This window comes from Erigeron canadensis, chromosome 5, assembly GCF_010389155.1.
Source record: "Erigeron canadensis isolate Cc75 chromosome 5, C_canadensis_v1, whole genome shotgun sequence".
Taxonomy (NCBI): Eukaryota; Viridiplantae; Streptophyta; class Magnoliopsida; order Asterales; family Asteraceae; genus Erigeron; species Erigeron canadensis.
In genome coordinates this window covers 25,395,307-25,510,935 of record NC_057765.1, presented here as the reverse complement: position 1 = coordinate 25,510,935, position 115,629 = coordinate 25,395,307, and the positions used below count along the sequence as shown (strand labels likewise).

The 115,629-nt window shown below is 33.7% G+C and overlaps 10 protein-coding genes and 2 pseudogenes across 10 annotated transcripts; 8 read left to right on the top strand and 4 right to left on the bottom strand.

Annotated features, from left to right (window-relative positions):
* The first annotated feature begins 8,979 nt into the window (after window positions 1–8,979).
* Window positions 8,980–14,945, top strand: LOC122599809 (annotated as a pseudogene).
* A 2,310-nt stretch (window positions 14,946–17,255) lies between these two features.
* Window positions 17,256–23,073, top strand: LOC122599810 (probable sphingolipid transporter spinster homolog 2). Its single transcript, XM_043772395.1, has 14 exons — window positions 17,256–17,320; window positions 17,742–17,873; window positions 17,955–18,056; window positions 19,627–19,731; window positions 19,805–19,880; window positions 20,287–20,361; window positions 20,464–20,566; window positions 20,651–20,726; window positions 20,831–20,999; window positions 21,141–21,254; window positions 21,729–21,848; window positions 21,945–22,073; window positions 22,474–22,552; window positions 22,833–23,073. The coding sequence occupies exons 1-14, from the start codon at window positions 17,256–17,258 to the stop codon at window positions 22,970–22,972; spliced, it is 1,485 nt and encodes a 494-aa protein (XP_043628330.1). The 3' UTR covers window positions 22,973–23,073.
* A 15,025-nt stretch (window positions 23,074–38,098) lies between these two features.
* Window positions 38,099–43,623, top strand: LOC122599806 (probable sphingolipid transporter spinster homolog 2). Its single transcript, XM_043772391.1, has 14 exons — window positions 38,099–38,304; window positions 38,645–38,776; window positions 38,857–38,958; window positions 40,290–40,394; window positions 40,485–40,560; window positions 40,852–40,926; window positions 41,034–41,136; window positions 41,220–41,295; window positions 41,390–41,558; window positions 41,671–41,784; window positions 42,195–42,314; window positions 42,412–42,540; window positions 42,932–43,010; window positions 43,268–43,623. Exons 1-14 carry the CDS (start codon window positions 38,198–38,200, stop codon window positions 43,405–43,407), a joined length of 1,527 nt encoding a protein of 508 aa, XP_043628326.1. The 5' UTR covers window positions 38,099–38,197; the 3' UTR covers window positions 43,408–43,623.
* A 1,549-nt stretch (window positions 43,624–45,172) lies between these two features.
* Window positions 45,173–48,834, top strand: LOC122599605 (probable sphingolipid transporter spinster homolog 2). The gene is made up of 14 exons (XM_043772137.1): window positions 45,173–45,300; window positions 45,627–45,728; window positions 46,334–46,438; window positions 46,529–46,604; window positions 46,707–46,781; window positions 46,877–46,979; window positions 47,117–47,183; window positions 47,279–47,376; window positions 47,476–47,552; window positions 47,657–47,770; window positions 47,880–47,999; window positions 48,151–48,279; window positions 48,393–48,471; window positions 48,548–48,834. The coding sequence occupies exons 2-14, from the start codon at window positions 45,679–45,681 to the stop codon at window positions 48,670–48,672; spliced, it is 1,218 nt and encodes a 405-aa protein (XP_043628072.1). The 5' UTR covers window positions 45,173–45,300; window positions 45,627–45,678; the 3' UTR covers window positions 48,673–48,834.
* On the bottom strand, window positions 48,826–52,797 carry LOC122599604 (soluble inorganic pyrophosphatase 6, chloroplastic-like). The gene is made up of 6 exons (XM_043772136.1): window positions 52,466–52,797; window positions 51,027–51,187; window positions 50,513–50,613; window positions 50,210–50,391; window positions 49,335–49,433; window positions 48,826–49,108 (listed from the first exon to the last, which is right to left on the bottom strand). The coding sequence occupies exons 1-6, from the start codon at window positions 52,703–52,705 to the stop codon at window positions 49,016–49,018; spliced, it is 876 nt and encodes a 291-aa protein (XP_043628071.1). The 5' UTR covers window positions 52,706–52,797; the 3' UTR covers window positions 48,826–49,015.
* Window positions 52,798–55,805: 3,008 nt separating this feature from the next.
* LOC122600301 (metallothionein-like protein type 2, MT2-18) lies at window positions 55,806–56,646 on the top strand. The gene is made up of 3 exons (XM_043773006.1): window positions 55,806–56,109; window positions 56,217–56,297; window positions 56,375–56,646. The coding sequence occupies exons 1-3, from the start codon at window positions 56,036–56,038 to the stop codon at window positions 56,460–56,462; spliced, it is 243 nt and encodes an 80-aa protein (XP_043628941.1). The 5' UTR covers window positions 55,806–56,035; the 3' UTR covers window positions 56,463–56,646.
* A 53-nt stretch (window positions 56,647–56,699) lies between these two features.
* LOC122600300 (L-galactose dehydrogenase) lies at window positions 56,700–59,279 on the bottom strand. Its single transcript, XM_043773005.1, has 5 exons — window positions 58,954–59,279; window positions 58,003–58,231; window positions 57,578–57,877; window positions 57,325–57,453; window positions 56,700–57,091 (listed from the first exon to the last, which is right to left on the bottom strand). The coding sequence occupies exons 1-5, from the start codon at window positions 59,127–59,129 to the stop codon at window positions 56,960–56,962; spliced, it is 966 nt and encodes a 321-aa protein (XP_043628940.1). The 5' UTR covers window positions 59,130–59,279; the 3' UTR covers window positions 56,700–56,959.
* A 253-nt stretch (window positions 59,280–59,532) lies between these two features.
* On the bottom strand, window positions 59,533–60,603 carry LOC122601416 (annotated as a pseudogene).
* Window positions 60,604–75,076: 14,473 nt separating this feature from the next.
* LOC122598990 (major pollen allergen Ole e 10-like) lies at window positions 75,077–75,991 on the top strand. Its single transcript, XM_043771440.1, has 3 exons — window positions 75,077–75,113; window positions 75,308–75,545; window positions 75,868–75,991. The coding sequence occupies exons 1-3, from the start codon at window positions 75,078–75,080 to the stop codon at window positions 75,900–75,902; spliced, it is 309 nt and encodes a 102-aa protein (XP_043627375.1). The 5' UTR covers window position 75,077; the 3' UTR covers window positions 75,903–75,991.
* Window positions 75,992–87,691: 11,700 nt separating this feature from the next.
* Window positions 87,692–88,360, top strand: LOC122601415 (extensin-like). Its single transcript, XM_043774177.1, has one exon. It carries the CDS (start codon window positions 87,692–87,694, stop codon window positions 88,358–88,360), a length of 669 nt encoding a protein of 222 aa, XP_043630112.1.
* Window positions 88,361–94,570: 6,210 nt separating this feature from the next.
* Window positions 94,571–96,445, top strand: LOC122602180 (transcription factor bHLH25-like). The gene is made up of 3 exons (XM_043774898.1): window positions 94,571–95,115; window positions 95,441–95,809; window positions 95,919–96,445. Exons 1-3 carry the CDS (start codon window positions 94,585–94,587, stop codon window positions 95,991–95,993), a joined length of 975 nt encoding a protein of 324 aa, XP_043630833.1. The 5' UTR covers window positions 94,571–94,584; the 3' UTR covers window positions 95,994–96,445.
* Window positions 96,446–101,340: 4,895 nt separating this feature from the next.
* On the bottom strand, window positions 101,341–105,299 carry LOC122599168 (malate dehydrogenase, glyoxysomal). The gene is made up of 9 exons (XM_043771625.1): window positions 105,111–105,299; window positions 103,933–104,148; window positions 103,115–103,429; window positions 102,947–103,036; window positions 102,796–102,879; window positions 102,354–102,389; window positions 102,164–102,253; window positions 101,646–101,740; window positions 101,341–101,566 (listed from the first exon to the last, which is right to left on the bottom strand). Exons 1-9 carry the CDS (start codon window positions 105,168–105,170, stop codon window positions 101,494–101,496), a joined length of 1,059 nt encoding a protein of 352 aa, XP_043627560.1. The 5' UTR covers window positions 105,171–105,299; the 3' UTR covers window positions 101,341–101,493.
* Window positions 105,300–115,629: the final 10,330 nt, after the last annotated feature.

The following is a 115,629-nucleotide window of genomic DNA, read 5'->3' as shown; positions in this document are numbered from 1 at the left end:
TATAGAGATTGACTGGGTTAATCTGGTTTGGTTTCCTCAAGCCATTCCTAAACATGCACTCACCATGTGGCTCGTTATGAAGGAAAAACTCAAAACTCAGGATCGTCTCAAGCCTTGGGAAGTTGGTGGCGCAACCAACCTGAACCTTTTGTGCTGCTTGTTATGCAAGCATGGACCATACTCTCATAACCACTTATTCTTTGAATGTTCTTTCTCTAGGCAGATTTGGGATCTCGTTAAACCTTTAGCAGGCATACAGCGGGTTTCACATCAATGGAAAGATATAGTTGATTGGCTTATTTCTATCTCGAAGTCCGTCTCAATCAAAAGCGTGATTGGAAGGTTGTTAGTGGCTGCTACAACTTATGTCATTTGGCAAGAAAGAAACACTCATCTGTTCTCCATCAAAGAAAGAAATGCAGCTCAAATTAAAGAAATCATTGTCAACACAGTTCGTATGAAGCTGGCAACCATTACATTCAAGTGCACCGCTAAGGATTTCTTTCAGATTGGCATATTCCAGATGTTTCCAAGACTTAGCATTAGTGCTTTTTTTTTCTTCTTATGCTATCAGTCACTTATAATGTAAGATATGGATTTTCTTGTTGGTCGTGCTAGATAGGTTGTTTATTGTAATCTCACATGCAGCATGTTGCATGGTAACTAGTGTGGTATATCAGCCACATTACTTGTACTTTATTGTTTGGGTGTTGTTATAAAATTCACAGGTATAACCATTTCCCAAAAAAAAATAGCTTTGTTGGAGTTGAAAAGTCCTTTTTACACTTGAGACAGGGAGTTCATGAGCATAAGATTATTTATCTGTTGCCTGTAGAGGTGAAGAAGACCAGTTCTTTGGTGGAACCGATTTTTGGTAAAACATTCTAAAGAACCAGTTCGGTTTGTAACCGGTTTTGGGAATTGAAAAACCAAATCTATACCAATCGGTTTTGTAACTTGTTCGGGCTAAAACCGGCTTTGACCAATTTGGGCCAAATCCGGGGATATTTTTGGTGTGATGGTTCTGGCAAAGTTGGCGGCGACGGTGAAGTAACAAGATGGCATAGATTTTTGTAAGTTGTTGTTTCATGTTTTTGCTGTATTTGTGTTTGGAGAAAGAGAATGCAAAATGAAAACATATACACTACATAAGAAGGGAGTAGATCACGAAACTTTTTGTGTTTGTGCTTAGAGAAGAAGAGAACACACTTTTTATGCTTGTAACGAATACATTTGACCATATTCGGCATATACGGATGAACACACTTTTCCTGTTCGAGGAATGCATTGAACCTCGTCTCATAAGTAAGCCTTGTTTCAAAAGCTAAAGCTCTTTCTACCTCTCAAGTCCGTTTTCAGTGGCTCGTTTCTGTCTTTGAAACTCGATTTAAGTAATTAAGGTTCGTTTCAAAAAGGGTTGTGAGGAGACAATTGTTAAATTGACCATCTTCGTTTCAAAGTCATGAACCTCGTTTCGGGATGTAATACCCCATTCCATAATGAAGATCGTGTAGGTCAAGTCCACTTTGTGAATTTCACATCTGTTGTTGGTTCGTTTTAACTCGAGGTTCAGTCGAGTTTGATCTTCAAGTTCGCTCGAGTAATAATAGAAGGTTGGGCAAAAAGAGTGTCACATTATAAATAAAAATAGGGAAAATTACGTGTATGGACAAATTAAAGGGTATAGTTCTTTGTTTGGACTACTTTTATGAAAATTCCCAATTTGAACAAACCCACGGGTGAACAGTAGAAAACAGCAACGAACAATCTATGACCAGTAAAAAAAGGACACCTGGCTTTTTCCCTTCTTCCATAGTTTTCCATGTGGCAACAACAACAGGAGGCCAAAAACCAACCCTTCCATAGTTTTCCATGTGGCCTACCCAAAAAATACCAAGCCAAAAACCAGCCACCCTTCCATTCTTCTCCCCCCAATACATAACATGTTTTTTTTAAAGAAGTTTCTACATACTTCATCAAATGCTTCAAATATTTCAATACTTGGTTGATGAATGGACCTTCCAATATTATTCGTATTATGAATAATATGCTCTCATAACAATATAAGTGACTTACTCGTAATACTTGTTCTTGTTGGAGAATGGAGACAATGATAGAAACACACAAATACAAAGCATGAGATCTCTGATTGATCATTAGTTTTTGAGTACATGACAACCTAACTACACCACTTGACTTAAGTACAAACTACTGACCATAGGAAATAACTACAAACGAAATCTAATTTATTTAAGCAAACTAAACTATCGGAAAAGTAGAACATGGGGACGTGGACGTGGGTGTGTACGTGTAACATTATTAGAGTCGGATTCATGTAATTGTTAGTTTTGAGAGAAAGAAAGCAGAAAAAGGTTCCATGGGATATGGATGTGGCTTGGTTAATGTCACAGAGAAGAAGGGAGGGAGAAAAGGAAAAGCCAAGTGTCTTTTTATTACTGGCTATAGATAATCCGTGTTTTGTTCTATTGTTTCCAAGGTAAATGTGTCTAAATCGGGGATTTTTACAAAACTAGTCCAAACTAAGAACTAGACCTTTAATTTTGTATGTAATTTTCCCATAAAAATATGTATAACAAGAAAAGTTTTTTGTTTTGATCCAACCTGTTTCTATACTTACCTAATACTTTATTTTGACTACTTACCAAACCACCTAACCTGGTCATTTTTGCTACAATTACTTCAAACTTGTGCATTAAGAATTTGAATATCGTGTAACTTTGCTGACTTGCCCAATTTCTTGAAATGAACCATAAATTTGTGTTTGTATTTTCTTACAATTTGCAGCTACTTTCCGCAAGACGTTCTTTGGAGAAATATTTTGCTTTAGTGCCTTTTGTTTCAGTAACTTGTACGTTTACATGGCTCTCTTTCTTACTGGGGAGATTCTCGTTTTTTCCACTCAGGTAACTCTTGTTGTTAAGGATGTAAATTTTAAACTTTGATGTCATTTTTTATAATATTTTGTTAATCTGATTTGAGAGGTACATTGTATACGCTGCAGGGTCCTGTGAATTTTGTTTGTCTCCATACTGTTAAACCAAGTCTACGACCATTATCTATGGCTGTGTCAACTGTGTCTATTCACACCTTTGGTGATGTGCAGTCCTCTCCACTTAATGGGATACTCCAGGTTTGTCTTTTGGTTCCTTCTATATGGCTAGAGGTGGCAAAATGAGTGGGTTGAGCAACTTGTCAAAATGGGTCATGTAATAAAGGTCCATATCAGCAAGGGTAATCTGTAAGCGTTGAAATGGACAAGGCTGGACAGCTCCAAAGCAGTTTATTCCAGATATTGATTGTTTATTGATCAAGTATATTGCAAATAATTATAGTCTTATTTTTCTCAAGAACATGATTTTGGAAGCTATATGTATTAAAAGCAAACGTTAGGAGACTCGCAATCCATTTTATCTGTTTCTAATTTAGCTATTTTTATTTGGCATGTTCAAATTGAAACCAACCTATTTATCAGGCTAAACTGGCCAAATTTGGCACCTCTAATTCTTATAGGCTGAACTGATACGATAACATTTGCCTCCCTTCTACATGTTTTAGTTTGTGAACCCACATTAAGTCAATTATGACTTATATGATAGAACAAAACGTCAAAACCCAAAACTGAGAAATTTCATACAGCATCGAATACATGGGTTCTTTCATTGGCTGCACTGGTCTTATTGGAGTATATTCTGATCTAAGTGACTAGATGGTATACTGATGCTTGACCTAACTCTACCTCACGTGATGTCTTCAATATCATTTCGGGACTTTTTTCGGATTTGATGAATTTCCAATATAAAAGCAAATTTCTTGCGTTTCTTACACAGGACAAATTTGACAACTGGAGGACATCCACTCTGATCCTAACTTCAGTGTTGTTTTTGGTTGCTGGAATATGGTTTATAGGTATGGCGTTACAAGAACAAAATCATTCAACTGTTTTCGTACTTTTGGTAAAATTGCACCAACATTTTATCTATCTTTCCATCCTTTACAAGCTATAAATGGTATTGATCATTAAGCCTTTCTTTATGCTATAATCCCCAAAGGGCATGATAAGTATTTGACTTGGTCAATACACCTGTATTGAACAATGAATAGACTTTTAATGAGGATGAAGTGATTGAATATCGCCAAGTGGTAGATAAGATGCGGTAAAGTGGCATATTAAAGCTCTGAACATTTTCATGTTTCTTCGGCATTTTGATTCTGCAGGCATTTTTCTTCACAGTGCAGACAGATATAATGAAGACAACGAGAATCTAGTGACCACTACCAAGCGCTTGAAAATAAGCCGGATGATGTGCTTCCTACCTCCACTTCGCTTTAAGCATGAATTGATGCATGATATATTCAAGACGAACCAAATGTACAGCGGAATTTTTTTTTGAAATGGACATTCATGGGAGACCGATAATGGCAAACCCGGTCTCGAGATTCATTTCTGAACCCGGTATTGCCAATACCGGTTTCGGGTGACTTTTTTGAACCCGGTAATGCCACTACCGGTTTACCCGGTTCATAATTTTTTTTTTTTGCCAAAACTTGTTTGACAAACCACCCGCAAAATACGCCCGTTTTAAAAAAAAAATCAATGTACAGCATCCCCTGTCATTGTTGTTTTCAACTCAATGGAAGTTTTCCTTTTTGTGTTGTAACATTCTACTGGCAGACTATGTGTAAACCTCAGCAGGTATATGACCTTTCATTTATCATGGTTGGACAGGGTTAGATCCAATATGCAAACAACCCGACTCAAGCTCTTATCAAGTTTTCAGTCCGTTAAATGTAAATACTCATATATGTGTAATTAGTGCTGGAAGCGGGTTGAACTTCAATTAAGTAATTCTTGCTTCAACTCAACTTGAACTCACATTCAGGGCAAACTTTAGCAGGTTCTTGTATTGAGCCAAGTAGAACTTGCTTAACAGGCTTGGTTTTTAATAGTTATTTTCAACTTTTTATATTGAAGTATACAATCGTGTATGCTAAATATTGTCATTACCAAAAAAAGAAAAGAAAGAAACTTGTTTATTCTTAAAAGCTTTTAATCGTTTTGTGGTTAGCCTACATGTGGTAGAGACTCTTTATCTCTTAACGTAAAGTCCAGGGTTTAATCTCGGTATGGGGTAGTTTAAGATTTATTTTGAGTGTATTAAGAATAGAATAGATTTGAAGTTTAAAAGAAAAACATGCCTTAAAAAGATAGACTACCCGCACGATGCAGCCGCGGTTATGAGTGGTGGTGGCGTCACCAAGTATTATAGGTTATTGATAAGGGGTAGTTCAGGAGCTAAAGTAGATGTATATTGATTTCATTATGAATATTATAAGTATTTCAAGTAGACATACTTAAATAATGAATAGAAGGGTAGGTCGTTATTAACTTCTTAGTTGAAAATAAAAAGAAAATGTTTTATATAATGTATTACATTTCAATACGTGTTAAAATTGTACGTTATAAAACTTTTGAACAAATTCGAAAGACTTTGCTTGAGTTGAAAAACCCTTTTTAAACGAGAAGGGAATTCGATCATGAGCAAAAGATGATTTAAGATTATTTATGGGTTGCTTGCATATCAATAGAGAAATTAAATCGGGGAGTGCGATTCAATTCATTTAAGGCTTTAAATGCGTTGAGTTTGAGATGAACTCTTTTCTCTTTTCCAAAGATTTTCCGTTGATTAACCGTTTACTTTGGATTGAAAATCAACTTTTGGCTCATTCCAGTAGTGGTCTAACCGGGCTTTGCTCATTGCCGATTCTAGCCATCTCCAACATTTCCAAGATATGCATATGCCATGATATTGAGGTTAACTCTTTGACACAATAGACTGAATGGGTTGAGATATATGAACCTATATGCTCACAAGCCATTAACCTTAAACACATCATGATTAACTTCCCTATTTTAGCAAAGATACTTGGTTATCCTTTAACAAGAGTATGAATCTATTTAATTAATCTGTGTTACTTGATAAGAAATAAGTATATAATATTATTATGTTTATGCCTTGGGGAAGTGATGTATCTTGTTATTTTAAGAGAAAATCTACCATGCTTTGCATGTTTATGCTACAGTATTTTGAAAGATAATATAGATTTTGCATGATTTTCTTAAGGTTTTAGACAATGATTTTCATAAGATTTTAGACAATGACTTGAGATTTTATATATTTTAGTACTAGTTTATAGTAGTATTATACTACTGTAACGTGAAATTTATAATATGTTTTCAGATTTAAGTGTTGTTCAATTTATTTGTGTATTCAAGTTTCAAATATAGGTCTCGTAAGTATCATGTGATATTTTTTCGCTTATGTGGCTACGTATATAGACGCCATGTAAGCAAGAACATACATACATTAGTTATTAGTATGTCTTTGCATTAAAGTTAAGGTATATTTACAAACACTTATTAGTTATTACTATCTAAAATGTACGTGTATTGGCATCTGAAAAGGAGTGTAAAGTACCCTTTCTCATATACAGAGGAGCTTGAAAACAGAAAATTACTTAACAATTAATATTGAACATAAAAATGGAGAGGTTGATGAAAGGTAAAGTGAGATAACATTTTTTGACAATGTGGGTAAAATCCCAATATTTTGGCACATTTTTTCTTTAAGTGGGAGAAGTTAAATTTTAAACTTTCTATTGGTACATGCATTTTATGCACCCTTTGTTGACAATAAATAATTGTGTTTCTTTTATTTTAATTCAACAGTTTGTCCTAAAAACTATGCGATTTCAACAATGTCCATGAATTTGAGCTTTATGTATTCACGAAAACGGTACCCGCACGTTGCAGCGGTGATAGCGGAGTGTTGATGTAATGGCGACGACGACGGTGGTGGTGATGGGGTGATCAACATGACGGGCTCCGCCCTAATGCGTACAGGCTCTGCCATCGGATTTAAAAATTCGTCGAAAGTATATCGAATGACCACTCTAATGAAAAAGTATGAAATTTTAAGAACACCCATATAATTTTTATAATTTATCGATGTACGATTTTTGAGATAAAACATTTTGAATGAATTAGAAGAATAAAATGATTTATGCAGGAGAGAGAAAAAAAGTAATTGGTTGAGATTTGAGGAAAGAGAAAGAGTATTATAGTTATTTTAGGTAAATATAGAATAGATAGGAGAGCATTTTGGGGATGTACTTAAAATCAATATTGAAAATTTAAGTTCAATATTGAAAATCTAGAACAAATCTGCTTTATATATATATAATATAGATTATTAGTGCTGAAAGCTGGTTGAACTTCAATTAAGTAATTCTTGCTTCAACTCAACTTGAACTCACATTCAGGGTAAACTTTAGCAGGTTCTTGTATTGAGCCAAGTAGAACTTGCTTAGCAGGCTTGGTTTTTAATAGTTATTTTCAACTTTTTATATTGAAGTATACAATCGTGTATGCTAAATATTGTCATTACCAAAAAAAGAAAAGAAAGAAACTTGTTTATTCTTAAAAGCTTTTAATCGTTTTGTGGTTAGCCTACATGTGGTAGAGACTCTTTATCTCTTAACGTAAAGTCCAGGGTTTAATCTCGGTATGGGGTAGTTTAAGATTTATTTTGAGTGTATTAAGAATAGAATAGATTTGAAGTTTAAAAGAAAAATATGCCTTAAAAAGATAGACTACCCGCACGATGCAACCGCGGTTATGAGTGGTGGTGGCATCAGCGAGTATTATAGGTTATTGATAAGGGGTAGTTCAGGAGTTAAAGTAGATGTAAATTGATTTCATTATGAATATTATAAGTATTTCAAGTAGACATACTTAAATAATGAATAGAAAGGTAGGTCAGTTTTACGTTATTAACTTCTTAGTTGAAAATAAAAAGAAAATGTTTTTTAATGTATTACATTTCGAATGACCAATCTAATGAAAGATCATGAATCTTTAAGAACACCCATATAATTTTTATAATTTATCGATGTATGGTTTTGAGATAAAACATTTTGAATGAATTAGAAGAATAAAATGATTTATGAAGGAGAGAGAAAAAAAATGATTGGTTGAAATTGGAGGAGAGCAAAAGAGTATTATAGTTATTTTAGATAAATATAGAATAGATAAGAGGGACACTTTGTGAAAGCACTTAAAATCAATATTGAAAATTTAAGTTCAATGTTAAAAATCTAGAGAAAATCTGCTTTATAATATAGTATAGATATAAATGTGTGTCAGTGTGTGTTCAGGCAGAGAAAGGTTTATAACAAGGGACTTGAAGAAGTTTAGGAAATGAAAAATGCGTATAGAGATAGAGAGAGAAATAAAATAAAGGGATAATGACATACAAATGTAACCACCTATGACAAAATAATTATATAATGTAGTAACCTACTCAGGTGGTTATGTAATGTATGTATCAATGTTTTTATTGGCTATACTGTGTAAAATATGTAAGAACTTGTTCTTTATTTGGGTCAATTAATGTAAGTATCTATGTATTTTTTTGTTTTGCTATACTATGTAAGGTCCGTACATATTTTACATAGTATAGCCAAAAAAACATAAGTGCATACATTACATAGCCACCCGAGTAGATCACTACATTACATAAACATTTTGTCATAGGTGGTTACATACTTACATTCGTATGCCATTATCCCTAAAATAAAGTTATATTATATATGTGATAAACCCACCATGCTTTGCATGTTTATATTATTTTGACTTTTGAGAGAGAATATAGATTTTGTTTGAGTTTAGTCGATGACGTGAGATGTTATATATTATAGTACTAGTTTATACGAGTATTATATAGGAGTAGTATATATGAAATGATTAGATACAGAAATGGTGTGAGATAACTTGCAGGTGGTAATATAAAGACTTGGTGCGTTTTCACGTGAACCTCTTCCTATTTATATACTCCGTATGTAATATAATGTATATATATATATATACATACAGTTGGTTGGTGGTGTCCCCCGCGAAGAGCGCTCTCCACTGGTAAACTCTCCCCTTTTGTATATTCAATTTTCACATATTGCTACTGAAGTATCAGTTGGTATTTTTTTTGCTTTATTAGATGCCAGGTGATCGGATGTATAGATGTCATGTCAGCAAATGTGTACATACAATAAATATATGTTTGCATTAGAGTTGAATGTATTTCCAATTACTTATCTGCTTATCGCTACCAAAAATGTACGTGTTGGCGCGTGAAAAGGAGTGTAAGGTGCAATTTGTTATATAAAGGGGAGCTTGAAAACAGAAAATGACTAACAATATTGAACATAAAAATGGAGAGTTTGGTGAAAGGTTAAGTGATGTAACAATTTTTGTCAATGTGTGTGTACGTAAAATCCCAATAAATAGTTGTATTTTGGCAATTTGTCCTAAAAACTATGCAAATTCAATAATGCTCATGAATTTGAGCTTTATGTGTATATATATATATATAGTGTTCAGGCGGAGAAAGGTTTATAATAAGGAACTTGAAGGAGTTTAAGAAATTACAAAAGCCTATAGAGATAGAGACACAGATACAGATAGAGAGATGGCTACGGATACAACAGCTTTATCTGATGAGGCTTTAGCCCCTTCTTGGTTCACTCCTAAAAGGTAGATACTTCTTTTTTTTTTTTGACCTACCTAAAGAACAAGTCTTGCTATAGTATTGTGGCAAATCACATGTATGTCAATTTCTCATTATATTGTAAATTTGAACCAAGCATCATGTCGCTGTATATGCTAACTTGTTTATTAATAGAGTATTTTTTTTTACTTATTCCATGAAGTACCAACATTTTTGACCAGTACTTAACGATGGACATTAGGATTGTAGTGGCTGTAGTGGCTCATGTCACCCATCATATTCATTCCATTACCTTGTCCATTCCGTTACTAAACACAACTTACTTCTGCATTGAGATGGATGTGAATCAGTCCTTTCTATCATGCCTATATGCAAAGTGGGCTGACTGGTCTTTACAATATTATTACAGTAATTAGTTTTGAGTGTAATATGATCTCGTGGGACTTACAATTCTATATGCACAGGGTACTTGTAGTATTTTGTGCCATCTACATAGTGAATTTTGTGGATCAAGGAGCAATGACAAGTAATGGTGTAAATGGGAGTCCAAGAAGTTGCACGGAAAGTGGTGTGTGCTCTGATGGTAGTGGAATTCAGTAAGTTTTGTTTCTAAAATGTGTTCTGTTTTTGTTTAACATCATGGGTCAGATGATTTCTTTATTTTCACTCTTTTACAGGGGTGATTTTGATTTGACCAATTTTAGAGATGGTGTTATTTCATCAGCTTACAAGGTTGGGCTTCTTGTGGCTTCTCCCATATTTGCATCATTGGCCAAGAGGTAGTTATTCTACAATAAATATTTACCCTACCCTTTAAACAGATACCAAAATGTTTTACGCTAATTTGCTAACAACCACTTAATATGTATATCTGTTACATTAGATTTTTGAGAAAAGTATGATATACGGGCAAACTCCGGTGGCATCTTTGTCAAATAGTACTCAAGTGCAATGTAATCCAACTGTAGTGCATGAGCTTGCTCTATGTACAAATGGTGGTGGTGAATCGTTAATGACATAATTATCTTACGTGTGTAAGCATTAAATGTTTCTTCAAACAGATGTTCTGGTAGTGGTTCTACCTGATGGTTTGGTGGACTAGTGTCAAATGTCCCTTCCACTACCTGATGTTCTTGTAGTGGTGATTTAGGATTTGGTATCTTATTCACTGCCTGCACCTAAACAATGTTTAATTTAAAAAGTTTTATTTTATACGCTTCACTGCTGTTTGGCTGGGGACTTCAAACATATAAGGTTTATGCTTGACAGATCAACCGAAATATGAATATAATAAAGGTTCAGTCTGCTTTTGAAAGAAATCGTCTCGTCTCCGATAGTGATCTAGCATGTTAACTAATACCCTAAACATATCAGCCATATCAAACTAAGGAGATGGTACGATAGTCATACATGTAAAGGCATATCGTAAATACTATAATTGGGGCCTAGAAACCTGTTAGTGACAAAATGGGTGGGTTTTGCAGATTTTGTGATGGGTCAAAATAGGTATCAGGCTGCATGACCAATTAAGCAGCATGTAAAGGGTATCGTTTTTAAAATGGGTCATGGTCAAAGTAAGCAGATTGACATTTGACACGACAGATTCGAACCTCCTTTCTCCTTTTCCATTATCATATTAAAATGATTATGTGCTTATATAGATGTCCGTTGAAAGTTTTTGTTTACATAAGTAATATGATATCTGAAGGGATTTTTTGATCTAATGATAGATACAATTTATATAAATTGAGCTTGTTAAAAAACTTTATTAATGGGTTCTACTATGTTGTATGCTTTGGTATTTTTAATATGTTTTGTAATTTCTATCATGATACATTTTCGGTCAAAATAGTTTAATTGTGAGTTTATATATGCAGCATCAATGCTTTTAGGCTTATTGGAGTTGGATTGTCGGTATGGACTCTTGCTGCAGCCGGTTGTGGGTTATCAATTGACTTTTGGTCTTTAACAATATGCCGGATGTGAGTTGGCTACTTCGAATACCATAGACTTTTGTAACATGTGACTTCTCATTGTAGTTTTTAGCGTCACTTAAATATTGCTGTTTTCAGGCTAGTTGGTGTTGGTGAAGCTTCTTTCATAAGTCTTGCTGCTCCATTCATTGATGACAATGCTCCTGTAGATCAGGTTCTCTTTCTCTCTTGGTAACTACCCGACATTTGTATACGTTTTGTGCTTTTAATCTCCATTCTACTCTTATGTGGTATGTTTCTAAAAAACCATCTTTTGAACAGAACTATAATCTGGACGTAAATGCTGTTTGAAAAATGCAACTTTTGGTTTTTAAAATACACATGAAAATAGATATGGCACCTAGTATGTCTTAGTTTTCGACAATATGAAATCAGGTTCCATACCTAGTAGATTTATCCATTTGTTCCTCAGAGAGCAGCATGGCTGGGAATACTCTACATGTGCCCTTCAATTGGAGTTGCGGTCGGTTATGTTTATGGAGGACTGGTATGTACCTGATCCTTTTTTTTGGGCTTTGATGATTACTCAAATAATCTATTTTGACCTTATTAAGTTAAACTTAATGGCTGTTGTTCTCTGTTTCATAGGTTGGAGCTAGTTTAGGTTGGCGTTCTGCATTTTTAATTGAGGCAATGATAATGCTGCCATTTGCTATTTTGGGTTTTACAATGAAACCTTTGCATATGAAAGGTACATTTTCTATCAATTTTTCAATTATAATATAAACAGAATATTGGTTTGCACCATTGTTTGACGAGTTCTTATCCATATAGGTATGTCAACCGATAAGAGGTTCCCAACGTCATTGAATGAGGATCTTCCTGACGATAGCTCCAAAGAACATTCCAGGTATTTCTCAAAGCAATAACATTATATAGAACTCTCATTTTATAAAATCAATGATATGTGGTTTAAAACCGTTAATTTCGATTTATTTTGTTGCAGCTACCTTTCATTTACATCTACACAGTTATCCAGATTTTGGCTAGATATACAAGCTCTTTTGCACGAGAAGATATACGTGATCAATGTTCTAGGTTATGTTTCTTTTACGTTTGTCTTTGGTGCATATACATACTGGGCACCAAAGGCTGGGTATAGTATATATCAAATGGTAAGCCCATATGACTTTTACTTTGATATTTGGTTTGTGTTAGAAATGATACATTTCAATGTGATATACCCCCCCCCAAAAAAAAAAAAAAAAAAAAAAAAAACAAAGAAGAAAGCTGTCAAGTTTTTCATCTGAATCTTTCATCTTCCACAGAACAATGCCGATATCTTATATGGAGGAATGGCAATAACTGGTGGAACTGTGGGGACATTGGGGGGGAGTATTATCTTGGATCGCATGAATGCCACTGTACCTAATGCTTTTAAGGTAGAGATGCCTATTATATATTGTGGCGACTTTGGACATTCATAAAATCTTCAAGTTGGAGGTGGCAAGTTTGACCCATATATATATCTTGATGGGTTGATTGGGGTTAAGTTTTATCTCTAATTGTTCAAATTGGTAATATAAGAAAAAGCCTTTTGGGCCAAGGTCAGAAGAGGTCACATGAAATCAAAATTTATATGGTTACACAGATTTAAAAACTAAAAATATGAACGTTGCGCAAAATGTGTTTCATTAAAAAAATAAAAAATGAAAGCATTTTGTATTGATATACAACACAACCTGTTTCAACGCATACCTTATAAATTATCTGTTTTGACTATCTACCCAAACCACCTGACCTGGTCATTTTTGCCACTCTACTTCAAAGTGTACATTGAGAATCTGAATATTGTGTAACTTTGACTACTTACCCAATATCTTGAAAATTGAGCCAAAAATCTGTGTTTTGTATTTGCTTACAATTTGCAGCTACTTTCTGCAACAACGTTCCTTGGAGCAGTATTTTGCTTTAGTGCCTTTTTTTCCAGTAACTTGTACGTTTTCATGGTTCTCTATGTTATTGGGGAGATTTTCATTCTTGCCGTTGTGGTAATTATTTTGTTATAACTTTGGTGTGCATTATTTATAATATTTGTTACTCCGATTTGAGAAGTACATTGTATCCATGCAGGTTCCTACGAATTTTGTTAATCTCCATACTGTTAAACCAAGTTTACGACCATTAGCTATGGCTATGTCAACAGTGTCTATTCACATCTTTGGTGATGTGCCATCTTCTCCGCTTGTTGGGATACTCCAGGTTTGTCTTTTGGTTCCTGCCATATGGCTAGAGGTGACATAATGGATGGGTTGATTAACTGGTCAAAATGGGTCATGTAATAAAGGTTCATATCGGAAAGGGTAGTTTGTAAGGGTTGAAATGGTTAAGGCTGGATAGACCCGAAGCAATGTACTCCAGATATTGATAATTTTTCTTTTCTTTTTTTTTTTGACAATATATTTGTGGATCAAGTATATTTGCAAATAAATATATAATCTGATACAAAAACAATTTCTTCCTTTTTACATCTTTTACTCTGTTAATCAGTAGAGAATACACACCTTGAACCTAGATCTACCTCAAGTTATATGTTCAATATCATTTTGGGACTTGTTTCACATGCAATATAAAAGCAAATTTCTGTATTTCTTACACAGGACAAAGTTGACAACTGGAGGACATCCTTTCTGATCCTAATTTCATTATTTTTTTTGGCATCTGGAATATGGTTCATAGGTATGGTGTTATAATGTTTTATTAGTTTTTGTAAAACTATGCCAACATTTTATGTATCTTTCCATCCTTATCTTTGCAAGTTATAAATGATATTTGATCATTAGGCTTTTCATTATTTGGAGTCATAGATATTTGAGTCGGTCAATACACCTGTACTAAACATTGAATAGACATGTAATGAGGATGAAGTGGTTGAAATTGCCAAGTGGCATTCTTAGTCTCATGTTTCTTTGTTGCATTTTGATTCTGCAGACATTTTTGTTCATAGTGCAGACAGATACAATAAAGACAACGAGAATCTAGGGACCTCTACCAAGCACTCAGACATAATACCGTTGCTTGAAAACAAGCCAGATGATGCGATTTATACCTCCACTTCACTTTAAGCATGAATTGATGGATGATAGATTCAAGACCAAGCAAAAGTACAGCATACCCTGTCATTGTTCTCAACTCAGTAGAAGATTTCCTTTCTGTGTTGTAACATTCTAACAAGTATGTGTAAACCCTCAATTAGCAGGTATATAGCTTTTCATTTATAATGGGTTGGACAGAGTCAGATACAATATGCAAGCGACCCGACTCAAGCTCTTAACAAGTTTCCAGTCCATTTTATGTAAATTCTCAAATATGTGTAATTAGTGTGGTAAGCCAGTTGAACTTAAATTGAAAAACTAAAGCTCTTTCTAAATCTCAAGTCCATTTCAAGTGTGGCTCGTTTCCGTCTTTGAAACTCGATTTAAGTAATTAAGGTTCGTTTCAGAAAGGGTTGTGAGGAGAAAACTGTTATTTAGTTCGTCTCACCATCTTCGTTTCAAAGTCATGATAAACCACGTTTCGGCATGTAAAACCCCATTCCATAATGAAGCTCGTGTAGGTCAAGTCCGCTCTGTGAACTTCACATCTGTTGTTGGTTTGTTTTAACTCGAGGTTCGTTCCAGTAATCTTCAAGATAGGTTTGACTGACCCATGATGGAGAGAATGAGAGTCGTTCCACCTACACCCGGATCAACAATTTTAGCACCTAATTTAGGAGAATCGTTCTAGGTCAAAGGACATCGCCTCAAAATAATCCAAGATAACCCTTATGACGGTCGAGCCAAATCCGATCCACACAAGGATGTAAGCAAGTTCGTGCAAACTGTTCTAATATGGAGGAGACGTCACCGATGAGGATACGAAACTTAGCGTATTCATGTGCAAAAGATGATTTAAGATTATTTATTGGTTTCTTGCATATAAATTGGAGAAATTAAAATAGGAATTGTCGTGCAATTCCTTTTAAGGCGTAGAAAATTGAGTTTGAATTAATTTAGGATTAAAGTGACGAGCAAAGTTTGGTTTATTATAGTGGGTGATATAGCCAGGTCTGCCCGTGGTCTGTTATGGACATTTCTCCACCCATCTCCAATATATGGATATAGCATGGTTCAAATCTTGGATCTTTTTAGAAAGAAGATAAACTCCTTACCACTAAACCAACTTGATGATGGTTTGATTGAGGTTAGGTTGAGATACATGAACGAAAGAACCTATAACTCAATATCATTGAATTCCCTGTTTTAGCATGATATTCTATCTTACAACAAATGTCTGAAACCCTCCCAATGATTTATCCCCATAATTATGGAGAGTGAGAGGTGAATTCCTCTGGTGTATTTGATGGATTGAGATCCTCTAAAGTTATTTATAACTTTATTAATAAAGTTGATGATTCTAACTATTGGATTAAAATCAAGGGTCAAGATTCAAACATAATTTTTAAATCTTAACCGTTGAATTTGTCAAGATGCTTCTAACTTTACTAGTAAAGTTCAAAAACAACTTTATAGGATCTCAATCCGTATCTGATTAATTAACCTTATGCCTTACGTACGTGTCACTTGATAAGAATTTATATAGTATTATTATTATTATTATATTATTATGTGGTCCTATAACCTTATTGTACCTACCATGCTTTGCATGCATATTACTGTATTTTGAGAGAGAATATTAAAATTTGTTTGACTTTAGTCGATGACATCATGAGATTTTATTATATTATAGTATACTAGTTTATATTATATCGTACATATATATGTATTATATAGTATATATATATATGAAATGATTAGATCTAGAAATGGTGTCATGTAATTAAAAAAACTTAGTGCTTTTTCACGTGAATTTTCTATATATATAATAATGTACATGTATATACATAGATACAGTTAGTTGGTGGTGTAACCCGCAAAACAGAGCTCTCCATCTTCCCTGGTAAAGTCTCCCCTTTTGTATAATATTGATCAACTCTGATTGCTACTTGGTTGCCTACTGTGAAATTTATAGTATGCATTCAGGTTTATTTATTGTTTTTGTGCGTATTCAATTTTCCAATATTGCTACTGTATGATTTAACCAAATAAAATGTTGACTTTATGATATTAGAATCAAGGTATAAAAAAAAGTACTGAGGAAGACGATCTACATAGTTTCCAAGATACAATAGTTTAGTCATTTTTTCAATTATAACCCTTGTACTTAAACCATTTACTGTTTCAACCATATAAAGATATAATTAAGCTTTATAACCTTTCTTTTTGAAAATATTTGTTAACGTTATATTTAAAAAAAAACCAATTTCACATTTTTGTTTTTTTGGGGATTAAACATTTTCTTATAATTGTTATTGAATTGAAAATTTTGTATTTTTAAATACTCTTAAATATTTTGTGGTTTTAAAAGTTTTTTATGCTGTCTATGATACTTACTACTAATTTTTGCAAGCTTTAATTTTAAAGATTATATTCAAGTAGGCACCTTTGTTGACAATAAATAGTTGTATTTTGGCAATTTGTCCTAAAAACTATGCAAATTCAAGAATGTCCACGATCTTGAGCTTTATGTATATTTATATATATATATGCGTGTGTTCAGGCAGAGGAAGGTTTATAACAAAGGACTTGAAAAAGTTTAAGAAATCACAAAAGCCTACATAGATACAGATACAAATAGAGAAATGGCTATACATACAGCAGCTTTATCTGATGAGGCTCCGGCTCCTTCTTGGTTCACTCCTAAAAGGTAGACACTTCTTTATCTTTTCTTTCTTTGGTTCTTCGTTTTACGGTTTTTGATCCTACTGAAAAAATAAGTCCTGCTATAGTACTGTGACAATTCACAGTCACATTCTCATTGTATTGTAAATTGTAACTAGCATCATGTTGCTGTTTACGTTAACTTGTTTATTAATAGCGTAGTACCAACTTTTTTTTGAGCAATCAACAATGGACATTAGAATTGTAGTGGGCTCAGTCAACTATCATTATCGTTCCATTGCGTTGTCCATTCCGTTACTAAACACAACTTAAGTCTGAAATGAGATGAATGTGAAACGGTACTTTCTATCATTCCTACTTGCAAAGTGGGCTGACTGATCTTTACATTATTAGTTAGTTTTGAGTGTAATATGATCTCGTGGGACTTATAGATCCTATATGCACAGGTTAATTATAGTATTTTGTGTCATCAACGTGGTAAATTTTGTGGATCGAGGAGCAATTGCAAGTAATGGTGTAAATGGGAGTCCCAGAATTTGCACGGAAAGTGGTGTGTGCTCTGATGGTAGTGGGATTCAGTAAGTATTATTTCTAATATTCATTCTGTTTTTGTATAACATCATGTGTCAGATGATTTCTGTATGTTCACTCTTTTACAGGGGTGATTTGAATCTGAACAATTTTAGAGATGGTGTTATTTCATCAGCTTTCATGGTTGGGCTTCTTGTCGCTTCTCCCATATTTGCATCATTGGCCAAGAGGTATTTAGTCTCTAATGAATCTTTAGCGTACCCTTTTTAACATATATCAAAATGTTAGGTTTACTCTAAGTTGCTAACAACCACTTTGTCAAAATGTATATCTGTTACACTAAATTCTTCAAGTAAAGTATGATATAGGCGGTGGCGATCTTTGTCAAGTACTCAAATGCAATCTAATCCAACTGTAGTGCATGACCTTGCTCTATGTACAAGAGAGTTTGATAAACATTTATCTTCAGTAAATTCAATTTCATATGAATAAAGTCTTATATGGTGTGGAATCGTTAACGACATAATTATGTTATGTGTAAGCATAAAATGTTTCTACGAACAGATGTTCTGGTAGTGGTTCTACCTGATGGTTTGGTGGACCAAAGTCAAGTGTCTCTTTCACTGCCAGCCAAAGATAGGCTCATTATCTGGTGGTTCAAATCTATTATCTTTTTTAGGCTTTAGATTTGAGCATTGTTTATCAAACATTTTAGGGATCCGATTTAGGATTTGGTATCTTTTTCACTGCCTACATCTAAACAATGTTTAATTTAAAAAGTTTTATTTTATACGCTTCATTGAAGTTACTGTTTGGGCTGGGGACTTGAAACATATAAGGTTTATGCTTAACAGATCAACCGAAATATGAATATAATAAAGGTTCAGTCTGCTTCAGAAAGAAATCATCTCGTCCAATGACGCTTAATAAACTATAATCCAATAGTGATCTAACATTTCTAACTAATACCCTAAACATAGCAGCTATATCAAACTAAGGAGATAGTACAATAGTCATATTTGTTAAGTCATAACATAAATACCATAATTGGGGCCTGAAATATCTTCCAGTGAAACCTGTTGGTGACAAAATGGGTGGGTTTTGCACATTAAGTTATGGCTCAAATTGTCAAAATAGACCAACCCTCTTTGTATGACTTGAGGTAGGAGTTTCACTTATAAGAGTCCATGACTTAAGTTCGAAACTGAAGGTGGGTATTAATTTACTTAAAAGCCAAATTGTCAAAATAGGTATTAGGCTGCATGAGCAATTAAGCAGCATGTAAAAGGTATTGTTTTTAAAATGGGTCATGGTCAAAGTAAGCAAGTTAACATTTGACACGACAGATTTGAACCTCCTTTTTCCTTTTCCCTTCTCTATCATATTGAAATGATCATGTGCTTATATAGATGTCCGTTGAAAGTTTTTGCTTACATAAGTAATATGATATCTGAAGGAATGTTTTTTGACCTAATGATAGATAAAATTTATAAACATTGAGCTTGTCAGAAAATGTTTTTTCCATGTTTTCAGATATCATTCATCCCTAATCGTATCAGTTTTGTACTATCTCATATCATTGTCAAATATCACATATTTACTATGTTATATTGGTATAACTTGAGATCATTTAGTACCATCTTGTGTTATGTAATACCATTCCTGTACATTTACATACTGTACTTTATTAGAATGTTTTGTAGTATGCTGTATGCTTTGGTATTACTAATATATCTTGGAATTTCTATCATGATACATTTTTGGGTCAAAATAGTTTAATAGTGGGTTTATTTGGTGCAGCATTGATCCTTTTAGGCTTATTGGAGTTGGATTGTCGGTATGGACTCTTGCTGCAGCTGGTTGTGGGTTTTCAGTTGACTTTTGGTCTATCACGATATGCCGAATGTGAGTTGTCTACTTCAAAACCATAGACTTCTCGTTGTAGATTTTGGTGTCACTCAAATATTTCTGTTTTTAGGCTAACTGGTGTTGGTGAAGCTTCTTTCTTAAGTCTTGCAGCTCCATTCATTGATGACAATGCTCCAGTAGATCAGGTTTTCTTTCTCACTTGGTAATAACACCACATATGTATACGTTATGTGCTATTAAAGTCCGTTCTACTTTTATGTGGTATGTTTCTAAAAAACCATCTTTTGAACATAATTATAACCTGGACGTAAATGCTGTTGAAAAAAATCCAACTTTTGGTTTTTTTAAATTTAGTGAACAAGAGTTTTAAAGCGTAAATATGACCTCACAAACAGAAGTAGTTGCCTTTTAACTTTTTACAAGGTGTCTATTGTTCATGTGTTGCACCAGGATTGAGTTCAAAGTACCATATCCATCACATCTAGCTTGATTAAATACACATGAAATTATATATGGCACCTAGTATGTATTAGTTTGCGAAAATATGAAATTACGTTCCAAACCTAGTAGATTTATCCATTTGTTCCTCAGAAAGCAGCATGGCTGGGAATATTCTTTGTGTCCCCTTCAGTTGGAAATGCTGTCGGTTATGTTTATGGAGCACTGGTATGTACCTAATCCTTATTTTTTGAGCTTTGATGATTACTCAAATAATCTATTTTGAACTTATTAAGTCAAAATTAATACCTCATGTTCTGTGTTTCATAGGTTGGATCTAGTTTAGGTTGGCGTTGTGCATTTTTTGGTGAGGCATTTATAATGCTGCCATTTGCTGTTTTATGTTTAACAATGAAACCTTTGCATATGAAAGGTACATTTTCTATCAGTTTTTTTATTTATAATATAAACAGAATATTGGTTTACACCATTGTTTGATGAGTTCTTATCCTTATAGGTATGTCAACCGATAAGAGGTTCCCAACTTCATTGAATGAGGATCATCCTGAACATAGCTCCAAGAAACATTCCAGGTATATCTCAAAGCAATAACATTTTATAGAACTCTCATTCTATAAAATCATTGATATGTGGTTTAAAAATAAATATTGGATTTTTTATTTTTTATTTTTTGCAGCTACCTTTCATTTACATCCAGCCAGTTATCCATATTCTGGCTAGATATACAAGCTCTTTTGCACGAGAAGATATACATGATCAATGTTTTAGGTTTTATTGCTTATACGTTTGTCTTTGGTGCATATTCATACTGGGCACCAAAGGCTGGTTATAGTATATATCAAATGGTAAAGCCCATATGACTTTCACCTTGACTTTTGGTTTGTGTTACAAATGATACAATTCAATGTGATGTAGAAAAGAAAAAAAGAAAAGTGAATTAGAAGAAAGCTAGCCAAATTATCATCTGAATGTTTAATTTTCCACAGGATAATGCCGATTTCTTCTTTGGAGGAATGACAATAAGTGGTGGAATTTTGGGGACATTGGGGGGAAGTATTATCTTGGATCGCATGAATTCGACTGTACCTAATGCTTTTAAGGTAGAGATTCATATTGTATATTGTGGCGACTTTGGACATTCACAAAATCTTCAAGTTGGAGGTGGCAAATTTGACCCATATATATCTTGATGGGTTGATTGGGGTTAAGTTTTATCTCTAATTCTTCAAACTGGTAATATAAGAAAAAGCCTAAGAGAAAATGGGCTAAGGTTTGAAGATGTCACATGGATTGAAAATTTATATGGTTACATGGATTAAAAAATAATATAAACGTTGGGCAAAAAGTGTTTCATTAGATTATTAAAAAAAATAAAAATGAGAGTGTTTTGTATTGACATACCTTATAATCATCTGTTTTGACTACCTACCCAAACCACCTGACCTCGTCATTTTTGCCACTCTACTTCAAAGTGTACATTGAGAATCTGAATATTATGTAACTTTGACTACTTACCCAATTTCTTGAAAAATTGAGCCAAAAAATTGTGTTTTGTATTTCCTTACAATGTGCAGCTACTTTCTGCAACGACATTCTTTGGAGCACTATTTTGCACTAGTGCCTTTTGTTTCAGTAACTTGTACGTTTTCATGGTTCTCTATGTTATTGGGGAGATTTTCGGTCTTGCCGCTACGGTAACTTTTTTGTTAAGGATGCTGTTTATATCTTCGGTGTGCTTTATTTATAATATTTGTTATTCTGAATTGAGAAGTATGTTGTATCCCCTGCAGGTTCCTGTGAATATTGTTTGTCTCCGTAGTGTTAAACCAAGTTTACGACCCTTAGCTATGGCTATGTTTACAGTGTCTGTTCGCATCTTTGGTGCTGTGCCATCCACTCCACTTGTTGGGATACTCCAGGTTTGTCTTTTGTTTCCTGCTATATGGCCAGACGTGGCAAAATAAGTGGGTTGACTAACTGGTCAAAATGGGTCATGTAATAAAGGTTCATATCAGAAAGAGTAATCTGTAAGGGTTGAAATGCACAAGGCTGGTCAAAATGGGTCATGACCCAAAGCTTATTCCAGATATTGATAATTTTATTTTTTTGACAAAATATTTGTGGATACAATAACATTTGTAAATTAATATATTATCTGATAAATAACATTTGACTCCCTTCTACATCTTTTAGTTTGTTAATCAGTAGAGAATACACTCACACCTTGAACCTGGCTCTACCTCAAGATATATCTTCAGTGTCATTTTGGGACTTGTTTCAGATGCAATATAAAAGCAAATTTCTGTATTTCTTACACAGGACAAAGTTGACAATTGGAGGACATCCTTTCTGATCCTAAATTCAGTATTGTTTTTGGCATCTGGTATATGGTTCATAGGTATGGTGTTACAAAAATATAGTCATTCAAATCTTTTCTTAGTTTTCGCAAAACTGCGCCAACATTTTATGTATCTTTGCATCCTTATCTTTGCAAGTTATAAATGATATTTGATCATTAGGCTTTTCATTATTCTATAATCAAAAGGGCGTCATAGCTATTTGACTCGGTCAATACACCTGTATTGAACATTGAATATACATTTAATGAGGTGAACAGGTTGAAATCGTCAAGTGGCATTTCAAATTTCATGTTTATTTGTTGCATTTTGATTCTGCAGGCATCTTTCTACGTGGAGCACACAGATACAATGAAGATAGCGAGAATCTAGTGACCCCTACCAAGCCCTCAGAGGTAACACCGTTGCTTGAAAACAAGCCGGCTGATGCGATTCCTACTTTGACTCCATTATACGCATAAATGATGCATGATAGATTCAAAACGAAGCAAATGTGCAACATTCCAGTCATTGTTTTTTTCTACTCGATAGAAGTTTTCCTTTTTTTTTTTTTTTTTTTGAAACATTCTACTAGCAAAGTATATATACTGTAAGCCCTCATTTAGCAGGCATTTGACCTTTCATTTATAATCGGTTGGACAGAGTCAGATCCAATATGCAAACAACCCGACTCTAGTTCTTATCAAATTTTCAGTCCATTATATATACATTCTCATATGTGTGTAATTAGTGCCGTAAGCTGGTTGAACTTCAATCAAGTAATTCTTGTAAATTAATAAAGAAATTGAGCGAAGTGTTACCAGAAAACCTCATAAATCCGGTTAAAAGTACAATATATAATCATACAAATTTTGAGAGTGTAATGGTTATACATAATAGAAAAAACTGCGTACAGACTGGAAATATATTGGCATTATAGGCATTATATCCTTTAGACAAATATTTAATTAATACAAAATTTGAATCTAATCGCATTTTTACTAGAAGAACGCCTAGTATCATCGCTCTTACAAAATCTTGTAACATTTTTAGAATAGAAAGCAAGTTCATGTGTAGATCGAGATCATTCTGTAATTGTGTTTTCAACTATGAACATGGATATTTTCATGTTTTGAGATTGTTTCATGAATTGTCAAATTAGGAGAATGAAGATAGAAAAATATAGAGAAAATTACATTTTTGGTCCCTCAACCTGGTAAGATTAATAGTTTTTGCCCTTAAATGAATTAATTACAAAAAACCTCTTAAAGTTGGTCGTGTTTTTTTCATTTTACACTCCCCGACTTAACAATGTCCAATTTTGGCCGTTAACCCTTACATATGCCAAACATGTGAAGGCGATTCTGTCATTTTTACCTTTAAGACCAAAAGTGAAACAATATACAACTTGACCCAAAACGTAAAAAATCTTGTCTTGGAAAAATGAACTTTTATATTACTCATATCATTTCCAACTCGCATATTCTTCTTCCTTCATCATCATCATTTAATCCCAAAACCCAAAATTTATAGGCTAAAACGCATATTAGTAGTTTGGGGTAGTAGAAGACCCAATTAACCAAATCCAGGGTACTAATATGCATTTTAGCCAAATTTATATTCAATCTTAATAAAACTCATTTACAACAACTACAATCCTACAAATTTTAACAAACATCAATTAAATAAACATGGATTCATTAGTATTATATATCAAACATGACTTCGTATCCTGCTTCTGTTTCGGATATGGAGCTAGAGCTCCGTATGGGTATATCGTCACTTTCCACCCCAAAACTTGTAAAAACATGGGCTACGAAACTCACCCGAAAGCAGCACAAGCACAACACCCTAAAATCAATCAACAAGAACACGAACAGTCAAGTATACCTGAAACAAGAACACTATATGTCTAAAAGTCCTACACTGTTCACAAGTCACTCAGTAAGTACTTACTTAATTGTACACATCTATGTCCTATACTAGTGTCTTAAGAAATGTCATTATGCCATGTCAAATTATGTTTACTTGAATAACTCTTTTAATGTTCAAGAACGACTTCAAATCTCAAGTTAGATTGTTTAAAGTGATAAGATTGATTGACAATGACGGGATAGAACCCAAGAATGAACAATGAAGCATCTGACTTAAGTCCATTGAGGTTAAATTTCATTGACCTTAATTTTTTTTACTTTAAATTCCATTGACTTTTAATTCCATTAATTTTAAATTCTATTGACCTTAAAACTTTGACCCTAATAATCATTGAACTTAATCTTATTGAAGTCAAACCTTTGAGGTTAACAGTCATTGAGGTTAAAAGGCTTTGAAGTTAAACTTTCATTAAACTTAAAAGTTAAACATACTAGTCGATACTTAAAAAGAATTTTCTTGACTTTAAATCCTTTGAACTTAATTTGTTTGGAGTTATTCCCTTTGAAGTTAATGTCTACGGATTCAAAACCTACAGTAACGAAATCAATAGGTCATTGAACTTAAACTCCTTTGACCTTAATGCTTTTGAGCTTAAAAATTCATTGAAGTAAAATAGGTCTGTACGTGACTTTCACCAAAAACACACATCCTTGACTCCAAATCGTGACCTCTTGATGTACAAACACACCAACAGAATACATTGATACACAAAATCCTTTGAGGCTAATTCTTTTGAGCTTAATTAGGTCAAGGAAAAGGGATACGTAAAGAACAAAGTGCAGATGACCTGAATTTATAAAAAATGAAAGAGAATATAAGAAGAACAAAACAACACCATTTGGATCTAGTATAGTTTTATGCAAAAACTCTTAAAATCAAATATATATATATATATATATATTTGAATTCCGTTCTCGAGTTCACGCACAATTTTTTCAAAGTCTAAACGCTCATAAATACTGAATAAAATAAAAATCATTGATTCCATGATAAAGCCTAACATAATAATGACGTTCACTCCCTTAAAGTACATATTCTAGTTATAAAGTCGCGTACATGAACGGAATGAACTAAAGACGACCGGAAAAGTAATTTAGAAAATTACGCTCAGATGACGGTTGTCACATTTGAGGTATTTACTTGTACAACACTTATAAATTTTAGACCAATGTTTTCTTAGTTAAAAATCATTTTTGTTTTTTCTTAAACTAAAACATCATCAATCAGCAAAATCAATCAAAACACCTCACAACCAAAACCACCTAGAACAAAAACCGAAATGAAAGTTAGGTTTGACCAACCCATGATGGAGTAAATGGGAGTCGTTCCACCTACTTCTAGATCGGCTATTTTAGCACCTAATTTAGGAGAATCGTTCTCGGTCAAATGGAGATCACCTCAAAATGATCCAAGATAACCATATGACTGCCGAGCCAAATTCAATCCACACAAGCATGTAAGCAAATTCACTAATTTGTGCAAAATATTCAATTATGGAGGAGATATCACCGATGACAATGTGAAATTTAGCTTACTCAAGTGCAAAAGATGATTTAAGATTATTTATTGGTTTCTTGCTTATCAATTAGAGAAATTAAATTAGGGATTGTGTTGCAATTCCTTTTACGGCGGAGAACATGGAGTTTGAATTAACTTAGGGAATGTGGTGACGAGAAAATTTTGGCTTGTTATAGTAGTCTAGCCAAGTTTTGCCCGTGGCCGGATATATCATGGTTCAAATCTCGTATTGTTTTAGAAAAAAGATAAACTCCTTATCACTAAACTAACTTGTTGATGGTTTGAGTTTGAGTTTGAGGTTAGGTTGAGATATATATGAATGGCAGAATGGATGAACTTATAACTCAATATCATTGACTTCCCTTTTTTAGTATGATACCTGGTCTTTACACAAACACCTAAAATGGAATCTAGGATTTTGGAAAACCTTTCCAATAATCTATCCTTACAAATATGGAGGAGTGAGACTCGAAACAATTAAGTAATTCTCCATGGTTGTCAACTTGTATTTGATTAATTAACCTTATGCCTTGTGTATGTATCACTTGATAATAATTTATATAGGGTATTATACTAGTTTTTTTTTACCCGAGCATTGCCCGGTGAACATAATAATACGTGAAATTTGCAATGTCTATAAGTTGGTGGTACATACATAACGATAAAGGTATATTACAAGAGTATATTATTAGAATAAGTACAATTTATTAGAAAATCAATACCAATATATAAATATATACTTATTTATTAGAAGAAAGTCGATATCAGTGTAACTTGAATCAAATCAAATTGTCTTAGTACAAACACCTTTGTAATGATTTATAAAAGAAATATAAGTTTTGATAGAAAAATCATATATAGAAAACTTTTTTTGAACATTATATAGAAAATGATCATTAGTTAGACCCGATATGTCTGCAATTATTAAGTCCATAAAATTAATAGAAGTAAGTAGTCATTTTATCCGTACGTTGTTGCGAAACACGGATTTTGAACAATGAAATTAATTTTAGATATAAACAATAAATAGTAGTATCGGTGTAACACAAATTCATTTATATTATATTTTTTAACCCATGTTAGAAAAAAGGCGACAATGCATGTAACAACAATATAAATAACATATAAGAAAATCCAAAAGTTTGGTGTCAAAAAATTGAAAATGAGAACTTTGATGAGGGCAAAAGCTAAAATATTATAAAAACTTTAGGGGTTAAAAGTAAATGGATTTAAAGTATAAGGTGTAAAAAAGAAATTTAAGAAACATTCCTAGTGTTGTACTTAAAGCATATGAATTTGTACTATGTTCATATTTTCCAGCATCAAGTAGTTGTACTAATTATGCAATATGAAGTTGTACAATCATATTGGTTTTTAGTGTAGTTACTAGTATTATTACTCGCATTTTGCGGTGGGATAGATACTTAAAACTTCGTCTAAGTGAATAGAAAAAATATTTCATTAATCAAAGCAAAATCTGATGTTGAATCATTCATTTGCTAAATCACAAATATAATTATAATTATAAGTATATATATAAAAACATAGATAGCATAAAAAATTACTGCTCGTAAGCCGTAAATATAATTTGCAATAGAAACATTGGAAAAAAATAATAATATCTCAATTAGAAGGCAAAATATAACCGTAAAACACAGATGGTACTTGAAACAATATGGATTAACCACTTCTATTTAAGAAAATCAATTATTATACTAACATACATATCTACAAATTTAGTCAAGTAATAAGCAAAAGCAAAAAGTAACCCCTAAAGTTGATTATATCTTATTTGTGTGTGGGTTGTAAGGCCTCTCCTTATAGGAGCTGCTTCTTTCTCACTTCTTACCCATTTCTTCCAATATTCATTAGTTTTCTCTCTCCAAGAACACCCCAAGAACACCCCCTCCTTATACTACTCACTTCTTCACAACTTTTTCACTATTCATTCACTATTTATTATTTCTTTTTTTTTTTACACATATTTATAATCAAAACACATTACATTACTTAAAAATAAAAAATACTACAATAATAAAAAAGACAGTACTGGAAAAAAACAAGAAATACATAATAATGATACGGTTACTCTTCGTCGTCTTTGATTGACATTTTTCCGATTCCACGGTGAACCGTTTCATTGGCCCACCACTTGTCGTGTTCTGGACATTTCACTTCCCATGTTGATTTGCCTTCACCGCAGTTGTCGTGGAACGATTCTGCCCAAGTGCATTGGTCGGTCAATGTGTGACCGGCCTTAAAAGCATGATTGATTGCCCTCTTCACAATTTTGTTGTGCGCCTACAGATAACACGAATATGTCTCTTCGTGTTTCGAGACCGTGCGACCTGGTGCTTCTATTTCCTGAACTTGTTGGTCGCATAGGTGTCTCTTCTTTCGTAGGTAAAGCAGTTCCCCAGAGAGTTCATTTTGAAGGAGCGTGTCCTCTTTGACATGTTCCAAGATGTGTGCTTTCATTTCCTCTTTGGTGAAACGAGGTTGGTGAATGTTCTTTTTTGATGTTGATGATGATGATGATGATGATGATGAAGCCATTTGGAATGATAAGTGAGTTAGCAGATGAAACAAGTTTGAAGATTGATAATGTTATAATCTGATGAAGCCTTTTGGGTTGATATTTATACATGAAACAAGTAGGTAGCCGTTAAGGGACTTTAAACGAAAATTTTTGAATTTGTGAAGGACTATAAATGTAAATATATTTTTGGCCGTTGGAGGGACTGCAAATGTAAATATTTTGAATTTTGAACGTTGGAGGAGCGTCTGTGACTTCAGCTATAAATATTGTCTCACTACCAGATAGTTCATTTCAAAACTCACACTTTAATACATCTGCAATGGCTTCTTCATCAAATGCCCCTAACCTAAAACCACAAATGACTGTTGACCAAGTAAATGACAGTATCATGGCTGATATCCTCGACCACGAAATGTGCAAGGACAACCTTATTGAAATTGGTCTAAAACTTCAAGCGAAAAAGAAATGGTGTGCAGAACAAATCAAGTATATACAAACAGAGCATTGCACTAAGCTTGAGTGTCAATACTTTACTTATTTGCAGGGGAAGTTTGACAAGATTAAAGAAGCTGTGGAAGAAATTGCTTGTGCAGTCATGACCCTGGATGAGTCCATCAACATGGCCAGAGCAGTTTATACCCAAAAGAAATAAGTAGGCTATTTTAATGTTGTGTTATACGTTTTTCTTTATTTCCGTTCTTTATTTCAGATTAAGTCCACACACTTCTAGACATTGTGAATGAAATGGTTTGTGAAAAATGGTTTATGGTATGGTTTGATAAAGATAAAATGGTTTAGAAGAGATATGAAGTTGTGTATTTGAAATGGTAATGTGAAAGGGGTATAAATAGAAAAAGAAAAAAAAAATTTAAAAAAAAGGCATAGGAGCCGTTGGTTTTTGAAAATTAAACTTAGGAAAAAAAAAATTTTTTCTTTTTAATGAAGCAACGGTACAAATGGCCCCACCAAGCCTCAACGCCACGCGGCTAAAAGTGGAAGTAAAGAGACGAACGCGGCCTTAGACGCCGCCATGCTACTAGCGGCGTGGAGCCGCCACGCGTCAAACGCCACCAAAACGCAATATAAGCATCTGCCTAATAAGAAATGGGCATATAGAAAAATGAAAAGAAACTATAGTTTATACAATAATCTAGATGAATTGCTTGTATATCAATGCATATAAAACTTGTAAAAGGTGCATTACAATTGGTTAAAGATATGGAATTGTACTTTATGCATTTTTACTTGTAAAATTTAAGATAGTAAATAATAATTATGGTCCTATAACCTTATGCCTTATGTACCAATCATGCTTTGCATGTGCAAATTATTTGAGATATAATATAGATTTTCTTTGACTTTAGTCTATCGACATCATTTTATATATTATACTAGTTTATATTATATTATTGTACATATATATATAGTATATGAAATGATTTGATCTAGAAATGGCGCGCGTCAGGTAATTAAAAACACTTAGTGCGTCTTCACGTGAATTTCCTATTTATATACTCCATATATTGTAATATAAGGTGTATATATATATATATATATATATATAGTTAGTTGGTGGTGTAACCCGCAAAGAGAACTCTCCAAGTCTCCATCTTCCCTCCCCTGGTAAATTTTCCAACTCTGGTTGCTTGTGCCTCCGCTTTTAATTAATTTCATCCAATCACAAACGCATAATAATAAAGGGGAGAATTAATACTTTGTTTTAAAATGATTACAACTGTGAAAATTATACTTAGTATGCATTCAGGTTTAAATGTTGTTTTTAATTGTGTGTAGTCAATTTTCAAATATTGCTACTGAAGTATCAGGTGGTATATTTTTGCTTATGTGGCAATGTATATAGGTTCCAGGTGATTGGATATATCCGCAGGGGCAGCCCTAGGCCGGGTAAGTTGGAGCAGGCGACGACATTGAGCATCATACAACTAGTGGGCATTAGATCGAACTATAAGTCCATAGGTATATATTTATTTCTGCATAATTTAACCAAATAAAATGTTGATTTTATGATATTGCTAGTCGTTTTGTCAAAGAGAAGTTGCCGTTTGTTCACGATGGCAATATTGTAAATACTATAACACTGTTGCCCAAATAGAAAACAGAAAAAAACAAAATACTATAACATTCTAATATTTTTATGTCTTGATATAGAAAAATAATAATAATAATAATAATAATAATAATAAATGGGTGCTTTACTTTATAAGCGATAATTATAATTATGGGTATCTACAAAAGTTTATTATAATGTTATATTCATGTTATGATAAGCTAATATTATTTTTTTTAATCCCCGATAAGACGGGCAACCCTTCTAGTTAGATACAATAGTTTAGTCATTTTTCTATTAGAACCCTTTTACTTTGCTCAAATGGTATTATATATTATTACACACTAAATTGGAATGTCGGTTTGTGAGATAATAAACTTACATTATGTTCATTTGCCACAACAATGCGCAGATAATAAACTTAAACTACTTCGTCTTAAAAGCTAAGAGTTAAATTGTAATGGAAACGGTGGATTGATTAACTAACTAATGTTACATTTTAAAACATTAATTACTTATAATTTAACAGGGTTAATTATCTAGAAGTATAAGTAACTTTTACATTTTTTTTATTGTGTGAATATAACTTTCATTTGGTTCATTGTATGTAACTAACCCGCTAAATTTGAATTATTAATGTAAAATTTTTACATTGACCAATCAGAAATTTCTACGTGGCAGTTCATATCGTGTGTCACGTATACACTTTTACATTAATCGTTTAATTTAACGAGTTAATTACATATAATGAACCAAATGAAAGTTACATTCACACAATAAAAAAAAGTATAAAAGTTACTTACACCCCAAAATACTAAACCCATTTAACAAAGTCTACTTACAATATATTCGTCCCGCTGTAAAGCACGGGTAAAATTACTAGTTTTAAACCATTTACTATTTCAACCATATATGATATAAGGATCTTTATCTTTATATATATATATATATCCTATATTATAAAGCAAATAGGGAACTTTCAACTTTCAATTTCAACAATGTACACATGATAATACAAAATGTACCATACATCAATGCCTACAACTTTCTCTCTCCTCTATAAATCATTTTATTCCACTAATTCTTTCAAAATCTTTTATCTCAAAACCCGTACATCGATAAATTATAAAAAGTATATGGGTGTTCTTAAAATTTCATGCTCTTTCATTAGAGATGTCATTCGATATACTTTCGACGAATTTTTAAATCCGAGGGCGGAGCCTGTACGGCTAAGACATTTGGCTATGACACTCTATGGCATATCACCTCCTATGACCTATTATACTCTATGACCTATCATTCTCATCATCTCACCGCCGTAACGCACGGGTACTTGCTCTCGTATATATTAAAAGACAATTGACATAATAGTTTATTGATCAATCATAACTCTTTATTTTATTAAATTAAACATTAATGATGTCATAATTATAATTTACAATTTATGGATATCTTAATTGAACATACGTATAGATTTATTCAATTAAACTAGAAAACTAATTTTTAATATCGATGATATAGACATAAAGATATAGTTAGATAAATTATAAATTTAGAATACTTATCTATATTACATAATAAAACTTATAACAAATACACCTACAACAAATAATTTGCAAGATGATTGACATAGTGTTAAAAGATACCTACCAAATAATATGGTAATTGGGCCTCACTTTCAATAATACTCGTAATTGATGAGTGGTCATGTATCTAGGCTTATTTATACAAGGGTAAACTACGCATATATGTAAAGTTATAATTTCTATGTCAAACATATATAATATTGTTATATTCTAATTGAATTATTTTAAATTTTTTTTTTTATCTAAAATTAAAATATTAATCTCTAATATTATAAAACAAAAATGTAATACATCGGTTGAAGTCAATGAAAAACGTCACGGTATTAATGAATATGCCAATAATCAATTGAAATTAAGATGACAAGTGTATATATTTGTTTAGAATAATATATGAGAATATTAGTAGTATATATATTTTTTTTGTAAAGTTATACGTGTTTGAGGCAATTTAACCATTAATTGCTGGACCTCCAACCCTTTCTTCATTTTAAATATCTTGAGATGAGACACTTCAATCTCGAACTCAAGACCTACGGGAAAACTCACCTCCGGAACCCACATAATAGGTTTAGAAGATACCACTGACTACTGGTCTATTACAATCAGTAGTATATATGTGAGGCAAACAATATACACTTGTTATTTTTTGACAAGTTAATGACATTTTTTACGGATATTTTAGGTAGTAAGGACTAAGGACTATTTGATAATTGTAGTACAAATTTTTGTAGGTGTTCATATTTGGGCATAGATCTTGAAATTTGACTAGTATGGTAATTATCCCTAAGATATAAGCTTTATAAAAATTCTATTTATAAATATTGGTTAACGTTATTTTAAAACCCAAATTCACATTTTTGTTTTTTGGGATTAAACATTTTTTATAATCATTATTGAAATCAAAATATTAAAAAAAAAAAAAGTTAATTGGATGGGAATCAAAATATTATATTTTTACATACTCTTAAATATTTTGTGTTTTTAAAAGTTTTTTATGTTGTCTAATGTTGCTTACTATTATTTCTTAAAACTCTAATTTTGAAAGTAATATTCAAATATTTTAAAACTTCAAATTTTCTAGAGAAAAAATAAAAACTTTCTGCATGAAATTTATTTATAAAAAATCAATTGAGCTCAATTGAACAAATAATGGACCTTTTGTTTTTAATGATTTAACGTATATGGTTTTAGGTATGATAAATGAACAAATTGCATATGTAATACCACAACAAGGCGGAATCATGAGGGTTACATAAATATCACAGTACGACATGGAAACAATGTAGAGTCAAGTCTAAATGCATTAAAGGATTGGATAATCCATACAAATCGTTCAAGAATACAAGTGTCAAATCATATAAATGCATAAGGGGCACAACACCATTAAACGGTTACAAAATATATTTCAAAACCTGGCTAACGATCCTAAGCATAACCCATAATCGGAAATAATTAATCACGGATCCATGAAAAGTCCAAGTCCAATCCTAGCATGCAAACAATCATCCAATACGTCTTTGATTAACCTGTTCACCTGAAAAGTGTACTAAAATATGTCAACATAAAGTTGGTGAGTTCGTAGGTTTTTATAGCAAAAATCAAGTGTCGGGATATCAACCGTTAATGATATACGAGGATTAGAATACGTAATCACGTCAAAGGAAACTCTAGAAGGGTATACGTTAGCACAAGTCAATACAAGTCACCATCAACGTCTTAAGCAATCGTCAATGCATAAATATATAACATAGTATATATAATATCGTCTTTACACAACTTAAACAACCCGTATCGCTGTTATGATCATGTCAGGTGTGGATTCGACAATCCACCGTCAACGTCTTATATAATAATATAGTATAATATAACATCTTTCGTCTTTATATATAATATCGTCATAATGTGGAAATGATCATACCGAGTGTAGATTCGTCAATCCATCATCAACGTCTTACATAATATATAATATAACGTCTTTCGTCTCATAAGTATATAACATGGATTAAACAATCCATAACGTCTTTCGTCTAATATACCTATAGCATAATAAGGACACAATGATCCGTAACGTCATTCGCCACATATAATCACATGCAAACACGTAAACACAAGCAACAAGTAGGTATTTAATGTCTCGTTCCATATCATAACATAGTGAATCAACCGACAATCGTTTAACGACAAATACACTTTCCACCCCAAATAAAGTAAACGTAGGGGCTATGAAACTCACCTTAGCCTTATAAGTCGTTAGAATGAGCTTAGCGGGTGAGCGAAGCACAACAATGACAAACCTATTGCATTAACATTTTATCGTCACATTATACCCTGCGATGAGTTACAAGTCATCCTAGGCCAAACCAAGACACCCTATGATCGATTAACGAAACATAAACGAAAACCGGGAAAATTGAGGTTAGGGATTGGCGTCTCTTATGCTTGGTCTGGCGCAAGAGATGCTAGGCCATTTGTGCTGGCGTCTGGTATGGTGGTAGCAGCGTAAAGGTGGTCTAGAAAATGTGGTTTTGACGTCTCGAGTTAAAATTCTAGCGTACACAAAAGGTTTTTGGCGTAAAGCAAATGGAGAGCGACGTCTCTTATGGTGGGTCTAGCGTAACAGATGGTGGCCCAGAAAGTGCCATTTTCTGGAAATCGTTTTTAGGTCAGTATTGAGTTACCGAATCACCTCTTTCGCTTCAAATCAGGTTTCCAAACCTTGACATAACCTTATAGTAGTAAAACCCAAGTCATAAAAACACATATTTATCTAAACCCACTTCCAATTTCATAAGTTTTGGTTCAAGACAAAGTTTGATCTAAAATATCCAAATTACATCAAAATCGACCACCAAATGTTTAGATCTATAACGGGGAAGTATTCTACATTGTACAAGGAACATTTGAAGTTATGAAACACTTACCAATTCGACCTACAACTCAAAAATCCGAATTAGGGTTCTTGGAAATGAATGAAAACTTGAAACATGCAAATTCTTGGATATTTGATGAGATACATTATTATTGTTATAATAGTTATTTAAACACTAACAACACAAGATTAAAGGGGATTTAATGAGAGATTTATGATGGGTCTTTTGGTTGGTGAAAGAAAGGATGAAAAGAGTAAAGAGAGAGAGAGAGAGAGAAAAGGGGGGGGGAGATAAAGTGTAAGAGTTAAATGACTGGTTGGAGGGTGGGAGTAAATGAGATAGGGTTGGGTCACTTGGGGCGGTTCATGGGTCAATTGGGTCGACCCGTGGATTACCTGATTACATAACTAGATAATTTAGAAATCGTCTTACATCATAACATTGGTCAATACAACCACATAGTTTCGTCTAGTATATTACTCGTCTCTAAATCGTCAAGCAAAGCATTAAATTATTTCAACTAAATAAACTAGTTAGTCATTTAGCACATTTAAGTCAACGGGTCCAAAAATAAATAAATTACGTTTAATCACGTTAATTACAAGTCAAACGAGTCAAAATTAACCCATAGGTTTTATCTATGTTTCGACCTTCATAGTCGTTTACAATTGTAAATGTTTAATTTCAACCTTTAACTCATAACATTATGATATATGTTAGGGTTAAGTCACTGGATGAACAATGTACTTTCCCTCATTTACATGGTTGGCCATTGAACTAGATTATTGATATGTATCACCCATATACTTTTCAATTTTTTACATGGTTGACCAAGTGCTGACCTGATGACTTGCTATAACAGGTTAATCTCTATTTACATGTTTGCTCATCAAACCGGACGACTAATGTACTTTCCCTCATTTACATGGTTGCCCATTGAACTGGATTATTAGTATATATCACCAACATACTTTTCTACTTTTTACTTGGTTGACCAAACGTTGACCTGATGACCTACAATAAACAAGTTAAACTCTATATTTACTTTTTATTTTTCCAGAAATTATCTTCATCATCTTCATCAATTTTCAGGCGAAAATTCTGGTAAAAATTCTGGCAACCATGTTCTTTCGTTTCAAATTGACCCAAACGTCCATAAACTGGGTCATACTGGGTTGTCAGTTCAGAAATTTAGGTGATACTGGACTTTCATATATTTTCAGGCGGGTTATTATTGATCAAAAGGAAAAGTAAAATCCTAGAGTACGGGTCATAACGGATTGAGTTGATTGCTGGGTTGTTAAAGCTTCAAAGGTTGAAGATCATAGACTAATTTATATTGCTAGTAGAATTATATTACTATGATATTATTAAAAATATAAACATATCTACTATATGCTTGTATAGTTATTATATAATATTATAATATAGTTATATAATAAGTTTTTAATGAAAATTAATGAAGAGGATGAAGCAGAAATTAATAAATTTCTGAAAAAATAAAATTAGAGATTAACTTGTTATTGTTGGTCATCAGGTCAACATTTGGTCAACCATGTAAAAAATTAGAAAAGTGTGTGGGTGATGTATATTAATAATTCAGTTCAACTGGCGACCATGTAAATGAGGGAAAGTATGTTAGTCATCTAGTTCAATGGGCAATCATGTAAATAGAGATTAACCTGTTATAGCAGGTCATCCGGTCAGCAATTGGTCAACCATGTAAAAAATTGAAAAGTATATGGGTGATACACATCAATAATCCAGTTCAATGGGCAACCATGTAAATGAGGAAAATACATTGTTCATTAAGTGATTTAACCCTATATTTTATCTCTTTCTCTCTCTCTCTCTATATATATATATATATAAACTATTTAATAAAACAAACAACCCTTTTTTCCATAAACTTTATGTCTTAGAAAAACCAAAACTGTCTGTCTCTTTTATTCACTAATTTAAATATTTTTATCTAATATACCTATAATACCTTTAATGAAATAATTTACAATATAGATTACTCAACACTTATGCTCCATTCTTGAGTTTTTATTTTGAGGGATAAGAAAGGAGAAGGAAAGAAACTTTTATTTTTGTATTCTTGAGTTTTTTCTTTAACACTGTATTGTTTAGTTGGCTTAAGAGTGGAGAGGAAAGGAGAGGGGGGATGAAGTTTTCCTTCCTAATCACCTCAAAAATGAGAGGAAAAATTTTGGAAGCAAAAAAAACTACACTTTCCTCTCTTCTCTTCTCCACTTCTTTCCTTTCTACACTTAAAAAATCTTAAGAATGGATTTTATCCTCTCCACTCCTCTCCTTTCAACCCTTAAAAAAATCTTAAGAATGAAATTTATAGTTTTCGCTCTCCTTTCCACACTTAATTAAACTAAATAATACAGTGTAAAGGAATAGAAAGGGAAGGGAAGGAAAAATGAAAGGCTTTTTTATCCTAAAACTTTTCAACCAAAAATGGCATGATTTAGAAGGAATGGGTTATAACCCATTAGAAGTTACTAATATACCCTCTAACTAAACTTATAAAGAAAATATTAAGAGACACATAATTGTAAAACTTTTTCTGAGTATTTCAATTTTAGGGATAAGTACCTGGGAATGTAATGAACTATACATGAATGTTTATGTTATGTAATGAACTACTTAGATGTTTATTATATGTAATGAACTTTTAAATCCTATTTATTGGATACAACCGGGAATATGTGGCAACCATGTAAGCTGGCACTTGTAAGTTTTTGATTGGTCAGATACATCCAATAACCTGGATTTGAAAGTTCATTACATACAATAAACATCCAAGTAGTTCATTATCCAACATAAACATTCGTGCATAGTTTATTACATTCTCAGACACTTATCCCTCAATTTTAAACCAAACAATTATTTGCAAAACTCATTATGGTCATTATTTAACAATTTAGCACTGAGCATCCAGCTGTGTATATCCGTATATAAATGTCGTGTCATTAAAAACATACATATAATTATATAAACATAAACATACAATAATATATATCTTTGCATGATTTCTGAACACTTGTCGCTGCCTTAAATGTATTGGGGCTTGAATGGGCCGGAGTGTTACTACATTATAGGCCTCCTAAATTTGTTGTATTTTGGCAATTTGTCCTAAAAAGTATGCAAATTTAAAAAGTCCATGATCTTAGAGCTTTATGTATATTTATATATATATATGCGTGTGTTCAGGCAGAGAAATGGTTATGGATACAGCAGCTTTATCCGATGAGGCCCCGGCTCCTTCTTGGTTCACTCCTAAAAGGTAGATAAAATATATCAGAAAGTTACTCATTATATTGTATATTGTAAGTAGCATCATGTTGCTGTTTACGATAACTTGTTTATTAATAGCGTAGTTTGTTGTTATACTTATTCCGTTTAGTACCAACATTTTCAAGCAATCAACAGTGGACATTATCGTTCCATTAGGTTGTCCATTCCGTTACTAAACACAACTTAAGTCTGAAATGAGATGAGTGTGAAACGGTACTTTCTATCATCCTACTTGGAGTACTTACAAAGTGGGCTGGCTGGTCTCTACGTTATTAGTTAGTTTTTAGTGTAATACAATCTCGTGGCACTTATAGATAATGCGCGCACAGGTTGATTGTAGTATTTTTTGTCATCAACGTGGTTAATTTTGTGGATCGAGGAGCAATTGCAAGTAATGGTGTAAATGGGAGTCCCAGAATTTGCACGGAAAGTGGTGTGTGCTCTGATGGTAGTGGAATTCAGTAAGTATTATTTCTAATATTCATTCTGTTTTTGTATAACATCATGGGTCAGATGATTTCTGTATGTTCACTCTTTACAGGGGGGATTTGAATCTGAACAATTTTAGAGATGGTGTTATTTCATCAGCTTTCATGGTTGGGCTTCTTGTCGCTTGTCCCATTTTTGCATCATTGGCCAAAAGGTATTTAGTCTCTAATGAATCTTTGGCGTACCCTTTTTAACAGATACCAAAATGTTTAGTTAACTCTAAGTTGCTAACAACCACTTAATATGTATATCCGTTACACTAAATTCTTTAAGAAAAGTATGATATACGCGGTGGCCATCTTTGTCATATACTCAGATGCAATCTAATCCAACTGTAGTGCATGACCTTGCTCTATGTACAAAAGAGTTTGATAAACATTCGCGAATTCAATTTCATACGAATAAGTCTTATATGGTGTGGTGAATCGTTAACGACATAAGTATCTTATGTTTAAGCATAAAAATGTTTCTGTTCTGGTTGTGGTTCTATCTGATAGTTTGGTGGACCAAAGTCAAGTGTCTCTTTCACTGTGCCAAGGATAGGCTCTTTAGATTTGAGCATTGTTTACCCAACATTTTAGGGATCCGATTTAGTATTTAGCATCTTTTTCACTGCCTACACCTAAGCACTGTTTAATTTAAAAAGTTCTATTTTATATGATTCCTTGATGTTACTGTTTGGGCTGGGACTCTAAACATATAAGGTTTATGTTAAACAGGTCAACCAAAAAATGAATATAATAAAGGTTCAGTCTGCTTCTGAAAGAAATCGTCTTGTCCAATAACATTGCTAACTAATACCCTAAACATAGCAGCTATATCAAACTAAGGAGATAGTAAAATAGTCATATCTATTAAGGCATAACATAAATACCATAATTGGGGCCTGACATATCTTCCAATGAAACCTGTTGGTGACAAAATGGGTGGGTTTTGCAGATTAAGTTATGGGTCAAATTGTCAAATTAGGTATTAGGCTGCATGAGCAATTAAGCAGTATGTCAAAGTAAACAGGTTGACATTTGACACGACAGATTCGAACCTCGTTTTAATTTTCCATTCTCTATCATATTGAAATGATCATGTGCTTATATAGATGTCCGTTGAAAGTTTTTGCTTACATAAGTAATATGATATCTAAAGGAATATTTTTGACCTAATAATAGATAAAACAGATAAACATCGAGCTTGTCAGAAAACGTTTTTCCACGTTTTCAAATATCATTCATCCCTAATCGTATCAGTTTTGTACTATCTCATACCATTGTCGAATATCACATATTTACGATGTTAGTATCTAATTGGTATAACTTGAGATCATTTAATACCATTTTGTGTTATGTGATACCATTCCTATACATTTACTGTACTCTATTAGAATGTTATATACTATGTTGTATGCTTTGGTATTACTAATATGCTTGGAATTTCTATCATGATACATTTTTGGGTCAAATAGTTTAATAGTGGGTTTATATGGTGCAGCATCGATCCTTTTAGGCTTATTGGAGTTGGATTGTCGGTATGGACTCTTGCTGCAGTTGGTTGTGGATTTTCAGTTGACTTTTGGTCTCTCACAATATGCCGAATGTGAGTTGACTACTTCAACCACCATAGAATTTTCTAACATGTGATTTCTCGTTGTAGCTTTTGGCGTCACTTAAATATTGATGTTTTCAGGCTAATTGGTGTTGGTGAAGCTTCTTTCATAAGTCTTGCAGCTCCATTCATTGATGACAATGCTCCACTAGATCAGGTTTTCTTTCTCACTTGTTCTAATTTCCATTCTACTTTTATGGGGTATGTTTCTAAGAAATCCAACTTTTGGTTTTTTAAATTTAGTGAACAGAAGTTTCAAAGTGTAAATATGAACTCACTAACAGAAGTAGTTGCCTTTTAACTTTTTACAAGGAGTCTATTGCTCATGTGTGGCATCAGGATGAAGTTCAAATACACATGAAAATAGATATGGCACCTAGTATGTAATAGTTTACGAAAATATGAAATTACGTTCCAAACCTAGTAGATTTATCCATTTGTTCCCCAGAGATCAGCATGGCTGGGAATATTCTTTGTGTCCACTTCGGTTGGAAATGCCATCGGTTATGTTTATGGAGGACTGGTATGTACCTGATCCATATTTTTTTGAAGTTTAATGATTACTCAAATAATCTATTTTGACCTTATCAAGTCAAATTTAATGCCTCCTGTTCTGTGTTTAATTCATAGGTTGGAGCTAGTTTAGGTTGGCGTTGTGCATTTTTTGGTGAGGCAATTATAATGCTACCATTTGCTGTTTTGGGTTTTACAATGAAACCTTTGCATATGAAAGGTAGATTTTCTAGCTATTTTTTATTTATAATATTATCAGAATATTGGTTTGCACCATTGTTTGACGAGTTCTTATCCATATAGGTATGTCAACCGATAAGAGGTTCCCAACGGCATTGAATGAGGATCTTCCTGAACATAGCTCCAAGAAACATTCCAGGTATTTCTCAAAGCAATGACAGTATATAGAACTCTCATTCTATGAAATCATTGAAAGGTGGTTTAAAAATAAATTTGAATTTTTTTGGTCGCAGCTACCTTTCATTTACATCAAGCCAGTTATCCGCATTCTGGCTAGATATACAAGCTCTTTTGCACGACAAGAAATACATGATCAATATTTTAGGTTATATTACCTATACGTTTGTCTTTGGTGCATATCCATATTGGGCACCAAAGGCTGGATATAGTATATATCAAATGGTAAGCCCATATGACTTATACCTTGAATTTTGGTTTGTCTTAGAAATGATACAATTCAATGTGATATAGAGAAAGTTGCCAAGTTATCATCTGATTGTTTCATTTTTCACAGAATAATGCCGATCTCTTATTTGGAGGAATGACAATAATTGGTGGAATTGTGGGGACATTGGGGGGAAGTATTATCTTGGATCGCATGACTTCCACTATACCTAATGCTTTTAAGGTAGAGATTCATATTATATATTGTGGCGACTTTGGACATTCATAAACTCTTTAAGTTGGAGGTGGCAAGTTTAACCCATATATATCTTGATGGGTTGATTGGGGTTAAGTTTTATCTCTAATTATTCAAATTCAAACTGATAATATAACAGAAAGTCTAAGAGAAAATGGGCCAAGGTTTGAAAATTTATATGGTTACATGGATTAAAAAATAATAATATAAACATTGGGCAAAAAGTGTTTCCTAAAATTATAAAAAGTAAAAAAGTGCTTTGACTACCTACCCAAACATTGGTCATTTTTGCTACTCTACTTGAAAGTGTACATTGAGAATCTGAATATTGTGTAACTTTGACTACTTACCCAATTTCTTGAAAAATTGAGCCAAAAAATTGCGTTTTGTATTTGCAGCTACTTTCTGCAACGACGTTCTTAGGAGCAATATTTAGCTCTGGTGCCTTTTGTTTCAGTAACTTGTACGTTTTCATGGTTCTCTATGTTATTGGGGAGATTTTTGGTCTTGCCGCTACGGTAAACTTTTTTGTTAAGGATGCTGTTTATATCTTTGGTGTGCATTATTTATAATATTTGTTATTCTGATTCGAGAAGTACATTGTATACACTGCAGGTTCCTGTGAATTTTGTTTGTCTCCATACTGTTAAACCAAGTTTACGACCATTAGCTATGGCTATGTTAACAGTGTCTGTTCGCATCTTTGGTTCTGTGCCATCCACTCCACTTGTTGGGATACTCCAGGTTTGTTTTTTGGTTCCTGCTATATGGCTAGACGTGGCAAAATAAGTGAGTTGATTAACTGGTCAAAATGGGTCATATCAGAAAGAGCAATCTGTAAGGGTTGAAATGCACGAGGCTGGATAGACTCGGAGCAGTTTATTCCAAATATTGATAATTTTATTTTGACAAAATATTTGTGGATACAATAACATTTGTAAATAAATATATAATCGATTTGATACAATAACATTTGACTCCCTTTCTACATCTTTTAGTTTGTTAAGCAGTAGAGAATACACTCACACCTTGAACCTAGATCCACCTCAAGTTATATCTTCAATATCATTTTGGGATTTGTTTCAGATGTAATGAATTTCCAACATAAAAGCAAATTTCTGTATTTCTTACACAGGACAAAGTTGACAACTGGAGGACATCCTTTCTGATCCTAAATTCAATATTGTTTTTGGCATCTGGAATATGGTTCCTAGGTATGGTGTTACAAGAATATAGTCATTCAAATGTTTTCTTAGTTTTCATAAAACTGCGCCAACATTTTATGTATCTTTCCATAGTTATAAGTGATGTTTGTTTTCATTATTTTATAATCAGAAGGGCGTCATAGATATTTTACTCGGTCAATACACCTATATTGAACATTGAATAGACATTTAATGAGGTGAATAGGTTGAAATCATCAAGTGGCACTTCAAATTTCATGTTTCTTTGTTGCATTTTGATTCTGCAGGCATCTTTCTACGTGGTGCAGACAAATACAACAAAGATATCGAGAATCTAGTGACCTCTACCAAGACCTCAAACGTAACACCGTTGCTAGATAACAAGCCGGATGATGTGATTCCTACGTTGACTCCACTATACGCATGAATTGATGGATAATAGATTCAAAACAAAGCAAATGTACAGTATCCCCTGTCATTGATGTTTTCTACTCGATAGAAGTTTTCCTTATTTGTGCTGTAAAATTTTACCGGCAAAGCATATGACCTTTCATTTACAATGGGTTGGACAGAGTCAGATCCAATATGAAAACATTCCGACTCTAGCTCTTAAAAAATATTTAGTCCATTATATACATTCTCATATATGTGTAATTAGTACGGTAAGCTGGTTGAACTTCAATCAAGTAATTCCTGTAAATCAGTTAAGAAACTGAACGAAGTGTTACCAGAAAAACTCATGAATCAGGTCAAAAGTACAATATTTATACAAAACTTGAGAGTTGAATATGATTATATAAAGTAGAAAAAAACTGTGTACAAATTGTAAGTATGTTGGCATTAAAGGCATGATATCCTTTAAAAATATCTTTAATTTACACAAGATTTGAATCTAATATCACAAAATTCTGTAACGTTTTTAGAAAAGAAGGCAAGTTCACGTGTAGATCTGTTGCCCAGGATTGAAACGAAATTGAAGAACAAGGTTTGTGTAATTGAATCACTCAATTAACATTGAATCAAAGTATACAATCTCTGTACACGAATTTTGATTACACGAAACTGAAACTAAACAATCATATATATACTAGTTGTATGTGGCGGTTACTCCTGAACCATTGTGTTGCTTTACAAACGTCACGTCTCCTTGAAGAGTTATGTCCGTTTGTTGTGAGAGGCCCATAACCGCTGGCCCTTCTCCTGAATACTTCCTTTTTTCCATTTACACTTCACAACCCTCAAGTCTTAAATCAATTACAAATTCCAACAAGATCCAGATTGTTCCCTAGTGGTGTCTTTCACTATAAACATGGATATTTTCATGCATTGAAATTGTTTCATGAATTTTCAAATTAGCAGAATGAAGATAGAAGATGTAAAACATGCACTTCACCCAAAAAAAAAAAAAGTTTGTGGTTCATATATGTCAGATTTTAATATAAACATGAAATATAAATTTAATTTTCAAACATTTTGGCTTTCTTATATTACAAGGAAGGAATAAGGACCCCACTTATTGTCTGTTTGTCTTTTAATTATATATATAAATATAAATTATACATTATCTTGTTCTTTTGATGGAAAAAAAAGTATATGAAATATGGAAAAATGAGAAATAAATCAATCCAGAGAGTCACGGAAAGCCATTTAATAATAACAAAACCATCAAGAAACAAAAATGTAGCAATAATGATTATAGAAATCTGACACCTGTTGGCAGTATTACAAAGAAAAAATTAAGGCTAGCTTGTGATGGATTTTTTGTTCAACACAAATGTCTTTTTTGGCAGTCTCTTTAACAAAAAATTAAACAATAACCACTTAACACAGGCATATATAATTCCATGCAATAATGGGTGTTATAGATGATCACAGATCAGAAAATACTAATAATGATCATGTAGCTAACGTCGATATTGATAACGATTCAACTGATTCTCTCGATTTGTCATGGTTCACACCGAAAAGGTGATCATCTGTATCATGTTTCTTTAATCACATTGTCCTTTAATGTGTAAGAATACGCAAATCTGGGATCTTTTCGTGTTCTTTTGGTTGAAAATGATGTGTATTTGGTTGCTTTTATATATTTGTGTTATGAATCTGTGGATTGTTTGTGTACGTGTCATAAAATTTGATAAAAATGTGATGATAATATCGGCTGGTTGTGTATATCTACGTAGTGCAGGTTGCTTGTGTTATTCTGTGTGATAAATTTGATAACGTATTTGGATCGCGGTGTGATAGCAAGTACCGGTGTAAATGGGGTTCCTGAGACTTGCAGTCCAAATGGAGAATGCTCACCTGGTACCGGAATTCAGTAAGTCATATTAAATTTGTTTGTTTGACACTTTAAAGTTTATATATTATGACCATTTATTGTAACTTTATAGTATCTTAAGTACACTTCTTATAACCTTCACTCTTTAGCACAATCTCTACAAGAGTCTACATTACATTTTATAAGCTGATGTCTTTCTTGAAACACTCTTTCTACCCTTGGGACTGTGTAAATCATACATAGATTTTTTTTAAAAAAATTATACATACATCTCCCATACAGTGCCTTACCATCCATAAGGTAGGATTGGGTAATGTGCTATTGTTGTAGTTGACATCATTTTTGAGGTAACTATACTTCAACAGGGGTGATTTTAAGCTGACAAATGCAGAGGATGGTGTTTTAGCTTCCGCCTTTATGGTTGGACTTTTATTGGCATCTCCGATATTTGCATCCTTGGCAAAGAGGTGATGTGTTCTGTTTTTTGTTGGTATTTTAATGTAATTGGGTTAATTGTTTATTTAAGTCATAATAATACATCATATAAGTTTGGTGATGCGGAGAGCACGCTTATATGAATTTATTAAGGGAGCGGGGTCCAAGGGGCGGCAGCCCCTGGCGGGGTCCAAGGCAAATTCCGACATATTGCTATATTGAAAATCCCTCTGAAAATTTAATTTTCGGAACTTGAGGGACCAAAAATGGCAAATTCAAAACCCTTGTAAAACTGTCGACAAAACAGTTATTGGGCCATTATAAACATAAGAATTCTCTGATAATTCTCCCTGTTTTCACACATACTCTCTCAAACAAAACACATAGAACGTTCTGGAATCTCTGATTGTATCTGATTGAGTAATTTGGGGTGAACCACAGAATTGATTCAATCTGATAGTGTTTACACACCTTCGGAGATTGAATATTATATCCTGTTTTGTTCGTTATTGATTACTTATCCCCTACATTTTTGTCGGATCAAATTGTTGCATTTTTTATGAGATATTCCGCTTTTTACAATACCCAATGTTTTTCTGCTGAAATAGTATGTTTTTTGTGGTTGTTTCATCGGCAGCATTAATCCCTTTAGGCTTATCGCCGTTGGGTTGTCTGTTTGGACTTTATCTGCAATTGGTTGTGGAATTTCGATTGGATTTTGGACAATTACAGTCTGCCGAATGTAAGCAATGTATTTTGCATATTGTATTACAGTAGATTCTTGTGTCACATTAGAGTGATCAATGATGCGAACTTTCAAGTTGTTGTTTAGGCTAGTTGGTGTTGGTGAAGCTTCTTTTATAAGTCTTGCAGCTCCATTCATAGACGAAAATGCTCCAGTAAATCAGGTTCCTGCTCTTTCTGGTTTACTATCCCATATTTATGTGCATTTGACAGTTCCAAGATTCTTATACCTCAATTGTTAAAGTAATATCAATATTTCAAGACAGAGATCAGCCTGGCTGGGAATATTCTACATGTGTATACCTACAGGAGTTGCGCTTGGCTATGTTTATGGTGGACTAGTAAGCGACTATATGTCTATATGTTCGTTATATAAGCTTTCTTTATCTGTATATACATCTGCTATAATTAGCCAGACTAATGGTTGTGTTTTCAGGTTGGAGATGGTTACGGATGGCGTTATGCATTTTTTGGTGAGGCAGTTCTGATGGTGCCATTTGTTGTTTTGGGTTTTGTAATGAGACCATTGCAACTCAAAGGTCTGTACATATTGATATTTCTTAGCTTCATATTTGGTTTTTCTGCTTTTGGATATGTAACAATAAACGTATTTTATCTCCTTTATATTATATTAAAAGAAAGTGCCCTTTCTGGCTCATACTTTGTATATATGCAGGTATTTCGATGGAAAAAGAAGTACCAAACTCTTTTGATGAGAAGTCCACCGACGATGAAGCTATCTGGTTTGTTAATATATGGTTTCTTTAAAAAAACCAATAGAGTTTGAGGACATCACACTTGTAAGCTAATTACGCCGCCACATTCTTTGTGCGTGTAGGTCTAGTGGCGGATATACTTCTTGTAGTCCTTTTACTAGGTTTTGGGAAGATGTTAAAGCTCTTCTTTGTGAGAAGATATATGTTGTAAATGTTTTAGGTACTCATGTCACACTTTCGTTTAAGAGAAACTTACAACGAAAGTTCTGATGTATGCCGTCTTGACTGCAAATTTACACTTTTTGGTGGTTTTCCGTAGGTTATATTACATACAACTTCGTGATAGGGGCTTATTCATACTGGGGACCTAAAGCTGGTTATAGCATATATAATATGGTAAGTACTATATAGGTTTGTAAGTAACTTGAAGTTTTGATAACTTAAAGGAGAAAAACGCTTAAGCTACAGAGTTTTTCATCTAAGAACTTCATCTATTGTAGACCAATGCTGACTTGTTGTTTGGAGGGATCACGATCGTGGGTGGAATCGTGGGGACATTATCAGGCGGTTTTATCCTTGATCGAATGAGTTCCACAATCCCCAATGCTTTTAAGGTACACATTTTACTTTCAAAATATTTGATACTTTCAGCAGCATTCATAAGATGACTGTCTCTGTCTCTCTGTGTTTTCTGTACTGATTAAATCTGTTTAAACTCGACAGCTTCTTTCCACATCAACATTTTTTGGGGCAGTATTTTGCTTTAGTGCCTTTTGTTTCAAGAGCATGCACGTTTTTGTGGTTCTCTTTCTTATTGGGGAGATACTCGTTTTTGCCACTCAGGTAATTCACAAATCTTGTATACTGATTTACTATTTAATCGTACTTTCAATTCTTGATTGATATACTACATGAACTCCTGTGCACTTTAAACAAGGTTTATATGTACATCTGTTGACATTTTTGTTACTCAGATACATGCTTTTGAGTGCAGGGTCCTGTAAACTTTGTATCTATTCATTCAGTTAGACCAAGCTTGCGACCATTGGCGATGGCCATGTCTACAGTGTCGATTCATGTTTTTGGTGATGTGCCTTCTTCTCCCCTTGTTGGAGTTCTCCAGGTCTCACTTTCTGATCCATCCACAAATTTATTAAACTCTTCTTTTTTTATTTTGTTATGGATCATTTTGTTGATAATTTTAGCACAAGATCTTACATTTTACATGTAATACAGGACAAAATAAGAAACTGGAGAACATCTACATTGATCTTAAGTTCAGTACTGTTTTTGGCAGCTGGAATATGGTTTATAGGTATGCTGCCTTGCATCTGACAACTTCAATCAAACCTTGATAGATTTTACAAATTTGCTGCATTTCGTTTATGCAGGCGTCTTTCTTCATAATGCTGATAAATATAACCAAGATAATGAGAACCCGACAAGCACTAACGGAAAGTTAAATACGGGAACTTCGAATGAACACGGGACAACCAAAACGAGTGCTGAACCATGAACATGGCAACTTTGACTACTTTGGAGTTAATCTCGTGTTTAAAACAAACAGGCTGTCCAGTTATATATATTCTGGCATAATGCTACATCCTCAATTTTGACCTTAATTTTAAATTGTAGCAGTACAACATATTCATATCAAATGACAACCATGTGACTGAAACGACTTATGTTATTAGTTCTTATAAACCAATAACTGTAATGAAAAATATTCAAGTTGCCGTTACGACACAAATGATGTAAAAAAAGGCATCAAATGTCACTCTAATAGAAACGATTTCTGACTTAAAAAATAGATATGCCAGCAGTCCAGCACATATGCGGCTCTGAAGAATTGACAGCATCTACACAAGTGAAAGCTCCCCAGCTGGGGTTGATCTTTTGACAAGCTTAGCCCATGACTCATTCGTCTCGGTAATCACCTTCAGAGCATAATCCTACAATTTGTTTCATATTTCAACATTAAAGCAGCCAAATGTGGTATCATCCATTAGTAGGTGTAACGTATTGAGACAATGATAATGCAATCGATTGACTGCAAAGTTTGGATGTTAATCAAAATTTATAATCAATTTTAAGAGTACTATCTTAATGTCAATAATATAATTGAAATTTATCTGCATAAGTGTTCACCTTCATCTGCTGAAATCATAAAACACATACCTTGTTGGCTGCTTTATTGCCAAGACCAAAGTTGTTGGCAGGTTTGCCATCAGGAATTTTGTAGTCTCTGAACCAGTCTCTAATTGCAGTTAGAGTGCCCTATATATAATTGACTAATTAGTCACAACGAAATAACCAATATCTAATGTAGAACTAAAACAGTACTTATTGCCTAGGAAAATTTAGTATTATACAATTCAACACTTAGATGTTGAAAGTACAATCTTTTACAGCACAAAGGAATCTAAGAACCTAAAGGGGAACACAGAAAAGGTTGCCATATTGACGCATTTAGTTATGAATGGATGTCTTATTTCTAACAGGTCCATAAAGAAAACTTTATAAATAACAAAAACTAGATTATAAGATTTGAGTCAAACTCAAACAGCAGGTCAAAGGTCACCAAAAGTGATCCTTGATGCATTTAACTATGAATGAATGTCTTATCTCTACCAGGTCAATAAGGAACAAAAACTAAATTATAAAATACGGGCCAAAGGGGTCAATCTCAAACAGCAGGACAAAGGTCACCAAAAGTGATCCATAATGCATAAAGCTTTCCGTATTATGAATGAAATACCACAAACCTTTCATCGTATCTGACATACAGAAATATATATTCTTGACAGGTCAACCGACCTGACCTTTATAAACATATCTATTTGACCCATTACCCAACCCGAGTAACCCTCTACCATTTAGAACAAAGGTAGAATGATTATCAAATACAGTACTCCTTTTCACTCGAAACCAATTCAATGCAGAGTATAAAATATACAGAACTTCTAAACATTTATAGATATTTTCACTCAGTTTTATCAAACATGACCTCTATCAATACGTCTATTTGCATGAGTACTTGTAGAATAACATACTGGAAAATGCTTCTCGACATCATCAACGTCATTGACAAGTGAAGCCTTTGGATCATCCAATGAAATTGCAATAACTTTCCAGTCAAGTTCTCCTTCATCAATCATAGCTAAACAGCCTAAAGGTTTGATCTTCATTAGTTGACCAATGTTCCCGCGTTTTTCACCAATTTCAACAACATCAACTGCAGATAGCAGATAAAATCCACGTAAACAAATCTGAAATATTGCATATATTAACTGCATATAATCATATACTTAATACTAGATGAAACACAGATATAGCAGAATGAGATTTAAATTCACCTGGATCATTGTCTCCAAATGCTCCATCAACGTCAGGGTTTGCAAATGATGGATCTTCCCATGTTTGTGGAAGCAATCCATAATTCCAGTTAATATTGTAACTGAGAAACAAAAAGATATAATAACTAAATAAATGTAGCATCAGATATTATAAAAGTATAGGAGACAAAACCAGGAGATTTTAAATTTAAAAATAAAAGGCTTATTCAGAATTTTCAATTTGTGGGTCTCAATTAGATGCAAACTAACTAAGAGGTGATTAGAGGTCTCATTTACTTGAGTGTAACAGCTAATAATTCAGTAAAAATGTATGACAAACAGCCAAATGCAAAGCCCTTTGTGACAATATAGGAATCTTGTTAAGTACAATCGATCATTCTGTAAGACGTGCACAATATCCTTTATAATTGGCCAAAAGGTAATGTCACAATTGATATGCCCCAAGGGACACACCACAAAATCGGAACCGTTGCAAATTTTGGGGGATGAAAGAAGTAATAGAACATATGCTTACGGGTAGTATCTAAGTTTCCCCTTCTTTGTATCCTGCTTAATGGGAGTGTATATTTCGTCTGTAGCAACCTCCATCTTTGCACTTGATTCTTTGGGAATTTCCACAATGAAATTGAATGCTCCATCACCCACGTGTAAAGGTATATCATGCCAAGGTGAAACCTGAAACAACCATCTCACTTTAATATCCCTATAGAACATCCACCATCACTTAGTCTTTTCACAGTCAAGCCTCACAGAAAGCAATTTTCTGATAATGAGAATGATCCAATATAAAAACTGTTGTAATCTCATATTTTCCAAATGTTGAATCTCATATAACCCTAAATGACGTAAACCATGAACCAGATTATCCTAAATTAGTAATCTTGGGGATTTCAGGAACTTCTCTCAACCTTAGATTTTCAAATTAGCAAATGTGTATCTTTTCCATAGAAAACGACTACATAACTGTTAGATTCGGTTGATCCAAACTTGGATGTAAACGCTAAATTAACAATTAGTCTACCGACTTTACAATACCAAAAATATACTAATCAATTAACTGCTTTACCATTCATATTCAAATATGTTCTCATTATTAACCTTTTGTAAACAATTAATGTACACCTTAAACAACATAGTCAATACCTAAAGGGAACTGATATTCGTAACATCTTTTTTTTATAAATGTACCACTATGTACAAACTGTATAGCTAACTGTACAAGTCAGTAATGCATAACTGTGGTACATAAATCAAAATAAATGGTACGAATATCACTTTCCATACCTAAAACAACCAAAACCCCACAAGGTTTATCAGAAAACACACAAATTTTGAAGAGGTCAATGAACCATTTTTGCTAGACTAATAAACATAACATTTTCATAATCAAGTACCATCACAAAAAACATATTTTGATGAATATCTAAACAATCCTATACAACATGGTGATTCACACTTCATTTTTATCCCAAAAATCAAGAGTTACCGTATCCTAATTAGAAATTATTAATATTTAACAGCATTTTATCTTAAAATAGCTCATTTCACCTCAAATATCAATCTTTCAAGAAATATATACTATGTCTAGAACTAATTCATTTCAGGCCTAAACAAAAAACCTTAAATCAATTAATCATGTTTATCAATAATCATATTGAAATACATTTAAAGTTTAAAACTTTTCAATTAGATACATAAAATAATCAAAACCAATGTCAATGTCAACAATACCCAATACCCTCATGGGGATGGGTGGGGTGGGATATAGATAGAACAATTAAAAATCAAAACAATTAAAAACAACAAAATTTATCCAAACAAAAAATAAAAATAAAAAATCAAACATTTACATTGATATTGATATACATTTAAATTATTAAACTTTCTAAACTAATAACTCAAATTAATCAAAACCAACAAATAATATTCAAAAATTAAGTAAAAAGAAGGCACCTTTTTGCCAGAATTATCAAGAAAGAAAACTCTGTAATCAAGGGTTTCAGGTAGGCCTTCTTCCTTGATCTGAATATCAGGTTTAAATAGAGCTGAACAAGAAAAAGCCCTTTTCTTGGAAACTAATTTAGTGTTGAAGAAAAGGTTTAAAGAATTTGGTTTGAAAAATTGAGAGGAAGTTTTGAAAGATGATGAGGCAATGTTTGTAGTTGAAATCATCATCATTTTTGTGGCTGCCATTTTTGATGGTTGGTTGAGGAAAGAGGTCAAAGATTGCAGCCACAAAGAGGAAGAGTTATGAAACTAGTTGAATGTATGTGGACTAGATACTGTCATACTAATTTAACAAGCACTCTCACAAGTGGTATATACTTTCTGCATTTTTTTTTTCCTTTTTGTTTTTTCTTTTGGTTCTATAAAGTATAATAATTTTTGGCACACTTACGGGGGTATTTCGATCGGGAGGAGATACTATCAACTTACCCTAAACAATTCATTTCGAATAGCCCAAAATAAAACGACTTGGTTATAGCTGACAGAAAGCAGAAAGGCTTTAGTTATAAGCCAAAATTTAAAGCTAAAATTTAAAGATAAATTTTTAAATTTTGGCCTTTAAATATAAAGGTCTTAATTTGATATTTTTTAAGTTTAAAATAACTTGTAATGATCTCCACCCATTTGTATTACGTTTATTTGATACTCCGTATAATTATTAGCTTATTATGAATTTAACATAAGCTTATTTCTTCGTGTTCAGTATGCTTATTTGCTTAGGTTTATTAAATTACTTTTGCCATTTTCATAATTTTATTTTGTTTATACATATGAATCACTTGGTTTTAGATCAAGTGGCCACCTGATTCTCTCTTTGAGAGTTTTGGGGGAGAGGATGTTGGCTTGAAGACCCGAGATCGAATCTCAATTCCCCATGGTTTCGGCATTTAACTTTTTAGATGTGTGCGGATCGTGTTATCGCATTCGTAGTTTCCAGGGGTGCCTTCGGGTTCCAACCTCTAGCATACTGCCCGCTTGGATGTCATTGCTAGTGTTTAAACTACTAATCATCTAACATGCCGTTCTAAAAAAAAGTTTTATAATTATCAGGTTTTATAATAAGTATCAATTACTTTTCAGATATTACATAACATTGATACATATGATTAATTTAATAATTGAGGTAAAGTGAAAATATCATTTTTGTGATTTGTTGTTTTTGCAATTTTGATCCTCGTCGTTAACTTTTGGTCAAAATCATTCTTGTGGTTTGCACTTCATCCCTATTTCCATCAAATCCCTCTACATGCGAGTCACATGAGAGGCATTTCGTCATTTTACTCCACTACTCTTTCTCCATTTCTTTAAAATCATTCATGTGGTTTGTTGTTTTTGTAACTTTCGTCAACTTTGTTTAAATTCAGACATTTAATCAAACATATTGTTTGCATTATACGACTCTATTTTATTTTACTAACATTCTTTAAACTTTAGTGCTCATACATGATTTTACTCTCTCTTTAATTTTAATCTTTGATTTGCCACATCTTGATGACCATTGGTACTTAAAGTTGGGAATATATGTAAAGCTCCTTGTTCTTATTCTATGAAAAGTAATCAAGGTATCTAAATTGTTATTGTAGTTAAGTTTAAATTGTTAATGATGTTTGTATATCATTGTTGTAAATGTAATTATGTATTACTTAATGAACATGCATTAAGACATTTCATAATAAATATTTGGTAGAGATTAGTTTCCTGGAATGTAAAAAACTTTGAACAAATGTCTATAATAGGAAATAACTAAAGTTGTGTGTATTGTATGTAAGCAACTCAAAAAAATGTTTATTGTATATAAGAATTTCGTTTCAACCAATTAAAATCTGACAAGTAACACATGTACATGGTTGCCACGTAAGTTTTCTTACATACAATAAACATTTTTTCGAGTTGCTTACATACAATACACACAACTTTAGTTATTCCCTACTATAGACATTTGGTCAAAGATAGTTACATTCCAGGAAACTAATCCCTATTTGGTTGTTCATGAAAATTTAAGTTAATGAGTTATTGTATCACACCTTATAACTTATTTGTGTTATTATGAAACGTTAACTTGTAGTTAGTTATATAGATTTTAGGTAAAATAAAACAAGTATTAAAGTAAAACAAATAAAACAATAGGTTTCACTTCACTGAAAATCACCGTGCATCATGAAAATCATCGTGCATCAATTACTTCGTGAATCTTCGCGCATCAATTCAACTATGATCTAAGGGTCAAGATCTTGTCTTATTTATTTTACTTTAATACTTCTTTTACAATATCCAACCCTTAGTTATATATAATATATATATATATCATATGATTGATTAATTTCTAGTGCTTTCAGAGTTTCAGTTGGGCTGCGATGGGAATCCCCTACGATATTTGGCTTGACTAGTGTGATATAAAGGGAGTCCGGAATGAGCCACCTGGCCCGTCCTATAGTGGCCCATTTAATTGTCATAGTGTATTGCTTTCTTCAATAGCAAGTGTAGAAAATCCATTTAGAATGCACACTTAGCTCATGTATACTTATGAACTAATATTGTTACTTTTACATTAACTCATTTATTATTAATTAATAATTAATGTAACTAATAACTTTTTATTCTCCTCAATTCTTTATATAGTTTAATGAATTGATGTCATTGTTTTGCTATATGTTTATATTGCATTTACTTTATAACTTTTATTTTTATATGGAGTTGTGTTGAATTTTTCAATAATGTAATGTACTATTACGAAAATGTGAATATAAAGAAGTTTGCCATAAAAAAAAAACAAGAGATAGCAAATAGTTTTACTATAATTACGATTGCTTTATGTGTTTTCCATTATTCCTAAAAGTTGTACCAATGTTGTTTGTAATGATGTTAATATTGGTTACTAGTGTTTAGAAAAAAATAAATTTGGCCCTTCCCGTATCAAATTTTTGGCTTCACCATTAGATGCATTTATCACACAATTATTTTACTGATTTGTACAAAATATATATACAAGTTATACTATAAGATAGATATATATCAATAATTATGATGCAACTATCACTTTCCTTACCAGATGAGGTGTTAGATGATGTCATTTGAAAAAAATGTTACCAACTTATTTTATCTAGATAGAAAAGTAAAAACAAACGATATTATCCACAAGAACAAGGAGCACGTTGGATAATAAATATCGTACACACAAAACTAGAAACCTCCAGCTACAACATACTAGAAACACGTGTCAAAATGGGCCCAAAACATGCTGTGTCATCACCTTTAGTTCGACACGGAATGGAACCAGATGAACATAGAACCGTATATGATGATACAAACAGTTAGACATAGTGTATAAGTGGACGGTGGAGATCATTAGATCAAATAACTGCATAAGGCTGCTGCTGTTGCTGCTTATAAATAGGCTTCACGTTACTCATTCTTAACAGAAAAAATATACACACTCCACTATTTGCTTTAATACATACAATATATATACATATATCTATCGCTGATTTTACAATCTTTTTATAAAAGTAGGCAACAATGTCGTCTTCGTCTTGTTGTGCTGGAAAGTGTGGCTGTGGCTCTGGTTGCAAGTGCGGTAGCAGCTGTACTGGGTAAATTTTCATTGTTAACAATTCTTGATACTTCGGTTTCATATCATTTTATTTAGTACAAATTCGATAGTTGTTGAGACATGTGTCCATATTTCTTGGATATGCAGGTGCAAGATGTACCCGGATACGAGCTCTTTCGAGACCACGACTAACACAGAGACCCTTATCTTTGGTGTCGCACCTAAAACGTATGCTTTTTGTTGGTTGCATAATTTGTTTTAACTAATTTTGATGACGATTGAGGAGTTTATATGTTGTATTGCAGTGGCATTGAGGCTGGAGAAGCAGAAGTGGCAGAGAATGGTGGATGCAAGTGCAACCCATGCAAGTGTGACCCATGTACTTGCAAATGAGTGTCTTCTTAGGATAAATGTTAGAGACAGCTAGTTTCATATGATAATTAGTATTTCTAGTCGCTTTTGTTTCTTTTGTAACTTTGTTTTAGTGTGTAATGTGTAATGTAATAATAAAACTAAGCAGATAAACTCTGCTTTTGTTTGTTTAATCTATCAATGTAATGCACTCGGCTTTTCTTGATCCAACAAACGGTCGTTTTATAGTTTGTTACGAATCAAAGATGATACGCATCGTACAAAATGAATAGCGATTATCTTGGTTGATGAACAATAGGGATACAAAGCAGATGAGATGTAAAAAGTCGTATTTTTACCAAAGAGGATCCTGACATCTAGTGAATGCAAACAAGTCTACATCAGATACAAGGGCACGCCAATAAGACCCGGTTTTATTCCTCATAAACAACAAAGGTGAATTGGGGATGGTAATTTAACAACGGTTTTAATCCTCAAAATCCACAAGGGGGAATTGGGGATGGTAATTTACCAATGTTTTAACTTTGTTGAATACCACTAGGCCATGTTTGGTTCTTGACCGGTTTCAGTATTTTTTCGACTTCAGCCAGTGTTTCGTCGTCTTTCTCACCCCTTGCAAGTTCAGTAGCAGCTAAAACATTAAGTTGCACCTGATTTCCATGCAAAAAAATTGTTTTAGGCTATATTTGTAACTGTAATTGGAAATATTAAGACGTTTGCATCGCCCAAATTTGTAAAATTGGAGCTAAAAACTGAATACCAAACCAAAGCCCATATCAAATGTACTATTTCCTTTTAACAGATGAAGGGAAAAAGGCCAAGTCATGATGAAAATCAGAGAGTGATTTTTACATAATTGATATACAAGAAGGCGATAGCTGACCTGTTCCACGGATTTCATTCCGACCAGTATGGTAGAAATCTCTTTGTTACACAAACTGTATTGCATAGCTAATTTTGATATATCTTTCCCCTTGTTTTTACAGAAAGCAGCAGCACTCTGGCATGCAGCCTGAAACCAGACACGAAAATTGGAAGACAAAGAATCAAATTTATAAATAAAGCAAATGAAGCCAGAAATGCTCAATAACACTTTAATAAACCACCTAAAACTGCAAAAGAGTTAAAGCAAAAACCTTGAGTTCAGGTGAAGCTGGGTGCCACTCTGGAGGGCCACTTTCTGTAAGAAGTCCCATTGCTAGAGGGGATGCACTGATGACACCAACTCCCTTGCTTATTAGGTATGGGAGTAGATCCACCAATGTCGTATCGTTAATACTATAATGACAATATGAAAGAATTACATCAACTGTGCCTAATGGTACCCGATCAAGCACATAAGTAAAGATTTCCAATGGAAGTCCAGTTATACCAATAAACCGGATCTTCCCTGCTTCTTTCAACTTTAGAAGTGCAGGAATCGTTTCATTTACAATCTATAAACAATAATCAATACATTAATACTGTTGGTAAATGGTTATAGCCAAACGCCCAAATGTATACGTATTATGTCTAATACGGTAGAACTTATATAGGCAAAACAAAAAATTTGATGGGATACCTGATCAAGTGAGCCAAACTCGATGTCATGACATTGGAATATATCAACATACTCCATTTGTAGCCGCTCTAAACTCTCGTCGATACTTTTAGTCACCCTTGAGGCACTGAAATCAAAACCCTCTTTATACCTCCCACACTTTGTTGAAACAATGTATTCATTTCGTGGCACTCCAACCGCTTTCAACGCCTTCCCAAGTACTTTCTCAGACAACGTTCCCCCATAAAACCTAAAACGCAGAACAAATACAAACAAGAATTAAACTTTCTACGTTCTAAGAAATGCCCTGGAAGTTTTAAAAAGTTACTCAAAAATTTTATTATCCAAACTTGGTTCTATTCAAAACATAACATTGTAAATAAACTAGACAAGATTTTTTCTATAGTTGTTTCACTAACACGAACCACCTATAGTTAGATTTAAACGGGTCGACATGATACCCATTTGACTTGAAACCAAATTGTCTGACCCGATCACTAAACATATGAAATGGGTCGTGTCCACGTTAACAAGTTACAGATGAAATGACCTTCTAAAAACATTATAGCCACATCAATACATCACCCTTGTACAAGGTATCGTTCATATGAATCGGTGACCTCACAACTTATTCGACCTAATAAATGCCTAAAATTTATACTCCTATTACAATGTAGAAAGATTGCCAAAGAGTTTTAGAACTTAATGTACTTAATAAACAAAACATAATTAATCCATTAAGTCATTTAGAAATGTTTGTTTTTAAACTAATAAACAAAAACCTAATGTATTGACTTAATCGATACACACATTATTTATCCATTCGGTTATTTTATCTAAAAAAAAACAAACATTTCTAACTGGGTTTATCTAACTGGGTTCAATCCTAGTCACTCGAGGCAGTTCGTTTGTATTAAAAACAAAAAAGAAACAAAAAACAAAAAAAGAGAGAATGAAATCTAAATTACTAACGGGGAAGTGTCGAAGAAGTTAATGCCGAGACGAAAGGCTTCGCGAACAGTGGCAATGGCTTCTTCATCAGAAACAGGCCCAAATACGCTGCCAAGTGGTGACGCACCGAACCCCACGGAACTTAGTTTGAGTCCTGTGTTTCCGAGTTGTCGTAGCTCCAATGCCGAGTTTGACATTTTTTGTTGTTGTCAGATCGGTTAGGGTCTTGAATCAAAGTTTGATAAAAGAGGATTTTGGAGTTGGATTTTTGAGGATAAGAATGATAACAATAAAATGGATGTGCACATTCGCTTCTACCTATTTTCTCAGGCTTTTAAGGTTTGCTTCTTCCCCACTTCTTTCAGTATATCTCTTCAACAACACCCGTAGAACACTCTCCTCCTTATAATACCATTTCTTCCTCACTTCTTCCACTATTTATTTTATTATTTTATTTTCTTTTACAAAAAATAAATAAAAACACATTTTATTATTAAAACAAACACATTACATTTATTATAAAATTAAATATTACACTAAAAAACATAAAGTAAAATAAGTTTTAAAGAACGACATTATTAGGAAATTATAAAGTAGACATCAACATTGACGGTCGTGTTCCGGGAGGTTCCAAACATGTTCGATTAGAGCATTGCGGAGTTGATGGTGAGCCATTCTATCGCGCAGCTCCCCGTACATACGAAGCTGCGTTGAACACCTTTCAGTCCATGTACGGGTTGGGAGTGTAGTATTAGCTATCAACTCTTCTTCAAACTCTATAATTGCACGCCTGTTATCTTCAACAATCATATTGTGCAGAATCACACAACATAACATGATCCGTTTAATTTTGTTGGTACTGTATGGCCGCGCAGGACGTGCAATAATCTCCCAACGACCTTGAAGAACCCCAAATGCACGCTCGACGTCTTTTCTTGCAACTTCTTGGTATCTTTTGAACTTGGTGGTTTTCGACTCCATCGGGCACTTGAATGACTTAACAAGAGTAGCCCATTCTGGATAAATACCATATGCTAGGTAATATCCCTTTATAAACTGCTCCCCATTAACCGAAAACTCTACTTTAGGAGCCCTGTCTTGTAGCAAATCGTCGAACAAATCTGACTTGTTGAGGACGTTGATGTCGTTGTTCGAACCAGCAGGACCAAAGTAGGCATGCCAGATCCACAAATCATATGAAGCAACCGCTTCAAGCATGATTGTTGGATGTCCCTTGTCGCCTCGGGTGTACTGCCCTTGCCATGCCACTGGACAGTTCCTCCAACCCCAATGCATGCAATCTATGCTACCAAGCATTCCCGGAAAACCATGAACCTGCTCATGTTTGGCAGTTAACCGCTCGATATCTGCTTCTGTTGGCCTTCTCAAGTACTCTTGTTGATACAGGTGTATCACACATTTTCAGAAAGCGTCTAAACACTGGTAGCCCGTATCTTGAGTCATCTGCAAGTACTCATCTAAAGCGTCAGCCTTATAGCTATACGCTAACTGGCGTATAGCAGAAGTACATTTTTGGAAAATGTTGAAACCGGGACGACCACTAGCATCTGTCGCGCCTTTGTGGAAGAACTGAAAGTGTTTCAGTAGTCGTTCGCTGCTTTCAAAGGAGTTTATGTCTCGCACTATGCACAGAAACATTTCCTTTCGCATTCAGAACCTTCTACGAAACATATCAGGTGGGTAAGTGCAGTTAGGTGCAAAGTAATGATCGTATAAAAGCTTTGCGGCACCCACGTGATCTCGCGAGATCACCCTTCTAGTAAACTTGGGTGTTGAAGAACTTGACGCTTCTTGGTGTTAGTTTTCTTCTTCTTCAAAGATAACGTTAAGACACGCACCTATGGCTTGGGGATTGAAAACAACATTCATTTGCGTAACAACATTATTGAATACTTCGTAATCGTTTGATTCGTAATCGTCACTAGAGGCTGATGATGATGAACTAGACATTTTTGGTAGTAGAGTGTGATGGAAATGCTTTAAAAGTTATAAGAATGGATATGTTTAGATTGTTGTGTTTTGAAATGGTAATGTAAATGAGGTTTAAATAGGAGTAAGAAAATAAAATAAAAAAAGCAAATTTGAACCAACTAGCCGTTGGATTCAAATTTTTAAACAAAAAATGTTTTTTTATTTATTTATGCAACGGATAGCCACAATCGGGACCCACACCCACCAATGCCGCACGTCTAGATCTAGAAGAAACACACAAGACGCGACCGTGCTTATAGCGGCGACACCGTAACGCGCGGCGGACGCGGGGAGGACGTCCTATAAGGACCGACCTCATTGGGCAACTTTATATTTAAAGAAAAGGGCAAATGATTGGAACATATGTAGTTATGTACCTTAGGCCTATGCTTATAGCAGACCGTACTCAGGACTTCTTGTCTGTCACGTCAGCATCACATTTTTCAGGACTCTCCACAGGACACACACTGCCTATAAGGGCAGCTTCTTCAGAACTTCTTCACCACATTATCAATTCTTTTAACATTTTTTATAACTATATATATATATATATTTAACATTAAAACACACTTAATTAATTGAAAAAACACATTTTATTATAAAACCACAATTATTCATAATGACAACAACACGATAACATAAATAAATAAAAAAAACACATTACAACATTTATTTAAAAAGTTACGATCCTAGACATAATAAAAACATTAATAAAACATCATCAACGTTGACGGTAATATTCCGGGAGGTTCTAAACATGTTCCACTAGAGCATTGCAAAGTCGATGGTGCGTCCTTCTATCACGTAACTCCCCGAAGGCCCGAATTTGCGTTACAACCCTTTCATCCCACGTATGTGTTGGCACATTAGTTGGATTGGACAAATAATCTTCCTCAAAGTCGGATAATGCGTTACCATTGTCTTGAACAATCATGTTGTGTTGAATAACACAAGCATACATAATACGTTGTATTTTGTTCACCGAAAATGGGCGGGCATTATGTTTTAGGATTGCCCAACGACCTTGAAGCACCCCGAAAGCTCGTTCGACATCCTTTCTTGCAGCCTCTTAATAGCGCTTGAACTTTCCAGTCTTTGGATCCATCGGGCATTTAAAAGACTTGACTAGTGTCGCCCATTTTGGATAAATACCGTCAGCTAGATAATATCCCTTGGCAAACTCTTCACCGTTAAAAGTATATTGGAGTGCAGCAGCCCTATCTTGGAGCAAATCTTTGAACAAATCTGATTCATTAAGGACGTTGATGTCGTTGTTCGAACCTGTGAGGTCAAAGTAAGCATGCCAAATCCACAAATCATACGAAGCTACTGCTTCAAGCATGATTGTTGGATGTCCTTTGTCGCCTCGTGTGTACTGCCCTTGCCAAGCCACCAGACAGTTTCTCCAACCCCAATGCATACAATCAATACTACCAAGCATACCAGGAAAACCATGTATCTATTCATGCTTGCTTACCAAACGTTGGACATCTTCACTTGTCGGCTTTCTCAAGTACTCATTCTGATATAAATAATAAACACACTTACAAAAGTTATTTAAACATTCCATTGAAGTCGCACGACCCATATGCAAGTACTCATCTAGTTGGTCGGGATTAGCATCATACGCCAGTTGACGTATGGCAGAAGTACATTTTTGGAAAATGTTGAAACCATGCCTACCAGTGCAATCGGTTTGATTTTTTTGAAAAAAATGAAAGTGTTTGGGTAGGGGTTCGATGGCGCTAAAGCTGTGTATAGCTTGGCATATGCGGATAAACATATGTTTGCGCATTCGAAATATTCGTCGGAAATAATCGATCGGAAACGTTGGTGCATTGGAAAAGTAATCATTCCATAAACGTACCGCGGATCCGGCATGATCTCTTGATAAAACCCTTCTGGTTCTAGGAACACGTGAACCAGACGCGTTATCGTTTGATTCTTCTTCATTACAAAGATCAAAAACGACGCCTGCAATCTCTGGATTAAATAGCGTGTTCATTTGCGTAGCGGTTTTGGAAAGGAAATTGAATTCATCACTTTCTGATGATGAACTAGACATAATTTGGGTGGTGTTTGAAATGAAATGTTTATATAAAATGAAATGAGAAGTTTGTTTGATGAATTGTTTGTGTGATAAAATGAGAATAAGGTTAGTGTTTAAATAGGAAAAAAAAAGTTTACCATTAAAGAAAAAAAAAACCCAAACGGCTAGTTTTGGTCCCACAACGGTCGTCCTTCAACTTCTCCGCAACCACAAGGACGCTAACGCAAGGACGATCGATGCCTATAGCTTGGCTGCGTCTTGGAGCACCTAGGATGCTCGGGAGGACGGTTATAAGCACCGGCCTTATTGCTACTCTTACACCTGTTCTCTATTTTTCTTTTATCAATTAATAAAAATCCCCCTGAATTTAATGGATGCATCGGAATTGGCAGTACATATTATATCCCCAGAGAAAAAAAAATTACATTTTTGGTTTCTCAAATTGGCAGGATTTTCAGTTGTTGCCTTTAAGTGAATTAATTACAAGTTGGTCAATTTTTTCACTTTTCACTCTTCAACTAACAGCCGTCTATTAGGTCCGTTAAGGGAGGGGCAAATTTGTTATTTCACCATGATTTCTTCTTCTTCTTCTTCTACACTCGAACACAAACATAGATTTTCTAAGTAATTACTTCAGAAAAATGGGATTTGGTGATTTACCGAACTTGAGTTCGGTAAATGAATTTTTACAGACAACATGGTGGCTAGAAAAGTTAAACAATACGTCAGAAAAGTTATATTCGCAATATCTCTCTCTTTTCTTTGATTTAAAACACAAAAAGTGTATGAAAAAGGTCAGAATAGAAGTTCAAACAAACCATAGCCAACAGATTTCTGATTTAACGATCGCTGGAATTATCCAAAAACTCGTCGGAAACCTAAAAATATCGGAAACAAACCATACTCGCACGTTTTTTGAATCAAGACCCAAAAAAAGTTGCAATCAACTCAGAATACAATCGCGCGGAAACCCTAGCCAAAAGAAATCCGCATTACAGTTCACCAGAAAAAGTTGACTTCGTCGGAAAAGTGTAACCGTCGACAAAAATCAATTAATCGAAAAATTGAAACCATCATCATCATCATCATCAGAATTCGAACGTGATTAAAACTTGATGCATTTTAAATTGATTTGACGAAAAACGATGGCGAGATCTATGAAAGAAGTTACGAAAAACTTGATAAATATGGGTTTATGTTTGAGTGTGGAAGAAGAAGGAATCATGGTGAAATGATGAATTCGCCCCTCATTTAATGGACCTAATACACGGTTGTAAGTCGCGGAGTGAAAAGTGAAAAAATTGACCAACTTCAGGGTTTTTCTGTAGTTAATTCATTTACGGGCAATAACTGAAAATCCTGCCAACTTGACGGACCAAAAATGTAATTTTCTTTTATATTTACTTAACTAGTCCAAATACCCGTACGATGTCCGGTAGCTATATAGATTAGATCATAAAGAAATTCGAATATGCCTCGATTCGTGGGTATGAAATAAACTGTAATTAAATTAAACCGATGATTGAATCTATGTTATCATAAACAGTACTGATAAATATAATATATGTTTTAGTTAAAGTTTTGGATTTACGTTAAGTTTTTACAATCGCATCAAAATTGAAACTTGTAAGCATAGTGGATGACGGCAAATAGCCTTGTGATTTCTGATTGTAAACTCAAAGTTTTGAAGTCATGTTCATAACTTATTATAAGTAATATAAGTAATAGGAGTTGAAAAATTGAGAAAGAAAAAAAGACAATTTATTATGAGTTTTGTATCTATAAGTCAAGTGTTAGAGTTGAATTCTAAGTCTAATAAGTAAACTGAATCCATGTACAATTAAAAAAATTAATTTAATAAAATAAATAAATTAAAAGGATATATCTCGATCAAGGATTACGCTACGTGTCGTTTCAAAAACATCTCAATCTTATTTTAATTTATTGGTAGATATTAATATTGTTTTTCTATTTTCTTTAAATGAAGAACCTGTAACATGCATTGTCATATATCCAATTAGAATTCCAAAGGTACTCATGATGGGAATCTGTATCTCCATTTTTAAGAGCATTTTGCTCATATCAGAATTTGAACTCAAGACTTTTAAATTTTAGACTCTACCATATACCAATCCATTTATTACAATGACAAAAAACTTTTTCGCCATTTAATTAAGGAAAGTGATAATATTACCACCATAAGTGATACATTTACCACACAGAAGCAACAGTAACTTGTGCTGTATGTTGAAAAACTTGTATCTTGTGGTAAATTAATAAAAATAAATGGTACATTTATCATTATTAAAAAATCATCTCTTCCAATGAAAAGTTATTTTTAAGTTTTTTTTATAACTAAGCAAAGAAATTTTTTTTATCAAAAAGTTGAACATTGTCAACCTATTCATCAAAGTTATTCACTTCAATAACATCAACTTTTAAAAAGACTTTTTCTTCCAAAGAAGCTTTTCTTTAATCCACTATTGGAGATTCCTTAAAAGGGGAGGGAGTGATCACCAATTTTTTAAACTTGACCAAATTTTCGCATCATCACTATTCAATAAAAACCACCCACCTCTATTTTTCCTAAACTTTCCAAAATCTCCACCTCATTATTTTATTTTATTTGTTTTTAATAAATAAAATAAAAGACTGTATAAAATCAAAACATATACATATAAATAACAATATAATCAATAATAAATTTTTTAAAAATAAATACAAGGGCTAAAATGTAATATTATCATAAATAAATCAAATTTTGTATATTGTCAAACCACAAGGGCTGTAATGTAAATAACAATAAATAAGAAAATTAGATCTAAAGTTTGCTTCTCTTTTGCCTTTTACTATACATACATACATACATACATATTGTCACACCCCGACTAAGGTGAAAAATTCGGACGCATATTACACGTGTCATGATTGTTACGTAGAGTAACTACATGAATACTTAAATCAACCCATATTTCATTATATTCAAGCACACATATTCAACATAAAATCGATATTTAAAAACAACATAGATAAACTTCCACGCAGGGGAAGAATCAGTTAGGCATAATGTCATATTCTAAAGTCTAAACATAAAGCAACAATAATAATCACATACGATATGCAGCTCCAAATCCAAGTTTGAGTCTGCTAAAGACCACAATGATATCCTCCTTAGCCACTTATAACATTCTTAACTTGCACACCTGAAAGGATATTAAAAAGCGTCAACACAATGGTTGGTGAGTTCGTAGGGTTTGTAAACAAGTATTAAGTATCAAGTTTTGTACCAGGTCGAATATCATCAAGATCCACACAAGATATGGCTATCGACTTATTTATGATAGCAAGTCCGTCAAGTATCTCTATGCTACTAGCACTTACAGTATACTAGGCCTAAGGTGCAAGTATCAAGTATCAAATATATGGTGCCTCCAACTCCACCATAAGTAACAAGTATCAAGAATCAAGTATCTAGTATCTCCAACTCTATCAAAAAGATCAAGTATCAAGTTGTAGCCTTACGGTTAAACAACCTGCCTTTATTAATGATATGTGGCCTTACGGTTAAACAACTTACCCTTACATCCATATGTATCAAATATCACAGTGCACAACAAACAGTACAGTTTAATAGCCATAAATAATGATAGACACAAAGGCACAAGTAACCCAAAATAGGTTGTCAAATATGTATCCAAAATATGTTACTAAATATGAACCCAATATAATCATCGTAAGTGTATCCAAAATAAGTTTCTCCAAAATCATAATATCATAGTTTCCAATAACTACGCTTTATTAGAAAAACAGTTTGTATCCTTTCAGCCCCACGAAAACATGTGAAAAGAGGACTACGTACGAAACTCACCTGATGTTCGCCTGATAGCTAAACACATAATAACGTCAAACAACGTATCCACAAGTATCAACGAGTCACCAAGTTCATAAGGTTTGACTAACGTTCACTAACTTTGCGTGTTTGACCATTTGAGTGTTTCTGAGCATTTGAGTGTTTTTGGCCATATGAGTGTTCCTAGCCATTTGTGTGTTTTCCAGATTTGAGTGTTCTTGACCAGCCAGATTTGTGTGTTTTTCCTAAGAACTCTCAACACATTTTTCCTTAAAATCATTCTTAGTTTCAGAAATCTGATTGTACTTCTACGTTCCTAATCATTATAGAAAAACAATATTAAACATCCGAACTCTAACACGGATTATAAGTATGTGACCCATTTGGTAAGAAAGTTTAAGAAAAGTTACTAAATCATCAAAAAGATGGACACTTTATTTGCAAAACACAAACAACTTTAGATCTAGATACAATAGATGTCTTTACAACTCTTAGTAATAAAAAGTTAGAAACTTGACAATAGAAACTTTCTAGATTTAGTTAGAATCACAAATTTTATAAGAAAACAAAATACAAAAGTTTTGTACTTTGACTTAAGAATAGGGAATGGATGATGAATATAGTGATGTTAATATTTTGTGATTTGTGTGTTGTGTGTTTTTGGGGTTTCCCTTGTTTGATCGAGTGTTTTAAGGGTTTATATAGAGAAGGGGGAAATATGTAACATCCGTTATTTTGACTCGTTTAACTTTATGTGCAATTTGACTAACCTTTGTATTTAATTATATTATTGGGCTCATTTTGTGATTAATTGACTAGATGACATCTTAAATGGGTTGATGGACCAACTTATTTCGTGACTCGATGCATAACGAATGCTTAATTTAACTAGTTAGTGTGATTGGTCAACCCATGGATGTGATCCATGACCCAAGACCCAAATCCATACCCAACCCTATCCTTCTAATCCTTCCACCCAATCCCCCATCCACCAGTCATTCTCCATCCCTTTTTTTCTCTCTCTAATTTAGTGCAAGAACACCATCTTACACTCTCCCTCTCTCTCTCTCTCTAAATTCACTCATCATTTAATGATTTTGAGTCTAAATTAAAGCAAGAATAATCATCATCATCATCTTATTTACAACATAACAAAAATTTGGAAGTCAAGGTGCAAGAATTCTCCAATTGGGTCATATTTTTGAGTTGGAGCTTGTGGTGATTTTTGGTAAGTTACATTTCACTCAAATCCATCATTTTATGTTTATTATCATGTTTCTAGTCAAATCCAAGTATTCTTGAGTCAATTTCGCAAGTCAAAAACGAAGTGGGTCAAAAACTAGGGTTGCAAAGTGGGTAAATTAGGTCAATTTCGAATCTAAGCTATAAATGGATGTTTTGAATCAAGTTTTGAAGTGGGTTGTGTCTAAATATGTTCATACAAGCTGCAAAAACGAGTCCAATCTTTCCAAGATTCGATTATGGGTCAATTAGGGTTTTGTCAAAAGTCAAAACGGGTCAAGGACTAATTGAACACGAAATTGGTGCTATAGAACGAAATTGTGGTGTGGGTTATGTTCATTTATGTTTAAAAATGATTTGGAAAGAAGCTCCTAGTCGAATTTGAGGTCAAAATAAATTTGGGTCGAATTTGAGGTGTGTTTGGTTACAAGGTTTCAGCTAGTCAAAAGTGTGTAGGCCTGTTTTGAATAAACCGTAACTCGTTCGTTAAAGATCTTCAAGACTCAAACCTTACGTTTCTGAAAAGGTCATTGAGCCCTCTACATTTGTTAAGAATTAAGTTTTGTCTCAATTGTTCGTCTTGTGTGCCAAAAGTGGGGTCGCAAAACTGGATGTAAGCAAGGAAAAACTGGAAGTAGTCTACAAACTGAGGGTAGTCTACACAAAACTGAAAGTAGTCTACACAAACTAAAAATAGTCTACAAATATGAAAGTAGTCTACGAATGAGTCGAGCAAAGTAATTGTTTGAGTTTGTTGATCATCCATTGGTTTCTTGTTCGAGTCTCTTGAGTCGTTAATGGTTAGAAGTCATGGCTACAACAAAGTGAGACTCTTAATTTGTATTATAATGCATATATTGATAGGTTGTAGACATTTGGCGAATGTTGGACATTCATAGCTTGATATTAACTTTTTTCTTGGAAATCAAGGTGAGTTCCATAGTTCCCTACTCAATTGAGATTCGGGCTGGAAAGTGTACATTATGTGTTTACTTGTTGATTGATTGATTTGTTGATTGATTGATGGTTTGAATGACACGTTGGTTGATTATGTGCATGTTTGTATTGAGAATTGTTATGCTTAGGATAGATGTACATACATGGAAGTCGATTATGCCTTCATAGGGTTTGAGATGTGGTAGGAAGGCTGCGGGTGACCCTGTATACAAACATCAAGAACCCATCGAAAGTATAATCCTCCTAAGTGTATGTATGTATTGTGTCGGTTGTATTGGTGATTTGACGATTGATGGATATGTGGAGGAAATGGTTGAACGTATGGTTATGTTTGTGTTATGCGGGACACACGCAAGTTTACTCTTTATGCGGGACACATGCAAGTTAACTCATTTATGTGGGACACACGCGAGTTAACTCTTTATGCGGGACACATGCAGGCAACACTACTTGTGGTTTTGAGTATTATTAATACCTTACTTATCATAGATATGATGCTCGTCATATGCATACTATGAGTAAATTATTATGGCTTCCACTTGTATTCATGATTTCATGTATTTACTCTCTATTATTGATATCGATATGATTGATGTTGTGGTTACTGACAATGGTTCTTCGTGAACCATCACTACGAACTCAACCAACCTCGTGTTGACTTGTTTAGTACACTTTTCAGGTAACCAAGTGAATCAAGGATGAAATGCATGATATTTGCTAGCTTTTGTCTCCGGTTTGGACTTACGTGGATCAAGGATTCATATACCCACTTTTTGCATTATGCTTAGGATCGATAGCCATCTCTTGTCGATTATTTTGTAAACTTTGATGGTCATTTGCTCCTTGTGCATTTTGTATGAATATTTGACATATTATGTTGGATTCACCGAATCCCCTTTCTTTCATATAGTTCATGTTCTACGATAATCCCATGCATAGGCTATATCTTTTCGGTGATATTTCGAGCCTAGCTCGAGGTGTTACAAAATACATGGACATTTTGAGTGTTCCCAAAATTTTTAATAACTTCATTATTATTACTATTATTATTATTATTATCCTTGAACATTTCATTAGTTAGACCATTTTAAAATTCTATATTTCTATTAACTCGATTGCTTATATTCCAACACCATATTTTTGCTCCACATTAAGCAACACAACTAGTTTCCTTAAACAAGTGTTCACAACGATTTTTGATTATTGATTCACGCTAAGAAAGTTAGTCGCATTTGCATCCAAACCACAAAAATGTTAACAAATCTAAACTGTGGGTGTTACACATATGATATATCTATACTCCTTTATAAAAATTATCATACCCCCAATTTTTAGAAATAGTTACACAATAGTTACATACGAAATTACAAAATTACCCTTAATAAACACCACTATGGAAAGAGTTTTTATAAAATACCAAATTTCCCTTAATGAATTAACTTACACTCTAAACCTTTATTTTAAAAATCAACACTTTAAACTCTTTTCTTCTAAAAAACTTTCACTATCACAATTACTGAATTACATCAACATACACCACTTGATATCGCGACCATACCATCACCGACACCACTAAACCGTCTTCCCCACCACCATCGCCAAATTGCGCGGGTACCATGCTCGTAATAGGAGAAGTGAAGATGTGGTTATATCACACCCAACTTGGGTATAAAAAACCCTCACATTTTTATTTTTTATTCCATAAATATCATAGGAGACCAATCATTTATTAATTATACAAAAAGTATTTAAAAACTTGTATGTGAGGGGTTTTTCAACGAAATTGGGTGTATGACACTCACACTCACTTTTTCACACACACACATATATATATATATATATCCAAGGCCATACATATAAAAAAACGTTTGGATAGTCAATTTTAGTGTTAAAACCCGTTTTTGATGAAGAACAACCCAGAATGCACCGCATGGACTTCATGCGCCGCATATACACTCTTAAGCATGCATACTTTCGAATTGAATTTGTCCGCCGCATGGATTGCATGCGCCGCACATCACACGTCAGTATATTTATGAAGTTTGTCTGTGCGCCACATGGATTGCATGTGTTGCACATCACACCTCAGTTTCCGCACTGAACTCATGCAATGCACATATGGCTCTAGCCAACCGAGTTTTGAAAGGATCCTATCTTTCAAATCGTAATTTTGTTTTTAACGTTCAAGCTATTCATTAAAAAGTGTAAGAGTATACTTTCGATTGATAATGTCCTTTTAAATCTTGAGTTATTAAAAAGTTGGTTTAAAGTGAATTAGTCAAGTCCCGTTGAATTATTATTGAACGAAAAGCAATTTCACTTTGGTCGTATAATTGAAATCCTTATTATATGGTCATAATAAAGCATTTTTAATAAGATTCGGTCAATATGTATATGACCTTAATTAATACTTTAAATATCAGTTCATTTTTTTTTATTTTAAAATTAAGTTGCAAGAATTATATATATTATATATATATACTAAAATGTAACTTTGGCATGTGAGGGGGAAGTACTGTAGCTAAAAGTACACCCCTACATGCTTATGTTACAATTACTTATTGCACAAATAAAATAACTAACGCTTTTAACGACCATTAAGTATTGTTTGGTTAACTAACGGTACTTACAAAAAAGTATTTAACGGAGTTTGTTTTCAAGTTTAAGTTTTTTAACTTTGCCACTAAAGTTTTGCTTTAGTTAATTTTTGCCACATAACTTTTAGTTTTAAGCTTTCTCATCAAAAGTTTATTTTTTTTACCACATAACTTTTACTTTTTAACTTGCGTCACATAAATTTTTTCTCGCTCCGAAAGTTTTTTCATTTGCTTTTTACCACTTAACTTTTGGTTTCCAAATTTTGTTACCAAAGTTTCATTTTCTTTACATTTGACCACAATTTTTATTCTTAACTTTTGCCACGAAAATTTTATTTTTCGGCTTAATGTTTTTTAACTTTTGTATCTTCCGGCTTAATGTTTTTAATTTTTGTCATGAGAGTTTTGTTTTTTTCCGGGGTAACGCCCGGGTTAAAATACTTGTATATTAAATTTATCAAAAATATGATTTTAAAACATTGTATGTCTTATGCATTGAAAACTCTAATATATTATAAATGATTAGAGTTTGGTATATGAAAAAGCAATAAAACGAAAATAAAGTATAGAATTTAATTTATGATATAAAGTTAATAAGTAAAAATAACCAGGCAAATTTGGTTTCACCACTAGGAAAATATTCCTAGGTGTAATACACCACAAATAATATTGTATTTGTTTAAACTTTTAGTTAGCGTGAACAGATTAAAAATTCTGTTACGCTTTTATATGTGTAAAAATATATAAAATTAAAAATGTGTAGAAATTTCTCCAAACTAAAAAGTGTGTAAAACTGAAAGTTCACACTTTATAGTGTAAACTTTCATAATTATTTTGTAACACCCCATTTGTCCACATTAACTAAAAAGTTAGCGTGATCAAATGTGGTGTTATAAAAATAATTATGAAAAGTTAGTTCTATACACTTTTTAGTGTGAAGAAATTTTTAATTTGTTCACACTAGTTAAGAGTGTTTGACAAATGAAAAGTTAGTTCTATACACTTTTTAGTGTGAAGAAATTTTTACATACATTAGTTCTATATATTTCTACACACATAATAGCGTAATAAATATTTTAATTTGTTTACAGTAATTTAAAAGTATGGAAAAATGAAATATTTTTTTTAGGGAATCATTGTGACCGTGATTCTGAAGAGATTGCATATTTCTTGTTATTGGATTTCATGAAACAAATATTATGTAATAAAAATAGAAGTAGAAAAAAATAGGAGGCCACCTTTTATTGTTGTTTTCCTTTTGCCGTCGACACAAGAGAAGAAAAGACCAGGACCTTCTTTTGCCACCTGTTGATTTTTTCTCGTTCACTTTTGCTGTCGACACCAAATACAAGAGAAACAAATAACAAAACGTTTTTACTTTTCCGTCGACTATATAACAAACAAAGGCTTCGAAGGATCCGGACACTTGGGTTCATGTCTCCATTGTCACATTTCTGTGAGTGGGTTAATATTAACTTTTTTGAAAACATTGAGTTCCATATTAAATATTGGTATAATTTAGGAATAGGAGTTGAATAATATGACGTTTTAAAATAAGTACATTTTTTATGTAATAACAGAATAAATCTTGTCTTTCAATGAAAAATCATGTATAATTAAATAACTAACGTGTCTTAAAACTTTGTTATTTTTATAATAATTTAGAATAATAGTATATATTATTAACATTCGGTTCTCCGAGTACTCAAGCAGGATGTGATATAAAAATTCAGAAAAAATCACAGAGGTATGTCATTTTAGTGGACAGACTATGATATTAATATATACTCATATCCATATATACATATGTTGCTAAAGTTTCATTTATACAAATATACAATACATTAAGTTTCAAATCATTAGGTATTTGTTATTGTTTTATTTATGTGGAATACATGACAAAGTTAAATGTTGTGATTAAGTGAATATTTTAAAACCAATATATACTAGAAAAGATAGAATTAATTAAATGAATGTTAATTAAAGAAAAACACAGAATCGATCTAATTGCAATTAAGATTAAATTTAATAGTTCAGCTAGATGCTATGTACGTCATAGCAGGAGAGATTGTTCACATATATAATACGTTCATATCGATCGTGATTGTATTAATTTACATTTTTATGTGTTATTTTATCTTATATTATACACATGTTTATCTTATATCAGTGTCAAAATATGTTGCTACTGAAACTATTATCATTAATGATGAGCTTGGGATATATAAGACCATCCCCAATGGATAATGGTCAAGGTTAAAGCGCGCTATGGTCAAAGTGCAACCATTGGAGGTTTAAAGTGAAAGCTAATGTGAAGGGTAAGGTTATTGCAATTAGCTTTGGATTGATATAATATAATTTCTTAAACCTTTCTATCACCAGAGTTAAAATATCTCAGCATATATATGTAATTCGAGCTTCGTATACGGCCAAGTTGAATAATGTCATTGTGTTGTATCGATTGCTTTTAAAATGTAAAAAATAAATAAATAAAAATACTAACAAAAAAATGTTTTAATTTCGCAATATAGATGCAATGCAACCCAAAGGTTGACGTGATTAAATTCTTGTAATTCTACACACCAATTAAATTCCTCATACATAAGTATTAAAGAGTACTCACATAAAATGGAGTTGACGGTGTAGTGATGACGGTGATTAATAGTGTTGGTGACGACTAATAATGATACTGATAGCGATTTCGAATGATGTAAATAATTAATGTGAATGAGTTATTAATATATTATAAAAGATAAAAAATTAAGGATGTAAACTGGATATCGTAAAAATCTAATGTAACTGAGAGGCTTAAATTTTTTATATATTATACTATTTAGATATTTCTACTAGTCATGAATTTGATTCTATAAATATAAAGCCAATACAACACATACTCATTTGTAACCACCATGGCACCCTCCATGTTATTCACTCTTTTCTTCTTCATCATCATATCAGGTATCACTTTCATTCCCCATCATATATTTCTTCAACTCTAGTCAATAATTGTGTTTAATTTAATCAAACTGATTTCTTTTATTATTATTATTATTATTATTATTATTATTATTATTATTATTATTATTATTATTATTATTATTATTATTATTGTTTCGCACATTAAAGTTCACTAACGAAGTTTGATATATAATACATTACTAATTAAGTTTCAAAACCATCATCAATTCATCACGAAAACAATTGTTTGATTGGAGATTGCATTCACAAAATGCATTTAATCAATTTTCATCGAGTGTTTGGATAGAACTGATCGGATTTTGATTACTGTACCACCACGAAAACGAGCAGCCGTTTTTTAAAAAAAAAAAAAACAAAAACCGAGCACTTTTTGACTAACCATAACTTGCATTATCTCTTTAAAACACAACATACATTGTGATATTTACATTAAAATCTGTGGAATTAAACATTATGTTTTTTGAATGTTTTAGGTGGCATGATGAAAATCACAAAAGGAGACTACTCATGCCAGGTATAAGGACTAGTCATGCACGTATATAATTTGCATATTACTATTACTAGTAGTATATATATAATTACACATTACAATCCATAAATTAAAACAGTGTAAGAATTAATCCATGAACTTGTTACAAGACTACAAACAAAGCCTTTTAGTATAATATATGTCTTTTGACGAATAAATATGAATATATATACATATAGGCAACTTGGTGTGTAGCGAGGCCATCTACTTCAAGTCAAGACTTGCAGAAAAATATTGACTACGTGTGTACTAGGTTGGGCGACTGTCGTATGATTGCACCAGGAGGGGCTTGTTATGAACCAAATACATTGATCAGCAGAGCTTCAGTTGTTATGAATCTTTACTACCAGCAAAACAAACGAAACTTTTTCAATTGTGACTTCTCAGGCTCTGCAATTGTTGCTGTCACAGACCCAAGTATGCTAAAGTCTTGATTACTTTATTGTTTATGGGGTGTTTGGTATTGCGTTTACAAAACAAATTTTACGTATTCAAAATAGATTATATGTGTTTTCAAAAGATGTCTTTTGAAATAGCATGTATGTACATGCTTCTCTAAAACTGCGTTTTCATAACAGATAATCAATTTTTCATACAAACACTTTTAAGATTATTTATGTTTTACAAACGTAATAATCAAATAATCAATTCATAAAAGGTAATCTCAAACACCCTCTATATATGGTTTCATTTTGATTATTCGATGTATAATCATGTTGGGTTTTCTTTTCTTCTCCAGGCTATGGTAATTGCAAGTACAAGTTTCAACAGTAAGAGTTTCGCATACATGGATTCATGATTTTTGTCATGAGAGATGTTTTATTTGATTGAAGATTGATATATTACATATTTATATATTTAGGTTCTGGTTCAAATAAAATAAATATTAAAGTTAAACAAATAAAACAATCATTTTCTTTTAACAAAAGTTATTGTGAATCATGAAAATTTTCATGCATCAATGTATAAGTTTGTGTTTTTTGAATTTTCATGCATCAGCTTTATCATGATTCATTTATAAATACCTGTCATAATTTATGTTTTTGATTAATTAAAAACAGCCGTCAATGGTGTATTCATGATTGTATTAATTTTAAGACCATGTCAAGTTGGGTGAAAACTCTACGTGCAACTTACACCTATCGAGAACCAAGAATGAACTGAGCTCATCGTTCTTGAACTAGACTTGTAATTATCCTCACGAATTAATGATTCAGCATGACTATGGTTAGTGAACTGATATAAGTTAGATATTGACAATTCCTTGTGGACTGGTCATTGTCAAGGTCTCTAAAATGCAGTTTACATTAAATCATCTGATCCGGTCAATAGGCACCTTGGTTTAAGTTGGGTCTCTGGCAAATCAGGTCTAAAACTATTTTCTTTTCTTTTCTTGTTAAAACTTTTGTAGTTCTAAAAAAGCTTCTACAACTTTACAATATACAAGCACCCATACTAAAGAACAACATGTATCAAATCAAAGTATAAAAGTACAACAAACAATAACCATCCACATACATCAATAACTACGCAGTATTGATCCAATTCTTCCTCCTCATATTCTTCCTCTTCATAACCATAACGCAATAATAAATCAATAAGGGAAGAATCTTCTTTTACAACAGAGGGTAAAAAATGTTGGAATAATTATGATTCGTATTGTAAATATAATGAAAATATGATAATAATACCTGATCCAGTGGACCTTGTAAGAGCAATAATGTTTGTCATTGATGTCGGGTTCCCAAAACGAGAAGATTGTATTAAGATGGGGATTAGAATTCAAGAGAGAGAATGCACACACAATATAGGTGAAACATTAGGGTTAGTATTCTTGTACATGTCTCTCTATTTATAGAGAGAACATTTACAACATTAGTCCCTTGGTGTTTAGTATGTGCAATATAAGTCCCTGTAGTTCCAATCATCTAATGGGAAACCCTATAATATGTCTTTTAGAGTAAATACGCCCATCATATAGTTACTAGACATAGGGATTTTAATTATCGTCAATTATCATATCATGAATGATAAACGATCAGTGATGGTCACATTTAACGTGGTTCCAACATTCTCCCACTTAACCAAGCGATCATTTATCTATGAGTATTCAATAAGTCCGGCTGGGATAACACTCATTTTGTTTTAAACTGAAATCATAGTCAATAAGTACAGTCGTAGAGAAGAGTATCAACTCAGGACCCCCACTAGTCAAACTATGACTCAAATTTAAAACTAATAAGCAATGATTAATTGACTAAGACAAATTTTGTTATAATAATGTCTATACACCATTATGAGCTCAAAGTGTAACTAATAGACAAATAAAATCTGAATATAGAGGAAAATTTTTATTAAGATAATAGTGACCAATAAGTACAACATGCTATTATAATAGGTCCTTTAATTAGCCCCATCTTCGACACGTGTCCTATGAAGATTTTAGGAGGAAGACCTACGGTCATTGGATCCATTAGCATATTATGTGTACTTATGTACTCAATACAAAGAACATTTTCCTTAATCCGTTCATATACAACAGATACTTTGTATCGAGATACATCTCAGCGCCAGTTGAACTGTTACTGTTCAAGCAAGTTACGGTAGCTGAGTTAATCACAGTGAAGCTTCAATGGTCTATAAATAAAGTTGACGATTTTCGAGTCCACTGACTAGGTTCGTTAACAACATCTTATGACATGAAATTATGAACGTTCAGACATCATGGTAGACGTTACAGTCAGTTTCTACTTATGACTCCGTCAAAAGATAAGTTTGTCAGCTAATCATAAATATATATATATATCAAGAAATAGATTTCTTATTGGAATTAGAACATCCCACTACTTCTAAGATGTCACCTCTTCTTCTATAAGTAAATGTGTAGTCTTTGGTCCTTAGCAGATATCGTAGAACCTTTTAACTGTTATCCAATATGTTGATCCGGGATTATAAACTTAACTCCCAAGCATATCGGCAATATGAGCGATATCTGGACGAGTACAGACCAGAGCGTATGTAATGCTCTTAACTACTTACGAGTAAGGTATCATCCTCATTTGCTACTTATTAATCTCAATGTTCAGACTTCGGAAACAATCACATGCGTCTCCTTTTACTAATAGATCTATAGTGGGTGTGTAGTGTTGCAAGTTATTGCGTTCTAAGATGTGTTCAATATAAGTCTTTTGAGAAAGAACTAGAACATCATTACGCCTATCCCGATGTATTTTGATACCTGTGACATTAAAGGAATCACCGAGTTCTTTTATGTCGACATTCTGCGAAAAGTAAACGCTTCGACTCATGCAACATATCCAAGTTGTTACTTGCAAGCATAAATTCATTCACATGCAAAACAAGGATTGTAAATTTACTCCCACTGATCTTGAGATTGGTGCATTAATCCACTTGATTCTTCAGGAAGTCTTGTCCTTTTATGACTTCATTAAACTTAAGGTACCATTTTAGTGATGCTTGTTTCAACCCGTATTTGGACTTATTCAACTTGCAGACCATGTGCTCTTCACCTTATGTAATTTCAGGCTCACACGTATACGTCTTATTGCAAGTTTTCATTCAGGAAAATGATCTTGACATCCATCTAATGTAACTCTAAATCATAATAAGCTACGAATGCCATGATGATCCTTAAGGAATCTTTATGAGACAGGAGATAAGGTATCTTGATAATCAATTCTTTATATTTGAGTAAAGCCTTTCACAATCAGTTTGGCCTTATAGTGTTTGACGTTTCCATTCGGGTCTAATTTGGTTTTGAAGATCCATTTACAACCTACAGGTTTAGATTCTTCAGTAAATTCAACCAAGTCCCAAACGTCATTATGCTTTATGGAATTAAGTTCTTAAATAATGACTTCATTCCACTAGGTGGCATGATCTCTAGTAATGGCTTCTTAATAAGGAATAGGATCAATAAGCTTTCCAATGTCCTCAACTTCAGTTAAATAAGTTATGAAATCATCAAAAGTTATGGCCTTTATATGACCTAGATGATCTCCTGAGTTGATTATCAGGTTCAGTAAGGAAGATGCTTTAGCATTAGTAATAAGATGATTTATCATTGGTAGTATCTTGATTAGGAAGATTTTGATTAGGAGAAGGTGGATCAGTGATATTAGGAGCAGCGTTGAGTACAAGAGGAGTTATCGGAGGAGTAATAATAACCGACGAGTGGTTCCCCCTGCTTCTTGTACTTCCTGCAAATCTTAAGTTATGATTTGTCGTGCTCCCACTGATCTCTTAGTTCTCAACAAACGTGGCATAATGTGTGTCAATAATGCTAGTAGTGTAGGAAAGACAGTAAAACTAATAACCGATAAAGAAACAAGTAAGGGATGTAGGATCCAGTTTCTTTAAGTTAGGGTTATAGAGTTATGCTTTGGCAGAACAAACTCGTACGTTCATATATTTTAGACTCGGTTTCCTTTCTGTCCAAGAATCTTAGGGACAAATTCTGATGGAACTCTTAATGAGTATATAAACAGTTGTGTGTAAGGCTTCAGTCCAAAAGAAAGTAGGTAAGTTAGTGTTGACAAACATACTTGTCATCATGTCCATTAAGGTTCTATTTCTCCTTTTAGCAACATAAAATTTTGTTGAGGAGAACCAAACATGGTGTATTGGTTACTTATGTCTTGTTCCTTTCAAAAAGTTATGGAAAGGACGGGAAGCTTAACCAATATCAGTATGTCAACCATAATACTCACCTCCTCTATCTGATCTTACAACTTTTATTTTATGATCAAGTTGCTTAACCAAAGTTTTAAGATCAATAAAAGTCTCTAAGGGTTCAAATATAGGTGCATATTACGTGAATAATCGTTAATGATTCTAATAAATGATGCATGTCTTGAGATGGATGTGGGATAGAGGCCTCTAACATCAGAGTGAAATATTTCCAACAAGTTGGAACTTTTAGTGGTTCCTTTCTTAGTCCCTTAAGCCATTGAATACATGTTTCAAAGTCACTAAAGTCAAGAGAATTTAATATTCCATCCTTTATGAGTCGTATCATGCGAACTCGTGAGATGTGGCTAAGATGTTCATGCCACAACATGGAAGAATCTCTAATTATTTAGGTGATTTTGTCTTTGTTTTAGTGATGTTATCAATATAAGGAGACAACAAAGACCGTGAGAAATTATGATCTAGTTCTAACTTACACAACAATCCATTCAAGAACTACGACCAAGGAAATCATTATTATGAGTAATGGCAATCTCGTCGTAACCATGAATTATTACATAACTTTCAAAGTTTTTTTTTTTTTTAGACTAGAAAAGTAGATACAAGGTTTTGAGAAATTATCGGTACACATAAGGTATTCATTAGTCTAATACTCTTTTAAGTATTTATATGTAAATCATAAGTCTCTATGGTTTCGACATATAAGAGATCAACCCTTCCAACTCTAAGCTTTCTTTGGTCATTTGATAGTTTCTGAATTGTATGGAATCCTTATGTTGAGTTAATCACATGAACCATAGAACTAGAATCACTCACACATGTATTAATGGATACATCAAACATACAAGAATCAAATATTACATGAAATAGGTTACCTTTATAAGCTAGCTACTCCTCGATTTTAGGGCAATCTAGGCACAATCAGAATTTGCAGTTAGGATTGCTCATCAAGGACTTAAAGTTAGAGGCAATAGCACCATGATTAGCCCTTTTGAACTGTACTTAAAGTCTTATTATTACTGTTATTATCCTTCCTCTTAATGGAATCAGCAGTGGTAGTAAGGTGAACAACTTCAGGTTGGCCCAACTTAAGACGACAATTTTCTTGCACACACATTGCTATCTAGTTCACTCATCGACAATTTATCCTTCATTGCATTATATCTAATTTTAAAGGTGTCAGAATGAGCAAGCAATGAGGTCATCATAAAATGCATAAGAAAACTGTCAGAGACTTCCACTTTAGGACTCTTAAAATTATGAGTCATGTCAGTCATCTACATTATTTGTTCATAAACACTGCTATTTCCTTTGTATTTAAGCTACTTGCGCACGCTTTAGACTTTCCCTTGAAGTGATATCTCCTTGGATACTGAGATTTAAGGAGTTCTTAACCATTATAATTGACAAGCGATTCGCCCTATTCCACTTAAAAATTCGCTTTTTTAGCTGCACAAAAGTTAGCAGTAATAGCAGTGGGTTCATTATGGCGAATGACATAGTCAAGGTCTAGCATATCCAGAGTTAGAGATAATTAATCTTTTCATGAAGCAAAGTTTGCACCAGTAAATGACTCAATGCCTAATTAGGTACTATAGTGGAGATAAGGAGGATATAAATTTATGATATAAGTGATAGAAGATTATTATAGTAATGCCTATAATAAGTAGGCTTAATAGTAATGTTCTTATAGTGACATGATTAGCTATCTAAGGCAGACTAAGTACTGTCTCTTAATAGTAATGGAACTAAAGTAATGCCTAAAATAAGTAGACTTAATAGTAATGTTCCTTAGAATAATGAGGCTATGACCATTATTATAGTAATAAAGCTAGTGATAGGTAAACTTATTGTAAACACCAAAACAATAAGCTAAAGTAAGGCTCTACTTAGATGTTACATCACCTTTGGGCAGAAATAACTAATATCTAAGTTTAACTGAGCATTAGGGTCATGCAACATAACGCTTATCTTTTGACCTTTGGGCACAAAATTAAGAATTGTGTATATTCTGCATGCAAATAGTCCTTTTATCACACAAAGCATATTAAATCACCTTTGGGCATAATTAATATACTTAGTGTTCATTTGCAAAAGGAAACAGAGCGCAACATTAGAATCATATTTGACCTTAGGGCACAAATAGTGAGACCATGTACATTAGTGCGAAGCCCCTAAGTTATGGGGGTCTGGGGTACTGCCCTTGAAAGCGGGGTCCAAGAGGCGGTAGCCCGTGGCGACTAAATCAAATTTCATTGTTGAATTATTTATTTATTTATTTTAATTTCTCTATATGTGTTATGGCAAAAATTTCATAGAAAGAAGATATTTTCAAAATTTGAGTGACAAAATTTTGCCATAAAACTTTTAGGTGATATTGTATTCAACAATTAAGGAGAACTCAACAAGTAATGATCGATTTTGATAAGTTAAAGTCAAATTAGACAAGATTAGGTCTAACTTAACTTTGAAACATTAAGGTTGAACTCGATAAGATGTTAGGTCGAATTCGACATTAGTTTAGGTCGAACTCAGCTTAGAAAAAAAAAATTAGGTTGAACTCGATAGATAAGTTGACCTCTAATATATTAACTCAACCTTTAGATAAGAAGTATGATTGAGATCGACATGTAATAAAGAAAAATGTCATGGTTTATTTGACATTTATATATATAATATTCACATAAGTGGTCAAGTAATTTAGTTCAACATGTTTTACATAACGACATTACATGTAATGAAGTAATGTCGAATTTAATAAAGACTAAATCAAATTCAACTTGAAATAATGTCGAATTCTATAAAGACTAAATCAAAATCGACAATTAAGGTCGAACTAAATCAAAGTCGACAATTAAGGTCGAATTCAATAAAGACTAAATCAAAAAACGACTTGAAATAAGGTCGAATTCAATAAAGACTAAATCAAAAAGCGACTTGAAATAAGGTCGAATTCAATAAAGACTAAATCAAAATCGACTTAAAATAACGTCGAATTCAATAAAGCCTAAATCAAATAACTAACTTATTTCATCGAATTCAATAAAGTCTAAATCAAAAAACTAACTTATTTCATCGAATTCAATAAAGTTTAAATTAAAATCGACTTAATGTATTTAAGATCCAAACCCGATTTGAAGTCGACATTAAGTGAGGTCGACAAAGAGGAATGCTATTATATGGAGTTTGTAATAAGCATCACATTCAAGATATCAATTCAATGATGCAATACACAATATTATTACTGGAAATTGCAACAAATATTAGGCGACATTATTTCATGTGCATATAGTAACACAATTTTATCAACATTATGACGGGTCATTGAAAAAACCGTAACAAACAAAACATTTTTTTTTACTTTCATAATGAATCCGACGATCCATTAGCATTATATTAAACAAAATCATATGTTTCAATTTTAATGTTCGAAGCCTTTTACGGAACAAACAAAAAACAAATACGAATCAATAGATCGATCAATAACCATTGGCTCATGATACCACATGTTGGAATAATTATGATTCGTATTGTAAATATAATGAAAATATGATAATAATACCTGATCCAGTGGACCTTGTAAGAGCAATAATGTTTGCCATTGAAGCCGGGTTCCCAAAACGAGATGATTGTATTAAGATGGGTATTAGAATTCAGGAGAGAGAATGCACACACAATATAGGTGAAAGATTAGGGTTAGTATTCTTGTACATGTCTCTCTATTTATAGAGAGAACATTTACAACATTAGTCCCTTGGTGTTTAGTATGTGCAATATAAATCCCCGTAGTTCCAATCATCTAATGGAAAACCCTATAATATGTCTTTTAGAGTAAATACGCCCATCATATAGTTACTAGACATAGGGATTTCAGTAATAAACGATCAGTGATGGTCACATTTAACGTGGTTCCAACAAAAAATTCAATATTTTGACCAAAGAATGACCCGAAAGATTAAATCTTCTCGGGAGATTTTAAATTTTTAAGCAAACTCTCCCTTCAAGTGAGGAATTCTCTTTCAAATTCAACTCTCTCACTCGAGTTGTGTTCTTCTTTTTGTTACTTCTAGTGTAGTTGTCGGTCGTTAATAGATCCTCAAAAATTGGCAAAATGGCCATGTTGGTTTGGGTTGGGTGACGGGTCAAAACAGGTTCGGCTGAAAATGGATATATCTAAAAACAGGTTGAAACAGTAGTTTAGGTCTAATAGGGCCCGGATCAAAACTGGCAATAAAAAAAATCAAAGCTGAAGCCATACATTTTCTCTTAGTATTTCAAATTAAAACTAGTTTCGTATATGTCTTTAGAAAACCATTCATATTGATCGTATTTATTACAAGTATTTCTCACCATTGATCGGGGAAGACATTGTTAAAGGAATAGACTTTTGATCTATTTATTAAATGAAATATGGAGTGTAAAATGAGTTTGGGTGGGTTGGTAGGTGGAGATGTTTATATATGGAGAGTGATATATTCACAACAAATTTTGGTTATCTACAAAAATGCATGCTTTACATAATTGTATATTGTGCAGTACAACATGTATTTTTGTTGTAGATGACTAAAATATATGGTAACTATATCACTCCTTTTTATATATGTATATCATCAGGATGTTAAAGAGATATGTTATCATGGAAAAAGAATACTGATATGTTACGAATTTTTGTTAAATATATATATATTTTTATATAAATGTAAGCCCTTTTTAAATAATATGGAGTTTAAAAATAAATAAATAAAGAAAAATTAATGATTGGAAGTGTACTCCCTTCGGTTTGAAGCTATAAAAAAAAATTTACTTTACACAATAATTTTAACAAAACTTACAAAGCTACAAGGTGTAAATAAATTAAAGACCACTAGCACGGTACCCGCGTTATGCGGCGGTGGTCGTGACGGCGACAGTGTGATGGTTGGACGACTGTTGGTGGTGGAGCGGCGGCGAGTTGTGTATATAATTGATGTAAAAGGTTAATGAACATATTTTAAATGATGAAGGACTGACAGTGTAATTTAACCATTAATGTTAAAAGGATAGTGTATATGAAAGTATTTTAAGAGGTGTTAAGTGAAAATATTACATATTTTCAACATTACCAAAAATAAAATGGGCTATTTTTTTATAATATAGTATAGATTACCGATTAGTTTAAAAAATCAATAACTCAATAATGAGAGTAAAATAAGTTGAAAGTAACGAAATCTATTATTTATAAGTAAACATTGCAAAATGCGTACCATTTTGCAAACACGAAGTCGTCCATGATTAATTATTCATTTCCTCAAAAGGTTAAGTCACTAAATGGACAGTGTATTTTCTCTAATTTACATGGTTGCCCATTGAACTGGATTATTGATGTGTATCACCCACATACTTTTAATTTTTTTACATGGTTGACCATATTTGACCTGATAACGAGTTGTAGTAAGTTAAACTTTTTTTTAAATACCAAAATTCATATATTCATATCTTTCTACGCTTCTCTCTATCCAATATGGGTTAATTTTCAGATTTTCACATTTTCAACAACAAGGTCTTTCACATCTTCAACAAAAACCCAAAATTTAGGTCAACCCAATTCAATTAAACCCAATTAAACAAAACCCACATCTCATTTTCCTTTATGGTGTTTGAATTTACAGAATATTCAGGGATTTATGTGGGATGAAGAGAAGGTATAATGAACTGAAGAAAATACATGACAGTTGCGCTTTCAATGATATCAAGAACATGTGCCACACACACGAGTGTAGCCTTCGTATGGGAGCGTTCCCATTGGGAGTAAATTGGGTTGCACGTGCTACTCTTTTAAGAGGATGGGATTGGGAGGCTGAGATCTCTTACATTATTTTTTTTTAACGGCGAAAGTGAAGTATTATTTATAACTCAAACTAGCAAGAAGCTAGCATAAATATAGATACATAAACAAACAAGAGGATAAACGTAAAACCAATCAAGAAATACATGGCTTACTACACCAACTATCCCAATCTAACTCCACTTTTTTAGCTCTTTTCAGAATCCATAAAAACACCATGGATCTAATCTCTTCAAAGATCATATGAGCTGTAGAAAATACAATATTATGCACCGCATCATTCCTCGATTTTCAGAGGCTCCAGATAGCAATAAGAATAATCGCATTGAGCATTTTCTTCCAATTTTTATTCCCAGCTCAAGAATAATGAAAGGTGTATAAGTCATGGACATGAAAAGCATAAAGCGGGTTTACCTTATACCAAGATCCAATCAAATCTCAAACCTCCATGGCAAAGGGACATGCCGTGAGAATATGATCAAGAGATTCATCAGCAAGATTACACCTAACACAAAATAAACACCTCATTGTAATCCCCCTTTTATTGAGTTGAATTAGAGTCAGAAGTTTGTCCCGATTTGCTCTCCAATTTCTTATATTCACCTTCTTTGGAACCCAATTGTTCCAATAATAGTTGGGATGTGAATTGTGAACAATAGCTGAGTCTAACTTTAGCTTCAAATATGAAATTATGAACTCATTTGCATTTAGATATGGTTGTAAGTCCACATCTCATGGAAAGCATTGATCTAGCTTTAAAAATTGATTTCCATAACCCTCCCTGTTTCTTGTTGACGGGTATATCAAAATCCACAATCAGATTTCCATGTAAAGGGACCATCACACGCCTCCAAAGTTTGTCCAGCTCGTGTTTAAGATGCCACCACCATTTCAATAGTGCCATTTGATTCTCATCTACAAACAAATATATATTACTCAAAACATTGATTGATACTGCCATTTGATTCAAAACATTAGAGGAATACATTTGGTTGGGAATATTTCATGGTCATTTGGTTGGGAAAAATGCATCTGGATTCAAGATCTTCTGTCTTATTTTCTGAAATGAATTTAGTTTGAATCTATTTTTATTGTGTTGTAGTTTCTCTTGAGCAACTCATATAAATCGAGATGAATATAGTCAGAGATCTATTTGCTTGATAACCATACTGAAGGTGACTAGTACGTAGCCTAAGATTTCACATCACTAGTTTACCTGGTATTACATCAAATAAACATTTGGTCAACCATGTAAGAATTAGAAAAGTATGTAATTATTATTAGTCAAGCACATATTATTCGGTCAACTCAACTCAATCAATATGTAACTTATTCTCCTCCCATATAGGAGGAAGCATATGAGGACAGTTTAGTGTAGGTCAATATATATACGTGTAATTGTATCTTGGGTTATCAATGAGAAATATCTACAAATGAACATGGCATCAGAGCCCTCTTCTCTCTGAATACCGCCGCCTCTTATTTTCTTTTGGTTTTTTTTCCTGTTTCTTTCTTTTTCGATTCTACCATGGCAGACCAACAAAACCCACCGCTGGTAAACCCAGAAAACACACCGCTGACAAACCCAGAAAACTCACAATCGGCTGGTGATAGTAATCAACCAAAATCCCTTCACCCGGTTTATTCCTTCACAAATATTCAAAATAAAGTCCGAATACTTGATGGTGATAAGGTGACATACTCTGACTGGGTCAAGCTATTCAAACTTCATGCCATCGGGTATGACGTACTCGACCACATCGATGGTTCAGACCCTCCTAATAACTCACACCCGTCTTACGAGGCGTGGAAAAAGATTAACGCCATTGTCCTTCAATGGATATATGGCACTATCTTCGACTCCTATCTCAAACGTGTCCTCGACATAGATTGCACGGCTTAGCAAGCTTGGGATCGATTGTACGCAGTCTTTCTCAACAACAAAAACGCCCGTGCCGCCACTTTTGAACATGCTTTTACCACCACCACTATGATATCATGTTCTTCCTTGAATGATTACTTTCAGCGAATGAAGGACCTTGCAGAGCAGCTAAATGACGTCGATCATCTGGTAAGCGAATCTCGTCTTGTATTACAAATGGTCACTGGTCTTTCCCAAGAATATGATACCGTAGCCTCCTTTATTATTCAAGCCGACACATCTTGGGATGATGCTAGAGAAATGATTGAGCGTGAACAACGGCGCCAAGCTGCTAGACAAGCCGCTCTCATAGCCCATAATCCACAACCATGCAATCCTACCAATCCACCTTTAAACCCACCTCCGCCACAAACGTACCATCCTGCCCAAACTTATGACACCCGAAACCCAACCCGGGGTAGAGGTCGTGGTCGTAACTCATATCGAGGTCCCGGACGCGGTCGCTATTCTCAATCACCACAATACTATCTCAACAGTTTCCCTGCTCAACATCCGGCCCAGCAGAACCCCTCACCATACGGCCCAAATTCCTATCCGAGTAACACCTGGTGGGCCTCCCCACCACCCTACCCTCATCCGGCCCAAAGCCCTTGGCAGCCCAACTGGTTTCGGCCCACCACTCCCGCCCCACCACAAAAGCCTACTCAACCTCCCACACCACCTCCTGGCTTCGGCCTTACTGCACCTCCTCCACAGTACCCATCTCAAACCGGTTACCCACCAAAACCCAACTGTGGATCTGATGCAGCCAACTGAGCTTGGTGCTGCTCTCTCAGCATTAACTATCAACCAACCCATCCCACAATGGATCATGGATTCTGGGGCTTTTTCTCATATCACATCGCATGAAGGTAAAATCAATTCCCCATCATCTACGTCTATTGATACAAATATTTTAGTTGGTAATGGCCATTTGTTGCCTATTTTAGGGTCGGGTAAGGGCTACCACAAAACAGCTAATACTACCTATCATTTAAATGACATACTTTATGCACCCACAGTTGTCAAAGACTTAATTTCAGTCCGCAAATTTACCCGCGATAATCTTGTATCTGTTGAATTTGACCCTTATGGCTTTACATTGAAGGACCTCAAGACTGGACAACCACTTTCATGCCACGATAGCACCGGTGATCTTTACCCATTTACCCCACCTCGTCAAGTTCTCTTTGCAGCTGCAACCAATAAGTGGCATGATCGTCTAGGACATCCTGGCACACAAGTTTTAAAATTTCTGTCTAGTCGTTTTAATATTCCTTGTAATGAACAATCTTTTGCATTTTGTGACTCTTGCCATTTATCTAACAATAAACGGCTTCCTTTTACTACTTCTAATTCCTTTACTTATGCGCCATTTGACATCATACATTGCGATTTGTGGACATCTCCCGTCCATAGTCATGCATCTTACAAATATTACATGGTTTTACTTGACATTTTTTCTAATTATGTTTGGGTGTATCCACTCAAATTCAAATCTGAAACTTTTCCAACTTTCGTTAAATTCCACAAACACATCCAAACCCAATTTCACAAAAATATTAAAGCTTTTCAATGTGACTTAAGGGGAGAATTTGATAACCACGCGTTTCATTATTTTGCAACATCAAATGGCTTTACTTTCCGTTTCTCATATCCCCAAACCTCCCAACAAAATGGTCATTCAGATGGTATGATACGCCGCCTCAATGATGTCACACGAGCACTCCTCACCCATGCTCACATCCCTCCTACTTTTTGGGTAGAGGCACTACACACCGCTGCTTACCTTCACAACATTCTGCCCGCTACCCGCTTAAACTACAACACTCCCACATTCGCGTTATACCTATGTCATCCCCTCTACGATCACCTATGCATGTTCGGATGAGCTTCTTACCCAAGCCTTTCTGCCACCGAATCCAACAAGTTGAATCCCAGCTCCATCCGATGCATATTTCTTGGCTACCCACCAAATTTTAGAGGTTATCGTTGTCTAGATCCCTCAACTGATAAAGTCCATATTTCTCGCCATGTGGCCTTCGATGAAAACTCCTTTCCATTCTCCAATTTACAACAACCATCCAGTTACAACTTTCTGGATGATGACCAACCATCTCACCATTTGTACCACTTTCCCCCACCTCTTGGACCCAGCACTTCAACAGGCCCACACCCACGCCCAACACACATCTCATCCTCTCTCCGTCTCTACCACCCGTACCAGTCCACAGTCCCATAGCACTAGCCAACCTGTGTCATCTCAGCAGGCACTGAGTCCACCATCACCGCCCCCTTTGAACCTACCACCCCCACCCCTAACCCACAACTCCCATACCATGTCCACTAGGAGCAAAGATGGCATCCATAAACCAAACCCGAAATATAACCTCTCGGCCTCCACACCCGACACCATATCACCCATTCCCACATCCCACATTAAAGCTCTAACTAACCCTAATTGGCAACGGGCTATGCAACTTGAATATGATGCATTAATAGATAATGATACTTGGGAGTTGGTTCCTAGACCTCCTGCACATCCAATTATTAGGTGCATGTGGCTTTTTCGCCACAAATTTAAACAGGATGGTAGTCTTGAACGATACAAAGCGAGACTTGTGGTAAATGGAAAATCTCAAACAGTGGGTATAGATTGTCAGGATACTTTTATCCCGGTAGTAAAACCCGCAACCATTCGCACAGTTTTGTCCATTGCTCTTCATAATGAGTGGCCCATTAATCAGCTTGATGTTAAAAACGCCTTTTTACATGGCAAACTAGAAGAGACAGTTTATATGTACCAGCCACCGGGGTTCAATGATGTTACAAAACCAAATCATGTGTGTCGCCTGCGCAAGTCCTTATATGGCCTCAAACAAGCACCCCGTGCGTGGTTTCAACGGTTTTCTAAATATATTATCTCACATGGTTTCAAAGGCAATGTTTGCGACAACTCCTTGTTTGTTTTTAAACAGGGAAAACACATGGCATATTTATTATTATATGTCGACGATATTATCCTAACTGCCTCGTCAGATGTTCTGCTCAAGAATATCATTAGCCTCTTGTCTAAGGAATTTGCAATGACTGATATGGGCACACTACATCATTTTCTTGGCATCTCTGTCAAGCAAGACACCCAAGGTCTCTTTCTTTCCCAGTCTCAATATGCTCGAGACATCTTGCATCGGGCAAACATGACAGATTGTAAACCTTGCACGACCCCAGATGACACAACCTCCAAACTAAGCGCTGATGATGGTCCATTATTACCAGATGGTTCTCTTTATCGGAGCCTAGCCGAAGCACTTCAATATTTAACATTCACTAGGCCTGATATCTCCTATGCAGTTCAACAAGTCTGTCTATTCATGCATTCTCCTAGAGAACCACACTTTGCATTCTTGAAACGCATTCTTCGGTACATCAAGGGCACATTGGATCATGGTTTGCGCCTCTCTATCTCATCCCCATCATCATTGGTCGCTTATTCAAATGCTGACTGGGGTGGATGCCCCGACTCCCGACGATCTACATCTGGGTATTGTGTGTTTCTTGGGACAACCTCATTTCATGGTCTTCAAAACGACAGCCAACAGTATCTCGCTCAAGTGCCGAAGATGAATATCGCGGTGTCGCAAATGCCGAAGCTGAAACCAGTTGGCTACGCAACCTGCTTCTGGAACTTCAGGTTCCCATAACTTGTGCCACTGTCGTATATTGTGATAATATATCCGCTGTGTACTTGTCTGATAACCCAGTACAACATCAACGCACCAAACACGTAGAACTTGACATTCACTTCGTTCGGGAAAAGGTTCAACTCGGTCAGGTTCGCGTCCTTCATGTTCCAACCTCCTACCAATATGCCGATATCTTCACCAAGGGTCTTTCCAGGCAACTGTTTGAAAGCTTCCGCTCTAGTTTGACCGTCTATACACACTCCCGGTCCAACTAAGGGGGAGTATTGGTCAAGCCCATATTATTCGGTCAACTCAACTCAATCAATATGTAACTTATTCTCCTCCCATATAAGAGGAAGGATAGGAGGACAGTTTAGTGTAGGTCAATATATATACGTGTAATTGTATCTTGGGTTATCAATGAGAAATATATACAAATGAACAATTATATATATTAATAATTCAGTTCAATGAGCAATCATGTAAATGAAAAAAAGTATATTAGTCATTGACTTAAAAGCTGAATAGAAATAGCTTTTAAATTATTTTAATATTAAAATTAATAAACAAAAAGCAATATATAAAATTTTAATTCCTGCAAGAAAAAATATGATGAATACGTGATAAAGAACAAAGAAAACTAATACGGGTATATAAATTAATCAAGAACACCAATCTACTAAATAAATAGTTAAAAACTAAAAGCAATCACAAAATAATATATATAAAAATACGAAATAAATGCGAGTAGAATTTAGAAAAACTAATAAGTGAATCAAAGAATAATAATACCCTACATATCTATATTATCTAATTAAACAAACCACTCTTTTTTTTCTTCTTAAACTTTCTGCCTTTGAAATATCAAAAATATCATTCTCCTTCATTCACTAATTTAAACATCTTTATCTAATATATCTATAATACCCTTAATGAAATAATTTACAGTACAGATTCTCCAACACTTAAAATAACTACAATACCACCTTTAATATCAACTACTTTTACATTCACCACCATCGTCGTCTCATCACCGTTCCCACTGTCGCCCCCACCACCGTCACCACCACTACTTCCGCCATCACTATTCTCACCGTCGTTGCATTGCGCGGACATAAGTATAGTAAGTATAGTAAAGAGTAGGAAAGGATGGAAGTGTTTTTGGACCAAAACTCATTAAGTATTCCGCCAAATTTTGATCCGAAATTATTGATGTAGTGTTATACCAATTTGACCCATAATTTTATTTCATATGGCCCAGACAAGCCCAAATTTTCAGAAAAACAACTCATACTCGCCCAATTTTATGCAAAGGGGTTAACATTGCTGGCTCTAATTAAACGCAAGATCAAAATTTCAAATGTTCAATCATTATTCCCTGAAAAAGAAATTAGAGGTCTTATGAAAAGACATTTTCAGGCTAATAATTATATATCACTTCCACTTTTGATTTTTTTATACATATTTTTCTATACAAAACATGGTTCAAAATGTGTATTTTGAAAGGAACATACAAGTCCTTGGTACTTTGTACTTAGCTTCCCCACCCTGTAAAGAATTATTACCGGGTAAAACTTTTAAGCATGATAACCCATGATTATTGGGAACGAATGAGATTCGAACCCTCGACCTTAGTATTTAATTGGTCTCCCCATGTTACGTACATTGACCATTCTAGTTACTTATTTATGTTCATGTTTTTATTCGTGTTCTCTAACGACAATATATTGTACTGCTACTTCTAAACCACATAAATATTTAAAATACAATTCGGATAGTTAAAAAAACTCCATAATAATTGACTCTAATACATTGACCATTTTAGTGCCACAAAACTAGGTAAGCTGATTAGTAAGAAAGATATAAACATCATATTTAAATATGTAGTTTCTTACATTATAAAAAGGTTGGCTCGATTTCGTAGCTGGTATGGAGTTTGATTTTCTTGTTTAAAGTAATATATATAGAGATGAATAAGACAAAAAGTTCCCGATAAATGTGGAGGACTATTCTCAATATTGAGGCCTTGTGCAAAACAAATATAGAAAAATCTAGCCAGTACACCACTTCTTGATTGTATACTTGAAATAATCTATTTTTTATAACTTCGGTTTTTTTATACGGTAAAGTTAGACACAACGGTATTGCTTCTTTATATATCAATAATTCCAAAGGAATTTTGAGAAACGGCGAGCCTTTTTGTTCACCTCAATATTTAAACTCAAACCATAATAGTCTTTCAATTCCATATATACGAGAACAATAGCCGCGCGTTACGGAGGCTGTGGAGTTTGCGGAGGTGGTGGTGATGTAATGGCGGCGATGGTGGTGGCGGTAACGGGTGGTGGTGGCAAGCGGCGGCAGTGGAGGAGGCGGAGATCGATTGGTGGTGGCGAGGACGAGTAGTGTAGGTTATTGATTTAATTTGGTTTTGATGAAATGTCGAAATTCAAAATATTAAAGACTGCTATTTGCTTTATAATATAGTATAGATATACATCCAGGATGAGCCGTAATAATAGCGTAATTAACCTTAACAGTCTTGTTACTATTGATTCTATAAATTTCAAAGTGACCACAAATGACTCTGCTTATCTACAATTCTACATCTTCAAGACTGATAATTACATTTCTTCTTCTTTTTTTTTTTTTTACAATAATTTTATTAAGAGAACCCAACAAAGATTTGTCATAAACACACAAGATTTAAACGTAAAATGTAATAAAAAGATAAAACTTCTTCTTGCCTCTTGAACCACTAGACAAATAACTCATTCATAGACCGATAACAACTTGAAACATGTTTTTCATGAGTGAATTTCTATAATACAAATAGGGCTATCCCGGGTAGGGTCATCTTGGATTCAGTATTAATTTTCTTGATATAGACATGTAGTTTTTAATTAGTACTTCTTAAAATATTGAACATTTGCATTAATAATGTTCTAAAACCAATTGATCCCATTATATTATAAATTTCCCACCATATTATTTTATAACTCTTTTCTTGTTCAAGTAGCCATGTCCTTCGCATAATGCACATTGCCAACCCCTAGTGATAGAAACATATCTGGCATCTACATGTACATTATATATTATTTATTATTTATATATAAGTTAAATCTTTCTTATGAAACAAAGACATTGAAAAAGATAGTCAAGTTTTGTTCTTAGTAGCAAAAAGGTAAACTAAAAGATCTCTTTAAATATTCTTGTTTTTACTTGGCATTTTCTGACGTTTTTGTACTCATTTAGATATTTCAGGTCTCTTTTTTGGTTGCTTTGATCAGTTTTGTGACTTTGTCAAAGTCAATTATGGAGATTTCAAATTTTAGAGGCTTTTCGGAAATGATAGGAATGGAGGACAACTCTTTTAACTTCCAATGTCCGGTCAACTCGTTTGATGATCAACTCGATTCATTGACAACGTTTGGTGATAGCAAGGAACAGAATCCTATTCATCAAGCTAATGTAAGTGTGTTTGATTATTACAAACCTGTTATGGAATTATCTCCAAGACCAACAAAACAGATCAAAACAAGCAGCTGGAATTCATCTATTACTTCTGATCATTCTTTGATTAGTCCAAATATATCACAACATGGTAATAACCTTATAACGCCTAAAGAAGAAATGACGGTTTCTTCCAAGAACAATCAGGGATTCTTTGCTCATGTCCAGTTTGACAACCAAACAAGTTCTGATTTTAATAAAGGTTACCAAGGTGGTAAAAATAACACAAAAGTTTCACCGGCTCAAGATCACATCATAGCTGAGCGGAAAAGAAGAGAGAAACTAAGCCAGAGGTTCATTGCTCTCTCTGCTCTTGTCCCTGGCCTTAAAAAGGTAATTTTTCTTTGTTTCTTTACAAAAATATGTCTACTAGTTAATATCTTATGTATCAAGTTTGCAATCAAGTCTTCAAGTAGCATATAATCTGGTGCATTAAGTGTTTTCGTTTGGTATAACTGATTGACCAATATCTCAAGCTGGTCGTTTTGTTACAACTGATTATCTGATTTTGATTATTCTGTTTCACATAATCACGTTTTAAATGCAATCAGACAAATTTTTTTTTTTTTTTGAATAAAATGTTATGATCCAACTTTAAGTCATCTAGTCCTCTACTACACCGCATGTTTTCTTATAAAATTTATGACAATACAAACAGATGGACAAGGCTTCTGTTCTTGGAGATGCCATTAAGCACATGAAAACCCTTCAAGATAAAGTCAAGACACTTGAGGAACAGATCAAAAAAAGACCAAATACAGAATCAGTGGTTTTTGTTAAAAGATTTGAGATGTTAACCGAAAGTGGTGACAGTTCTTCATCAAATGATGGACCAGTTCACGAACAGCTTCCTGAAATTGAAGCAAGATTTTTCGGTAACAATGTTCTGATAAGAGTTCACTGTGAGAAAAAGGCCAGTGTTCTTGAAAAGATTCTTAACGAAATAGAGAAGCTTCATTTATCTGTTAGTAATAGCAGTGCCATGACATTTGCCAATCAAGCGCTAGATATAACGGTTATTGCTGAGGTAAAAAGTTCACAATTTTACTGTTAAAGATAGTTGATTATTAACCTTTGATTAAGTATAACTTTAAATTTGTTCAAAATGATTAATACCCATAAAAATCTTGTTGCAGATGGATAAAGAATTTGCAATGACTATAAAGGACCTAATGAAGAATCTACGTTCAGCTCTGAAGCAATTTCTGTGATGATCGTGGGCTCGATATACATTTTTAGTCCTGCCATAAAAACGAACTTGTTTTGTTTTTGAAGTTTCTTTTGTTATGTTAAGCACATTTAGTAACCATGGGCCTGGAGTTTGTTCATCACATTAGAACCATTTTCATGCCTTATAAACCTTGTTTTGCTATGGGGTTCATTTTGCAAAAGGTTTTTTTTTTCCCCAAGTTTTTTCATGGTTGATGTCTTGGCCATGATGAATATCCTTTTGTTGTAAACTATTAACTTTCATGGCTACGAAACTATAGGCATTTTTTTGCAAGTTTTTACAGTTCTTTTTGGGTGAATGGACAAACAGGCTTATGAATCAGCTGAAAGTGTTTGGTGATGAGTGCTTTAGAGATCTCTTAATATCTCTTTTTTCTTTTGTAATTTGTATGTACAATGTTTTATAGCTAGTAATGTAATTACTTCTTGTAATTTTCGTGGAATGATTGATAATCCTTTTTCGTAAGTTGTACCGGAGTGTACATATGTTCTATATATATATTGATGTGTATATGCCAATTCGTTAGACATAGAGCATTTGTACCAAGTTTATGGACAATAACCTCTTCACTTCCTTCATTAATTGTGTCAGCTCAACAACATCACTATTTCTAAAACTGGCACATCCCGCAAATATTACATCTTTCTTTGTCACTGTATTTCACGTTCATACATACAAATACGTATATACACACATATATCCACCAAAACACCCCACCCCCTTCGCTAGTCTCTCATTGAAACCGAAATATATTTGGGACCCCTCTTATAGCTACTACTTAATGTAAACTTATAGTTTATATCTATAAATTTACTAGACCCTAGTTTTTATCACTACTTATGATTATTACAAAATTTGTTTGTATTACATTATATTGCTCATTTATATCAACTTGATTATTTCAAATAATTTAGCAAAATTAATAGATGATTACTAAAAATGTTTATAAACACGATCAGTATAAAATAAATGGGAATGATTAATCTTCCTAATTCGTTAACCTAAAAATCCTTATAATTAATTTGATGGTAGCATGTGGAAATTCAAGGGGGAGATTAAGTAGAACCCACTTGTCACATTCATAAGGTTTTATGAAGATTTTTAGGCTAATTTTTAAAAGGATCCATCATTTTCCTAAAATAAATGTTAAAGATCCTAATAATGACTTGTGTTAACTATAGACTTTTTATAAATTATTTCTTAGATTCATGTTATTTATTTGATAAATAAACGAATGGAACTCGAAGCTACAGAGGGCTCGGACCCGACATGATAAAAGGGGGACGGACGGAGGTGGAAAGACGGAATTCCGAACGCGCCATAGAAGCCTGAGGACGTGGACCAATGAGTGAAAGGCATATGGGAATAGGTTTTGTAGACTTTATATAGACTTTTATCTTAGACTTTGGTTCTCTGTGACCTTTGTAGTAGTTTTGGCCTTGAGTCTCGATAGGCTAAAATCGAGGGGGGAAGCTACTCTAGTGTCTGATGTCCCCAAAAATTTCTTTGTCTGTCGGAGGACATGACCGAGGACTAGGTGTCTAGGTTAGTTAGGAGGCCGTAGGACTAGGAGTTATGTTCTATGTATATATCTTGTCTTGGTTATGAGTTTTCCTACATTTTATACTGTTTAATATGTTCAATATGGTCCATATTGTATATGTATTATCGAACTTGTGCTAAGCCTTGGGCAGGTCGCATATTTGCTACCCTCCAAGGTAGCCGGACTCAGCAGACAGGTATTTTCTCTTATGATCTTCTCGACCGATAGGTATGGTATCTAAACACCTCACTCTTGCCGACTTTTACTTCTGATGGCCGGAGGTCCTTATGGAAGCAGTCTCTCTACCTCTGGGTAAAGGTAAGACTGTCTACAGCTCCCCTCCCTCATACACCGCGCAGGGATTGGGTCCTGTTGTTGTTGTTGTATTTGATAAATAAACGAGTTACATAAATTTGGTGTGGTAAATAGTGTTGCATTAGGTATGGTGCAAATAAGGGTTTGAATAGTGTTCCATCAAAATTTTGCACCATTTTGGTGCTTTGGCTGGAGAAGAATTGTACCAAATTTTGCACCAGCACCACTGTGACGATTTGGTTCATAGATTGGAGATGGCTTAAACAAATCGATAAACATAATCTTTAGGGCTATTATTAATTTGTTTAGACAATGCATAGTTTGAGGATATTGTAATATTCAAGATACAATATTTTTTTATACATGATAACAAGTTAAATATAATCTTAATCTCCGAATTATGTTAATTTTTAATATTTTTTTGCATTTTGCTTATTTTAAAGATGTTTTTTAAGATGAACTATAAAATTCAAAGTCCTCACCATGTTGATAGCCTATCAGCAAAAGACAAGCACATTAAAACATGTTTTCAGAATTACAAATCCAATTACTTGTATTTTTTAACCATAATGTTGTGTATATTTCTTATAACTTTTGATAAAGTATGTGATTTATGAGAGATGGGAGCATTATATGTCACATGTTGTTTTTTGAACATATCTTAAAAGACTAAAATAACTAAGTCCGACTTTTCGCATTTTAATATGTTGATCTTCAATATCTTATCAGATAAATATAAATACAAGTATCTTTAATATTAATATTAATATCTTTAATAAATGTTAGAGATCCCGGCAAATCCTCTAGGTCAATGGTTTGAGGGGATGAGTTGATGAAATGATTCTTTAGGTGTGTGTCAGTGTGTAGATATTTAAACATAAAGAAATTGTGGTTCCAACTAACATGTATTATTGCCTTAATTATGATATCGTACTCTCATTTTAAAAGAGAACATAAAATGCCCATAAGCTTTTGATCTAGCGGGTACAAAGAAAAAATAGTAAAATTTTACGGTTTACCTTTCTAGAGATTCTCGGTTTAAACCGAACAATGACATTTAACTACTAACTTGGAGAAAACTAACTACTAACAATTTGTCATGGTTTTCTTGATATTATTTATTAATGGCAGTTATGCATTAAAGTAAAGTTTGTGAACGGTTTCACCAATGATCATCTATAAACCATTTGAACTTGGCTTAGATAAAAGCTATTCGTAAACCGACATAGGTTTGACTTAAAAATCAATTGGTAAATCATTTTAATTTGATTAACATAGGCGATGCCCGGGTTAGAATGACGACAGTTACAACTCCTTGGATCACCGACCCTAGCGTAAATATCCATTATCGGGTATAGCTTTGTGTTTGTAAACTAGCTCATCAAAGCTGGTCTAGGGTGCAATTTTCCGGCTTTCCTAAGAAAGTATTGGTGAAGGCACCTACAATAGGAAGCCATTCGATATATAAAGTATCAGCATAATCAGTGGTGGATACAGGATTTAGTGTTAGTGGGGAAAAAAAACTAACTTGATACTTGATGAGGTCTTTGCAATTCGCAAGCCCTCTTTGAGAATCAAAAGCGCTCCTTGTGATTTTATAGAAACTTTAAAAAAATTGAGTATTTTGATGCATTCAGGATGATTTTTGGTTACCTAGATTATTTTTCTAGGCAATATGCTTGCTAATTGTAACACCCAACAACTAAAACGTTAATTTCCACTTTACAATTATAACTAATAGATCATTTTTATACCCGAGTTTACATAATTATAAGCTAAGTTAGGATTTTGTGATTATATAAATCAGAGTCTGTACAAAATCAAAGTTGGACAATAGAGAATTAGAGATGTGAGATGTGAGCCTGAGCAACAGCAAAAAAGCATAAGACGATTAGATATTTCGATTGCTTTTAATGTTTAATCATCCCATGTGTTCCATTGTGTATCCGAATTATTTATTTGTTGTTCAATCTTTATGTACCAAACATGTTGTTGAGGGCATTGAATATTTAAGCTGAGGGCACACTTAACAATTGTTGGGCTTTGTGAGAAAATTTAGACTAGCAAAATATAGTCTTGGACCAGCCCATAGAGGGCATTACCCCCACTCAATCTCACGCCCCTGAGCATAATGCCAGTGATTTAGGAAAGTAATCTTAGAAGATGGAGCTGTTGTAACAGTCAAGGGTGACAAATCAGTCATCTTACTCGGACCTATCGGATCTATCGAATTTGACCTTCCTTTGACAAAAACCCAAATTGGTTTCGCTTCGAGTTTCCCGAAACATGCTTCTTGATTTCCTGAAACATGTCTCACTTACCCTGCACCATCACCTTCTTCCAACAAAGTCAAGCTCAATTGGTCGGCTATGGGTCAGATAAATTATGACCCATTCTGTTCTATTAATGGGTCAAAAACATACTGGTTTAGGAAAGCTACTCTTTTCAAATTTGGGCCGTAGAGCCAGTGAGGAGGGTTCTTTTAGGCTTATCAGCCTGGATATTTTTAAAGATATGGTTCCAAGCCGAGAAGTCAACAAAAATCCGGCCAGAGTGCCCAGGCTACCAAGTGGAGTACAAAGCCCGAGATCATAAGGACACATTTCAAGGTATTGGTTAGTTTGGATGGTTAAAAGATTGTGACCGGGAGAGCAGTACAGGTTGATCCGGTTAGGGTGAAGGACACTATGGCTCCGAATTGCATTAGTAGCAATAATTCATCAACAGTGGCCTATAGTCCTCCACCCCTACTGAGCCGTTTACATTGTAAAGTCTTAAGATGTTAATTTGTGAGGTCTGTACAAGTGTAAAGATGGATCCCTCTTGTTCTCCTTTTATGAGCCTCTGCTAGATCGATTTCCTATAATATAGTAAGATGGTCTTGTTTATTAGAGAATCTTCTCTATCAATCTGATTGGTGAATTTCCTCTTTGCAACTTAATATTGGTTTTAAGGGTACTACATACATGGTGTAAGAACATAGATGCAATGGGTTCATTTCTCTGTTTTGTCTATCATCCAGCAGGACAAATGATAACTCAAATAGGTGAAACTATTAGAGATGAAACGGGTTGGGTGGATCCAAAGACTTTGTTCCAACCTTTTTCAATGATTAATTAGTGTGTCAAATATAAGTTAAATAACCGAATCCTTTCAAGAATTATTACAAGTGTTCCGAATTAAATCGTTTATGAAGTTTTATGCATTAAATATATACTTTATACGACATTTTGCCCAAGACCTATTCGCGACTAAATTAGGCAGACATTACCACTTATTTTCACTCGTCTATACCATTCTTTTTCACTATTTGTTCACAGGTCACTGCGTTTGTTCCTTCATACACTTATTATGTAAGACCGGAGTCATTATGCATCTTTTCAGTACGTTTTTAGTTGATTGATTAAGCCTTTTGTAGTAAAATTTACACAGGGATATAACAAACCTTTAGATACAACATCCAAGATCATGGGTGTAAAAAGATTAACATGGTATATATGAAGTATCCTGATACATCTATTATAAGTAAAACTTGATAGGTACATTACCCGGAACATGAAGTAATAAACAAAGCCATGATAAGCGAATCAACACTTGTGTACCAACTCAACCTTGCAGCCCTTCATTTTCTAATGAAAGTAACTCCTTTCTCGATGCTAGTTGCCAACTCTTTTTTGGCTTCCTCCAATCCCGCCCTGTTTATGTCACAAAATAATTAAAGATAAATTCTTACTTTCAACTAGAATTTAAAGAGAAGGTAACTGTGAGTCTTACCTTTCATACTCATTCAAAGGTCCAAGTTGAAATATTTCTTCCGCACCACCACGGCCTAACCTAACTTGAGTTGCAAAGAAGGGGAGTTCTGTGACCTGTTAACCAACATTGTACAAACACATCATCAATCCTCATGCTGAGAAAACAGAAATATAGATACTAGGTGGCAGTATCTCTTCGGGTAATGGACCATTTTCTAGTACAGGGCTAAACAGGCGCATGCCGAGTTGACTTGCAAAAACATTATCACGTTAACTTGGTTTTAATACATAATTGAAGTTTTCGGAACTATTAAAGAAAAAAAGATATTAAAATATTGATCTCTACTAGAAATGATTTTTCTTAGGATGTATATATTACAATATATAAAAAAGTAAATAACCATTGACCCATTTTACTTTTAGCTAACTTTTTGATCCCTTTGACCTGGTTGGGAAAATTATACAGCCTGAATCAACCCATTCATAAATAAATGGGACGAAACTGCAGACTTTAACATCTGTATAGTGGATTTATACCTGAGAATCTACATAAGCACACTCAACAATGCCGGCATCTCCTCTTAAGCCACGAAGACAGCAATCTGCAAATTTAACTGCTGCATATGCCTGTATGCAGTCAACAGATCTTCAATTTACTTTAAGAGGGCCAAGAACTTAGTCTCGTATGAACTTCATGAGAAGATGAAATAAGAATTATATGGCTTACCATTGATAGTGTTGCGGATCCAGCACCAGCTTTTGCCTAAAATTGTTATCGTAATTAATAGACATATCAGTATATCAATGAAAGAAGTAGAGGCAGAAGGTTCGACCCATTCCCTATGAATGGGCTCTAACAGGTAAGTTTATAATTATAAGCTTCAAATGAAATGAGTTGAACTGGTCAAAAGGCCCGATGTGCATATAATGCATAAAACCTTTTAAATTATTTAATTAAAAATTAGATAATTTTTCACCAAGTAATCTTACTCTAAAGATATTCGGCACAGAAACTAGTAAATACCATTTTATGTACAAGTTTTGGCCAAAAGGTGTTTCAGGCCATCCCAACCAGACCAGATTTGAACATTACAGAAAATATATCTGTTGTCACAGGCTACCCAAACCACCGATTTTTCCAATTACAAATAAAACCAAATCTACTTTACCTGAACAACTTCAGTTCCACCATCTTGAATGCGCTTTGTTAAGTATTCAGTTTCTTCTTTTGTGAAGGAGCAAGGAGGTTTGACCTGCAAAGTTAATTTAATGTGAGCATAAGGTACAAAACTTTGAGTCTGCGTTAAGCTCTTCCTTTACCTGTGAAAGAAGGGGTAGAATTGTAACTCCAGCATGTCCTCCCACCACCGGGACACTAACATCTCTTGGATCAAGTCCTAGAACTTCAGCCTGAAAAAGTAAATGATTTAAATCTCCAACCCTTACACAAAGAGCATCGGTTCTAAAAGAGAACAGCTGATTGCATACCACAAAAGTGTTGGCTCTAACAACATCAAGCATGGTGACTCCAAGCAGCCGTTTGGGGTCATAAGTGCCAGCTTTCTTGAAAACTTCTGCAGCAATTGGGACAGTAGAGTTCACAGGATTGCTAATCAAGTTGACAATTGCATTTGGGCAAGATCTTGCTATTCCTTCACAGAGGGTTTTAACAATTCCAGCATTGATCTTGAAAAGATCGTCTCTTGTCATTCCAGGCTTTCTTGGAACACCAGCAGGTATAATCACAAGATCCATCCCTGTAAGTGCAGCATCAAGCTGTGGTTGCCCAAGAAAACCCCTCACCTGGCAATGGAACAATAGTTACACATTAATACAAATTTTGTATTAATGTCACCATACCATAACTAATGACTAACTAAAGGTGGCCATCCGACCCACCTACTTTGCAAACTTTATGACTAGCCTTAAATATAATCCTTTTAGTTTTACTGGGCAAGCAACATAAGCTTTGAAGACCGTAACTTTTCTTGAAGTGGTCTTGAAGGAAGTCAGGAACTATACATTATATATGATTTACGTTTCTTCAATGCATGAAACTGCAACTTTTCCCATGAAAAATTTGAAGTTTTGAGTTCTTAGAAAGTTTCCAACTCAAAATGAGAAATATTCGTAATTATCACTACAGATAAAGTGATGGCATTGATCTAGGTCTGCACTATTCCAATTTAGTTTGTATCAAAGGTACGACCATAGTCACAGGAAACCCCCACGATTTTCGTACGGTACGCCAGTACGAAAATAGGCATTTTTATAGGCTGAAGAGTGTTATTGAAAGAGAAAGTTACCACAGCGCCAGTGTCCATGTGGCTAATATCAGCTGTGACACCAGGGGAATTAACAACATCATACAGATGAAGAACCGAGACCAGTGGATTCATCTTCATTAGCATAGCTAGAGGTTGACCGATCCCTCCAGCAGCACCCAATATAGCTACTTTGAAACCAGGTGAACCACCCTTTGCTCTGCAATTATCCCGCTCCAATACTGACCCTCCCTCCATCTTACATGACATGATTCAACAATAAAATAAATAAGATCATGAAGTTTCAGGGAAAAAAAATGTATACATTTTTCTGTTCAAACATTCAACAAAAGTACATAACAGATATGTTGACGTCACATACTTGAACTCGCAATCTAATGATCATAAGTCATCCAAAATAAATACTTTAGCTACCATACGTGTTTATAATCATCAAAAATGGTTAGTTTTCTCAATCCTTCACTTATCTCTCTATGTATTAAGATCAAACCTATTTTTTAAATGTAAAACCATAGACTAGTTAATAAAGTGCAAACTTCATCCAAATTAAGCATTACCTATTGCAAAGATTCAATTTTAATACACAAATTATAAAGCGAACACCATCAAAGTGGTCAAAATCACGAAAATAAAGAAACATTAATGTAAAGATTTTAATCAATCACAACGACGGTTTATAGACATCTAATAACCTTCGACTTTGAAATACCGCTCCCTAAATGCAAAACAACAAGAAGCCTCTTGATCAAAATACTAGTAGTATTTTAGGTAGCCCAACAACCAAGACGTTCGTGCAAGGTTAACGTAACGTGTAAATACTTGTCATTTTCAAAAAAATCAAAAAAACAAAACTACATTTTGACCAAAATTAAGCACCACTCTATACTAAAGATTATTATTCGAATCGAATTCAGAAATATGCAATAGCCCAACATCATCATCATCTAACACCCCAAAAACCACTTTGATCATCTAACACCCCATTAACACAGTGTGGGTCCCACTTACGAATGTTGTACAGTAAAAGATTATGAATAAATACATATAATAAATAACAAAATCTATTAAAAAAAAAAAAAAAAAAAAAAAAAAAAAAAAAAAGCACATAACACCATATTCATATAAAGAAATCAAATTGGGATATAACATAAATATATATAACTCAAAAATATTTACTTTATAAGAAAAAAAAAATAAACCTTGGCATTTGAAGGATGGAGATGAGCTGCAATTCTTGCTATCCTTTGATTGGCTTCCATATTCAACTGCCAAAGTTTTCAACTTTTTTCCAATTTATTTTGTATTTTTATTTATTTGAGTGTGTTTCTTGTTGATCAAGAGAGAAATGAATAAATGGGGTTTTAACAGGAAAAGGGTATGGCAGAAAAAGATAAAAGTATGGATAAATATGTATATAATAATTTAAATTTTATTTGGTGCCAAATTAATTGTAGTTGAGAATAAATAAAATTTGTGGGAAATAAACCCTTATCACTATATCTATAGGTTTTGTGGCTCTGTGTGAAGATGTAGCCACTGATTTTGTTTTCTTTTGAATTTTGATTCAAAACCCAGATTCTAATTTAGGTTGGAAATGTTATTATTTTCGATAACTTTATTTTATTTTACTTTTAACCGTAAATTTACTTTACTTACAAGTAAAATAAGTTACCTTAACTGTACTTCTCATTATAGCTCATTGATTGAGCACCAGCTTTACATGCTAGGATTTTATCTCAATTAAATATCATGTTTCGAGCGATTTAGTTGGTAGTTTCTCCTCCTAGTGAAAGGACTCTCTAGCGCGGACCCAGTTAAAACGTGTAAGCTAGATTCTCTGTTTCGAACAAATGATTCACATCTTTAAAAAATAAAAATAAATATAAAGTTACCTTAAAATTCACTCCAAAGATAAAATCTTTAACAAATACTCCGTAAGTAAATTCTACAATGAGAACAATTTCAATTAATATGTACTTATCACTAAAAACCCAAGTTTCATCTTTTCAAAAGGAAAAGGAAAAGGAAAGAGTTTAAAAGTATTATTATTTACATGTAACCAATAATTTAGCTCTAAAACTTCAAACTAAGAGTCCTAATTTAACGGATATAGATCTTTTAAAGTTAAAATCCAACTTTATTGGTATAATTGGTATCTTGACCATTAGATTAAAATCAAAGGACGAGATTTACAAATCATATTTAAATTTTGACCTTTGATTTTAATCCAAATGACAAGATGTACACAATATCTAAGGTTGGTCACCGGAATGTTTAAAAAAAACAAAGTATGCAATGCATTCGTTGTTAATTACTTGTGGCCTATTTGCGTAATTGTTTTTCACATTATCACGAGGCCACGAGCCCACACCGTGGCGTTGTTTAAGACTCGTGGTCAGCGGCCTTGTGGTGAGTAGCTCGTAACACGAACAACGAAAAAATCAAGTTTTTTATTTTTGGCATTATATAGTAAGTTAAAACATACATACATACTTGGTGTTATATTAATGGCATATTGAGGGTGTTAATGGCATATTGAGGGTGTTATACATACATACTTACTTACTAGTGGTTGAAAAGTGATTAGGAAGATTGATCTCTTGTGACGCTAAAATATGATGCTGACAAGTGCTGATTGTAGACTTGTAGTTGGTGGAAAACACATTGCTAATACGATTATCTAACTGAAAGCCGTTAAAAATTTTTAGGGGTTGATCTAATGTGACGTTGATATGATGTTGACAACGATTAAAGTTATCTGACTGAATGTCATTATAATATTCATTTTTTATTGCTGTAAAATGTTGAAACTCGCCAAAATTTTCATTGTTGTTGCAGTAAAAACAACTCGCAAACGATATCATGTGTAGTTACTTTTGAGCACTACGAGTTATATTTCTTCGTAGACCTTTAAAGTCAATCCTTTGCATTTAAATATAAATCAAACAAGAGAAAACACTCAAACAGTTGTACCATATTATGTTGAAACCAGGTTAATATGAATGTTTGATGTGTGAAATCGAGTAATAAAATTTATAAAACACGAACTACTAGAAAACTGATTACAACACACTTACAGACAGTGAACCCGTTCGTATGCAGTATAGTAAACCGGTAAATCCGAGATCGAACACAAGGACTTTGTAAGCAATTGTTCAAATAAAGTAATTCAGATTAAAAAGAGGTTTTTTATGGCCGAGTTGCCACGTTGCAAAAGTTAGTAATCCCGTATGATTAATCGCAAGAAAGAGAATTTTGATTTTATGACAAAAGAGATTAAAAAGTCATCCGTCTTGACCTCGCTCAACAACATGTTCGGATTGCACATTAATGAAGTTCAAATTCAATTTTAGTTGATAAAGATAATCGTGAGAAAACAAAGACACAAACTGGTACCACCAACGTTTGTAAAATTATTTAAATCGCCTAATTAATTAGTTCTCTTGTAAAAGCTGGTACCACCAACGCTTAAAACAATTTCCCTAACCAACTAGTTTGTTTGACTATAAAACTAACAATTGTACCTATGTGAAGATAACGTGGTACCACCAACCGTTACACAACACGTTGACAAAATAACTCCTTTTATTAAATGACATTCACTATCATACCATGAACTAGTGATAATTGTTTATAGACAAACAGTTAATAGAAAATCACATACTATTCAACTAGTATCATTAACGAAGAACACATATGCCACCAATATCACATAATAATTAATAAGGAGTTAAATCATCAAGATCTCGATACAACGATAATTAAAATCAACTTTGAATTATTAAATTAGTGCAATCCTACATATTGTATCACTCCATCAGGACGCTTCGTAAATGAATTCGAAGGAAACAATAAGGTTTCACACTTTTGTCGAACACCTGTGTCTGCTCAAAACCCTTTCTACGAATTTTTAATTGCCAAGCGCCTAGAATAATTAATATTGAGGAGCTTAAAACTATATATAGTTGATGATCCTAACGTAACCGACCTCACAAACATAAGGGCTACGGCCCCTTTTTGATTCTTCTTTTTGGGCTGCTGCTCCATCAAGACACAAGGAAAGGAATGGGCTTCGGCCCATATGGTTTCTTTCTTCCTGGGCTACACCTTTCTGCTGGGCTCTAGTCCACGATATACCACCACCATTTTTTCTTTTTGCTGTAGCCCACGTGAACTACAATCTCTTGTGTGCGGCTGTACAAATCTTCTAATTAAAATATGTGTGTTACACATAAATTGATATGAATCACATTTTTAGTCTTCATTTTCAATCTTCATAATTAATCTTTATTAGCTTATTTTCAGTATATTTTATCTTGTAGACCTGTAATTCAATAAAAATATGTGTTAAGTATAAAAGTCTATAAAATAAATATAATTTTAACGTAAAAGAGATGATATCGCGTAAAATAAATATGTGTAAAATAGGCGATATCAATGTTACTGGCCATTTATCCTTCCTGATATGATAATTAACGATAACTTAAACCTAGTAAATAAATGAAGGGCGAATTTACTTTTAAAGATATATTATAGAGTTTTCCATTAGGTGATTAGAACTACGAAGACTAACGGTACACACATTGAACACCAAAAGGGTTAAAAGTGTAAATACTTTCATTATAAACAGAGAGTTGTTAACTCTAATTAGAGACTAATCTCACTTTTATCTCTTAAAATCGTGTGTGTTTCTTATTTCATTTTGGCATAACTTTAGCCGATTTCATACCCCATTTAACTACAATCATTTTGTTTTGGAAAGCCCGGAATCAATAATAACTATGTTTAATTCTCTTAAGGTTCCATCATCACTGGAATCGAATTATGTTTATTTTAACATATTATTAGCCAATCAAAAACCAAAACTTACTCATGAAAATACAAGCACCATTTTGAATGAGCTCGCATACTTAATTTAGTAAAAAAAATAATAATAATAATATAAGGTACATCTCAGTTAGACATAAAGAGTGCATGTTATTGTGGCACTTTACTAGATTAAGTCATAACTAAAAAGTCCTAATTGTAGATATATAATAATGCCATTTTACTTTACTAGTCTAGTCTAGTATCTGCGCGTTGCAGTATTTACAACATGCGAAATCTCTAGACAGCATCGTTCTCGTTGGCAATTCTATATAAATTTATTGAAATCGAGCTACATTTCTATGTTGTGTTTTGGTCTAGTCGTAGTTTAGTAGATAGATTCAAATTATGATAAACAATGTGAAATTGTGTCTAACTAAATAAATAAATGGTGGTAAACCGATAAGAACCATAAATAAAAAAAATTAATAAGTATTACTAGTATTTATTATTATAAAAGCAAATATTAATACACACCATAATTGGTGTAATTTCAATAATTTGTTGTAACTTTAAACTTTGATTATGTAATTTCTTAGCACCTTGCTAAGAAATAATGTTCATTTTTGCCGTTAAAAAAAAAATGTGTCATATAAATGAGCAGCTTTTAACCCCTTTCATACTACTTTTCAATGTCAACATATCAGCTATATTCCCTGCAGTTCAAAAGACACATGAAAGGTAATGTATTTAGTTATAAGATCATCCAAAATCATTACACAGCTTGACAAATTCTGAATATAAACCATGTGTGAGAGCTAACAAACCAAAATTGCAATAAAGTTTGGCTACTAATCTTAAACCATGTTAGACGTCCATTAGAGTAAATTACAGCTAAATAGTGTTGGGATATATAACTATTATCAAATCAAATCACAAAGCACGAAACGGAAGACAAGATCTATGTAGTCTAATTAATTAACCAAAGTATAGAATGTGTATCTTAAATTGGAGAGAATTAAGTAAGAAAACTTAATAAGAAGGTTTGAATTAAACCTCTCTACGATTGCACTCACAACGTTGGAATGTATGTATGCTAGTACTTGATCACGAACCGAACAACCCTTTGTTCCTAGCTTTGATTTTCGACCCAAACAAAAACCCAAAACCCTTTTTCTTTTGTTGATGTCGACCGAACCAAGAGAGAGAGATATAAGAGATTTTTAGGGTTTTAGAAAACCTAATGAATTGTGTGTAGAAAAAACAATTAGATTAGGCCTCTAGCTATTTATAGACTTAGGAAACTTGATGACCAAGTTTAGGGTTTGTGAAACCCTCTCCTAGCCCAATTTCCACCAGCCCCTCTCGGAACATTCTAAAGGGCCTCCTAATTGTTTCCTAATTCCAACTCTTCTTCGTTAAGTCCATTAGTTAAGTACCGTTAACTATTAACTCTTTTAACGGACCTCCGTTAGTACTTTGTGATCAAATTAATTAATAAATTACATTTAATATATTAATTAATTTATAGTTACATTCACGTTGAGGTGTGACCCCGTAGGCTTAAATACTTTTCGGACATACGTTCATTTTACGTGATCATATTCTAACAGCTCCCACTTGAGCTCGTAACGAATGAAGGTAATAACATTGGTTAGCGTCTAGCTACACGCCAATGCTCCCGAAAACATTTAAGTATAGTTTTAAACGGTTAAGTCATTTATTATCCCTTTGTTCTGATACCTTTGTTAAATATGAATATGGATCAAGGTCATTTCATAATTTAACGATTATGTTTCTCATTCTATAACTAATTAATGATTACCAAATAAAATCGAGAACCATCTAGATTTATTTGGGCACGGCCATACAAACATCTTAATTAGTCAAATGAGGGCGCCAATGGTATCATGCTTCAACTTTTAAATTGAAGGAACAAATCCTATATTGACTACGCGTGTCAGTCATCATACTTCACGACACTTTCTGAAAATAGCCCTTTATGTACCCCCTTATTCAGGTGAGTTAGAACTACATCTAGTAAGTGCAATTTATACATGCTGACCTACTTGCATCTCAAGTCAAAGGATCAATAAAAGTAACCATTTACGAATTTCACTTAATGACGACGATCCATAAAGCGATAATTCGTTAGTGGGGTAGTCCGATATGCATCCGCTATGAATATCATGTGAGTTTGGTGGGAACCATCCATTACATATTCCAAGAATATAACCAATCACTCACATTTGTCTTAGTTTAATTATATTCCCATATAAAAATATTAAATAAAATATTCAAGGATTAAACATGCAAATATAGGACACAATTCAATATTAAATGAAATCAAACATATTAAGTATTTTATTTCATTATAGAAAATATAAATTGTTTAACATCCCTTATCCAAATATCGAAACAACAGATTTACATGAAATAACTAGCTAATTTAAGTCCTATTCCCTCGGCATGCCTTTCAAGCTTGGGCCTAGACAAAGCTTTTGTGAAAGGATCAGCTAAGTTAAAATCTGTGTGAACTTTGAGTAATTTGATTTCACCTAGTTCGATCTGCTCACGAACATAGTGATATCATCTAGCATAATGTCTGGCACCTTTCTGAACTTTGGGTTCGTTGGCAATGATTAATGTACCAGTATTATCACAATACATATCAATGGGTAAGTCATTTGAGGGGATCACGTCAAGCCTGCTAATGAACTTCCTTATCCAGACTGCTTCCATTACGGCTTCTGAGGCGGCAATGTACTCAGACTCTGTTGTAGACACGACAACTGTGGTTTCTAGCTCATAGCATTCCACCGTTCCTTCATTTAAATAATGAAGACATATCCCAACTGATATTTTGAATAATATTTATCAGTCTGAAATCCAACATCACAAGTTCTATTTGAATTTTTTTGATCGGGATTTCAACCATACACCAAGAATAATTCTTTAGTAGCACACATATACTTAAGATTATTCTTTACAACAATTCAATTATCCTCTACAGGATTTTCCTGATAGTGGCTAACTATATTTTGTGCGAACGCAATATCAGGTCTAGTGCATCTTATCCCATACATAATAGATCCTACAGCCGAAGCATAAAGGATTTTTCGCATACGCTCCACCTCATTAGGTGTAGAAGCAGTGTTCTTGCTACATAAATTAAGTCTTTCTAGCATGGGAACGAAACCACGCTTAGAATTCTTAATCTTGAATCGCTTCAAGATCTTATCAATATAAGCACTTTGACTTAATCTAAACAACCGCTGTAATCTATCTCGGTAGATCTTGACTCAAAGAATAAATGCCGCTTCTCCTAAATCTTTTATGGCAAAACACTTTCCAAGATGGGATTTTACATCTTGCAACATTGGAATGTGTTTTCCTATGATCAATGTGTCATCGACATATAAGATAAGGAAAGTAACATTAACTCCCACTAGCTTTGCGATATACACATGGCTCATCGGGATTTTGAATAAAACCAAACTTTTTTATTTCTTCATCAAACCATTTATTCCGACTTCTTGATGCTTGCTTTAGTCCAGAAATGGACCTTTGAAGCTTGCATACTTTGTTGGGATGTTTTGGATCAATAAAACCTTCCGGTTGATCCATATAGACTTCTTCATCTAAGTAACCATTTAAGAAGGCAGTCTTAACATCCATTTGCCATATCTCAAAGTCATAGTACGCTGCTATAGCTAAGAGAATCCTAATAGCTCTAATGTCCGTGACTGGAGAAAAGGTTTCATCATAATCAACACCGAAACATTGAGTATAACCTTTTGCCACGAGACGAGCTTTATAGGTGTGTACATTTCCATCCATGTCCGTCTTCTTCTTGAAGATCCACTTACACCCAACAGTTTGAGCATTTTGTGGAAGATCAACCAAGCTCCAGACTTGATTGTCTTTCATGGATTTCATTTCCACCTTCGTAGCTTCAAGCCATTTGTCAGATTTCGGATCTGATAATGCAGCTTTGAAATTCGGAGGCTCATCGAGATCTCCAACAACGTCTTCTTCTACCATCAGACATAGTCTTTCGGTAGGACGTCTTGTCCTTTCGGACCTACGAAGTGGAATCGCTTCATTATCATCGACTTGAGGTTCATCAATTTGAACATTTCCCCCCCCCCCCAAGTTGATGATTGCTAGTATCTTCAGAAGGTGACACATCTTCCTCTTGAGTCTCATCAAGTTCTACAACCCTCCCACTGTTCTCTTGAACTAGCTTTTTTTCAAAGAATTTAGCATATCGAGCAACACGAACAGTGTTTTTGGCGGGATCATTGAAGTCGTAACCCATCGTTTCCTTAGGGTATCCGACAAAGATGCACTTAGTAGTTCTGGGTTCAAGTTTGTCAGGCGTATCGCGCTTCACAAGTGCCTCACATCCCCAGACTCTTAAGTAAGACAAATTAGGGATATCACCATGCCATAATTCGTACGGTGTCTTGTCAACCTTCTTGGTTGGAACCATATTGAGAATGCGTACAGAAGTCTCTAGAGCATAATCCCAAAACGAAAATGGGAGAGTTGTACGGGTCATCATTGATCTTACCATGTCTAGCAAGGTTCGATTTCTCCTTTCAGACACTCCATTATGCTGAGGAGTATATGGAGGAGTAAGCTGTTGGACAATTCCACATGCTTTAAGATAATCATTAAACTCTTGGCTTAAGTATTCACCACCTCGATCCGAACGAAGAATCTTGATGGTTTTACCGAGTTGATTTTCCACTTCATTTTTAAATTCTTTTAATGTTTCAAACACTTCATGTTTATGTTTAAGCAAGTAAACATAACCATAACGACTGAAATTATTCATAGAATAATGAAGTAGCTAGCATTTTCCTTGACATATGTCTAAAAGGGCTACATACATCATAATGTATTAGTCCAAGTAGTTTCTTAATCCTCCCCGGTTTTATGTGGAAAAGATATACTTGTCATCTTTCCGAAAATACAAGATATGCATTTGTCAAATGATTCATCATTTGATTGTAAGATCCCTTCACGTTGAAGTTTTTCAATGCTTTTCTTGCTAACGGTAATTCGAAAGACACGCATTTATCAAACGATTCATCATTTGATTTGTAAGATCTCTTCACATTGAAGACTTTTAATGTTTTTCTTGCTAATGATAATGCCAAAGATATGCATTTATCAAATGATTCATCATTTGATTTGTAAGATATCTTCACATTGAAGTCTTTAAATGCGTTTCTTGACAAAAATTAAACAAGATGACCATGTCAAGGATAGAGTCCAAGTTAACTTGACTCTTTTGCTAATGAATTATCATTTGAATCTCATCAACACTTATAATTCAGTTAAGAAGATACTTGAAGAACTGGTTAAACCAACTTGCTTCTTCTTCTTGTTCAACTCAGCTAGATACTTAAGACAATTCCTCTTCCAGTGTCTTACCTTAGCATAGTGATGACAAGACTGGTCTTTAGCCATATGCTCCTTATTCTAAAGGGTCTTTTAAGGTTTTGAGACTAAACACATTGTTTTCTCTTACCTAAGTTTTTACCTTTAGCTTTACGGTTGTTTTGCTTTCTAAACCATTCCCCCTTGATCATAAGAACTTGGGGTATCTCAGATTTCTTGGATGGTTTTCTTCATACTCAATCAACTTGATATGAAGTCCAACTATGCTATGCAAAAATGCAATTATCTATTATGCCAATAAGAATCGACAGAAGATACGCATAGTTTAAACCTTTCCATAATGCTCAAAGTGACTCTTCATCTTGAGTACATGAGCACTTACCGGTTTCCCATACTCGAGCTCAAGTTATGGAGTGACTCAATTAACTCAAGTAATTCAACTCCAACTTGTTTTCCGTATATAGACTTGAGTTATTTGATCATATCACACGGATTTTGCAATCCGAATTGCTTTTTGAAGTTTAGGAGACATGCTTCTAGCATCAAATAAGCAACCTCAATATGTCTATTGTACCGAGTAGTTTATGCTTCCAACTGCAAAGCAGTGGCATTCGCATCAGGAATAGCGGTTTTCTTTTCAACTCTTAGAACAATTCTCTATTGACAAAATAGTCATTGAAATTGGTTTCAGAAAGTTTTCTCTTTCTAGCATCGACCTGAAAGCCGATTGGTGTATGTTTTGTGAAGGATTTGTTACCTTTTACAAAACAGATTCAAGTTCAATTATCGGTATTTTCGATAATAAATCCTTAAGAAATTAATTACCCAATGTTTATAAAATAAACAACTAATTTCATTAAGGCTAGGATCCAATTGACATACAACCATTTCATCAGTTGATCTGCTAGAAATGATTGCATTCAAAAGGTAAGTGACGATCAGTAAGTGCATTACAAGTGCAATTCCTAGATAGTATGGGACCTACGTAAGACATTCGATTCATCAAGTGATCTTTTGTAGTCATGTTTTGTGCCATCTTTTGCCACGGGGCAAGGTCTCACCGCTTAACTCGCTTTAAGTCGTCTAACTAAGAACGTGCAAAATTGACCACCACTATGTACCAGTGAATGGGTTTTGCCATGCAATTGTCATTTCACCACTGTGTACCAGTGAGTAAAACAACGACCCCATGTGTCCTTGACAAATTGGATGGCAAATGACTTAAGTTTATTGGGTCATTCAATTTGATATGTGATCAAAAAGTTATGTTTCGAAGATTCATGCATATCTTCTAAACATAATATTTAATAAAATCATTTGTATAGTCTTAACAACACAAGAGAGCTCGGTAGCTCCATTTAAACGCACAAAGAAGCGCAAGGGAAAAGGTTTGCGATGAACACAATTATAAACCCGCCCTTTTAGAAGGCTAGCGCACTCCGACTTATACCTCTCTTAGAGTTTGTTCAAATGGGTGAGCCGGTGTATCTCAAGGTTGTA

Bases quoted from the DNA above. Each gene is read 5' to 3' on its own strand.
- LOC122599810 (XM_043772395.1), top strand. From the start codon at position 17,256: ATGGCTATACATACAGCAGCTTTATCTGATGAGGCTCCGGCTCCTTCT. The intron at 17,321-17,741 runs GTAGACACTTCT...CTATATGCACAG, and splicing joins TCTTGGTTCACTCCTAAAAG to GTTAATTATAGTATTTTGTG. The intron at 20,362-20,463 runs GTATGTACCTAA...TGTGTTTCATAG, and splicing joins GTTATGTTTATGGAGCACTG to GTTGGATCTAGTTTAGGTTG.
- LOC122599806 (XM_043772391.1), top strand. From the start codon at position 38,198: ATGTATATTTATATATATATATGCGTGTGTTCAGGCAGAGAAATGGTT. The intron at 38,959-40,289 runs GTATTTAGTCTC...TATATGGTGCAG, and splicing joins TTTGCATCATTGGCCAAAAG to CATCGATCCTTTTAGGCTTA. The intron at 40,561-40,851 runs GTTTTCTTTCTC...TTTGTTCCCCAG, and splicing joins ACAATGCTCCACTAGATCAG to AGATCAGCATGGCTGGGAAT.
- LOC122599605 (XM_043772137.1), top strand. From the start codon at position 45,679: ATGGTTGGACTTTTATTGGCATCTCCGATATTTGCATCCTTGGCAAAG. The intron at 46,439-46,528 runs GTAAGCAATGTA...GTTGTTGTTTAG, and splicing joins ACAATTACAGTCTGCCGAAT to GCTAGTTGGTGTTGGTGAAG. The intron at 47,553-47,656 runs GTAAGTACTATA...CATCTATTGTAG, and splicing joins GTTATAGCATATATAATATG to ACCAATGCTGACTTGTTGTT.
- LOC122599604 (XM_043772136.1), bottom strand. From the start codon at position 52,705: ATGGCAGCCACAAAAATGATGATGATTTCAACTACAAACATTGCCTCA. The intron at 51,188-52,465 runs GTGCCTTCTTTT...TGGTTGTTTCAG, and splicing joins TTGATAATTCTGGCAAAAAG to GTTTCACCTTGGCATGATAT. The intron at 49,434-50,209 runs GTATGTTATTCT...AATTATATATAG, and splicing joins ATGTCGAGAAGCATTTTCCA to GGCACTCTAACTGCAATTAG.
- LOC122600301 (XM_043773006.1), top strand. From the start codon at position 56,036: ATGTCGTCTTCGTCTTGTTGTGCTGGAAAGTGTGGCTGTGGCTCTGGT. The intron at 56,110-56,216 runs GTAAATTTTCAT...TTGGATATGCAG, and splicing joins TGCGGTAGCAGCTGTACTGG to GTGCAAGATGTACCCGGATA. The intron at 56,298-56,374 runs GTATGCTTTTTG...GTTGTATTGCAG, and splicing joins TTTGGTGTCGCACCTAAAAC to TGGCATTGAGGCTGGAGAAG.
- LOC122600300 (XM_043773005.1), bottom strand. From the start codon at position 59,129: ATGTCAAACTCGGCATTGGAGCTACGACAACTCGGAAACACAGGACTC. The intron at 57,454-57,577 runs GTTTTTGCTTTA...GTCTGGTTTCAG, and splicing joins CAGCTTCACCTGAACTCAAG to GCTGCATGCCAGAGTGCTGC. The intron at 57,092-57,324 runs GTCAGCTATCGC...CATGGAAATCAG, and splicing joins GAATGAAATCCGTGGAACAG to GTGCAACTTAATGTTTTAGC.
- LOC122598990 (XM_043771440.1), top strand. From the start codon at position 75,078: ATGATGAAAATCACAAAAGGAGACTACTCATGCCAG. The intron at 75,114-75,307 runs GTATAAGGACTA...ATATACATATAG, and splicing joins AAGGAGACTACTCATGCCAG to GCAACTTGGTGTGTAGCGAG. The intron at 75,546-75,867 runs GTATGCTAAAGT...TTTCTTCTCCAG, and splicing joins TGTTGCTGTCACAGACCCAA to GCTATGGTAATTGCAAGTAC.
- LOC122601415 (XM_043774177.1), top strand. From the start codon at position 87,692: ATGAAGGACCTTGCAGAGCAGCTAAATGACGTCGATCATCTGGTAAGC.
- LOC122602180 (XM_043774898.1), top strand. From the start codon at position 94,585: ATGGAGATTTCAAATTTTAGAGGCTTTTCGGAAATGATAGGAATGGAG. The intron at 95,116-95,440 runs GTAATTTTTCTT...CAATACAAACAG, and splicing joins TTGTCCCTGGCCTTAAAAAG to ATGGACAAGGCTTCTGTTCT. The intron at 95,810-95,918 runs GTAAAAAGTTCA...ATCTTGTTGCAG, and splicing joins ATATAACGGTTATTGCTGAG to ATGGATAAAGAATTTGCAAT.
- LOC122599168 (XM_043771625.1), bottom strand. From the start codon at position 105,170: ATGGAAGCCAATCAAAGGATAGCAAGAATTGCAGCTCATCTCCATCCT. The intron at 103,037-103,114 runs GTATGCAATCAG...TTACTTTTTCAG, and splicing joins TTAGAGCCAACACTTTTGTG to GCTGAAGTTCTAGGACTTGA. The intron at 102,254-102,353 runs GTAAGCCATATA...GACTGCATACAG, and splicing joins GATCCGCAACACTATCAATG to GCATATGCAGCAGTTAAATT.